Source organism: Balaenoptera musculus, chromosome 1, assembly GCF_009873245.2.
Source record: "Balaenoptera musculus isolate JJ_BM4_2016_0621 chromosome 1, mBalMus1.pri.v3, whole genome shotgun sequence".
Taxonomy (NCBI): Eukaryota; Metazoa; Chordata; class Mammalia; order Artiodactyla; family Balaenopteridae; genus Balaenoptera; species Balaenoptera musculus.
The window spans coordinates 11,974,249-12,079,528 of record NC_045785.1 but is presented as its reverse complement, the minus strand read 5'-3'; the positions used below and the strand labels follow the sequence as shown (position 1 = coordinate 12,079,528).

Below are 105,280 nucleotides of genomic sequence, written 5' to 3'. Positions count from 1 at the left end.
CTAAGCCTGTGCGCCACAACACCTAAGCCTGCGCTCTAGAGCCCGCGAGCCACAACTGCTGAGCCCATGCACCACAACTACTGAAGCCCTTGCACCTGAAGCCTGTACTCTGCAACAAGAAGCCACAGCAATGAGAAGCCACCCGTGCAATGCAACAAAGAGTAGCCCCCGCTCGCCCCAACTAGAGAAACCCTGCAAACAGCAACAAGACCCAACGCAGCCAAAAATAAACAAACAAACAAACAAACAAATAAGTAAAATAAAAAATAAAAACCCTTCCCCCAAAAGCCATCGGGGAGCTTGGGTCTTTAAAAAAATTAAAAATTAAATTAAAAAAAAAGAATACCTGCCATCTAGCAGCCATCAGACTGCAGCCCTGTGGAAACTCAGGATGTGAAAACATGGGATACGGGCCCCGAATAGCTGAGGTGCATATCAAAGGAATGATTTCATTGAGCCCAGACTCTTGCACGTCCCCATACATAGAAAACCGCTAAATTCCTTAACTTGAGATATCTGGTTTTCTTTAATTAACAATAATCTTTTGATATTCAGACTACCTGCTTTTTGTTATAAAACTTCTTTATAACCTGGCTCTCCCCGTCGCCTCCTTGGAGCAGTTTCTCAGAGCTATCTGAAATGCTGTCTCCCGGGGTAGAGTTCTCATTTTGCCTCAAATAAAACAATTTGGAACTCTCACATTGTGCTTTTTTTTTTTTTTTTGTCAACAGCTACGGCGACCACGAAGGGACCCAGAGTGGACTTCTCTCCTTCACCTGAACTCTACGAGGAACTGGAGCCTTGGTACCAGCAGAGGCCCCTTGCACTCGTCTGCCTCCTTGGAGAGAGCAGATGAATTTGGGTAAGTCTCTCCTGGTTCTCGGATCTCCTGTGTTGGTTGATGATCCTGAGTTTTATTTGGTGGTATATAGAAGGTAACTGCTCCCGATCAGTTGAAAGATACTGTGTGGGGGGGAGGGGGGTGGGGCTTGGTTGAAATATACCAGGTAAATACCCACCCAGGTGAAAGATACTGGGGGCGCCTGGTTGAAAGATACCAGGGTTTGCTCAGTTGTAGGAGACTGAGTGGTCTTGGCTGAGTGGTTAGGTAAGAGGTTGATCTGACGCTTTTCCTCAATTCAGCTGCCTTAATAGAATTTGTCGGGATAAAAGTGAAGATATCACATGAGAGTGTTACTCCAAAGAAAAGGGACAAGACTCCTCCCGGCCAGTTATGGCTTTCTCAGGAGACTGATAAATTTACAGGAGTGGTGGAGGCAAAGGCCTCATACCGTGCAGTGGTCCCACAGGGAAACCCACTCATTAATCAAAACACTTACTCGTCCAGGGGTCACAGATAAAAATTGGCCATTCAGTGATCTGAGCACCCACGGTAGTCTTAGACCACCAAAGGGAAAAACTGAGACACATAAGGGGGCTGAAACGACTCTAGGGTTACGCCTAGAGGAGTTAAGCTCACAAGCAGCACACTGGCCGCCACACAATTTCACTAGTAAATTTTATCCCTGACAAATTCAACTTAAAAAGGGAACTAGAACCTCTCAAACACAAAAACGAGGGGTGTCAGAAAAGCAACCTCCAACTAACACCCCAGCCAGATTCATGTACAACACTGTATGGAGCTCATACGTGCAAGTACCTAGTTAATTGCAGAAATTATGCTACAGGAGATCTCAACCTAAAATAGCCAAATCGGGGTTCTTCTGATAGTCCCAAATTGCTATAGTTGCGCACACAGTTAAAAAAAAGCCGGCTGTAAGATCAAACAGACTGAATGAATGCTTACGTTGATTGGTACCTAGACGCTTCTAAAAGAGAAAATGATAGAATAACGTTTTGAAACTATGTCGGAACTAAAAAAGGCTGCTAGCACCCTGTCTCTGACTCTGTCTCTCCCTCCGCTCCTCCCACATGTCCTCTTCTATCAGAATTGCCTGGCCCAGAGGCTCTTTTTCTCTTCCAACTCTTCTGCCTCCTGCTGTTCCCTCTTCCCCAGCAAAGGAGGATAAAAAATCAGAAGTGATTATAGCTCTGTTTAAGGAGAAGCCTATTACAGGGGGAAGTGAACCATCCTCTGTGCTTACGTACACACCCTGGACCCAAGCAGAACTTCGAGCCTTGGCTAAGGAATTTCCCGATCCGATTCAGAATCCATTGGGATTTGCTAAGAAATTTGAGTTAACTATCTGGACCTGCAAGCCTGGGTTTTCAGATCTATATCAATTAGTATTTACTTAACTGGAAATTAAAGGAAATCTCGCCCTAAAAATGAGGAGGCTCTTTTATTGCATACACAGTTAAATTAAGGTTAAAAAGCTGGCTGGATAGAAATATTTTTTCAGAATTCTGACTTTAAACAAAGGCCTTCTGGGGGAAACTTGCATTTCTCTTTCTGTGCCTTTGAGATGTAAGTGTCCTACCTGATCTTCCTAAGATGTTCCATGTATGTCTATGTGTGTATGTACGTGTTTTGAAAACTTGACCTCTGCCGTACTATTTTTGAGAGTAAACTCTCCAGATTTTACTTAGGTTACGTCCTCCCCTGCTCTCTTATGGGGAAGCCTCTTGCATCTTAATGGTTTGAATCACTATAAATATATATACTTTATTAATGGCCAAATGATGGATCCTTTTAAAGTTGGAGAAACTAACAAATTGGTGAATCTAGCACTCTCATTATAAACAGTCGTTTTATTGGTACCTATAAAAACAAACAAAAAAATCAAATTAAAGGTGGAAGAAAGAAATATATCAAATTATTAACCTAAGAACTTCTTTAATTTAAAACAAGTAAGAAAAACTGGTTTGGGAAGCTTCATTTGTGGACTTTACTTTCCCTCAGTGGGTCTCACAGATGCTAATAAAAGCATTAGAATAATTAATGTTAACATGAAAAATCCTGTAAGGAAAGTCTAGATACTATTTCCACTAAGGTAGAAATTTTAAAGGAATTATGTCAAATGAATAAAGAAGTCTTTAGATGGTTATTTAAAATTGGATAAATAAAATGGACATTTATGTGATTAAAACACAAAGTTTTGATATTACTACACTACCTAAGGTTAAATGGGCCAAAAGGGACACCCTACTGGTCCCCAGCATTAAAAGCCAAACAAGTCTGTTCTATTTACCCCAATTTTAAAAGATATTTAAGGGGCTAGAAAAATTTGTTATAAAACTTCTATATAACCTGGCTCCCGCCTCAGCTCCTCCGAGCGGTTACTCAGAGCTATCTGAAACGACGTCTCCCAGGCTACCGTCCTCAATTTGCCCCAAATAAAACTTAACTCGCAACTCTCACATTGTACATTTTTTTCTTTAGGTCAACATCAGGGAACTAGATCCCGCATGCCACAACTAAGACCCAGCACAGCCAGATAAATAAATAAATATTAAAAAAAAAAAAAAGAGAGGTTCACTACCGTGTCTTTGTGGGATAATGAGGCAAGTAAATCTTCCAACAGAGCCAGACATTGGACTTGAGTTTTATTTCCCCAGATTGCTCTGAGAACACAGTCCAGCTCTCTCCCATCCAAGGGTTGTGTTTATGCTGTCCTGAGTGTGTGGTCATTATGGGTTGGTAGCCCATGAAGGCTGAGCCAGAGAGAGAAAACCTAGCTTCCAGAGACAAGCCTGGATGTTGGGAGGTAATGGACCGATCTGAGGGACAAGCCCCTGGCATCAGCAGGGCTTTTGACCTTTGCCCCTAAGGAGACAGCAGTAGAGAGCTGGGCATTTGGTCTCTAAAGCAGATCACCTATTCCCCACTTGTGGTCACAGTTGCTAGATACTATTTCTACTGCTCACATGACACGTGGGAGAAGAAAGGACAACATAGGCTTGGCAGGTGCAGTGGCCCCTGCACTGTGGCCTGGCAGGGAGCCTCTGGCTGGCTGCTCTCTGGGTTATAAGCCAACCAGCCTATACATCACCCTCTTGTTAATTTTTGTTTCAACTGTGCAAGTCCATGTTGGTCTTAGTCCATAGGGGTTGTTGTGACAAAACACCATAGACTGGGTGGCTTATAAACAACAGAAATTTATTTTGTCACAGTTTTGGAGACTGAGAAGTTCAAGGTCAAGGCACTGGCAAGTTTGGTATCTTGTGAGTTCCTGCTTCCTCTTTCATCGATGGCCATCTTTTTGCTGTATCCTCACATGGTGGAAGGGGTGAGGGATATCTCTGGGGTCTCTTTTATAAGGACACTAATCTCATTCATGAGGGCTCCTAAAGGCCCCACCTCCTAATATCATCACCTTGGGGATTAGGATTTCAACACATGAATTTTGAGGGAACACAAACATTCAGTCCATTACAAAATTCAGTGTAAAAAATTAAAACAATATATATGTTAAAGTGGGCAAATGATAATTTCCTTTTTTTTTTGCCAGTATAAATAGTGCTGGAATAAACATCCTCATACATCCATACTTGCATACATAGAAAGAAGTCTGGATGATTATTCTTTTAAAAACATTTATTTTTATTATTACTAAAGAAATTCATGTTCGTAGTAAAAAAAAGTCAGAATGAAACAATGGAAAATGAGGATCGCCCACACCTAATCCCCAGTCCCAATCCCCAAGATAATTAATATATGGTCTTCGAGATTTTTCTCTGCCTGCATTCAAACATTTTTTAAAAAAAAACAAAAAGAATCATCTTGTGCATAACATTCTGCAATGGCTTCTTTACTTGCTATTGCAAAATGCTTAGGTTCATTCATTCCACATTTATTGAACCCCTGCTCAGAAGTTAGGGACCCAACAATGTTCTTGTTTTCAAAGAATTTACATTCTAGTGGATGAGACAGACATAGACAAGAAACAAACAAGAAGTAGTAATGAAAGCCAAGAAGGAGATGACAAGTGATACAAGCTAACAGGCAGTTTCTATAGTTTTAAGTCATCTTTTAGCAATTCCACTGTGTGCAATGGAATTTCTAGTTCTTCTCTGTTATAAATGCTGCTGCAGGGAACATCTTTGTCACATAAATTTTCATGTTTGTGGGAGCAGCTCCTAGGGCTTAGGTGTATTTAACCCCTTTTCTATCTAGGGCTAGCAAGTATTTCCAAATCCAAGGCTGAATGGCGGCTCCAGAGATGCAGGAGAGAGAGGGAAGTGGGAACCGAGCAGTGTCGGGGAGCGGGCACTACGTTTGGAGTCGGACCGAAGAACAAGCTGTAACTCTGCTTTGCCCGCCCTCTCTGAACACGCCCCCACCCCCCATTTGCAAAATGGGGACAACCTTCTAATCTCACAGTGTTATTGCAAGGACGAAATGACATTGTTTCCCTTCACGCTCTTCCTGGGACATAAGCATTTCGTTCTTTCATTCACCTACTCATCCAACAACTCCAAGAGATCCATTAAAATACATCCAATAGGGGACTTCCCAGGCGGTCTAGTGGTTAAGACTCCGCGCTTGCACTGCAGGGAGCGCGGGTTCGATTGGAGCTAAGATGCCGCGGGGCGCGGTCAAAAAGTAAAAATGAAAAAAAAAAAAATGAAGTGGAGGAGATCGATTAAAAAAAAATACATCCAAGATGGATAGATTTCCTAATGGATAATGAGAAAATTGCAAAGGGAGAGAGCCTTGCTACTTATTTCGGCCGCGCTGACCGCCGGGGAAGTCCCTAGACCCTTGCTATTTAAACTGTGGTCTGGGTACCAGCTGCATTGACGTCACCTGGGAGCTCATTAGAATTGCAGAATCTCTGACCTATCAATTCAGTATTTGCATATTAAGATCCCCAGGATTTCTTTTGCACATTTTAGTTTGCGAAGCATCGGTTTAGAGTGGAAGATAAATAGCAGGTAGAGTTAAATATGTCTTCGTCTCAATGAGGAATTGTAGAGGGAGTGACCTAAAACATTCTTCTGGGTTGTATTTGGCCTTGTTGCCTGGACCACTAGTATCATGTTATTTATTCTTTCAGGAAGAGAACTCAAAAGACCAGATCATTTCCTTCATCTGTTTCTCTAACCAGGTGTGGAAACCCAGCCCGCCTCAAGACCTTGAGCTGTCAGGGTTGGGTGGGCCCTGAAAAGTCTTCATTCCAGCTCAATCCTCTGTTGCTGCCCCGCCCACCCTGCCCCACCCCCATTTCACAGGCCAGGCCCCGAGAAGGGCGGTGATTTGCTCAAAGTCACACACCAACCAGATGGTGGCCTCAGTCTTGGCTCCCAACCCGTCCTCACCTCTCCCCTATCACAAATTTTGGTGCACTGTTTTTTTCTATGGATTCAGATCATCTTTTTTGAAAAATGATTTTTTTTTTTTTTTTGTCTGCACCGTGTGGCATTCAGGATCTTAGTTCCCTGACCAGGGATCAAACCAGTGCCCCCTGCAGTGGAAGCACGGAGTATTAACCACTGGACTGCCAGAGAAGTCCCCAGAAAAATGATTTATTTTTAAATTGGTTTTTTGTAAAAGAATTATATGCTCATTTTAAAGAATTCAAACAATGTAAGAATTGTCCCAACAATTCCATTCTTAGGTATATACCCAAGAGAAATGAAAACATATATCCACATAAAAACCTGTACATGAATGTTTATAGCAGCATTATTCATAACAGCCAAAAAAATGGAAACAACCCAAGTGCCCATGAGCTGATGAATGGATAAACAAAATGTGGTGTATTCACACAATGGAATATTATTTGACAATAAAAAGGAATGAAGGATTGACACAAGCTACAACATGGATGAACCTTGAAAACATGCTAAGTGAAAGAAGCCAGATGCAAAACACCATGTAGTGTATGATTCCCCTGACAGAAATGTCCAAAATATGGGACTTCCCTGGTGTTCCAGTAGTTAAGAATCCACCTTCCAATGCAGGGGACGTGGGTTCGATCCCTGGTTGGGGAACTAAGATCTGCGTGTGCCTCAACTAAGACCCAACGAAGCCAAATAAATAAATAGATATTAAAAAAAATAAATAAATAAGAAATGTCCAAAATAGGCAAACCCATGGGAAGTAGATTAGTGACTGCCAGGGGCTGAGGGGATGGGAAAAGGGGGTATGGGGTTTCTTTTGGGGGTGATCAAATGTTCTGAAATTAGATAGTGGCAATGGCTGTACAATTCTGTGAATATACCAAAAACTACTGTTAAAAAAAAACCCAACTTCAGAAGGCTGAATTTTGTGGTATGTAAATTATAGCTCAATGAAGCTGTTATTAAAAAACCACAGTAGAAAGAGGAAAGTCACCCCACCCCAGACTCCCCCAAGTAGCCACTTATTCACTCCATAAATATTCACGGAGTGCCTGTTCCCTGCAGCCTGTGGGATGAGGACACAAAGGGAAGCAAACAAGTCACATCCTGCGAGCAAAGGCTGCCCCGATGTTCAGAGCCCCAGAACCAGGGCCTGCACCGCCTCCATGATTTCCACTGACTGCCCTCTGCCCCTCACCTCCTCCCTTCCCTCTGGTACCCCAACCCCAGCGGTCACGGAGCCCACCCCCTGCTCACTGTTCCTCAGCCCCTCCTTCCTCCCTGCCCTTCCTACCCAGTCACTTGACGCTTCCACCAGCTTCCCCGCTCCTGACCCCAACGCTAGTCAAACCCAGCTCTCCGCCCACTCTGCGCCTCCCCTGGGCAGCTGGATGCGCCTGGAGCAAAACACGCCGCCTTGCCAGACGCCTCACTTTACTTTTTATTTTTTGGGCGGTGCCAGGCGACTTGTGGGATCTTAGTTCCCCCACCAGGGGTTGAACCCGGGCCCTCGGCAGTGGAAGTGCGGAGTCCTAACCACTGGACCACCAGGGAATTCCCCCAGCCGCCCCCACTTAAAAAAAATCCGTGACCTGAGTCCCGAGTGGGCCCTCGGGGCTGCCCGGATGTCACAATCCTTCACTCCCCATGACCGTGGCCCACCTTCTCTTCTCCCTGTAAAATGGGGACACTAGTATTTCTGCCTCTTGGGGCTGTTGGCTGCGTTAGCACCTGACACATAGTAGGCCCTCAATCGGTGACAGCCACGGGGGATCATTATCTCTGGTCCTCTGTCCAGGGGCTTCCGGGTGACCTGGTCTCCGAAGAGCCCTACCCTGCAGTCGGTGTTTTGTTCCGCGGGCTGGGCAGCCACGGGTTCTTCGCCGGAGCGGCTCCGCCTCCGGAGAAAAAGGAGGGGGCGTGGCCCAGGGCAGAGGAAGCGTGGCTGAGCTCAGGGTGGGAGCGGGGAGGAGGCACCTTCCTGCGGCCAATGTCCACGTGACGGGCTGAGTCTGAGTCAGACCAGGGGCCAAAAGGGAAACTTACCAGGGCCTCAGAAAGGGAGTGTGCAGGAGTTGGGGATGCAGATGGCAAGGCACCCCAGTCTGGACCTGCCCGGAAGGGGGCCGCCCCCAGGAATCCAGGCTGTGCCTCCTTCCAGGGAACTGAGACCAAAGCCCAAAGGAAGGAGGAAGTGCGAGCCTTGCTCCCCAGTGACTCACTACATCCTTTGGGGCAAGTCAACTCTCACCGGGGCAGGAAGCCTGCCCTCCTTCCCCCAGGGGATCCTCTGCCCTGGGTCAGCCTATTCAAAACACCGGCCCAGTTCGCCCACCCACACCCTTCGTTCTTCTACCTCGAGATGTTTACAGATACCTGCTTGGGTCCACAAGTTAAGTCTTGGAAGATAATAGAGACAGTGGGAGGGGCGGGAAAAACCCTGTTGTGGAAATCAGGACACCTGGGCATGGTGCTACCGTGCGTGCGGTGTGAGCCTGGCAGGTCTCACACCCTCTCTGGGCTCCAGTCTCCACTTCTGTGAGAATGGGCAGCTGGATTCCACGTCCTCTGGTTCCCTGGCTCTGGATTTCTACCAGGGCTTGGGGTGTCTCCATCCGGCCATTGCCCTCAGGGATAAAGTCCCATCCTCTCCACGCAGCCCAAGGGGCCCTTGCTGACTTGGTCCTGACCTTGGCTGGACCTCATTCCCGCCCCTTGCCACGCCCCCAGCAACATGCAGCTGCCCAGCTCAGAGAGCAAGCGCCTGGGATGCTCTGGAATAGCAGCTCGCTGGCGGGCCCCCACTCATCCTGCAGTGGACGTCACGCTCTCTCCAGCTTTCCTCTCCTGACCTGCCAGTTATGTCTCTGTGTCCCCCAGCAGAGGCTGTTCTGTTTTCTCTCTCCCTCATTAAACTGAGTTCTGTGCCAAGGGCAATGACGGCATACAGAAGGGGTCAAGGAATGTCTGAATGAATGAATGAAAAAATGAATGAAGTGGAAGCTCCAGGCAAGCTGCTGTGGCCATCCCAGAGCTGTGCCCTGCCCAGGAGGTGGGGGTGGGGTGCTGAGAGGGGTGTAGATTTTCAAGGGAGGTTCCAGCTGGGCTCAGCCAGGCCACAGCCCCAAGCTGACTGGCCCATGACTCACAGGCCCCAAACAGAGCTTTCATAACCCTCCCTGGCCTTTCTGCATCTGCCTTCTGATCAGGCCCTCAGGCTAATACCTCTCAGGTTTCTCTCTTGCTCCAGCCAGTCTCTCCCTGTGAACTTGAACTTTGCAAGAGCCCCACTGGCTTTAAAGGACCAGCTCAAGATTCTTGGGCTGTATTGTATTTTCTTTCCCAAGGAATTCTTGCTCTGTTTACAGAAAGGAAAAAAATTGCCACCCACGCTGGTTAAAGCTCACCCTGATTTTCTGAAACCTCCTCTCCACCCACCCCTCATTTGGCATCTGTCTCCTCGTTGCTGGCGTGGTCCCCCACCACACCCCAGGACTCCCAGGCCATACGGAGACCCCCTGGGTTGGGGAATGACAGCCCCAAAGCTTTGTTTACACTGCCTGCCTGGCCACAGCCATATGGAGCCGCCAGGGACTTGCTCTGATCCTGGGAACTACTGAGAACAGAAATCCACATAAATTGGGTTGGGTGCCCCACCTCTCCTTCCCTGCCCTCTCCTCCATCAGTAGATTCCCTCCCCCTTTTGCAGACGTTTCCCCTCCTCCCAGCCAAACAGATTCATTTGCAGAATGGCCTCCTCTTGTCCTCGTGTCTTCCTGTCAGCGATGGGCAGTGCCTCCTGGAGCTCACAGCCTTCTCCTTTGTCCAGTTACTTTTAAAATAATAAACTTTTAATTTTAGAATAAATTTTAGGTTTCCAGAAATGTTACAAAGATCACAAAGAGAGTTATCTTACACATTTCACCAGTTTCCTTTTTGATAACATCTTATGTAACTACGGCACATTTGTCCAAACGAGGAAAACAACAGTGGTACAAAACTATTCACTAAACTCCACACTTTATCCAATTCACTAGTTTTTCCACCAATGTCCTTTTTCCGTTCCAGGATCCAATCCAGAGAACCACATTGAGTTTAGTCATACGCTATTTGTGATGAGGAAATTATAAGTATCTCTGTTTTACAGACGAAGGGAGAAGAGATCGGAGGAGTAAGTGACTTGCTAGGCAGCAAAAGCAGTGGAGGAAAGGGATTTAGAGCTGGAAGCCACTCGTGGTGCGACCTGAGCCTTAGTTTCCTTGTCTGAAGGGTGGGATCACAGGTAATTACTTCATGGCAGGAGCAAGGACTAAAAGAAACCATGTCTATGTGAACCCATGCAACTCAGATTGGGACTTGAACCCACGTGCTGGTGTAACAGGGAAGAGCCAAATCTGACTTCATGTTGGATCTGTTTCTTTCACTTTAACCTTTGCTTCCCATTGCTTTTGTTCACTAAGAGGATACTGTCTATACACAATGGCCTGCCTCAGGGAACCCTGCCCCTCTGCCTGAATGTTAAACCAAAGTGCCTTTGTTCAGGGAAACATCCTGACCCTGTCCACCTGTGGATGGCTGCAAGAAAGAAGAAATCGGGACTTGCCTGGTGGTCCAGTGGTAAAGAATCCGCCTTCCGATGCAGGGGACGTGGGTTCGATCCCTGGTTGGGGAACTAAGATCCCACATGCCGTGGGGCAAATAAGCCCACATGCCACAGCTACTGAGCCCGCGTGCCTCAACTAGAGAGAAAAAAACCCACACGCCACAACTAGAGAGAAGCCCGCGCTACAATGAAAGATCCCAAGTGCCTCAACTAAGACCTGACGCAGCCAAATATAAAAATAAAATAAATAAAAATAAAATAAATAAATATTTTTAAAAAAGAAAGAAAGAAGAAATGAACACATCCCCTCCCTGAGGCTGGCCATTCCAGGGGACATTTGCAAATCTTATGGCCTTTTTACTTGACTTCCTCATCTCCTCCCCTTCTCTGTTCTGTAAAAGAAACTGGCATCCAAACCCCGCGAAGATGGTTCTTCGGAGACATTAGTTTGCCATCTTCCCGTTCTGCCGGCTTTCCGAATAAAGTCGTTAATCCTTGCCTCAACGCCTCATCTCCGATTTATTGGGGGTGAGCAGAGCAAGCTTGGACTCGGTAATACTGGGACTCGAACCCAACCAAAACCCAGGTTGGGACTTGAACCCACGTTCTTTTAACTGAGATCACACACCTGGTCTCAGGACTTAATGAAGCTCAGGTTCTTGATGTCTCATCGCAGAAAGAATTCAGTGAGAGCCAAAGTGATGGGTAAGAAGTGGATTTATTTAGAGAGAAGCACACTCCACAGACAGAGCGTGGGCCATCTCAGAAGGTGAGAAAGGCACCAGGGTGCAGGGTTGTCAGGTTTTATAGGGGTGGGTATCATCCCCCAATGAGTGGGAGGAGTATTCCAGCTATTTTGGGGAAGGGGTGGGGATTTCCAGAAATTGGGCCACCGCCCACTTTTTGACCTTTATAGTGGGCCTTGGAACTGTCCTGGCCCCTGTGGGTGTGTTATTCAGCTTGCTGATGTGTTACAGTGAGCGTATACTGAGGCTCAAGGTCTAGTGGAAGTCGACTCATCCACTCATCCGACATCTTGGACCTACTTGGTTCTAATCAGTTTTTGTCGTGTCCTCGGGCTATGTTATTCCTTTAAAGGTTGTGCCCTGCCCCCTTCCCTCCTGTTTCGTACGGGCATTTCCTGCCCACGAGATGGTAGTTGCTGTTATTACTGTCAGCGTCATCATTACTGAGAAGCCCAGATCTCTTCAACTCCAAGTTCTTGTCAAGGGTTATGTCTAGAGGAGGCCCTGCCCCTCACTCTCTGGGCCCCTTTACCGGGGAAGAGGACAGGTCCTACCGACCTTGCTTCGAGCAGGCCCTAAAGATTGAGTTAGAAATCCCAGGGTATGGTCCCACTGTGGCCGCTGGCTGTGCATGGCATCGCCCTGGACCTCAGCTTCCTCAGCTGTAAGGAGGGGATGTGAGGCGATGTGGGGAGGACTCTGTGGGGCAGGGGCCGGCCCCCCAGCATCAGTTAGTGTGGGCCATCCCTGGCCCCCCCCTAGTGGCAGGTGGTCACAGCCTGGGCCTCCCAGTCCGGCAGGCCTGGTGCCCATCCCAGGTCCACCTCTGTCTGCTTTGTACCCTTGCTGAAACCCTGTCAGGGATCATCAATCATCCCCAGCTCTCCAGCCTCGCCCCAAACAAGAACTCAGAAAGGGAGCTCCCTCTGCCCTTCCTTACCCTCAGGCCTAAAGAGGTTGTGTCTTCGGATCAAGTAGCTGGTTAGAGGCTTAACCAGAGGGAGAGCCAGGTCTCGCTAAGACCGTGTCCCCGTGTCCCATCCACCCGAGCACGGCCCCCCACCCTGGCGCCACTCATTCAGCGACTGCTCTGGGGAGCAGCTGCCACCTGCCTACTGCTTCTTAACTACTTAATGAGGATATGCCCGCAAGCCACCCACCACCTCCCCCGGCCGAAAGGAGCGTCCAAAACACCGGATGAAGGAGGTGTTAAAAGATCGTTTTCAAGAAAAAGTAAAATCGTGACTCCCATACGGATAAAAAGAAAATGAATACGTGTTAAACATTTTGTTTAACTCAGAAGGCAACCAGGTGGATGTTACAACCGGCAGCAGAAGGACATTCACGTGTATAAGTCAGGAATATTGAAATGAATGGGCAGATGCAGGTGAAACTGATTTTTCCACAAGGGGATGGGGGGGGGGAACCTCTAAGGATGGGATTTATCAGTTACTACAATTTACAGAGTTGTAAAATAGCTGAAAGTCAATGAAAGGCTAGAATCCAATAACCAGGAAGATGGTGCTGCATGCAGACAGTCTGTAGTTTTCCACTGAAGTGAACATTTTTTTTCTGCAGAAGGAAGGTCATGGTAGGGCACAGTCCACGGTCTCTAAGCTGATGATCATTCACGAGATTAGTGTGATTCACACACTATAAATGCAAGAGCCTTTCTGAATGCATCCGGGAAAGTACATCTCACTTGCAAAAGGCCTGCAGCCTAAAATCAGCAGCTCTTAAGATGAAGGGCTCAAAACATTTAAGAATATTTTCAGATGGATTTTGGCATCTGTGTTACATGATGGGTTCTGAAACATTCTAGAATGTGGGTGTTTCTGATCTGCGTCTGTAGCACTGGCCTGTAGTTTTTACTGGACCTGGTTTGATCCTGATTCTGATGTGCAGCCCTAGGCAGTTACACCATCTCTCTGATTCTCTGATGTGCAGCTTGTCTTTGAATTGGGATATTAACAGTAGCTACTTTGTAGACTACTATTTTTTAGGAGGAGCTATTCGCCTTATGAGAACTGTATTGTAAACTGATAAAACCATTTCTTTGCAAATGTCCTGTGGCCACTAGGATTCTTCCTTATCAGCCCAGTCTTCTCTTCTCTCCCCAAACTTGATCCCCTTCTGCTCTCCTCTAATCCCTCATTTCCACCATTTGTGTCCCTAGCAGAGTAGAGAGCAGCATTTGGTTGCCCTGGAGGGGTTGGCACATGCCGGGTGTGGCCTCGGGTTAAGGGAGACTCTCGGGACTGGGTGACAAACTGGAAGGCTCAGGGTTTCCTAGCAACCTCACGGCATCCCTTGTCCCAATTCTATGCTTACCGAGCCCAGGTTCCCAGATATAGACTTGCAGGGGTGGCAGCATGGGAACTCCCAGGGGACCCTCCTAACAGGTAGGGGTTTGGGCAGATGAGAAATTCAGTCTCTTGACATGGGTCTCCCTCCAAGACCCATGTTCCGCTTGCAGCAATTCCACAGCCACATCGCTCACTTTCTAGTTTTCCAAGTCGTTTTCTTCTCTCAGCCTCACTGCAACCATGTGCAGTGGGCAGGCAGGAATTATTCCCATTTTGCATCTGGAGAGGCTGAGGACCCCGTGAGGGGCCTGAGAACGTTGGCTCCCCAGGGCTCAATGTCTGGTTCGCTGGCCCATGCTGCCCTCTAGTGGCCGTGCACAGCACCTGCCTTCAGGAAGCCCAGGTCAGCCTGCAGCATCTCACTCACTGGGTTTGCACACAGTAATGGACAGCCTTCCTAGGACCCCAGTGTGGGGCGTGGCACGTCCTCACCTCGGGACTCTTACACCACTTTATCAGCTCCTCACCCTGTCTCCAAGCATCCAATTATGTATACTATTTAACTGTGGTAAAATGTACATAATATAAAATTACCACCATAACCATTTTTAAAAAAATATTAACTTATTTATTTGGTTGCACTGGGTCTTAGTCGCGGCAGGCAGGCTCCTTAGATAACCACTTTTTTTTTTTTTCAAACAGATGTAACTTTATTTATTTATTTATTTATTTATTTATGGCTGTGTTGGGTCTTCGTTTCTGTGCGAGGGCTTTCTCTAGTTGTGGCAAGCGGGGGCCACTCTTCATTGCGGTGCGCGGGCCTCTCACTGTCGCGGCCTCTCGTTGCGGAGCACAGGCTCCAGACGCGCAGGCTCAGTAGTTGTGGCTCACGGGCCCAGTTGCTCCGCGGCATGTGGGCTCTTCCCAGACCAGGGCTCGAACCCGTGTCCCCTGCATTGGCAGGCAGATTCTCAACCACTGCACCACCAGGGAAGCCCTAGATAACCACTTTTAAGTGTTCAGTGGCATTAAGTACATTCACACTGTTGTGCAACCACCTCCCCCCATTCATCTCCAGACCACTTTTCATTGTGCAAACTCACATTTTGTACTCCCTCAACAACTCCCTAACCCCCCTCCCCGTAGCCCCTAACCCACCACCCTTCTATGAATTTAACTACTCTAAGACCTCACATATGTGGAATCATACAGCACCTTGTCTTTTCCTGACTGGCTTATTTTACGTTGCATAAATCTCCCTAGAAGTGTCCCCTTATGGAGTGATTTATGAATGTGCGGCCCAGAAGACAAAGGCACCCCTCAGAATTTCATCCAGACACCACCCTTCCAAACACAACCAACCAGAAATAGGCTGGGACACAAGTAACCACAGCACAAGATGACAATTTTATGACAAGAAAAACCACACCAAACCAAACTTGGCGACTAAGAGAGAAAAGTGGCCCGACAGCTGGGAGCTGCTAGCCTGGCCCTCACCTCTGGGCCTTGGTGAGCTCCAACCTCACAGAGCACTGTAGGCGTGTCCTGGAGCCCAGCACCTCTGGGCTAGATACAAAAATGGCCAATATCCCTCATCCTATGAGCCACTGCTGCTCCCCTACCAACCACAGCTACAGCGCCACATCCTAGATAGAAAAGAATCAAGCTTCTCAACCATAGAACGCCCCTGCTTCCTGACAGCACACATCCGGAGCAAACCCCCGCTTCCTTAAATCCTCCCCAAACCCCTCAATACCTACCCAAGTTCTAGGAGCCTCCCAACTCTCGCTTATTGAGATGCCCTGCCGTTCCCCATGCAGTGCGCCCCGCCCCCTGCAGCCAGCATGATAAACCCAACTTTGAGAACTGCGTGCATGTCCCCAGTGGTCTCTGGTTGATGGGCTTCAAAAGGACCGTGGAGGAACGCTGACAGGAGTGATGGCTAAGAACTGCCAGCCAGCACCAGACGGTACAAGGGACTCACGATCTTGTCAGAAACCTCACCAGCCCAACACTTCTATCCCAGCAATCTTCTATGATAGATACTAGTGTTGCTTCCATTTCAGAGATGAGAAAAGCAAGGCTCAGATGATTAATAACTTGTCCACACTGTAGAGCAGCAGAGCCAGGTCTGAGACCGGGGTCACCTGCCCCCAGGTCCAGCGCCCTTTCTGGCCCCGTATCCTTCTCTCCGGAGCTGCGCTCACCAAGCCCAGCTGGTGGTGTCCGAGCTGCAGCGGGCGAGCAAGCTCACGGGGGCCCACGTGCAGAGAGCACATCCTGAGGGCGGTGTTGACTCTGCTAAAGGATTTGGTGGCCTTAGAGGGCCTCCTGCAGGGACCACCCTGGTCACCCAGCAGCCACCTCATTGCTGGTGGGTGTGTCCAGGAACAGTGCACCTGTGAGCTGGCCAGTGTAAGTCTTCATTGCTGGGGATGAGGAGGGACAGCAGTTTCTTGACCTGCTGAGAAGAGCCGCAGTTTGGGGGCAGGGGATACAGGCACTTGCTGGACATTCATGCCACACTGAGCAGATGCTCAGACGTTTTTCTGGTGCTACTATCAAAGGCCAGCATTTACCTAGGTGAGGTCTTAGTTGGAACACAGACAAACTTCGAATAGTTATGCATTTATTTTCATGTATAACTAGCACATCGACATGTGACTGCATGGATATATTGCTTAGTTAACCTAAGACTAAATCGGTAAGTGAGTAAAAAAAAAAAAAAAAAAAGGATGTTGAGTTAAAGAAAATATTAAGGAGATAATAGAATAGGAGGTCCTTGTATGATAGAAATTGTGGAGGCATGGGAAGGCCTGGAGTTTGCGACTCGCCGCTCTAAGCTTCGGGCAAGAAGCTGTGCTCTGGTCTGAAGCCCTTAAGGGGCCCTACAGAGAAACTCTCCTGGTACTTGGAGCCCAGGGCACCCTCCTAGGAGCACATGGTACATCAAGACAACCCCAGGGAGGAAAGCACATCTTGTTTAATGTGTTCATGTTCTACAAAATGTCTTAGAAGTTACAAAGCAACAAAAATGATTTCCCTTAAAAGAGAAAAAGAATCTTCTAGGTGTGGCCTTGAGAAGGCAGTGGTCACAGGGCAGCCTGGGCTGGAGGGCCCGAGTAGGGGTTGGGGGACACCCGTGTTGCTGTCCTGGAGGAATGTGTGTGTGTGTGTGTGTGTGTGTGTGTACACGCGTGTGCACGGCCGTAGTCAAGGCTGCTGCAGGAGGCACACTCAGAGCTCCTGTACTCTGCTCCCCAGCAGACAACAGGCACTCAATCCATGTCTGCTGAATCACTGTTGCACACAGAAGGAGGCACCGGAAGCCAGGGTGCAGGGGTTGCTGACTTCCTTGGGTGTCAGCGTGTCATCCTTCGCTCCTGCCTCTGCTGTTCAGGTTCATGCCTGGGCCCCATGTCAGCATGACATGTCCCCAGTGTAGGAAGTCCATGGCCATGCCACCAGTAGGTCACACTCTTGTACATTTATGAACAACAGAAGGCATTTTCTTTTAAGATTCCCACCTCCCCTCCAAAAAATCTGAAGAATGTTTCTCATCACTTAAACTTCAAATTTTAAAAATAGTGCTTTTTAAGGGACTTTGCAGTTTTCCTGAAATAGTTCAGTCCTGCAAGGCAGAGCTGGTCTCAGTACCCCCAGAGCTAATGTGTCATTGCTAGGGGCACAGGGTGCCATCTAGAGACTCAACCCAACTCACCCCTGGAAATGGAGGTCAAGGCCAGTGCTCAAGAGGGGCCAGAGTCGTGGAGATGGGACCCCCAGGCACGATACTCATGGTACGAAAGCCTCCCGGTGCCCAGAGGAGAGAAGGAACAGCTGAGAGTTTAAAGGGTGCTCTGAGCTGGGAGGAGGCTTGGGTCCCGGACATGAGGGGCAGGCCTGCAGGCTGGTCCCTGTGTGGCTCGGAAGGAAAGTGTGCAAGAGCAGGTCAGGAAGGGAGACAGGTTGGGGAGGGACCCCTGAGCGGGGCTAGTGTGCAACCACGGCCCCCAGCCCACGGGTGCCCTCAGCAGCACCCCGCAGCACTCCGCTTCACGTGGCACGGCTTGCAGAAGAGACGGTTGTTCAGAGGGTAGCAGCCTTGGTCCGTGGGCTCCACAGACAGGAGGATCCTGCAGTCCTGCGGGAACAAGGCACACGCGGATGGACCCCAGGCCCGAGCACTGCGGCGTGGAGTGTGCGCAGGTGGGACTCGCCAGCGTCCACTGCGGAAATTAACGCGATCAGCTGAGGGGAGAACCGAGGACACAGGGAGAAGAGGAGGCCGTCTGGTGGAGAAGCCCCCTGAGGGGCCGTGGAAAGGGCTAGCAGGGCCTTAACACCCTCCCTGAGGCCCGGGGAGGAGTGCGGCCTGCCCCAGGTCACACAGCTGGTTCCAGAGCTGGGAGGGGACGGGGTCTCCAGGCTCAGAGTTCAGGATTCTTTTTGTTGTTCCACTGCCTGAACAGCTTCAACACTAGCACAAACCTTAATATTTCCAAGTTTCTAAATCACCAAAAGATTTTACAATGAGGAGGATGGGGACTTGGGGCCCAAACTTTGCCAAATTCACCATTCTGCCACAAGCCCGCACCTCATCTGGGCCTCACTTGGGCACACGCGGGAAATAACAGGAACAATTAATGTCCAGAGACCCGGCTCAGGGCACGGCTGGCATCCTCTGGAAGCTCCACTGATCAGAACAGAGGGGTTGGTCTCCATAGAGACAACTTCGGGGTCACGGGTGCCATCCTGACCCAGCTCGGCCAGCTGGGGAGGACACCCTTGTGTGTCTCTTCCCTGGAACTGCACCTCGAGTGTCTCAAGGGGACTCTGGGCTATTCCTAACAGCCACTTGTTCGGCATTCTGAGAGCACCAAGTGCCAAACCTAAAGTCCCGCAGGGGCACATGTGACCTCTTCTAAATGAGAATCAACCATGACCGAGTCGCACAGTTTGCGAAGGAGCTGTCAGGTGGCAGAAAGCTGGCCAAACCCAGCCCAGAAGAACACGAGGCAGAACCACTTTTCTCACCCTCAGTTTCCTCATCTTAAATGGAGACAGGAACTCCCATATCGAAAGATCATCATTAGGATTAAATAAGGTGATGTGCATGAAAGCATTTTATATATTAAAAACTACTAGCCGAGGGCTTCTCTGGTGGCGCAGTGGTTAAGAATCTGCCTGCCAATGCAGCGGACATGGGTTCGAGCCCTGGTCCGGGAAGATCCCACACGCCGAGGAGCAACTAAGCCTGCGTGCCACAACTACTGAAGCCCGCACACCTAGAGCCTGTGCTCCGCAACAAGAGAAGCCACCACAATGAGAAGCCCGTGCACCGCAATGGAGAGTAGCCCCTGCTCACCGCAACTAGAGAAAGCCCGCACGCAGCAACGAAGACCCAACGCAGCCAAAAATAAATAAATAAATAAATAAATAAATAAATAAATAAATAAAATAAGTAAGATACTAGCCAAGTATGAAGGTATTGTTACCCTTCCAGCAATAGTAAGAAATAACATGGACCACAAAGTAGGCAGGAATGGGGAATTCCCTGGCAGTCCAGTGATTAAGCCTCTGAGCTTCCACTGCAGAGGACACGGGTTCGATCCCTGGTCAGGGAACTAATAAGATCCCATATGCAGGGCAGGGCAGCCAAAAAAAAAAAAAAAAAGGTAGGGAGGAATGGTGAAAGGAGCAGGGATGGCATCTTGAAACCCATTTCCCTTCCTAGAGAAACAGCACCCACATCTGCTTAGGCCGCTGTGATTGGAGCCTTACAGCCTGAAATACAGCTGGTGGAGTCCAAACTCTGACTCATGGCAGAGCCTGGGCAATCTTCCTGGTGGCCTCAGCCAAGCTGAGCAAGGAGGAGCAGGGAGGGCTTATTTGCTCACCAGCCAGGCCGGGGCAAATGCCAATCACCACTGGATCTAACGTGGGCTATAGCGATAACAGCACCTGAATTTCACCATTGTTCTTTCAAGATGCATTATCAGCCGGACTTTGAACTAGAACAAATCAACATAATCATGAAGCAATGTGTCAACTTCTCGACTAAACTCCCTGGTCACCCTCAGCGAAAATGCTTCTTGGTTCTACATATCTGTTTTTATTATTATTATTATTGTTTTAATTTTGGCTGCATCACGAGGCTTGTGGGATCTCAGTTCCCTGACCAGGGATTGAACCCGGGCCATGGCAGTGAAAGCGCCAAATCCTAACTACTAGACTACCAGAGAACTCCCTACATATCTGTTTAAATGTGCGTAAATAAATGTTTGGAATCACTCACTGGCTGATTAAGAGATTTACTCTGTTACAAACTATTACAGATAGGATAGATAAACAACAAGGTCCTATTGTATAGCACAGGGAACTATATTCAGTATCTTGTAATAAGCCATAATGGAAAAGAATATGAAAAAGAATATATATATGTATAACTGAATCACTTTGCTGTACACCAGAAACTAACACAGCATTGTAAATCAACTATACTTCAATTAAAAAAAAGAAAGAAAGTTGGGGCTTCCCTGGTGGCGCAGTGGTTGAGAATCTGCCTGCCAATGCAGGGGACACGGGTTCGAGCCCTGGTCTGGGAAGATCCCACATGCCGCGGAGCAACTAGGCCCGTGAGCCACAACTACTGAGCCTGCGCGTTTGGAGCTTGTGCTCCGCAACAAGAGAGGCCGCGATAGTGAGAGGCCCACGCACCGCAATGAAGAGTGGCCCCCACTTGCCACAACTAGAGAAAGCCCTCGCACAGAAACGAAGACCCAACACAGCCAAAAATATAAAAAAAAAAAAAAAAAAAAAAAAGAAAGAAAGAAAGAAAAAAAGAGAGACTTGCTCTGGAGTCCCCACTTAGGTGACACCTTTGTCACCATCACCAGAGAAGACAGAAACATCGGTGACATGGAGGCGACAGGAAGAGGTAGGGGAGGACTCTTACAGCCTCCCCAGCAGGACTGACTATATAATTTGCAGGGTTCAGGGCAAAATGAAAATGCAGAATCCCTTAGTCAAAAATGACGAATTAAAAGAAAATGACAGCAGAGCTTCAAAGCAAGCACGGGACCCTTCTGAGTGTGGGGCCTGTGCGACTCCCCAGGCATTTCTTGCTGCACCAGCTTCTAACCAGCCTCCCCACCTCAGCCTCACCACTCCCTGCAGCCTGAAGTCCAGACTCCTTCGTTTGGCAGAGGGGGTCCTTTCCTTCTCTCTGGCCTCACTGTTACCACCACCAGCCAGCACTCTACACTCCAGACACTCCTCGAAACTTCTACTTCCTCCAATTCTTCAGGCTGTTTGTGCCACAGTAGGATTTCACAGGCCCATACCTCTTTTTGGACTTAATTTCCCCTCTCTGAATACGTGGCAAACTCCTACTCATCCTGCAAAACCCAGGTTAAGCACTGCCTCCTCTAAAAGAGTGCCTTTGATTGCACCAGCCTTGATCACTTGACTTGATCACTGCCTTCTTTGTCCCAAAGCTGATTTATACATGCTCTTTCTTAGCACCTGAAAAGGACATCTGTGGTGTGGGCCTGCCCAGCATCCCCCAGTCTGTTTCATACAGTCCTGCCTGCCTGACCCCAGAGGTTATCAATCATAGCTCCTGGCCACTGATTGGTCCAGAATGGGCATGTGACCCATGCTGGGTGAATCAGAGGCCTTCTTGGGACTGTACAGGATCCCTAGATGGGGTTTCTAAGTTGGAAGGATATAAACCTGAGCCAACCACGGCCACGCACTGTACCCCCTGCCCCACAGAGGATGCCAGCCCACAGGAAGAGAAAATGAAGCAAACACACAAGAAAGGCAGAACCGAGAGATGGAGAGAGAGCCTTATGATATCATTTGATGTCATCAATGATATCACCATCAAGAGCCTTCCCGTAAGATCCCCTTTCTTGCAGAAAGCAGGTTGAGTTTGGTTTCTATCATTAACTCAAAGAGTTCAGATTAATAGAGCATATTTGTAATTATTTTCATTTTCATTTGTCTCTGCTATTGGATGGTGAGCAATCTGAGAGCAGAGCCCCAGCCTGGACTTGTCCCGGCCCAGGGCCTGGCACACAGCAGGCTTTCAACAGGGCTTGTGCAGTGACTGAACAGGATCAACTGCATCTTACTAAATCAGCACTGCTCCACTCACCTCACACCTGTAGCAATTCTCATGGAAGTTTCTTCCCATGCACTCGATTTTGAAGGCATCCTTCCCGTCTCGGGGGATGATGGGATTCTCACAGATGCTGCACACAGGGGCGAATTTCCTAGAGGGAAAGAAACTTATGCTCAGGAGGCGTTCACGCCGACAACCACAGAAATTAGCTGTCAGAACGCAGGCCAGCTCTGGTTCACCTCCCAGAGCTATTTCAGACCCGTTGCTATCTAACTACACCTGGAGCTACAACCACACACGCCTATTTCTTCCTGGCAGGAGCGGATGGAGAGACCTGCGTAATCAGACCCTGCTTCCCAGGGTATAACTAGCTCAAGGCAAGTTAAGTGATGGGAACATTAGAATTTAAGGAAGCAGAGGGGCACCCATTTCATTTGTCTTGTATTATAGGTCACTGCTTTTCCTTCTTCTTTCCTTTTTTACTAGGCACACCTGTCTCTCCCCTTGGGCAGCGAGCAACTCGAGGGCAGGGACGGGGCCCTGCAGATGTGTGTCGCTACCACTTCATACGGCTCCAGCTCGGAGGGGAGGCACTGCGGTCTGGGGTTTGAGAGCAAGGCCTGGACATCAGGTCAGTGGGGGTTTGAATCGCAGCTTCCATACTTACGATCGGGGAGACTTTAGGTACTTATGTACCGCATGCCTCAGTTTCCACATTTGCTAAAACAGAACCTTTAATAGTGCCTGCCTGTAAGACAGTTTTGAGATTAAATGGCCTAAACCCAAGGGGAATTGCTCAAAAAGTGTCAGCTGCAAGCAGGTGCTAAGTCCAACACAGGGTATGTGGAACAGGCAGTCCTGGATTCTGCAGGCCAGCTCTGACCCAGCCCCCAGCACTCAGGCTCGGCTCCTCCATCCCGCCTGAGCCCCACCCTGTCCTCCGTGCCCCATGCAGTGCACGGACCCCTCTTGTACCTGTAGAAATCGTCCAGGCAGTACACCTCATTCTGACTGTCCAGGGCAAAGCTCTCATCCCCGATGCACCGGGCGCAGGTCACACACGTGAAGCAGGTGGGGTGGAAGGCCTGGCCCAAGGCCCTGATGATGTGCTCCCGGACCACCTCGCCACACCTGCCACACTTCTCCAGGGTGTCCTGGGACAGAGGGCCACTGCCTCAGAGCCATCCCATGGGTGCGCCCACTCCAAGCCACAAGGGGCATCAGACTGGCTACCCACAGGGGCCCAGAAGGCAGAGATACGGAAGAGGTGCTCACATTCATGCAATTGGCCTGGAACTACTACCCCCAAACCTCCACATTGCTTAGAGGGGATCGAGTTTGGCACTATATCCCTGGTGTACAGTCAGGAATCCTGCCATGAAGCTATGACTGCATTTTTTTTGTTACTAGGAAATGCTTGAGGCCAGGGTCCATGAGGGCCCATAGGAGAAATTTCTCTAAAACTTCAGAGCCAGTAAAAGGCATTCCCAGAGGAATTGCTGTGCTTTTTATTTTATGGACGATAAACCTTGAAACTTATCACCCTTTTCCATTTGGCCACTTGGAAGCTCACAGTCCAATTCCATGCTCCACTTTTAGGATGAGTACAGGGGTCTTTCATTCACATATTTTTGGGGTACTAACTGTCTACCTTGATTTTCCTCTGTTTTATCTATTTATTTTATATCTCATGGTATTATATGTATCATCTAAAAATTTTTTTTTATGTTACTGTGGTAAGAATACCTAATATGAGATCTATCCTCTTAACAACGAAGTTTTAAGTGTACAACATTATTATTATTTTTTGGCTGCACCGTGCAGCATGTGGAACTTCCCCGACTAGGGATTGAACCCATGCCCCCTGCAGTGGAAGCACGGAGTTTTAACCAGTGGACTACCAGGGAAGTCCTACAACATTATTATTGACTACAGGTATATGTGCGTTCTTATAAGCTGCCTCAAATCCTTTCTGGAATGAGGAGGGATGAGAGAGAGAGAGAGACAGAGAGAGAGAGGGAGAGAAAGAGAGAGAAGGAGAAAGAAGGGGGTAGGTATCACTGAGGCAGAACAGAGGGCCTCTTGCTAACCCATCCACCTTTTCCCCTGCATGTCTCTTCCCCTTCCTGTTCATCTTAACCTGATTTCCTCTGGACAGATACGTTTGGTGGGGGCAGCAGTTCCCCCTGCTTCCCCTCTCCACCGTCCTGGGGGCAGCCCTTGTCTCACCAGCACACTGCTGAAGCCCCTCCTGGCTGCTCCCAGCTGTAAGCCCACCCTCACCCCTTCTTCGCCTCAGTGCCTCACCCCTGCCTGGCTCCAAGCTGGGGAAGAGCGTAAGGACACCCCCCACTGTCATGTTGATGGGGTCAGAGGGTCAGGGTGGGATGGGCTGGCTCCCTTCTCCTTCCACAGCACCTTACTGCCTGGGATCAGATCATTTTGAGCTTTCTAAATAGTCCCGATTCCAAATATTCTAACACCTCAAATCAGTAGTTTTCAGACTTCAATGTGTATCAGAATCACCTGAGAGACTTGTTAAAAATGCAGATTGCCAGGTGCTACCAATCTATAAGGACAAGGTGAGATCCACTGTACCCCCAGGTGATGCATACGTGGGAGTTCTGTACACAACCTGGAAAAACGCCACCACATGCCACTGGAGAGTTAGCAATTCTAACACCTTGGCATCCAAACTAGTTCTCTCAGACTGTCTTTGGTATCCAGAGATGCCCCGTCACACCGTGTACTGGAACCCTGTGGCTCTAGGTGAGGGAGCAGCAAGACCACGGGCAGGATGGGAATTCCCTGGTGGTCCAGTGGTTTGGACGTGGTGCTTTCACTGCCGAGGGCCCAGGTTCAGTCCCTGGTTGGGGAACTAAGATACGGCAAGCCGCGTGGCATGGACAGAAAAAAAAAAAAAAAATCACGGGCAGGGTTCAGAACCAGAGAGCCCTGGGGTGACAGTGTAAAAGGCTGAATGATGCCCCCAAAGATATCTGGATCCTAAGCCCTGGAGTCTGCGACTATCTTGCATGGCAAAAGAGACTTTGCAGATGTGACTGAGTTAAGGATCTTGGGATGGGGAGATTATCCCGGGTTATCCAGGTGGGCCCCAAATGTCATCGCAAGTATCTTTACAAGAGGGAGGCAGAGGGAGATTTGACACAGAAGGAAAAGAGGTACTGATGCAAGATGCCACACTGCTGAGTTGGAAGATGGACCAAGGAACCAAGAAATATGGCTTTAGAAGCTGCAAAAGGCAAGGAAATGGATTCTCCCCTAGAGCCTCTGGAGGGAGCAAAACACTTTGATTTTGACTCAGTGAAACTGATTTTGGATTCGGACCTCCAGAACCATAAGAGGATAAACGTGTACTGTTTGAAGGCAGCAAGTTTGTGGTCATTCGTTACGGCAGTCACGGGAAATGAACACACCTTGGCTGAGTTCCTTCCCCTCCCTGAGCCTCAATTTCCTCATCTGTAAAATGGGTCACTAGTGCCTACCTCCCCAGATTGTTGTGGAGAAAGAGATGATACCACGTCTTCCAGGTGCCCAGCTCAGTGCCAGGCACTTGGGGAACTGCCCTGGGGCTTACCTGGTAGCAGGGTTCACAGAGGGGCCGCCCATCCTTCTGGTAGAAGCTCTGCCCGGCCAGCTGGCGGCGGCAGATACGACACGTGAAGCACTGGGCATGGTATTGCCTCTTCATGGCCTCCACAGCCAGCTCTCGAGGGGACACGGTCTTGTGGCAGAAGGCACAGACGTCTGGGGTAGAGGAGATACAGGCCATGACCCGCCCAGCCTGGGAGAACTGTACCCAGTCGCCACCCAGAACCGGCCGGGAGTGCCAGGTCTCTGTCTCAAACCCCCGGGCGTTGTAAATGCAGCCTCAGCTCATGGGCAGGGTCATGAGGGACATTAAAAGGAAGGTGGGGGGACTTCCCTGGCGGCGTAGTGGTTAAGAATCTGCCTGCCAGTGCAGGGGACACGGGTTCGAGCCCTGGCCCGGGAAGATCCCACATGCGGCGGAGCAGCTAAGCCTGTGTGCCACAACTACTGAGCCTGCGCTCTAGAGCTCCGCAACAACAGAAGCCACCGCAGTGAGAAGCCTGCGCACCACAATGAAACGTATCCCCCGCTCGCCGCAACTAGAGAAAGCCCACGCTCAGCAACAAAGACCCAACGCAGCCAAAAATAAATAAATTAATTAATTAAAAAAAAAAAAAAAGAAGGAAGGTGGGGGACTTCCCTGGTGGCACAGTGGTTAAGACTCCGCCTGCCAATGCAGGGGACAGGGATTCAAGCCCTGGTCCAGGAAGATCCCACATGCCGCGGAGCAACTAAGCCCGTGCGCCACAACTACTGAGCCTGTGCTCTAGAGCCTGCAAGCCACAACTACTGAGCCTGTGTGCCACAACTACTGAAGCCCATGCACCTAGAGCCCAAGCTCCGCAACAAGAGAAGCCACCGCAATGAGAAGCCCGCTCACAGCAACGAGCTGTGAACTCGTTAATAAAAATTAATAAATAAATAAAACCTTACTTTAAAAAAAAAAAGAAAAAGAAGGAAGGTGGGGAATTCCCTTGCAGGCCAGTGGTTAGGACGCCATGCTTTCACTGCCAAGGGCCTGAGTTCAATCCCTGGTTCCCTGGTTGGGGAACTAGGATCCCACAAGCAGCGTGGCCAAAAAAAAAAAAAAAAAAGGCAAAGGGTCTTTAAAAAGCTAAAATCAAGAAATCAAGACACATAGTGTGGGACTTCCCTGGTGGTCAGTGGTAAAGAATCCGCCTTCCAATGCAGGGGACGCGGGTTCAATCCCTGGTCAGGGAACTAAGATCCCACATGCCGCGGGGGAGCTAAGCCCACAGCCACAACTACTGAGCTCGCGCGCCTCAACAAGAGAGCCTGCGTGCCACAAATGACAGAGCCCACGCACTCTGGAACCCACGTGCCACAATTACAGAGCCCGTGTGCCCTGGAGCCTGCACGCCACAACTAGAAAGAAGAAGAAGAAAAAAAGACACATAGCGTTAGGACAACTGGGTTGCCATCTGCAGAAAAGGCAAAAGAAGGAACTCTGTCGTGACACCTTACACCCAGATAATTCCAAACGTATCAAAGATCTAAATGTGAAAAGGGAAACCATAAGAACGCTGGAAGAAACCAGAGGAGAATTATTTTACAACCCTGGACTAGAGAAGGCCTTGGTACATGGTAGGCACTTAATAGCTATTTATTAAATAAGTAACACACGGTGCTGGAGAGTCTGTGGGCAGACGGGCACTCCGACACTGTTGGTGGGAATGTAGATCTGGATGACCAAGAAAAACAACTTGGCAAAAATATCACAGTGCTTCCTCTTCTAGGAATTTATCTCACAAACTTGCACACAAGCAAAATGATCAGGTGCAAGGTGGTTCACTCAGCATTACCACCTGAGCACCTGTCCACAGGCAACTAGTTAAATGCATGTGGCTGGGCCCTGCTAAGGAATACTACACAGCTGTGAAAAAGAACAAGGAGCCTCTTTATGTTCTGATGTGGAGTGAGCTCTAAGACTACAAAGGAATGAAAGCAAAGTGCAAAACAGCACAGAGCTTGCTACTATTTGTGGGGAAATGGGGGAAGGATATATTTGTATCTGCTTGCATACGTGTAAGATATCTCTGAAAGGATATGCACAAGGTATTAACAGGTTGTCTATCTGGAAGGAAACTAGGTGATACAGGGATGGGGCAGAGGAAAGACTTTTCACAGTGTGTCCTTTTGTGCTTTTTCTTTTGTACTATGTAAGGGTGTTATGTATTCAAAAAATTACATAGTGAAACAATTTAGGGCATTTTTGCTATCATGGCAAATTTTGCTGATCAATATTTAAATGGATTTTAGTTATAAAGGAAAAAAGGTTAATGCAATAAAAATAAAATTGATGCACAACTATAAGGCCCATCACCATACTGTGAGCTGGGACAGACACGGTGGCCCCTCCCTCCTGGTTCCCCCTGGAAGCTCATGCTGGCCGCACAAGGGCCCCTGGGGGTCACACACAGTCCTGCCGCCCCTGTGCCCATACCTGTGGAGGCCTCTCTCTCGGGGAAGCCCATAGGCTCCTCTGGGGGAGGCGGCAGCTCCTCTTCTGTGGGTCTGAGATGACTGGGCCGAGGCTGCAGTGGAGGCCCCTCCACGAGGGGCTGCGGGGATAGAAGGGGAGAAGAGTCACCCAGTGGGGACCGCACACGGCCCTCTCAGCTCTGCTCCTCATCTGGTGGCACCACGCGCAATTAGCCCCTTTGTAGAGAGGCAGAAACTGAGGCCAGATCTCCCAGCTCCTTGCCCTGGGTTCCTTCACCCAGGGAAGTAGCTTCCTTCAAAGCTACCTCCCTCTGCTTCTAAGGAATCTCCTGGAATCAGGGTTTCCCTTGGCCTGGAACCTCTCCCATTTCTACAACGCCTCTGTTAAGGGCAGAGGATTAAATATGGGTTTTCTATGCAGCATAAGGGATTTAGGTTAGACACAGGGGAATGCCGTCCTCAGAGATGAAGGAGGCACTTAGCGGGGGAAGGGTGTGGCACCCCTTCTCCAGGGACCTTGAAAACCACGCCTAATTTATACCAGCCTGAAAGAGTTTTGAAGAGGGACTGCCCTGAAGTAGGAGAAGGGACCAAACAACCTCCAGGCCTAGAACCCCGAAAGGCCCTGACCCTCCCTCCCCAACCCACGGGGCTCCGTCAGGGACCAAGGGATGGCGGTACCTGCGGCGGGGGTGGGGGCAGCTGCTCTAAGTCTGAAATGAGTGACGTCCCCATCGGGGCAGGGGGCTCCTCGTTGGGAGGCAGGTACACTGGAGGGGGCGGCGGCGGAGGTGGGAGGAGGTCCAGGTCGGGGAGTGCGTCCTCGCCATCCAGGGGAGGGGGAGGAAGCGAACATCCTGCAACCAGAAGGGGAGGGTGAGTTGGCCAGAGTCTCTGCAGGTGCACAGAGGAGGGGACACTTGCCCAGAAGGCCGTGCAGCATGGTGGCTAAAGGCTCAGGTCCAGGGTCACCGGGACCTGGGTTCCATCTCTGACTCTGCCACTGACTTGCTGTGTGTCCTTCGGCAAGAAACAATCTCTCTGAGCCTCAGTTTACTCAGTTGGAACATGGGTCTCAATGGCTTAGGGCTGTTAATGAGGATTAAGTGAAATGATGCAGGTGAGGGCTTGGCACAGTGGCTGGCACGTGGCACAGGCTCAGAAAACAGTAGCCGCCAAAGCCCTTCCCAGCAAGCCTCCCCTATCCGGGTGCTAGAGCGCCTGAAATCCCCGCTGGATGGGCCTTGTGCAGATGTAAGCAAAACTAACCCCTGAGACTGTGGTTCCCAAGGTGTGGCTCCTGGACCAGCAGCATGGCACCACCTGGGACTTTGTTAGAAACACAACTTCTCGGCCTGCCATGCAGCTGCACAATCAGAAACTTTGGGCTGGCGCCCAGTCATGGGGTGTTTAAAAAGCCCTCCAGGTGATGCTGATGTCACTCAAGGGTGGGAACCACCACCTAGTTAAATAATAGAGTCAGGTAATGACTATCAGGTGTTGAAAGTATCAAGCGGACAGTTGGTGGCGAACTTTCCAAAGGAAAGGTCTAGCTATCATCACCTGAACCCACTGATTAACCTCAGCAGACATCAGGGGTCTTCTGACTCGTGTTATGTATAGGAAGGGATGGGCACCACTGATGAAATGTCCTTATTAAAAAAAAAACCCAAAACATAAAAAAAAACAACTCAAACTAATCAGGTTTCTAGAGATAACTCCATTTATAATAAATTTGGAAAACAGAGGGGCAAGTTGGATGAGACCACAGGGAGGCAAAGGGACAAATCAGGGTATGGGACATTCTACAGAAATGGACCCTGTTTCTTCAAGAAGTTAATGGCCTGGGAGAGACCAAGAGAGATGTCCCTAGAATTAAGAGACCTAAGAAAAATGACCATATAGAATGTATACATCTGTGCTGTCCAGTACAGAAGCCACCAGCCACATGTGGCTATTGAGATGTGCCGGAAAGCTTAGTACTAAAAAACAAAGTGAAATAGCTCATTAATAATTTTGATAATGATTACGTGCTGAAAAGATAATTTTATATATTATTTTATATATTGGGTTGCATAATATATATCATTAAAAGTAATATCATATATTTCTTTTCATTTTTTTCAGTGTGGATACTAGAAGATTTTTAATTACACAGGAGGCTTGCATTTGTGACTTGCATGATGTTTTTATTGGCCAGCACTGCTATGGACCTTATCTGGATTCTGATTCAAAGGATTAATCATCTCATTTAATTCTCCTCATTTTGTAGACAAGGAAAAGCTAAATATTCCACTGAATGATACAGCTCAAAAGAAATACAAGACACAATGTAAACCATCCTTTCCTCTACAATCCAACAGTTAAAAGGCATTTTAATGACAATTCAGGGAAAATTAATTATGGATAGACTATTAGATAATCATAAGGCATTCTTGTTGATTTTGTTATGCATTGTTTGGCCTTGGGGTTATGTAAGAAAAAGGCCATATTTAGAGATGCACCCTGAAGAATGTGGGGCTGAAGTGACTTGATTACTGGCATTTCCTTTTAAATACTTCACTGAAGGAAAAGAAAAAAAGGAACAGATGAAACAAAGGTAGCCAAATCTTGGTAACTGTTGAAACTGGATGTGGGGTATACAGGGTTCCTTGTACTGTTTTCCCTACTCCTGTGTATGTTTACAAGTTTCATTAAACAGCAACAACCCAACAGCAAACACACACACACACACACACACACAGAGGACAGGAGTGGCATGGCGTGGGGCGATGGCGGGTGGGGAGGTGGCCTCCACCCTATCTGCCAGCCAGCGGGTGCTCCCGGCAGGGAGGGAGGAGGAGGGGTGGAGGATCGCCTCCATCCAGGAACACTTACTATAGTGTAACCCCACCTCTGCAGGCTGCCCAGACAAGGGGCTGTCCAGCTCCCTGGGGAGAGGCAACTGGGCAACTCGGGAGAGAAGCCGCAGCGCAGGGCTGTGCCCACTGCCACACTCAAGGGGAGCGCTATTAATAGCGCCCCGGGATAGAGGGCATGGAGGTACTCTGCCCACCTCCTGTCGTGGGGGCACAAGGCAGGCCAGGCTCCAGCGAGGTCAGACCGCCCTAGACACCCAGGGAGAGCAGACAGAGAATGTTCAAGGCCCTGCCGCCTAAAGACCTGGGCTCTGGTCCCATTCCCTGCACGTTCGCTGGGGCACCTCTCTGGGTTCAGGTTTCCCACCCATTTGACAAAGATAAGAACCCCTCTGCCCAAGGGCTATACAGATGCGAAGCTTGTTCTAGACCTGTGAGTCTGCCCCAGAATCGCCTGGGGGCTGGTCCAAACGCAGATGGCTGGGCCCACCCCAGCGCCTCTGCTTCAGCAGGTTTGGGGTAAGCTCTGGGAATTTACTTTTTTGAAATTGCGTTTTGAATATACACTAGAATTTACATTTCCTGGGTGATGCTGACGCTTCGGGTTCCAAGGCCACACTTTGAGAACTACTCTTCTCCTCCCCAAGTCTCACCTATTAACGCCTTTGGACTGGAACAGTCGTTCTCAAAGTGTGGTCCCCAGACCAGAGCATCAGCATTAGCTGGAAACATGTAAGGAATGCAAATTCTCGAGCCCCACCGCAGACCTGCTGAATCAGGAAGGCCCAGGGTAGGGCCCAGCCGGCTGTGTTAGGACAAGCCCCCAGGGGATGCTGATGCCGCTAAAGTGTGACAATCTGCTCTACGTGAGCTGACTGAGTCAGGAACCAGGTCATGAAGAGACAGCAGGAGAGCTGAGGCCTCTCCCAGGACCTGCCTGAGGTTCTAGACATTCAGCTGTGAAGGGTGGGCAGGTCCCAGCTAGGGCAGGAATTCAAGAGAGAGATGGAGGGGATCTCTGCCAGGATGAAGGACACCTGACTAGACACCTGAGGACTCCAGGGGGTTCACCTGCCATCCTGGGCTGGCCTCTCGCACTAAGCGTCTCAGTGCCTCCTTGTTTGAGCTGGTGCCCTATCAGACGAGGAGCCACCTCGGGCCCCTAGGTTGTCATCCTTCCTTGCTTCTACCCAACAGTTGAGATTTCACATCACATACATGACCAAATTTCCATCTTCCAGAGGAAGAAACCGAGGCCCAGAGTGAGGAAACAGCTTGCCTAAGACCACACAGCAAGTGAATGGCAGAGCGCAAGAGAAAACAAAACTATCTTTCAGGTCCTTCAACTTGCCAAATTCATTCCTGCCTCAGGGCCTTTGCACTTACTGTTCCCATTTCCCTTCTAGCTCCACTCTGTCATTTAGGTCTTAACTGCGCTGAGATGTTACCTTCTTTGAGAAGCCATCCTGACCACCCCATAAAAAGTTGCACCTCCCCAGCTCTTCACGGTGTTCTATTCTAGTAGAGTGTTTGTGTCTTCCTGATGTTATATTTTATGTTTTTATTATCTCTGTTTCCCCCACTAGGAGGTAATTTTCATGCAGGCTGAAAACCTTCTCTCTTTTCACATTCCCAGTGCCTGGCCCAGAATAATAACAGTGGGTATTTAGCACTTTCTAGACGGCAGGCACTGGGCTCAACACTTTACATATGTATTAAATCATCTAATCCTCACAAGGACCCTTTGAGGTGGGTACTATCATTATCTCTATTTTACAGATTAGGAAGCTGAGGAACAGAGAGGTTAAGTGGCCTGCCAATGTCACACAGTCAAGAAGTGGGGGAGCCAGGATTCGAACCCAGGCAGGTGGGTTCCAGAGGCTGCCTGGGACACAGTAGGTGCTCAACGAGTGACCTCAGAGCCTGCCATTTCCTCCCCGCCTTGGTGATGCCTCTCACCCCGTCTCCCACCCACCGCCCTCACCCTCTTACCTCCACTGGAGAGCTGAGGTGGAACAGCTGGCACTGGAGCTGCAGCCCTGCTGGGGGGTGTCCAGGAACGGAGCCTCCCCGCAGAGCCAGCCCCGGGTGCCTTCGTGGGGGCAGGAGATGCCCGGGGGCAGCCAGGCCGGGCCTCACAAGCTGCCCGCCTCACCTCCTCAGCCACAGCCTCATCTCGACGTGGAGGTGCCAAGGTGATAAAGACAGACGAGGCGACCCTCTTCTCAGGCTTTGAGGCCATTGCTTCAGCTTCTGGTGGGGCTGGGGACAGAGTGAGGCGCAGGCTTGGGCAGGGTTCGGGGCATGGCAGGGGCGGGGGCAGAGGTGCTCCACCTGGGCACGCAGACACCCCCAGGGCAGGGAGCCTCTCCCCTCCCAACAAGACAGGAGCAGCCACTCCACAGTGCCAGCGCCCCACCCAGCCACGGAAGGAGCTGCGGATGTCCCACAGGGAAGGGCAGGTGCCCACCACGTGACTTGGCCACAGGGTGGGACCCAGCAGTCCTGAATACTCCTCCCCCGGACCTACACACCTGGAGGAGCAGAGGGCAGACCTGCCCTGCTCACCTCACAAATGATTAATTTCCTTCCTCTAAGGAGCGTGAGGGAGGGGCCGCTCCTCCAGCTCCCCACTCCCAGGGCAGCTGACTGCCCGTCCCAGCCCAGGGCCGCACCCCAAGTTAACTCCCTCATCTGGGATCTGGATTTTCCTGGGAAAGCTGACGTCCCCAACATTCAGGCCAGCTCCACGGTGGGCGGGAAACAGTGTGACTCTCGTCAGAACATCAGGGCTGGATTCCAGGAGGGAAAGGGGACAGAAGAACAATCAGAGCTACCATTTACCAAGACCTATTCTGTGCCAGCAGGGCCCTAAGCACTTTCTGTTCATTAACTCACAGAGCCTCCCACTGCTGCGGCGGAGAGGCACTATTACCGCACAATTACCGTGCCCATCTTACAGATGAGGAAACCCAGGTGAAGAGGTGGAAGTCATTTGTTCGGGTCACGCAGCAGCAGACCTGGGATCTGAACACAGAGCCCATGCTCTTGGCCACTTGGCTCTTCTGCCCTCTCCCGGCCCAGCTCACAAACCAGCATCCTTTTCTCCGCCATCAGAGTCCACATCCAATCAAGTCTTGATTCTATGGCCAGAACGTCTCACTCAGTCTCATCTCCAGAATCACAGCCCTGGTTCAGGCACAGGGGTGAGGGTGCCTCAATGATCTCCAAACCTGCCTCCTACCCTGTCTCTGGAGTGATCTTTCTGGAGCATAAATCTGTTTCTCCTCTAGTCAAAAGCCTTCCATGGCTCCCTACTACCTTCAAGATAAAGTCTAAATTTCCCTGGCCTCAACCTATTTTTGACCACCCTGGACCACGCACGGTTCCTGGACCATCTTTCTCCCTTACTTGCCCTGGCATGTTTCCACCACCTGTTTTTCCTCTCCTCCCTGCTGCAGGGTGAATTTCAGTTTTTCCTTAGAAGCCTAGCTCAAACATCACCTCCTCCATGAAGCCTCCCCTGATTCCCGACTCCAGGGCGGTTGTCTATTCCACAGGGCAATGACAGCTGACTCACCATCACCATGTCTGCCCGCCCCCCCCAACTGACAAGTGACCTCATCTACCTTCAGTTGTGTCTGTGATGTTTGTGTGACCCAAGTCCGGCTCACAGTAGACATAAAAGCATGGATCTGGGAGCGGGGCGGCATCCCCACCAGGGAGAGCCCATTTTCCTTCTCTCAGGTGGTTCCTGCAGAGAGTAGGCTCCGGGGCTAGGGATGAGGTGGGGTCATGGGCTGGGTGAGTCGACCACACTCAGCTCAGGACTGTGCCCTTTTTCTATCTTACTCTCCATATGGGCCACGCCGACATGGCCCCAGAGCCCGGCGCATAGATTCATGGGGAGGAGAGTAAATAGGGACCCAAAGAGTGAACCTGGAGAGGTGGGGCTGGGTGGGTCGGGGGTGAGGCCCCAAGGGACCCTAATGTGGACTTGGAGCCCGAGTGGCCACTCAAAGTCTTCCCTCCACTGGCCACCGTGGGCTCTCTTGGAGACTGATGGAGAATAATAATAACAAAAACAACAACATATGCTCCTAAATTCCTTTTAAATTGGTTTATGTTTGGTTAAAACCTGCAGCTCGTTCTGATAAGAAACCTGAATAAGAAACCAATATATGAATAAAGCTTTAAAGTACTTCTCTTTTGTTTCTTGTTTTGTAAGTGACCTTTGGAAGTACATCTGCTTCTGTTGGTTGTCCTCGACTTCAATTTCATACTTTGTTACAAGTTTAAGAATCTATTTTTGCAAACAATTTTCAGAGTGCATTTAACCTTTAAATGCAAGAAACAAGGGCACTCACTGATAAAGTGCTCGCCCTGTGCCAGGCACTATGGAGAGTGCTTTCCCAGCCTCAAAAGTCACCTAATTCTCAACACAGCCTGCGTTATGCCCCCACTTTATAGATGAGGCCAGGTGAGGCCCCAAGCAAGAGGTTGCAGACTTGGAATTCTAACAGAGCACCATGCAACCTGGAAGTCCAGGGGGTATCCTTGAGCCTGAGAGGACACACTTTTTCTTCCCTGGATGGCTCAGGGGTGGGGGGGAGGGGTGGGGCAAAATTCCCAGGCCTGTTCTTACCCCAGGGTGGCCCAATCCAGACCAGTTATCTGATGGTCAGCATATCCTGGGCTCATCCCCAGAGACAGTTGAGGATGCCTCCTCTGCCTCCCTCCCCTCCTGCCCTGAACCCCACTCCACCCCAGCCCACCCCCGCCAGGAAATCAGATCTGCTGGTTTCTCAGAAAACGTCCAAGGCGAACGTCCCAGCACTGAGACCAGATGTTCACAGCTGGGCAGCACTCCCCCACCCCCATCCCTCCCCTGCGGTTCCGGCAGGGACTTCAGGCCCCAGGGGAAGGGGCCGGGCTAGGGATTTTCAAAGCCCCGTCAGTCAGCCCCGGGGAAGGAAAGGGAGCCCCGGCTTCCCCCTGGTCCCACTGCACCCCAGGTCACCCTAGTGTGGGGTGTGGGTGAGAGAGCTCCCTGTGGGGCAGCCTCCCAGCCAGCCCAGCCCAGGGGACCCTCGGCGGCCACCCTTCCTCCCCGAGGGCGAATCTGAGATCCAGCTGGGTAAGCGGAGAAAGTGGAAACAAAGGGAAGGAAAGTCATTTCCTGTCAAGAGGAAGGAAGGAGGCTGAGATCCAGTCACCCACCCAGCCGGGCTTTCGGCTGCGGCCCAGGGCAGGGCCCAGGCTGGCTGAGCCGGAGGGCCTCCAGGGGTGGGGAGTGTACTCCACCTCACCCCCGCCGCCATACTGTCCCCTGTCATACTCCTTCTAACCCCCTCCAGAACCCTCTGGAACTACCTTTAAGCTGTAGACTAGGCTTGGTTGGGAGTTAAACTTTGCTGGAGGTGGGAGTGAGACTGAGCCCCACACCCCCTGCAGGGGACCTTGCAGCCTGGCACAGGAGGTCCCTCTTCCTTTCTCCCACCCCAGGGAAGCAGAGGCACAAAGGGCTGAGTTCACCCTGGGCCCCTTCTTTCCTGCTGGGCGACCCTGAGCAGGTCACTGAACCTCTCTGGGCCTCAGTTTTTTCATAAAGTGAGAATAATGAGGTCTTTCAGGAAGGGTGGCTGAGAGGATAAAAGGAGAGGGGGTACTCAAAATCTTGATACTTGGTAGATGCCAAGAAAAAGCTAACTGGTTATTCAGCCCCAGAGGGGGAGGAGGAGCCCCTGGGGGGCCTGCAAGGACCAGGACTTAGCTTCCATCATTATGAAGAGCAGGAATCTGGGCACTGCCCACCCTCTTCCCGGGGTCCTCAGATCCGGGCTGCAGGAGGACCCAGGCCAGGATGCCCCAGGCACACACCTTGGGAATCGCCCAGTCCCACCCTTTCCCAGCCCCCGAGAGGATCTGAGGCCCAGAGAGGGGCAGCCCTGCGGCCACTCCTTCCCCTCGCCTGACCCTGGCTGGGTGAAGGGGCCCGGAGCTCCCCGGAGCTCCGGAAACCCAGCGCCCTCCAGCAAGCAGCCCGGCGGGGCGGCCGGCCGGGTCACTGTGGGGCGCTGCCGGGGACTTTAATTCGATCCATGTGCGGGACGCTGTCCTCTTTGTGCGGGAGCTTCCGCCCTGCCCATCCCTTCTCTCCGCGTGCCGCTCCCGGGCAGGGACCCCAGCCCTCCCCCCAGAACTGCCCTCCCTCCACTCGGAGGACAGAGACCGAGGGACTGAGACAGAAGGACAGCGCCCGCGGCCCCTCGTCCCGCGGGGCCCCACCGGGAGCGACGGGGCTGGGGTCCCGGCTGGGGAGCAGGGTGGGCGCCGGCCGAGGGCTGCCCGTGCTGTCACCTGTCTGTCGCCGGGGCGGGGACGGAAGGACAGGACCCCCACCCCACCCCCGCCCCGCTTACCTGGGCCGCCCGCGCCCCCGGCGGCTCCGGTCGGTCACCCGATCGAGCAGAACCAGGAGCGGCGCGGCGCCTCCCGCCCCTCCGCCCTCTCCGCCCTCTCCGCCCCCTCGGCTCCCTCCGCCCCGCCGCCCCGGCCTCGTTACCATAAAAGGTGAAGCTTGGGGGAGGGGGCCCGGGATTCCCGCCGGGCGGAAGCGGCCCCTACCTGCCCCCCCACCTGCCCGGCCGCGCCCCGCGCCGCCCCCTCCCCGATCCCTTTGTTCCCTCGACCACTCCTCCCTTCCCCTCGACCCAGGCCTGGAGGGTGGGAGGCCTCCTCCGCTGCCCACCCTCCTCGTCCTTTGTGAACCCACAGTGGTCCTTCCCCTCCCCCTCCCCTAGGTCACCGGGGTTGGTGGCTCCACCAGTTTGGCCTGGGATCTCCCAAGGTCTTAAGAGTCAGGTGGATCTGGATTGAATCATGTGACCCTAGGCAGTCACTCCACCTTCCTGAGCCTCAGTTTCTTCGCCTCTAAAATGGGGGTAATGACCTGTCTGGGCCCTTAAGCCCTCTGCAGGCGGGTCCTAGAGTCTTGGGGGGGACAGGCTCCTCCAGGAGGCCTGGTAGACAGGGCCCAGCTGGCAATCAGGTCACCCGGTTTGCCACCCTGGGCCCTGTATCTGACCCCCTCCCGCCTCCTGCACCCCCATCCCCCAAACGTGGAATGGGTAGGGAGAAGCCGAGGCTGGGCTCTGGGGCAGGAGATGGAGCCTGGATGGGCCGCCTGAGTCCCTGGAGGCCCAGGGAACATTGCTGGGAAAAGGAATCTGGGTCTGATTCAGAGGCAAACAGATTGTTCTTTTGATTAAAGCCACAGTGGCTGAGGCCAGAGGAGCGCGGGACCCGGCGCCATCTGTGGGGAGGCCAGGCAGGGTCTGGCTCATCTCTGTGGGCCCAAAGCTGCAGTCATGCTGGCGGGGAGGGCTCCGGGGCTGCTCTGTGGGGCTCACGCTCTTGGGGGTTGGGTGGGGGGACCTGGACACCACGTCCCGTGCTCCTCCTCCTCATCCCGCCTCCTTAAATCCCTCACCTACGTTTTGTCACCGCTTCCGTCCCCCTTGTCATCCCTTTTTTCATTCCATCCTCTCAGCCACTCTACAATAACAACAGTAATAACAGTAGCTGCCATTTATAGGGGCTTTCTATCTGATGCTCGGCCTACAGACCTTTCCATTTAATCCCCGGGAGAGCCCTATGGGAAAGGGCTGATTATCCCTGCTTCACAGACGAGAAACTGAGGCCCAGAGAGGCTCAAGGTCACACAAGAGGCAAGTGGCAGAGCTGGATTCAAACCCAGACCAGCGGGTGCCCCCGGGCACACACGTTGCCCTGCCGTCCCAGGGGCTGGTGCAACTGCCACCCTTCAAGACGGGAAGAGAGGTGACTCCTTTGCTTTTTGGCAGAGGGAGACTCACACTCAAGGCTGCCTGAGCCCCAGCTCAGGCTCATTCTCCAGCTTGGCAAGGTCACTTCCCTTTGCAGCACTGCTCAGAGCAAGATCCCTATGCCTTCCCCCAGGAGGAAGGAGGGAACCACTGGACGCCAGCCATAGGAAGGACCCTAAGGAGGAAGTGCGATCCAGGGGTTTTCAGACACTTTCAGCCATAGAACCCCCTTTTTAAGTGCTCTGTGACCCAGAAGCTTATTTAAAACAAATAAAAATGGAGCTGCCCTCCCTCTCCTCCATGATACACCCCAGAGCCACCTACTGCATCTCCAGGTGGGACAATGAGGCACCGAAGGGTTGAGCTGGAGCCTTGTCTAAGGTCACAGCGATTCCGCCTAGGACCCAGGCCTCCCCACACCTGCTCTGGACTAAGACTGGCTTGGGAGGGGGGAAGGTCCAAGGGGTATGTGAGGTCCAGCTGCCACCACTTACCGGCTGTCCAACACCCCTGGTCGCTTGTCCCACCTCTGCCGCTGCTCCAGGGTGGAGAGGAGCGTCCCGGACAAGGGACTCCCGCACCAGCCCTGGTGTCGGTGTCACCTTAGCAGGTGCCCGGCTTCCTGCAATGGAAACCCAGGAAGTGCACTGGATGAGAACACACGCCCTTTGTCTGCCAGCTCAGAGGCCCTGCTCCCCTCCTCCTGTCCTGCCAGGCTCGAGCAGCTTTCTGCCAAGCCCCTGAGCAAGGGGGCTCAATCGTCTATTAGGGTCGTGGCAGCTGAGACCCTGGGTGGCAGGGAAGGGGTGGGAGAGAGGGGCAAGATCCAGGGCAGTGGGGACATTTGCTGCTGTCCAGTGTGCTGGGGAACACGGCACCTACTGCCCACAGAGCAGTCGGGCACCTACTGTGTCCTCGGCTGCCTTGCGGGATCTTAGTTCCCCGACCAGGGATTGAACCCCAGGCCCTGGCAGTGAAAGCGCTGAGTCCTAACCACTGGACCGCCAGGGAACTCCCAACAAAAATGAATATAATTACCAGCGGTGATGTGTGCTATAAAGGAACGAGCAAGGGGCTGAGACAGAATAAGGGGTGTGGGTGGGGCTAGGGCAGGCCTCTCCGGGAGGAGATGAGGAGGAACCAGCCACGAGAGCAATAGGGGAGGGCATTCCAGGGAGAGGAAGGCAGTAGGGAAAACATGGGCTTTGAGGTCAGACTTAGGCTTAACTCCTAGCGCTCTGGTGCTGGCTGTGACCTTGGACAAGTTCCTTCCCTCTCGGAGGCTCTGTTTCCTCACCTGTAACATGGGGCAGCTGGACTGATTGACCTCAAATGAAGACACGAATGCTCCCCTTTGCAGAGCTGCTGGGGACAGAGGCAGGGAAAGGGCGCACCAGGGCCTGGTCCAGAGTTGGTGCCTCACCAGTGGTGGCGCTGGCTGTTCCCACATCACTCTCACCTGGTTTCTAGAGCTCTCTGCTCACAGGGTCCCTTTGCTCTGCAGCTAGATCCAAGAAAAGTGACAGGCCTGGGGAGAGTGGCACGGAGGTGTCCTCCCCTCTGTGATTTTCCTCTGAGGCTCCCTGAGGTGCAGCCCCCAGGGAGCCGGTGACCCCAAGGTGGGGAAGCATCCATTGGTCCAATTGCCTTTCCCCTGGACAGGCTCCGCCTGGGCCAGGTCAGAGCAGAGCTGTCAGCCCTAGCCTAGGGGTGCCCACGTGTGAAGCTGCGTGAAATGATACACCCGGGTTGGGGTCGGGGGTCTACTGCTTGGCAAACAGCCTCAGAAACCCCCCTGGACCTCCCTGTCCTGGTTCTGCTCCTACCCCTCCCTCCATCGTCCACTCTGCCTGCTTGAAGTCAGGTCAGTTCAACACTTGTTTCCTGAGCACCTACTGTGCTAGGGGCTGGGCAGGGGTGCAGCAGTGCAGAGAAGTGGGGGCTCCCACAAACTGTAGCAGGGGCAGGCTGCAGGGGGAGGGGGGCAAGCACAGATATGAGTAACATCAGTATCTGTGAGCGACTGCAGCTATTGCCAGCCTATTACCTTGGGCAAGTCACTTCTCTCTGAGCCTCAGTTTCCTCTTGTGAACCTGGGATAGCAGTACCTCCCTGTGGCTTTGTGAGGATTTGTTGGGATGAATGTGGATAAATATTCCTGGTGCTTAGCAGGTGTTCAGGTGAGTTGCTTTCCTCTTCCCATGATATAGAGGACAGAGGTTTGGGAATATTATAGTGAGATGGACAAAAGTGCTGAAGGTAAGGAAGACTTGGTTCCGCTGGAGAATCCAAGGGACACCATGGTTCCTGTCAGTTAGCATCACTTTCTCGGGTTCTGGTAACAGCACCCAATTCCTCTTTGGGAAAGCTCACTCCCACTCTCAATGCCTGGCTGGAGCTACGTAGAAAGAGGCAGTATTTTTCCAGCGTGACAGGATGCAAGCTTGGCACCATTTATGCCAACACTTGGACAAAGACAGAGGACAGCAGGGCAAAGATGATAGAGAAGGAGACCCAAATCTATAATGGGCTTCCCTGGTGGTGCAGTGGTTAATAATCCACCTGCCAATGCAGGGGACACGGATTCGAGCCCTGGTTCGGGAAGATCCCACATGCTGCGGAGCAACTAAGCCTGTGCGCCACAACAACTGAGCCTGCGCTGTAGAGCCCGCGAGCCACAACTACTGAGCCCGCGAGCCACAACTACTGAAGCCCACGCGCCTAGAGCCTGTGCTCTGCAATGAGAGAAGCCACTGCAATGAGAAGTCCACACACCGCCACAAAGAGTAGCCTCCGCTCGCCGCAACTAGAGAAAGCCTGTGTGCAGCAATGAAGACCCAATGCAGCCAAAAATAAATAAATAAATTTATTTTTTTAAAAAAGGAGAGATAACTGATTACATCACTTAGGCTGCTGGATCCAGCCATGCTTGAAGTCCTACCTCTGGATCTCTGGAGCCAATGCATTCTCCTTTTTCTTGATTTTTCTTCAACCAGTTAAAACTATTTCTGTTGCTTACAGCAAAGTCATGAGGAATATTGGTGAGACTCCATGGGTCTGGATCATCTCTTCCTCCAAACTCTGCACCACTGTCACCACTTTTGAGAAGCCTGCCCTGATTCCTCCAGGTGTCAGGACTCATGTCAATCCTAAGGATTCATTTCAACGCTGCTGGGTTGAACCAATATGCTTTACCCACCAAACTGGGAGCAGGGCTGTGTCTTATTATTCTCCATGTCTCCAGCACCCAGCACAGTGCTTGCCACATAGTAGGGTCTCAGTAATTCTGATGAAATGCAGGAGTAAGAGTAGGGGGTCTTAAGTAGCTGCATATGCAAATCACATGAGAAGTAGTAAAGGGTAGTGAGCCGTTAAGAAGCCTGGGTTTTGGAGTCAGACCCACTTGAATTTGGATGTTGGCTCCCCCACTTATTAGCTCTGTGACCTTGAGCAAGACACTTAATTTCTCTGAACCTTGAGTGTTCTCCGGGAAGATAGAGAAAAGAACAATCAACTCCTTACAAGGTCCTCCTGAAGCCTGGGGGAAAATAATGCAAGAAAAATACGTAGCTCAAGCTTATAATTCCTCATGCAGCTCTTTGCAAATAAAATGCAAATGTGCTTCTTCTTCCTCTACCTGGGGAGCAGTCTGGTGGACAAAATGGGGAAGGGGGAGACCTCTTCATTCTCTTCCTTCGCTGAGATCCATTCCTGCTTCTGCCGCCTGAGCCAGTGCCTCCTTCCCAGTCCCTCTTACTCAGCTGTGTTCATTGACCCTTCACGTCAGAAGGGCTTGGCCGAGACTGAGGTGCAGTCCTTTGTGGGGAGGGGGCGATGGGGAGGGCACTAGAGGCCACAGTCAGGCTCCGGTCTAAGTGCCCTACCTCCATCATCCTGTTCAGTCCTCTCAACAAGTGGGGAAACTGAGGCACAGAGAGAGTAACTTGCTCAGGGTCATCTCCGTTAGGAAGCTTCTTTCAAGCCCATGTAGTCTAGCTCCAAGCCCTTTTACTAAACAGGCCAAGCGCGTAGGGAAATGTTCAAAAACCAAGCAGGGAGTGACCAAGCCACAGATATAGCCACATGGAGTTCCCCACTCTCAGGCCCCAAGCCAGTGTCCACTTGGGCCAGGCAGGGCCCAGCCTCTAGACCTGGCCGTGACAACAACGTCTGGCTCTTAATCCCCTCCTGGTCCAGTGTCCTGAGCTGGCTCTGGCCGGACCCCTTGGTTCCCATGGCCCCCCCTCAACTAAGCACACTCGCACAGGCTTCACGGTGAGGGGCGGGATGTGTGGGGTGGCCATGGGGGGGGCGTGAGTCTCAGTGGGCTGGAAAGGCCCTTCCTTGACCCAGGCCTTGAAGGTCAGAGCCCCTTCTGTGAACAGAGGAAAGGAAGTCCTGGCATCACTCACTTGGGAGGGTCCCTGAGCCGGCCCTGTTCCCCCACCGACCCCAGGCCCCTCCTTGAGCTCCTGCTTCATTGCGATTCTCCACCCCTGGCAGCATCTATCCAACACCTCACTGCTCTCTGGCAGTGAGGACCCCCATCCCTGAGACCCCTCCTTACTGAAGTGTAATGTGGCCTAGACCCTGCCAGGGCCCCTCGCCGGCCTCCCCACTTCTCTCTTCCGCAGAGGTGGGCTTACTGTGAAGTTAATGAAACTTAAATGCTCAGGCCTCTCACTTGCACGGCCCCTGTGAGGACTGGGGGTCTCTGGAAGTTATGAAGTGTTCTAGGAGGGAGGGGCAGCTAGGTTACCCTCAGGAAACATTTCTCTTTAAGTGTTCCTGGCAAACTGCCCACAGAGGTGTCAGAAGAAGGACCCAAATCTCCAGGGTTCCAGCAGCTCGTCCTCCTTTTCTTTCTCATTCTCAATCAATATTCACTTTCATATGAACTTTGTATTCTTTTTTCTAAAGGGGACCCTTTCTTTTTTTTTTTTGGCCGCACCATGCGGCATGTGGGATCTTAGTTCCCCAACCAGTGATCAAACCTGCGCCCCCTGCCTTGGAAGTGCGGAGCCCTAACCATTGGACTGCCAGGGAAGTCCCTAAAGGAGACCCTTAAAATTGGATTCGCCCTGCTCTTACTCCTTACAATCCATTCTCCAAGCCGGCCAGGCCATCTCGCTAAAGCAGCATGTGGTCATCACAGGCCCCGACACCCCTTCTGTGGCTCCCAATGCTCTTGGGGAAAATGCGAAACCCCTCCCCTGTCCTGGCGATCCGGCCCCAGCCCACTTCTGTGGCAGCATCTCCCGCCACTGTGCCCGTTGCCTCCTCGGCTCCAGCCACACTGACCCGACCCCTCCTCCATCCCTCAGGCCACTCAGGAGCCTTGAGACCTGCCTGGGCTTCACCACCACCCCATGTCCTGGGAACTCCCCCTCAACCTTCAGGACTGGTTTCTGCAGCTCTTTCTCAGCGAGGTCTCTCTGAACTCCAGACCACATCACACACCTCACAACACCTGGACCCTCCACTGATGCTGACCACACCTGCTTGAGGTAACCCTGCTCTGTCCCTGGAGGCCCTCATCTCATTCACCCAGTTGCTCAGGCCCCAAATCAAAGAGTTCCCAGGATTCCTCTCTTCCTCTCAAGCCCACATCTAATTGACCAGGAAATCTTATCAATCTTTCAAAACATGTTCAGAATCCAACTACCCTGGCCACCTCCACGGCCACCACCCTGGTCCAAGCCCCCGTGCTCTCATCTGGGTTGTTTCAAATGCTTTCAAACTGGTTTACTGTTTCTACACTGTCTAGTCTAAAAACAGCAAGGAGAGGAATCCTTTAAAAACGTAAAAGTCAGATTATGTCACCTCCATGTGCAAACCCTCCACTGGTTGCTCATCACAGGGGAATAAATTCCTAATGCTGGCTGTGGCCCTGAGCGATCTGGTCCCTGCCCACCTCTGTGACCTCATTCCTGCCACTCCATCCTCTCTGTGATGCTCCAGCCATGCTAAATTTCCTGCTGTTCCTGGATTCCCCCAGCTTGTTCCCACCTCAGGGCCTTTACCTGTGCTGTTCTCTCAGCCTGGGGTGTTCTTCCCTCAGCTTTCCGCTTGGCCTGCTCCTGCAGTCCATTCAGGTCTCCTCAAAGAAGCCTTCTGTGGAAAGCAGCTTCTAGAACGGCCCCCTGAGGACCCCCACCCTCTGCCATGCCCTTGTGTAATCCCTTTCTCTAAAGGGTGGGCTAGACCCAGCGACTTGCTTCTAACCAGTAGAATACAGCAGAAGAGTGGGATGTCGCTTTTAACACGGGGTTACAAAGATGGTGACTTCTATGGTGACGGTGACTTCCACAGTCAGGAAGCTGGCTGCCATGTTGTGGGCTGCCCTATGGAGAGGCCCACGTGGCAAGGAACTGAGGGAGACCCTGGCCAATAGCCAGAGAGGAACTGAGCCCCTCGGTCCCCTAGCCCATGAGAAACTGAATCCTGCCAACAGCAATGTGAGTGAGACTGGAAGTGGATCCTGCTCCAGTCGAGCCTTAAGATGACACCATAGCCTTGGGTGACACCTTGACTGTGGCCTGTGAGACTCTGAGCCAGAAGACCCAGCCAAGCTGCACCTAGATTCCCAACCCCCAGAAAAAGTGAGACAATAAGTGTCTGTTGTTTCACGCTGCTGTTTCAGGGTCATTTGCTACATAGCTGTAGATAACAAATACACCCTCCTTCACCCTTGTCACTCTATCCCCATACCCAACTTTTTTTTTTTTTTTTTTTTTCCAGCACCAGTTGCTACTTGTGCATCTTGCTCATCCTCAGTATTTGGCCCAGAGCCTCGCCCCCTGCAGATGTTCAGTAATAGGGGAAGGAATGCAGGACATCAAGAGGGACAATGCCATAGCTCAGAAAACCCACAGGTGGGGGGGCTCAGGAGGGAGGAGGAAGGCTCACCCCAATCCCAGGTGCTCCAGAGGTACCATTCCCTCTTAGCAGGGACTGGGGCTCGGGTTTCCCGCCTCTTCAGAAGGATGCTGTTTCGGGCCCAGGAACTGGCATCTCATGGTCTGTGGCAGAACAAGTTCAGCTTCATGCCCCTGTTGCAGACCATACCTTTTCGATTTCCTCTGCCCTCTGGACTTCAGGCCTAGTTCTCTTTGTTTGGTAGGGCTCACTAGAGTGATCGAATTTTTATACCCTTGTCAGATTTTTCACAAAGATAATTTAACAGATAAGAAAAGAATACTATTCCAGCCCACGTGGCCCAATTTTTGTTTGGAAAACAGTCCCTGTGCCCATAAAAAGGAAAGGACTGCCAAGTCCAATCTCCCCCCAGCCCTGTCCCCACTGGGTCCCGGGCTGTATGGGGGTGCTGGGAGGCTAGGGAACCTTCCAGCAAAAACATCAGGCCCGAGTTGGAACCCGGTGTCCGGTCTGGCTCTGGCAAGGGGCTGGCCCTGTGCTCACCTAACTGAGCCATTTCCTCCCAGACTGGGGCAAGTTTCCTGCCCAGAGGGAACCAAGCACACTCCCAGGAAGAGGTGGGCTGGGTTCTGTATTGGGGGAGGGACATCCACAGGCACTTCCCCCACCTCAGCTACTCTGGGGCTGAAAGGCCCCTCCTGGGGGTGGGATGGAGAGCAGGGGATCAGAAGTTGGGCTCGAACTGTCTGTTGGTGGCCATGAGCTGAAACCGCCCTGTCCGGCCTTGGGACCAGCCTGTCCCCGTATCTCAGGTGCACCCAGGGTGGGGAGTGGAATCCTAGGCCAGACTCTGTCTGCTCCAAAGCAGTAGACTTTGGGTGACCACGGTGGGCTTTGCTGAGAAGTGGGACCCATTAGAGCCCGGAATCCTCGAAGAACCTTCTCCAGGTCCCACCTCCTCCCTGGTGCCTCCCCTGCCTCTCCCAGACAACCTGACCCTCACAACCCCTTTGGAAGCCCCCTGGCTGGGAGTCTCCTTTGCTCTGTTGGGTCCCTCCTGGGAAAGGGCCCCTGAGTTGGGGTCCTCAATCCCCATGGACACAAACTGCCTTGTGGGCTGGGTGCCTGGGCCAGGAGAACATGGGTGTGGGTAGAGCCTCAGGCTAACCTGGACAAAAGGTGGTGGGAACAACATTCCAGAACCTACCAGGAATGGACCTGCCGTATTTTTTATGCCCACCTCTGTTAGTTTCCCTGGTCCCAATTCTTCAACAAGAAGTGGGTAGCAGGGAACATGCACAGCACTTGAACTCTGTGGGTCAGGCTGCCTGATTCAAATCCTGCCTTGCCACCAACTAGCTGTGTGTCCTTGAGCAAGTTACTTAGTCTCTCTGAGCCTCGGTTTCTGAATCTAAAAAGGGATAAGAGTACCTGCCTCTTGGGGCTGATGTTGAAATGAGATAATAAAAATGCTCAGCGCAGTGCCCAACACATGGTAGTTGTTCTTCTGACAGGCTCAGAGAGGGGCAGTGGCCTACCCAAGGCCACACAGCAGGTAAGCAGAGGAGCTGGTACCCAACCTTTTTCCATATACTCTGTGGCCTTCATGAGCTGGGCCCTGCAGGGGATACAAGGCTGAACAGGGCTGAGACGGGAAGGATCCTCGTGTCAGGGTCAGAGGCTGGGGACCAAGGGCACCGACAGAGGCCTAAGCATCGTACTCCCTCCAGTTGTTTCTTAGCCTAGGATGGGACAGGATGCGGCATCATCCACCCAAGAAGCAGGTGAGTCCTAGACCACGTGCCCATCCACGCCACTGCATCCCCGTCACCTGCTCAGCCACCTCAGCATTAAATTCCTGAACCCCAGGGACCCAGCTGGCCCATATCCCAGGAGCCTGCCTCAGTCGGAGAGCTTTGTGGCTTTAGAAAAGCCCCTTCACCTCTCTGTGTGTTCATGATTCTGAGACAAATCTGAGAGAATCACCTTTATTGTTTGTGGAAAGGGCAAGGGAGGCTGGTAAAGGGGGAAGCCATTCTGAGGATACAATCTCTCCCCACCCCCCAACGCTCCGGGAAGGCAGGGCTGAGGGGCTGTATCCTTTGCCCACCCTGAGAAAAAGAGGGTTAACCCAGCAGCCTCCATGTGTCCCCACCCTCTGAGGGGCCCAGCCCCAAATCCTCCCCTCCCTCCCGGGGGGGTCCCCAGTGCTCCAGGTGGGGGGCAGCCCTGCCATTCTGCTTCCAGGTGAGCCCCGGGCGGCTCTGAGAGACTCCAAGTCCCTGCAGAGGTAAGTCAGGAGGGGGCCGTCCCCTGCGGCTGGGCAGGTGCCGAGGGCTGGGGCTGGCTTGGAGCTGACGCGGAAGGCCTCTGGGGTGGAAAATCCTGAGGGCAGGCAGGGAAGAAAGGATGGAGGGCGCCACTCAATTCCCCCATCCCGCAGGGGGCCCTCAGCCTTCCGATTTTCAGGGCCTTCCTCCCGTTCAGGGGCCTCTGGGGCACTGGATAGGGTGGGGGGGGCGCCCGCCCCGTTCCTAGTGACCCTGGCTACCGAGGGGTCAAAAGTTAACCCCAGGTGGGAGAGGGGATTCCAGCTGCCTCCGACCCCCACCCCAAGAAAGGTCACCCCGGCTCTTCTGAAAACTTGTCGAGGCTCCCAGGGCTGTGTGGAGCAGGGCTTCAGTGTCTGGGGCACGTTCAGGGAGGGGGTGCCCACCTGTATCTGGCAAAGATCAAACAGGGTGCGGGTGCCCAGCAGACACCAGAACTCGCCCAGCAGGGAGATGAGGATGCCCAGGAGGTCCAGCCAGCGGCCCACGGTCAGCAGCAGCAGCAAGAGGCCGCACATGCGTACCAGCACCGTCTGGACCTGGCTCTGCAGGCCGGGATGCCGCTGCTGCTCCTCTACAGAGACACGGTCCCCGTCACCGTCCCCGTCACCATCTGCCTGTCTGCCTGCCCTGAGGTCCAGCTGAGACGGTTGCCTGGATCCCCCAGCTCCCCCTCCCGCTTTCCTCAGCGCGTGCCTTCCCCTCCCCAGGCAGCCCCGCTCCCTTCCTCCTCACCCACCCCCACTCCGAGCAACTACAGGGGCGCTTCTTCCTCCCAGGCCTCACTGCCCACCCACAGCCTCCCCCTGCAGTCAGGACAGGAGTTGTCCTGACTCCCCTTTCCTGCACTCCCTCGTGCAATCCATCAGTAAGCCCTATGAGCTCTTTCTGCCAAGTAGATCTGGGTCCCAACCCCCTTCATCTCTCACAGCAGGCTTCTCATTGGGCTCCGGTCTTCTGATCTTGACCCTACAACTCAGTGTGTACTCAGCAGCCGGTAGCCTTCTCAACACACTAACGAGATGAAATCATTCCTCTGCTTATAATCCTCCCAGGATTTCCCACTGCATTTGGAGTAAACTCCAAACTCCTCACCTTGTGAGGTAATGCCCCATGTGACCGGAGTCCCCTCTCCGACCTCGTCTCATCTCTGACTTGGTCCCCCTTGCTCTCTAGCCCCAGCGATCCAAGTTTTCACCAAGCATGCTAGGTTCATTCGCACCTCAGGGCCTTTGCACCTGCTGCTCTGCCTGCCTGACTGCCCTTCCTTGTCCTGACTCTTCCACCCCATCACTACCCTGCAGCCAGGTGGCTCCTCCTAGAGCCCAGATCTGATCAGGCCACTTTCCCCTGCTTAAAACCCTGCAATGGCTTCTCATCAGACTGCCTTGCCTGGATGATGACAGCTCTCCATCAGGCCCCTGTGAACCCAGCCAGCCTCATCTGAACCACTTGCCTCCGTGACAACACTCCAACCTTTTTCACGCCTTGTCTCACTTCTGGGCTTTGGCATTTATGGTTCCCTCTGCCAGGATCTCCTTTGCTCCCTCATCTCTCCCAGGGGCTCCTGCTTATCCTTCAAGGCCCAATTCAAGTACTGTGTCTCCAGGCTCCCCCTGCACGCTGCACCCTTATCTGAGCTGCCCCACTGCGTGGCCCCTGCTAGCAGGCTGGGTGCTCTGGGGTGGCAGGGGCAGGGTCTGAGTGCCGTCGGCCTCCCCAGGGCCTAGCACAGCGCTGGGCCTGGGTCAGACGGTGGGATGTGAGTGCCGAGTGAATGAACTGCCGCCCGCGACCCTCACCCTGCATGTAGATGAGCAGCAGGGTGTAGCAGATGGTGAGCGGCATCCAGAAACGCACAGCCTCCGAGGTGGTCAGGAAGTCCCGGTTGAGGAGGGCCACGGCTGCCAGGTTGCCCACTGCAAAGGTCACGGCCAGGGCGCGGCCCAGCAGCCGGGGGAGGCCGCGAGCGCCGGCCAGCAGGCCCAGGCAGACCCCACAGTAGCGCTGGCTGCTGTGCAGCTCGTAGAGCTGGCAGACGTGGCGGCGGAGGCGCCGGGTGCCCGAGCTGAGCAGCGCGGCCAGCCCCAGGCCCAGCAGCAGGTTCAGCGTGCGCTGCGGGGCGCCCTCCTGCAGGAAGCTCAGGCTGCAGGTCAGCCCACAGCCCAGTGAGTACTGGCACAGTAGGTACAGCTGCAGCCTCTCGGTGCCCCGGGCGCCCTGGGCGGGGGAGGTGGCAGAGAGGGGCCACGATTGTGAGGGCTCAGGCCACTCCTCACCGCGCGGACACCCAGAGGGTGTCAAGGTACAGATGGTCCACTCTGTGGGAGGCCGGGGCCCGAAGGAACCTCAGGGGCTGTTCCCAAAGAGGGAATATTGCCTTCAGGTCAAGCCCTACTGGGATCATTTCTTTCAGCTTAATTTCAATCATGATGATTACTTGGGACCTATCTGCCTGCTGAAGGGTGGTGGCTCAAAGCCTTCGAGACCTGGGTTCAAAGCCCGACTCTACTTCTTGCTGGTTGTTGGCCACGGATAAGCCACGTAACATCTCTGAGCCTTAGTTTCCCATGTGTGAGATCGGGATCACAGCAGACTTTTACCCCCTGTGGTTCTGAGGATGAGATGATGCACTCAAAGCATCTAGCACAGGGCCTGGCTCATGGGAAGCTTTCGACATCTGGGAGCTGCTGTGTTATCTTCTTGGACTGGGGTGGTGTCCACTCTGAGTGGAGACTCGGCTTTGGCGGTGACAACTGGGCCCAGTTTCCTGTATTTGGGGGTGAAAACTAGGGCCCAGGGCCGGGCCGTCCTCACCCACCACCTGCCTGTGGTCTTACCTTGTCCAGGGAAAGCAGCATGGAGACAGCCCGGAGGGAGAACTCGAGCACCACGAGGGCGGCCACCCGGACCCCCACGACGGTCAGGATCAGGGCCAGCCCTGCCAGGTGCACGGTCTCCAGCGAGGCCCACTGGGCCCGCAGCCGCTCCTTTTCAAGCCGCCGCTCCGGGTCACTGTGGAGGCAGATGGGGTGCGGGCAGAGGGGCAGAACCACCAGCCTCGTCCCTGGAGGGGGTCCCGGTGCCCCCAGCCACACCCTGGGGGTTAGGGACGGGTGGTCTCTTCCTCCCAGTCCTCCCCTCGGAGGAGGCCGGAGTCGCATGCAGTGTGGGCTCCAAGGGGCTGGGAGGGGGCCGGGGAGGCGGGCACTCACTTGGTACAGCCCACGAAGAAGTAGACCTTCAGGAGGTTGTTCAGGACGGAGACTCCGCAGGCCCCGACGAGGCCTGACGGGGTTAGTCGGGAGGGTAGGTAGCTTGGTAGGGTTAGAGGAGGGGGCGGTGGGAGACGCACGTGGGTGGCGTACGTCTTGCGCTGGGCTGGTGTCCCGGAGGGGGCGGGGCTGAGGGGGATGGGGGAGGCGCTCACCTTGCAGGAGGGCGTCGAGGAGGCTGGAGCCCCACTCAAGGGAGGGGAGGCTGGGGAGCCAGGAGGGGAGGGACAGCAGGGAGAGCATGGCCGCCAGGATCCAGCCCCAGCCTCCGGCCTGGTCTGCGCCAGCGAGACCGCAACGTCACCACCACCGGGCAAAGGTGGTGGAGGCGAGGGGAGGGGCTGGGAGGGGTCAAAAGCCCAGGCGAGGGGAAGGGAGGGGAGGGGAGGGGAGGGGAGGAGAGCCAGGGCCTTAAACCTTTGGGCTGCTGGGTTAACACCGCTGCCCAGGGACTCCCCATTTGGGCAGCATGTGGTGGGGGGCATCTCTGGGTGGGCTGGTTCTGTCCTGCTTTTCTCAGGACAGAGACCAACCCACCCCTGGGCCTTGCCACCCATCCCTTCCTGAAGCCCCAGGCCTCGCCTCTTCTGCCCTCCCCCAGCCTCCGGTCTCGGTCCCCGCCTCAGCCCAAGGTCTGGAAGGGGGGCTTCGATCTCCCCACAGCCTGAGGTCAGGCTCTTCCCTCTCAGCCCAAGGTCTGGAGGGGGGCGTCTCTCCCGCCACAGCCCGGTGCTGGGATCCAGCTCTGGGCCCTCCCCTCCTGCGCGGTAGGGCAGCCCGCCTTGACGATCCTCCCCGTGTCCACTAGGTGGCAGGCCTCACTTGGCCTGAGGGGCGGGGCTGGCTCGCCCCCGTTCTTTTGGATCCTCCTGTCTCAGACCGAGGAGAGAGAGCCACGGGTGTGGGTTCAGGGGTCGGGAGACTGAGGCTGCCAGCAGAGGGGAGTCGTTGAAGTAGACAAAATAGAAAACTTTATTGGTTTGGAGTGTGCAGTAGGGCTGCCCCTGGGGAGCAGCTCTTTGCAGGCATGGGGTGTGGCAGGGAAGGTAGTTCAGGCTGCTTGACCTCTCGGCCAGTCCTGCCCCTTCAGGGACTCAGCATCCACTTCCCTAGAACAAAGGTCGGTGCAGGCCTTAGGAACACGCCCATGGTGGGAGGGTGGCTGCAGCGTGGGGAAAGAGCCTGGGATGAGGACGCCCAGCTCTACTACCTTGGGCAAGTCACTTCCTTTCCCGGGACCTGAGTCTGCTCACCTGAACGATGGGCACCATCAAGCGCTACCTTTCAGGACTGTCGTGAGAATCTGTGCAAATGTCCACAGTGCTGGACACCTAGGAGACCCTCAGTAAAAGCCCTCAGTTGATGCACTGAATTGTGTCCCCTTCCCCTCCCCAGATTCATATATTGAAGTTCTAACCTCAGAATGCGATTCTTTGGAGGCAGGGTCCTAAAGAAAGCAATTCTCCAAGGAAGTAATGATGAGTAAGTTAACATGAGGTCATTAAGGGTGGATCCTAATCCAATATGACTGGTGTCCTTATAAGAAGGGACTAGGACACAGACACACAGAGGGAAGACCATGTGGGGACACGGAGAAGACGGCCACCTACAAGCCAAGAAGAGAGGCCTCAGAGGAAACCAACCCTGCCGACACCTTGATCAGACATATGGCCTCCAGAATTACGAAAAAATAACGTTGTGTTGTTTAAGCCGCCTAGTCTGAGGTCCTCTATGACGGCGGCCCTGCCAGTCTAACACAGACGATGACATTACGGCCTCACGATGCTCCCCAGGGCGTCCCCACATGTACAGTGATCCCTCAGGGGCACCCCAGCACCCATGGTCCTGGCTCTTGCCAAGGGCACAGGTCTGGGCTGGGCAAAGCTGGGTTCTCTGCCCCTTCAAAGCTGTGTGGCTTTGGTCAAAGCACTTCACCTTTCTGAGCCTCCGCTTCCGAATCAGTAACAGCATTTTACTGTCTCGTACTGTGTGAGGACTAAGCGAGCTGGTGCACGTAAGCGGCCCAGCTCACAGTGATGTTCACGCCCTGGAGCGGTTATTAGAACAATGAGCTAAGGTTACCCAGGGCAGAGAGGGAAGAGAAGCTTTCTGGAGAACAGAGTGGGTGGTGATTCAAGGCGGATCCGTTGGCCCTGGGTGGGCCACGGGGCTGGGTTGACCACAGCTGTCTACACCCTCCCCGAACCTGCGGCAGGGCTTGGGCCTGGGCGGGCTCCGGGACGGCCATTCCCAGCTGGAGCGGGCCGTCGCTTCCTGCCAAGGGCCCGGCTGTGTCAGGCTGAAGGACGCCGCCTAGCTGCCCTGGTGCTGGGCCCGCCCAGCCAGTTTCCGGAGCTCATCCCAGAAGAGCATGCTGAGGATGGTGTGGGGACCCAGGCGCAGGTAGGTGGGGCCCAGACCCTTGTAGAGCGCCAGGGGGCCCTCCTGACGCCAGATCTTCACCAGGCAGTCGGCGAGGCCGCCATACAGCCGGCCCTGGGGACAGACACAGGGCAGACATCACTACAGGCGTCATGGGGCCCTGGCTGGCACAACGGGGTGTGTCTGTGTGTAAGGGCTTCTGTGGCACATCAGAAAGGGCACTCCCCCAAGCTCGGCAAATCATATAATAGTAACCCTTCGGGCTGTGAAAGTTAAAAAGGGGCCTCTTCCTCCAGGCAGCCACAGCCCCAGGCCAGGGGCTCAGCTTGGTTAGTGGCATGCAGGTGGATTTCACCGCTAACTCAGACCGTGGAGGGCGCCTTTGTGTTGGGCACACCTTGCACCAGTGTACGTGATGGCCCCTGTGCGTCTGTGAGGCTGCGGGGTCAGGACTCAATTCCAGTTCAGGCTCCTCCACCTACCGGCTGTGTGACCTCAGGCAAGTCACTTGATCTCTCTGAGCCTCAGTCTCCTCATCAGGAGAATGAAAGTTGTTGTGAGGACAGAATAGAATCCAGGTGTGAAAATGCTTAGTACATGCTTGGGACATAGGTGTTCAGCAAACAAGCCGAATTAATGTGTGTGCGTGTATGTCACACTTCTCCGTGTCTCTGGCTCTGTGTGTATGTGTGTGTGTGTGTTGGGGGATGCTGTCCAGCTCCCACGCCCTCCCCGACTCTGTCCCCTGCTCACCCTGCCCGCTCCGTCCACAGGCTGATTGTACAGCCGCGTGCTGACCACGTCGAAGGGGGTCATGACTGTGACCACAGCTACGCTGCTAATCATGCCCCCGGCCAGGGCCACCAGCCAGCTGTCCTCTGGGAGCCACTGTGGGGACGTATGGCTGCTGAGCCCTGTAGTGCCCTCCACCCCACCACGTGGTGCCCACCCCATCCTCTCAGCGCCCGGGGGCTGCAAGAGCTAGGGAAAGGGGGCCAGATGAGGCCCCTCCGGCCACTCCCCCACCCCCACCGCCCACTGCCCTGAGCTCCTTTGCAGCTGGAGGGTTCACTGCTGACTCTCCACTCTTGCTGGACCCGAGGGCCAGAATCACGGCCCTGAGGGCAGAGTCAGGGCCCTCGGCTTTCTTAAGGGGCCTGTCACCAGCCCCTGGGCTTCCCTGCGTGGGGTCCAGCTGGAGATGTGGAGGCGCGATAAGGGCCCGGACAGAGAGGGAGAAAGGAGGCCGGAGGCCCTTGTGCTCCTGGGTGTGGGTGGGAGCTCCTCACCTGTTGCTCCTGCACCCAGGCCTTGGCGGAGGCGAAGGTGGCCAGCTGAGCAGCCGAGCCGACCATGACCCGGGGCACGGCCCCACCCACACCCTGCCACAGCCCCGCCAGGCCCCGCTGCCGCCAGATGGTCCCCAAGGCATCCAGGACGTTCTGCAGGGAGAGGGCACAGGGTCACCGGGCGGCCCCTGCCCGCCCAGGGGCCCATCCAGCCCACCCAGCCAGGGAAGCTCCGGGGAGTGACGGTCCCCACCTGGTGAGGGTGCTGGTGTCCCACAGCCATCGCGGCCACCGTCTGGGCCTGCAGCTGCGTTTTGACCTGTGAGAGCAGAGGTGACACAGGGCCTGGGGACGGAACCTTAGAAGAGCCTGGACAAGCTGTGCGTGTTGAGGGCACCCCTCCCCGGGCCCTGACACCCACACCTCCCTGAGCCCACACCTGCAGCTTTGTGGGGGGGTGTGGAATAGGGTTGGGGGTGAGGCTCTGGCGTCAGCTTGGGTCTGCATCTGGGTGTGACCTGGGACAAGTTACTTAACCTTCTCTCGGCCTGCCTGCTCACCCTGGGAAGACTGCTCTGGGGACCAAGAGAGATGATGACTGTAGCATCCAGGCTAGGATGTGGGGCCCTCTCTCGATGGAAGCTTTATGCTTAACTTGCACAGGGCACGCAGGAAGACAAGTGACCACGTGGGTCTGAGCCAGCACACCTCCTGCCACCCTCTGCCCCCTCCCCCGGCTCAGGACCAGTGGGGCGGGGGCCCCAGGGGAGCAAGGTTCAGGGCGAGGCCCTGGTGCCCTGGACCAAGGGGCAGATTCCAGACCTGGGCAGGGACGTCCCGGGGAGCAGCCCCACCCCATCTGCTCCACGGAGGCCAGCCCAGGAGGCTGCAGAGCCCCCATGGGAGCTGGGTCACAGGGTGGGAGCAGATGGAGACAAGGCACTCACCAGGTAAGCAGGGCTCCCCACGAAGGCTCCCAGTGCCCCTGCCACCGCACCCGCGACCACGGTGCCACCCGGCTGCTGGGCGAGCCCGGCCTGGCATGCCAGGCTGTAACAGTAGAAGCGGACGCCGTTCATGAGGCCCTGGTACAGGAGGCCGGCAGCCAGCCCCTTCTGCAGGCCGCACAGCCCATCTGCACGGGCCACAGCGACGACAGAGGCCACAAAGCCCCGGTAGTGCCGAGGATAGGTGCCCCGGGCCTGCAGCTCCCCCTGCAGCTGCAGCCGCGTCTTCACCACCTCCAAGGGGTTGGTGAAGACACAGGCCAGGCAACAGGCCGAGGCGCCCAGCACCAGGTCCACAGCTGGAGCCACCGTCTCCATGGCCTCCGGGCCAGGGGCCGGCTGTGCCCGTGTCAGGGGCATGGGCACGGGCCCTGGGGTGGCGGTGCTTAGGCTGTCTTCACCCCCACAGGACCACAGGGCTGGGGATCGAGGGAGCCTGGGGCCATGTCTGGAGGGCAGAAGTCCGGGTCAGAGAAGCCGGCTGCTGCCAGGCGGCCCTGCTCTATCTCAGGAGTCCACCTGCTCTGCTCCTTCCTGGGAGCCTGGGACACGCCCCCACCGGCTCTGGACCAATCCCAGCTGCCTACGTCCCCCACACCTCCCCGCCGGGGAGGGCCTGGACCCTGGGATCTGGGGGAAAGGTCACCAGGGCCCCAAGGGAGACGCGGGGGTGGGGGTGGGGGGTGGGGGTGGGGGTGGGGTGGTGTGGGGCAGAAAGTGCCAATCAGCCAAGACGCCTCCTCCTGCCCCTCTGGTCCTCCAGCCTTCCCTCTGGCCCTGGGGCAAAGGGCTGGTGCTGCTGCCCTCCCTCTGGCTTGGCCAATCCTGCTGTAGCTCAGGGCCCTGGGCAAGAGGCAGCTGCTTGGGAGGCTCGTCTCAGCAACTCAGCAACTGCCCCCCCACGCCCACCCCTGCCACTGTGTGCCGTCCCCTTTCCCGGCCTCAGTCTTCCGGTCTGGCTCCCACGGTCTGTGGTCCCACTGCCAGTGAGGGCAGAGGGCTCTGGAGTCCTGGGGAACTTATCTGGAATCCCAGGAGCTGCTATTATGTGTGCCCTGGGCAAGTCAGTTCCCTTCTTTGCGCTTCAGTCTCTCCATCTGTAAGATGGGGATATGGATACCCACTGCAGAGGTTCTTTGGAGGATTACAGATGTGTGAAGAACGCCTAGCACAGTGCTTCACTCAGTAATAGGCGGCCCACATCCCCCCCTGCCTGGGGGCCCTGGGTGGGTAGGAGATGGAAAAATAAGGGCCACTGTGTCTCAAGGAGTGACCTTGTAGCTTTGGTCACTCACCTGGTAAGGACTTGCCCCCTAGTCCTGCCCCTCCTCTTGGTGGGAGCTGCTCCTGGGCTGTGGTTCTCTGGAGCAGAGGCCCAGGCATGGGAATGGACCTTTGTGCCTGGTGAGAAGGGACCTCCCAGCCCTGGGCACTACTGCCAGGTGCCAGGCTGCTCAGGTGGGGGGCCAGCACCACCTTGCCCACCATGGCCTCTGCCCCATGGTACCTCTCTCCTGCCAGGGCCACCCTGCATCACCCAAGTCCCAATCAGAACCAGAGGCAGGGCCCGCCCTGCCCAGAACCCCACCTCTGTGGCCTCCACACCTGCTTCTCCCAGGTGTCCACCCCTTTCCTCCCAGCTGTGAGGCCCTGGAGGCCGCAGTGCCGAGGGGCTTGAGGGCTGCAGAGCTCCTCCTAGGCCTGGCAGGCTGGGCACCCTCCGGCCAGCCCCGGGGTAGCAGCTCAACAAGAGGTCTTGGGGACGGCTTGGATTCTCCCGGGTTGATCCCGAGTGGCCGGCACTCAGCCCCCAGAGCTGGGGAGGCAGGGCGGGCAGGAGCGCCCTGCCCTGGCAGTGTAGACACGGCCTGGGACTCGAGCTGGTGGCTGCCCTGCCCTGGCCACTGCAGGAAACAGGAAGGAGGGCGAAGGTCCGGCCAAGAAGCCCCCAGGGCCCGAACCCCTCCACACAGTGCGTGCTGGGGGCAGCCGCCAGTGATCTGGACCCCGGTGTGGGCACAGAGCCTCTGATGGAAGAGCATTTGCGGAATGAATGAGGAACGAAGGGCCGAGCGGCCTGAGAGGAGGCGCTGGAGATCCCTCACCTCCACCCTGGTCAAAAAGGGCCAGTGACAAGTCTTGGCAATATAACATGTCTGTTTTATTTTAAAAAACAAAACCCAGGCCACCTGACCCCTTCCCCCAGAGGGCCGTCTTGGGAAGGACCTGGCTCCAGCCAGGCAGGGGACACAGGCTGGTGGGCTTTGCTCCTCTCCAAGCCCTCCTCCCTCCCCTTTGCTCCTGGCAAAAGGAGATGGCCTGATCCCTGGGTCCTACAGGCACTGCCAGGTTTGGAGGAGGGGAGGTAGGGGGCCGTGGACATGCAGGGCCTCCTGGTAGCCAGGGAGGGCCATCCCGGCCCCCTGCAACCCCCCAGGCCCTGGAAGGCAGGGAGCAGTGTGCTTGGGGATGGAGCTAGTGAGAAGACATGCACTGAGACCGCGGTGTTCCAGCTTCCCTCCCAGCCGGGTGAATGTTCAAACATGAACAGGGATGGCCGGGCACTCAGAGCCCCCAGGGCGGCCTAAGCCTCTGCCCGGGCCCCTGACCCAGGGGAGGAAGAGGGGCTCCTGCCCTCCCGGTCCTTCTGCCCCCCTCGTGGAGTGAGGCGGTGGCCCCGGGGAAGGGGGCCGTGCATCTGCAGAGCCCATAGGGCTCGGACCCTCTGCCCCCAGCACTTCCCAGTTGCCACCTGCCGGGCAGGAGGCCCAGGGTGTTGAGCACCCGTTCTGGATCCCTGGGAGGGAGACCTTGTCTCAAGCCCCACTCGGTGGTTCTGCTGCCCGGGAACGAGGGTGGGAGCCTGGCCCCGAGCAGCCGCTCGCCTGCCTCCCTCTCCTGCCCCTCCAGGACGCCAGCCAGCTCCGCCTCAGCACCAGGGGTCCCGGGAGGCTCTGCCCCGGCACAGGCTGTCGCTCCGCTGCCAGGCGCTGTGGATGAGGCTCAGGGCGTCCTCGAACTTCTTCTTGTTGGAGGCTTCCTGGATGGCCTTACGGGGGAGGTCCACCTGTGTGGGGCGTGCAGGGAACCTGAGGGCTGTACCAAGAGCCCTCAGGGAGCCGAGGGGCCGTGGGGTCCCCCCGCACCAGGTGTAACCTTGCCCTGGAACTATATCCACGCTGCTGAGATCTCCTGCTCCTCAAGGAGGGGCTCAGGCCGACGGGGTGAGGCTCCCTGAGCCGCCTCCTTCCAGGGAAGGCCCCGGTTCTCGGAGGAGGGGGCTGGGGGTGGGGCCGGGAGGCGGGCCGTGGAACTCTGCCCAGGGCTGGTCCGGAGCTTCCGCTGGGCCGCCCAGCACGTGCTCAAACTGTGATCTGTCCAGGCATTCGATGAGGCCCTCTCAGCCTGGTGCTGAGCTCCGTGCCCCCATCATCCGGGCACAGCTCTAGCCCCACCGGAAGCACTTAATGCCGGCTTTTTCATGGGAACTGAGAAGGTCAGGAATGGCGTTTCCTGGGCTCTATGCTTAGCTTTAGCCTCACACTCACTGGGAGGCAGGGTCTTGCCCCTTTGGTTTTACACATCCATGTCCATCCCAGAGCTCCTAGTATGGTGCTGCCCTAGGCCCCCAGCTCCTGCCTCGGTCTGTGCCGTGCAGGGCTCCTTTCCCTAGGGAATGGCTCCGCTCCGCAGGGGCCTGGGCAGCCGGGTACCTGGTAGATGGTTTTCCACCCAGAGTTCAGTGCAGACAGGAATCGGTCCAGTTCAGATGTGCAGCTCAGGTAGATGACCCAGGGTGGGAGGGGCTGCTGGCTGTCCTGGGAAAAGTCCTGGGGAGAGCGGGGGCCCCAGGTGAGCAGACACAGCGCTCCTTCGGCAGGGCCTGCCTCCATTGCCCACCCCCCCCCCCCACCGGCTCACCAACACACAGTACTCCTTGCCCGGCTCAGTGGAGACGGCGCTGATGTCGGCCAGCTGGGCGGCGCCCAGGGAGCGGAAGAAGCTGGTCTGGCAGTCCTCGTGGCACGTGAAGAGGCGGTCATCCGTGATCACCAGGCAGCAGGGGATGCAGGGGCTGGGAGTTACCCCCTGGGGGATGACCTGAAGGGCACCGGCAGAGCGGAGGGGAGAGGCAAGCTGGAGCTCTCCAGGGCTGGTCTGCACCAGGACTCCCCGCGTCAGGGGCCAGCCAACCCCTCTGCCCCTCCCTCCAGAGGCCAGGCAGGCTCTGCCCACCTCAGGAGTACAGGGGCCGACAGAGGTGATGGTGGGAATGTCAGGCCACAGGCGGCCCTAACCTCCAGGGTTCACTCCTGGGCTGGCCCCTGGAAGTCCCATCTTGGTCCTCAGAGGCTGCTGCATGACTCGCGTGGGCTTGGGGAAGGGACCCTAGGGACCCGGGGTCGGGTTGGGAGGCAGTGAGCAGTGGGGCAGGAGGCCCTCACCCCTTTGGACACGGCCTGGCAGAGGTGCTGCATCCAGTCGGCCATCTCGGCCTCGCTACCGGCGCTCAGCTCCAGGCAGGGCCGGTCGGCAAGGATGACCTGGAAGGCGTGGGGCCGGTCCGTGGTGCTGGATCTCCGACAGCCACCGCACTGCTCCCCCCTGGGCCAGAGGCGGAGGGTGAAACGGGAGCAGGGGGGCAGGGGGCACGGGCGGAGCCCCTGGGGTTGGCCTGCCCCGGAGTCCCGAGGGCTGGAGGACACCAGAAGGTGGGCCAGACCCCTCCGGCTCAAAGGAGAAGCACAAAGCTGTTGGGCAGCCCTGCCCCTTTTCTGTGTAACACCATTTATCTCCACAATCGCCAAGGTTCGTCTAGATACCTGACCAGGGCCAGGTGAGGGGTTGAGAATCAGCTCTTGGCTCCCGCCCTCTCAGAATCAGTGCACATTCATTCCTGCTCCCCTTACGGGCCTGACGTTTCCTCCAAGCGTGTGTGTGTCCATCCTCCCCATCAGGTCAAGTGCTTCCCAGGGAAAGGACCGCCTCCCCTATCAGATCGGGGGACTGCCTCCCCTACCTGACGGGATCCTTTCCGGGCAGGGGGCTCCTCTTGCTTCCCCACCCCCTCCCCGTGCACCCAGAGCTCAGCAGACCCCAGGGCACTAAATGGGGGTGGGGCCGAGGCGGGGGGAGGCTGAACTGACAGGAGGGAGAGCCAGTTCAAGCCAGGGAGGATGGGAGCCCTGAGGCTCAGGCCCAGCCGGAGCCTTGACCTTCCGGCAGCGACACAGGCCCCGACACCTGCCCGGCACCTCCCATCGCCCAGGACACTCACCCCATGTTCACCGAGAGCAGGGGGGTGACATCAGTGCGGTCGGGATACTGGTAGAGGATCCCGTTGCTGCAGGGGCACAACGTGGCAGGGGTGAGGCCTGTCCAAGGAACTGGGGGCCGGGTGGAATCCAGATCCCAGGGACCCCCACAAGCTGGGGCCTGAACCCCAGAAGCCAAGGAGCCCGGGGCCTGCCTTCTACGGCAGGGACGGTGGAGGAAGAACTGCAGAGGCACAGCAGGAGCGCGTGCCCCCAGCCCTGGGGACGGCCCGAGTCTTCACCTGGGGCATTCTGGGCTTCCTAGGGCCCCAGATGGCTGGCTCCACAGAGAAGATCTGGGATCCCAGGGGATGTCTACTCCAAAGCCCTTGACGGGGAGGGCGCTGTCCCCCAACCCAACCTCCGGGCCAGAGCTGCGGGGGCTCCCACCTGAGCACCACAAAGCACGTCTTCCAGTGCTCCTTGCCCAGGTAGGAGGTGCCCGCCTTGTAATGCAGCATGCCTTCTTTGGTGATGGCACCCTCAGGGGGTGAGCAGTGGCAGGGGATGCGGCCCAGGGACTCATCCTGGGGGTCCTCCCAGTGCACAAGCCCGTAGAAGCGCACAGTAACGGTGGTCGCCTGGGGAGGGGGCAGGGGACAGAGCGGTGAGGTCTGGGCCAGAAGCAGGAGTGGCCGCTGGCGGGGTAAGGACACAACCCGAGTGGGGAGGGGGACAGGCCGGGAGGGAGAGCCCCTCCCACGTGGGTGACGGAGAAACGCTAAAGACAGCTATTTGCACCTCTTGACCCTAATACCAGGGCTGTCATCTCGGGGACAACACCCCCTCCTCCCCAGGTGCTTACCTCACACTTAGATTCCTGGGCCACAAATTTGGCCAGTGCCAGCTTCTCCATGGTGGCATCAGTCAGGACGCTGGGGTAGGGTGGTTCCCGACAGCCCTTGATCATGGCTGACTTCAAAGAAGCCAAGAAGAACCTGTACGCGGAGTGGGGTTTGCTGTCAGAGGCCCGAGGCCCCCACCCCTCAAAGGGACATGGCATAGTCCTGGGGACTTCCGGCCTGAAGGGGGTCACAGGATCTTGGGGGGAGGACCTGGCTGGAACCAGAGCTCTGGGTGGTGGGTGGGGCAATGATGCGGCAGCAGTCCATGGTCATCAAACCATGGCCGGGAAAGGCCTAACCCTTCCCAGTGGCCGAGGGGTCTTGGGTTGTGACCTCAAGGGAAGCAGCAGGACTTGTACGAAGACCTGATCTGAGGACAGACAGTTTCCGTATGGAAGCACAGGGGGCACGTGTGGCCCCAAGGCCCCGCAGCCGGGCTTGTGCTTTCTCTCCTGTGGGGATGACTCCTGCCAGCCCCCTTCCTCTCTGTGGGCCACTGAGGGTCTGAGGGCACCAGTCGGTCAGTGTGCCTGTCACCTCCCTGCTTCTCTGCCCGGCCTGCGGGCTCCAGAAGGAACTTATCTCTGCTTTCCACTCCTTCGTACCCCAATTCCCACCCTCCAGCCCCAAGGGTGTGGCCAGGCCAGTGGCGGATGCTGATTCTCCAGGCCTGCAGAAGGGGGCGTGTCACTCACTCGGCCAGGGCCACGTCTGCCGTGTCCAGCAGAAACTGCTTCCTGCGGTTGGTGCACACCAGCTTCACCGTCTGCTGGTCGAGGCCCACCTGCCAGAAACCAAACCCTCACATGCACACGGGGCTTGGCCGCAGCTGCCAGAAGAGGCAGCCGTGGCCAGATTGAGGGCGGGCTGGGGAGGGAGGCAGCGCGCTCTGAGGTCACCACAAGGTGGGGAGGGATGGTCAGATGTACAGCGGAGGAAGAGGTACCCTCAAGCCTGCTCCTTATCCCCGGCATCAGGTACAGAAGCTGCTCGGAGTTAAGAGCTGGTACCCACCCCTGGGGCTGAGGCAGGGGTCAGCCTTGCTCTGCAGGGCTGAGGCGGGGCGGCCTGAGGAGCCCTGCCCTACAGCACACACCAGTCACGGAGCCTGAACTCACCGACACATAGTCAAGTTCATTGTAAGAAACAGCCTCTTCCACCAGGTATGGCTTCTCTGTGGCCCCTGAGAGAGGAGACCCCAATGTCTATTACCCGCAGTGGCCTCTCTGTCCTCCCGCTGCCCCTTTTTCTAAGACCTTTTCTCCACGAGGACCCGTCCCTGCCCTGCGATCTGAAATGATGAGGTAGGAGAACGACATGGGGTGCTCATGGAGGGGGGCCCCAGGCTCGTGTCCTGGGGCAGCTGGGACTGCTGACAACCCGTTTCATCACCACGTGCCAGGCAGCAGGGAGACACTCGGGGCGGGGGGAAGGGAATGAGGGCGGCGGCCAGTCTCATCCTCCACGTGCCCTCGGCAGCTGCCCTGGCCTAGCCCGGGGGCGGCGGGCACCTTTCCGGAGCAGGTAGACATAGCAGTCTGTGAGCAGCACGTACAGCAGCTGCAGGTTGCCCTCCATGTGCCCTGTGCTCATCCGGATCATCTGAGGGGCCGAAGCAGAGAGGTCAGGCACTGCGGCGCCCGCCCTGCCCCAGACCGCCCGCTTCCCCTTCGGAGCGGAGGCGGTGGCCCACGTGGCCTCGCCCTTGCTGTGCCGGCTCTTGCTCAGTCTTGAGATCCTGGGACTTACTTTGAAGAGCTGCTCTTCGTTTTCTCGAAACACGTGGATCATCAGCAGGAGTAAGTGATTGTTGTCTACTCTGTGAGGGGGGCAAGTGCGGGGAGGGCGAGGTGTCAGGCTAGGGCAGGGGCGTGAGAGGCCACATGGGTGCACAGAGACGACACACACGCACGGGGGCGATGCAGGCACCCCGAGGTCTCATGTTTGCAGTGGCTCTGCCCCCCACCGGGAGCCAAAGTGAGGGAGGGGAGGACCGCACCCCTTCCTACCTCCCAGCCCAGGCTAGGTCTTCCGGGAGTTGTGCTTGGTGTATCTGGAGGGCAGATGCCCAATGTGCCCTGATCAACGACAGGGACATCTCAGGCAAGCAGCATAGACAGACTGGCTCACCTGAACTCTGCCGAGTGGCTCATCTCAGAAGGGCTCCCCTGCCCCTCATCCACCCCAGAGTCCTCGGCGCTGCTCAGACAAGGGCTGGGCTGGTCTCGCTTGAGTCGGCAAAGGGTTTCCTGGGCCCCAGGCTCCCGCTCAGGCACAGGTCCCTCACCGACCAGGGGCAGCCGGGTCTCCAGCTCCTGGGCCTCTGGCTCCCGCGTCTCCCCCGGCGTGTCCTCTAGGGGCCGAGGCGCCTGTCCCGGTCCTCGTCCTCCTCCCTCTTCTTCTTGGCCAGCAGCCGCAGGGCTACCAGGAACATGCAGCGGTTGGCCAGGCCCTGCAGGGTCATGGTGGCCGCCACCTGATGCAACAGTGCTTGGACTCTCGACGGTAAAGCGGTAGAAGTCCATTGGGGCTGGAAGCCCCTCACTAAAGTCGCAAAACGGCGGCCTCTCCGGGGCGTCCCCGGGAGAGCCAGTCCGAAAGGACTGGTTGGGGGGCTCGACGTGGGAGCACCAGGCGCTAGGGTCCAGCTGCCCGTTGAGCTGATCAATGACCTTACTCAGGGGCTGCCCCAAGCGCTCCATGGAGGTGTCCTTCATCTCGGGGATAAGCAGGCCCACCTGGCCGGGCTCTGCGCGCTCGCTGCCCTCGGCTGTGCTGCCGGGCCCCTCCGTCTCCTCCCGGGCGGAGGCGAGGGTCTTGTCTGGGGAGACCCGCCCGGGGCCTGGGCTGCTGACGAGGGTGTCACCACTGCCCCGCCTGGCGCATGTGTGCTGGGTAGAGGCCGGGTGGAGTGGACTTGCTTCCTCATCCGATCTGGGCTTCTTCTTCTTGCCAAGTTTCTTCTTCTTGGTGACCCTGGATGGTCGTGATGGGGAGAGGTTTGAATCTGAGCACCCCAGTACTGAGGGCAACGAGACGGGCTGGGTCCAAAGAGGTGATCTGGGACTTCCCTGGTGGCTCAGTGGTTAAGAATCCGCCTGCCGATGCAGGGGACACGGGTTCGAGCCCTGGTCTGGGAAGATCCCACCTGCTGCGGAGCAACTAAGCCCACGAGCCACAACTACTGAGCCCGTATGCTGCAACTACTGAAGCCCATGTGCCTAGAGCCCGTGCTCCGCAACAAGAGAAGCCACCGTAATGAGAAGCCTGTGCACCGCAACGAAGAGCAGCCCCCGCTCGCCGCAACTAGAGAAAGCCCACGTGCAGCAACGAAGACCCAATGCAGCCAAAAAATAAATAAAAATTAAAAAAAAAAATCATTTAAAAACAACGTCTTTCAAAAGAGGTGATCCTGGGCGAGGGACCTCTGAGAGCACAGCCAGAGCTTCAGTGGTCCCGGGCAGCACTAGGTGGGAGGCCCTGGGCCGGGGGCTGACAGCGGCTCAGGCCCCAAGTACTTCCCACTGCCGGCAGAGGCAGGGCCAGCACGAGGGAGGCACAGACAGCAGCGGCCAGAGGAAGCCCTGAGCGGGTCCTGTGAGTTCTAGCTGATGGCACAACTGGGCTAGCTGTGCTCTAGGGAACGAAAACAGGCCATGGCTGGTCAGACCAGTGGCCCCCCTCTACTCAGCCTCTCCCTAGGACGTGGGCAGCCGACCCTGAGCTGATCCTTCTTTCCGTTCGGGGTCATTATGGATAATTCAAAAGAATCAAAGCCTTTTGAGCTCAAACTCCTGGCTCCTTGGTTCCGAGTTGGCTGGAGTGGGCCTGGCTAAGCAACCCTGGGTCTGAACCACTCAAGCTGCTCTAGACTCCAACCAGCCTGTGGGAATTGGACTCCTGGCTCCAGTCACTGGGGAGCAATTCCCCCACCTTGGGCCGGCAAGCCTCTGGGAGGTCTGACGTGCACATCTTCTTATTCAGGGCGGAGAGACTCAAGAGCCGGAGCCGGGGAGGTCAGGGAGCCGAGGAGGCTCGGGGCCGAGACTTTCCCAACCTGTCATCCACCTCCTCTTTCCCTGTTACGTCCCCAGCAGTATGATGAAGGTGCTCTTTTTTTTTTTTTAATTTTATTTATTTATTTATGGCTGTGTTGGGTCTTCGTTTCTGTGCGAGGGCTTTCTCTAGTTGCGAAGAGCGGGGGCCACTCTTCATCGCGGTGCGCGGGCCTCTCACTGTCGCGGCCTCTCTTGTTGCGGAGCACAGGCTCCAGTCGCGCAGGTTCAGTAGTTGTGGCTCACGGGCCTAGTTGCTCCGCAGCATGTGGGATCTTCCCAGACCAGGGCTCAAACCTGTGTCCCCTGCATTGGCAGGCCGATTCTCAACCACTGCGCCACCAGGGAAGCCCCAAGATGCTCTTCTTTCAGCAAGCCATGCTGAACTAGAATTAGTACGAATCTCAGAAATTGTGCTCTAATGGCCAAGAACTCCCTTGGAACGAAGTCCAGGCTGAAGGTGCTTTCTGGATGGACCGGACAAATGCCCCAGCAGTCTGGGCGTGGCCCCAGAAGCCAGCCATGTTGATGCCTGTGTCACCCATCTTCCAGGCTCGGGCCCTCTGTTTCCTCTTGATCAAAGAACTACTGAGCAGGGGAGAGGTACCTAGTCTCCGGGAAGCTGCCCAAATGCCCTCGGGGGGAAGAAGGTCCTAGTCTGCGTGGACTAAAAAGTGATGCTAGGAGTGGACAGGACGGACACCAGGACACTCACCCAGCTTCTCGAGGCCCCTCCCCACTGACCTGATGACCTCGAGCTCTGTGCAGGTGTCTGGCAAGTCCGGGGTGTGGGGCTCCCCCTTCTCCTGAGAGGCGGTGTGCACAGGGGTGGTGTCGGAGGAGGACACGGTCTCTGCCTGGTCCTCATTGAAGGGGTTGTGGCGCTGGGTGGGACTCTTGGTGGAAGCCTTGCTGCTGGTCGGGTCCGAGGCAGTAGAGCGGGGGCCACTGACAGTGTCTGTGAGGTCTCCATCTGGGAGAACAGGAAACACGAGACAGCCCGTCAGACACCAGCTGGGGAAAGCAGGCCCCCAAAGCATGCCTTATCTCAAGAGGGAGGCAGGTGAGTTCTTTTCAGGGAAATCTGATCGGGGTGGCCTTGTTTTAGGAGTAGAAGCCCCAGGCCAACAGGACACGGGATTTGTGCTTTAAGAGCAACTTGGAGGGATGCCATCACCACCACCACCACTGGGGGCCCCCGAGAGCTCACAACAATGTGGCCAAGTTTGAGTTAAGAGCTCCAAGGTTAAGCAGCCTCCAGGCTTAAGCCCCTTGGGGATGGTGACCTTGATGCCTCAAAAGATGGGCTGCACACCTCTCAGGCTAACCTTAGAGCCTCCTTTAGCGCCAGACACCCCTGACCAGACTGAGATACCCAAAGTCCCCTGAAGGGTCCCCCACAGTGGCAGATACAAAGGAACCAAGGAAGAGAGAAGAGAACCAGGATCAGAGAAAATGAGGGGTACAGAGGCTGCGAGGCCAGGCTAGGTAGTCCAAGGGTGAGGAGCGGGGGGGAGGGCAGGAAGGAGGGCCCAGAGCGCGGTGGAGAGGACAGAGGAAGTAAGAAAGGTGCGCAGAGTGACTGCCCCCTCGCCGCCACAGATGCCTCGTGGGCCTTTCTTGCTCGACATCCCAGCAGGCACCCCTTTAAGGCGGGTGCTGCCAACTCCATTTCATCCAAACCTCAGCTTGCCTACTGGTCCTCTCTGGGCACACTCTCTCCCAGGGCTCTACCCTGGGAGATGACGCAGCCCCTCTAGAGAGAAGCTGGTTTAACGGCTGCCCTCACCTCCAACCGTCCATCCCACGTCACTGGCACGGGACACAGAGGGGAGGGAGTGTCAGCACGAAAGCACATAGGGTGTTCATCCAGGGGCAGATGGGAGGCCGCCCATGCTGGCAGAATAGCCTGGGTGACAGTTAATGGCAAAGCACACAGGATGTTCACGCTCCATCTGCAGCTCGCACACATCTTGCTGGCCTGTATCTGCCAAAGGAGACGTGGCAAACATGCTTCCCACCCTCAGCCTCATCTGGAAGGGCCAACCTGCTTAGTGGATCTTGGAAACCACTGGGCAGCTGTCTGCTGGCGCAGCACATCATCAAAAGTACACTGTCTTTTAATATAAGGACAAAGGAGGGGACAAAAAACAACTCCCAGCTCTGCCAGAAAAACACTAGTGAAATATGAGACTTTCTTCAGATGTCCAGGGACCCGAGCCAGAGCCCTAGTTCTCAGATGCGGAAAAGCCTGCCCTTCAGTCTGAAAGAAGCCTCCTGCCAAGCCCACGCGTTCCTGGTCCAGCCCGAGATGTGCGGTTACATCCCCCTTGGGGAGGGGGTCCCAAGAGGTGGGCAAGCAGATCATCGGACGTGGTGGGGGTCAAGGCTGCGATACCCACCAGTTCTTTTTTTTGGCTGTGCTGCGCAGCAGCATGCGGGATCTTAGTTCCCCGACCAGGGATCAAACCCGTGCCCCCTGCAGTGGGAGTGCGGAGTCTTAACCGCTGGACCACCGGGGAAGTCCCTACCCACCAGTTATGTAAATGAGCCAAGGACCATGGAAAGGCCTCCCCAATCCCCACCCCAGGGCCCAGAGCTGCCCTCCAAATCCTGCTCTCCTCCAGGTCTGAGGAGAAGACAAAGCCTCCCCAAGTAAGCTTCCAGAACCGGCTCAGGGATTCTTCAGTGCTCTAGGAACTCAGGAAAGCAGGAGATCGCTGCTGGGACAATCTCAGCCCGCCCTGGAGCCTGGCCCGGCCCGCGCAAGCAGTGTGAGTGGGCTGTTAGTTCTCAGGCCACAGGGAGCTCTGGAGGGCTGCAGACGAGGGTCAGGCCCTGCTTGTCAAGTGACTGCAACAGGCAGCAGGTAGCTGGGTCAGGAGGGGGTTAGTTGTTAGATCGGGGGGGGGGGGCGGGGGGGCGGGGAATCAATGCCCAGCATGTGCGCTGCGAGAAGAGAGGCTGAAAGGATGAATGATGTTGTTATGATGGAATTCTGGATTTCAAGCTAATCTTAACTTAAAACAGGGGACTCTTCCATGGTACTCTGTTGGCCAGATGACATAATTTATTTTTCCCAATGCGATATCTTATTTCCCTCAAACTTAAGCTATTGCACACTTGCATTACTTGGGAAAAGATCATCTATCACCCATGACTCAGATGACGGCTCTGACAACACGGGGCTCAGCTCCGAGCAGCAGGGAGAACCGCCGTCCCGCGGCTCCGGGTGACCAGTCAGCACCTCCTCCTCCAGAGGCTGCCCCCCTGCCCCCACCCTGGGTGGAAGCGGCCCACAGGGCAAGAGGCTGTTTAGTAAGGGGGGTCTGGTTATGGCCTCAGCTTTAAGGAGGAAGGATTAACCTTCTCAGAAACATGTCCCCTGCTTGGGGTGATCCCGGGAATCCTGGGAATAGCTCATGACTGTTCTCAAGCCCAGAAGTGGCGTCACCAGCAGAAAAATGCCCAAGCATTGCTGCCACCTAGCGGACAGGGTGGGAGGGTTGACATATTTTATTTTAGTTGGCCTTAAAACTTCAAAGAGAATCTCCCTAGAGGGAGTTTCAGTCATGCAAGGGCAATTTCCCTCGTTTGGACCTCAGTCTCTTTCAAAAACACCCGAGAGGAAGCCATTAAGAACAGAATCAAGCCCTCTGCCTTTGCTTCCTGATGCTTCTGATACAGGAGCGCATTGGACCTAAATAGGAGCTTACAACCCACATGTTCCAAGGTAGTGTTTCCCTGCGCACATCTGGTGCATCGAGTGGCACTGGAATCAGGAAGGGTGATCCGTGTGTCCCCGAAACGCAGACACTTAGCGACTCCACAAGGCCACTGCATAAAGGCAGGAGTCCTGCACTGGGAGAAGGGGTTGGCCTAGGACTCAAGGTCAAGTTCTCCTACTGCAGAATTCCATCTATCAGAACACCAAACTTGGCTTTATTATGATCATTGACAGTATTATAAATAATGAGCTGATTTTGAATCATGCAGCAAGCTTGGTATGGAAACATTGCAAAACAGGAAAAGAGGGTAACAGCGGACTCTGTCCCACCTTCCCAGTCTGTGCTGGGTACAGACGGCACTGCTGGAAACACATCTCCAAAATCATAATCTATAAAAATGAGGGACAAAACTGAAGATTAGAAACACAGGCAGTGGAAGGACAGGGAGGGTGGGGGCAACAGGGTGGGAGACATTGGGAGAAAACAAGAGAGGAAAAATTAAACTTTCTACATTTTATCTGACAACCTCAGGGGAACTTATGAGGACCCCAGCTCCTTCTCTGCTCCGGTACTGGCCCAGTAGCCTCTGACCAGCTAGAAAGACCTGGGGGCAATCGGTTCCAACCCCAGAAGAACATGGCTCCCCTGTACCTAACCTCCATTCCTGTCCCTGCTTTCCTTCCCTCCACACCCAGCAGCTGAGATGAGGTGGGCTCAAGGGGACACTTCTTTCCCTGGGCAATTTGGCCGCTCCCTGGAGGCCCGTCCCTCCGGCTTCTCGGCGGCAGCCCCTGAGCCCAACCCAAGGAGACTGAGCTGCCGTCTCCTGCTTCTACAACGAGCAACACAAGCCTTGCTGACAGTGAGTCTATGTCCCTCCCTGGGACACAGCGCCACAGCACAGGCAGAAATAAAGAAAGAAGGTCAAGGTCTCAATGTTAATGCAATTCTAGGGAGTCCCTGGGGCTGAACTTGTGCTTGGAGCCCCTTCCCTGGAGGTGGGGTGGGGTGCCATAAATGAAGAGTTCTGGTTTCCCACAGGGGACGAAGGTGGGAAAACAGCCAGTTTTATTAGATGAACGCGGAGGCCGAAGGTTTGGAAGAAATCAGGCTGTCCCAACCAGTTGTTGGACCAAGATAACAAATGACCTACGGGCGTGAGGACGTTCTTTTTCAGTCTTTGATGGCAGGAGTGTGATCACCTCCAACATGCTGGCAGGTATGGGAGGGACTCAGAAGTCGATGGACCCATGGGAAAGGGGGGGCGAGTCTTCCTCCAAACTTTAGACCCATCGGGTCCTCCCTCCTCCTTCTAGGGGTTGCGTATAGCCTCTTTCCACCTAGAATCGAGGGTAGGATGAACTCCCCCGAAGTGGGTGGCACTCACCCCTGGAATGTCAGGAAGAGTTTCCAGGCTGCCCTGCTAATCCCCCCGACCTCAGAGAACTGCCCTGGGCACATGGCTACAGGTTTCTGGAAAAGGGTCTAACATTCATAAGATCTCATTTTGGCTTTTTATCCCCAGTATCAGTTTTTGAGCCACCACAGGGACTCTGAGGAAGTGAAGATCTGGGAAACGACTGGCCCTGTTTCACTCCGAATTTCCACCACTGGACCAGAACCAGCCAAGAAAGACTCCCCTCAGCCAGGCTTACGCGGTTCAGAATCCGTTTCGCCACAGAGGCCAGACCCCTCTCTGCCCCGGGCACTCACCCTCACTAGATGGGGCGATGGCACTGTCGTCCCACTCTAGGGTGGTGGAGGTGACAGAGTTGAAGGAGTTGAGGGAGAGGCTGTCCGAACCATGGACCGAGCTGGGGAGGCGGTCTTCAAAGTCCAGCAGGTACTGGGGTTTGTAGTAGTCGGGCATGTACGGGGCCAAGTCTAAGTAGGGGGCGTCCTGGGGAGAGAGGGGGAGAGGCAGGTTTGGGTGACGGGAGGCCTCGGTGGGCCCAAAGGCACGGCCTTCCGAGGATCTGCCTTCACACCCTCCCAGGCCGGTGTTTCTTTGGCAATCTATGTCCTTAAGGTACTAAATCCAGAAACAAGCTGTTAAAAGGAGGACTGTGAACGGCTGTGGTTCATAAGGCTGTGGACTTGGGGCCCAGAGATGACAGTGCCCACTGGGCCTTCTGACCCTCCTTGACCTCTTGTATATTAGAGTCGCTCATTTGCTCCAGTTTCTACTACTTTTCAGTAGCCAAGTTCCTCTTCTGGTCTGTGCTGCTGGGGTTGGGACCTAGGCTGGTGACCCGATTAGGACGGGGCGGCTGCATGCATCTTGACAAGACTGCAGAGGAGCCTCTGCAGCTCCTGGGCCGCCCTGCACCTCTCCAGTGCGTGACCGTGACCGTGACCGTGGCCGTGAGGGAGGCCGGGAAGCAGGGAGCTGAGAGGCTTGCAGGATCCCGGGAGGCACAGGGGTGAAGCTGCCTCGTCTCTCGACGACTCACGTCCTGATCACGAAGGAGAATACTCCAGTGCTAAAATACTCCAGGCAATGCGGCTTTTCTCCAATTTGGGACAGAGAGACAGGAAGGAGTGCCCCAAACCAGGGATTCTGGCCAAGAGAGAATCACCTCAACCCCACACCGTTCCACTGGTCGGACCCTGAGCTGTTCCCTCACCTGAACGAAAAGGACGGCGCTCAGACTCAGCCACACCCGTCAGGCCCCCTGAGCGGGACCACGCGCCCACCGCGCCCACCGCGCCCACCCCTCTGCCCCCACGAGCGGCGAGAGCCGTGGCGCCTCACCAGGTCCAGGTCGAACCGAATGAACTCCAGCCCAGACACCAAGGTCAGGAAGAGGGTCAGGTGGTCATGGCTGCAGACCAGGGCATTCCTGCGAGACACGGGAAGGGGCGAGGGTAGTTCTGGGTCTGGTTACCAGCGCGGCCCCCCTCCCCCGCAAGCCAGCTGCGCTGGGGTTCGGCGTGTGACATCCCTCCCCCCCAGCTCCATGCGGCCTCCACCCACCCCCTTCCAGCACTCTCCGTCTGGCTTTGGAGCCACGTGACACTTTACTGCCCGTGTCTTCAGATACGGGGCCCGCAGCAGCTCTCGGCAGCTGCTCTAAATCCTCTGTTCCCGCGGCAACCCCAGCAGAGGCTGAGCGCTCCAGTCAGGACTGAGGCCTGGGTGGGATCAGGCAGGGGCTGACTAGGCACCAAACGGCTCACAGGAGCCCGGCCGGAACCAGCACACCTGGCCAGAGCCGTCACGGGCAAGCTCCGCTGGCCCTCCGGCCATCACTGCCGTGTCCTCAGCACGCACCGCCAGGCTAGGCCTCGGGGTGCCACGGTGTGGTGTCTGCGTGTGACAGGAGACTTTGGGACGGGGCTTGGGCACTCTGGAGGGCGTGGGACAGCGCTCCGGACACTCACTTGACGTAGTACTTGTGCAGGAGACCCAGGTTCTCCTGGAACAGCCGCAGGTAGCTCTCCAGGGAGTTCTCGTTGAGGGCCAGGTACAGCCAGGCCCGGCCTGCAGACAAAGGGCAGGAGTAAGGAGAAGGAAGGTCTGGCGGGGTGCTGGCTTCCCTTGGCCCAGCAAGGGCAGGAAGGGCAGGAAGAATGGCCGAGGGGAGCGGGCGCCCCAGCAGCCTTCTCTCCTGACGGAGCGCCGCACCCTGAGATCTTGCTTTTCCCCGTCAGACCCTAGCCTGTAACTGGCCAGGAAACTTGGATGAACGGGGCAGATCGCAAACTCCAGATGGGCTGAGAAACGCAAGGACTTTTCACTGATCCTGTAGCTGACACTGACCCTGGCTCAGGGAGAGAGGCGAGACCCCTCACTAGGTGCTCGGGCTGGGATCTGGTAGGAGGCCAGCTCTCTTCAGCGTCTCACTTTCCCGCCTCACAGCCACGATGCTCCGGCCAAATGTCACGTGCGGGAAGAAGAGAGGCCTCGTGGAGGGCGCTGGCGTTTTAACAAGCCTCCACCATTGGACACCACAAGGCACTCGGCCTCCCAGGCTGGCCCTGAGGTCACACCTGAGCCCCAAGCTGCCCACAGGGAGGGCGGGACCGGTCCCTTCGCCGAGTCCACCTGGTGCTACTCACTGCGTCCCAGGTTGGTGGCCACGTGCTGCAGCACCTCGATCTGCCTGATGGCCTCCCTCCGGGTGAGATGCACCACGAGCACCCAGTAGCCAGATGAGAGGTCTTGCAGTCTGAGAAAATAGGACAGGAGCTGCTATGACCTAAACGGGGCCACCCTGGGAAGCTGCAAGTCGGTTGGTCCACCAGCCTTCGTGTCAGGAGGAAGCTCAAGGCTGAAAGCAAGGGATTCCCAGCGGGACCCACAAGCAACCACCAGGCCTTCACACCATCATTTCATCTGTCGCTAATCCTTTCCCCAGTCAATCATGCCCGCTCAGAGATGGATTACTGGGATAACCCCAGATAGTCTGCAGCCCACCCGAGTGAGACAAATCGTTTTCTGCTAAGGGAAAGAAGAAATAAAAGGCAGACAAGGCTAGGGACTTCCCTCTGGAGGCTACTCACGGCCTCAGGGGTCCTGCCCTGCTGCTCCGTACAGCGCTCTCCAGAAACCACCTCCTTCTTACCCATAGAGCAGGGCGTGGTCCAAGTGCTCACACAGACGCTGCAGGACCTTATCGTGGTTCCGGATGGCAGGGGTCTCATCTTCACATGCAGCAAAGTAGCTCTGCAACTGAAAGGAAAAAAAAAAAAAGTTCCCCCAGATTAGAAATGGATAATAAAGAGGAGGGCCATGGAAGTTCTGGAATCAAGAAGGTAGCTGAGAAAACCAGTCAAAGGATGTATCTGTGTTGACCAACAGAGTCGACCTCAAACTGCCTACACCAACTGCTTATCCTGTACTGCATGTTCCAGAGGGCACAGGAGGACACTTAGAGCCCAGGCCCCACGAGGCACTCAGTAAGTGCTTGGCACCATGACAGCTTGACGCTGGCGAGGAATTCATGGTCTATGACGTGGGTCTCCGGTGGTACCAGGCTTCAAGCCAGGGCCACCGAGCTACACAACTCCAGGGGCACGACCTACAGTGCTATGTACATAAATGAACACTCAGTGCCCAGTGTAAATCCCCCTGCCCCGCCCCTGGAGTTGGCCACACAGTGGCCCTGCCTGGAGCTGTCCCTCTGCACAAACTAAGGGCCGATGGACGTGGGCACCTGCTCCGACGGCCTTCTTGCCAGAGGCTGACATGGGACGCTGGACTTACCTGAGGAAGCCGGCCAGGCTGGATATGGATCCAGGTACCTGGCAGGCTCAGGTCAAGCCCCTCACCAAGAAGGACACCGTTCCCAGGCTGGACTAAAAAGAGGAGATTTGGCCAGTAGGCGAGATGAGCTGCAGCGCTGAGGAAACCCCAGCAGGCCGATGGACGCGAGGGCAGCTCGCTCAGCTCTGTTAAGGCCAAGAAAGCCCAGGTCAGGACTGAGTTCTCTGCAGCCACAGTGAGGAGGGGGCCCTGTCAGGCAAAGCGCCAGGAGCAAAGTCTTTCCCACCTCATTGCGGCCACACTCTGGTCTGCTGCTGCCCTTCTAATGGCCAGAAGGGGGAAGAACACACAAAAAAGAGCACTCATCCCTGTACACCCGTCTCAGGTTTAAGCTCCTGGCTCTGGGGAAACGCGCTCTCAAGTTTTTTCTGGAAGCAGTGGTAGAGACAGCAGCAGCAGAAAGGACACATCGACCACACCAGCAAGCACGCGCTCTTGGCGAGAAGCCAACAATGCAGCTCCCACAACAAAAATAGCTTCTCTTACTCTGTGGCCCTGAGTAAGCCCAGCAGCTCTGCTGGCCCTGGACGGGCCTCGGTCCTGCAGGGTCTGCCCCTCCTCCCAAGAGGCAGGCAAAACAGAGCCCCAGGAGGAGAGGTTTCTAGAACTGAAAGGAAGAGCAAAGAGCCTATGAAAACTGCAGTGGCCGAAGGTATGCCTGCACGGGTTAGTACTGAGAACCATGACATCGGGGGCCAGCTTTTTTTTTTTTTTTTTTTAATTTCAAAATCCAAGGAAATTTGAGATCAGAGATTCTTAGATGTTAGAACTGGAAGGATCTTTAGAGAACTAGTGCAACTCCCTTATTAAAGGAGGAAAACAGAGGCTTATTTATTTTCTTGATTATAAAAGTAGCCACACCCACCATGCTTGAAAAACATGGAAAAGTTTAAAATTTTACTGATTTATTTTTAAACAGAGAAGGTGACTAAGGCCAACAAAGGTTAAGTCCTTCACTATGATTTTCAGCTAAGTGAGGGAGCCACAGCTGGAACTCGGACTCCTTTTTCAGGTCAAGATACCTTAAAAAATAAATATTCTGAAAGCAGTATTTGCTCATTGTAAAAGTTTAAGCAACATGGAAGTGTGTATAAATGTAAAGACCTCCTCTCCCTTGTCCCCCACTGTGAACAGCCTGTGTGTGTGCCCTCCCAACTCTTTTCCTGCATACATAGACTTAAAAAAAAAAAAGTGAGATGGGATCACGCTGTACTCATTGTTCTGAAACCTTCTTTTTCTTAACAATACGTCAAACGTATACTTCCGTATCATTACATACAGATCCACTCCATTCTTTTTTACAGCCACAAGTGTATTCCAAAATACGCTGTACCATGCCTTAACTGTTGTTAGATATAGCTGTTGTCTCTACTTCTTTGATATCACACATAATATTGCAATGTACATCCGGGGATGCCTGGGTGGGTATTTCGGTATGGTGGAACAGTATATAGAGTGGAAACAGAGAGCTGAAGAACACGCATATTTACAGTTTGGCTGGGTCTTACCATTTGCCCTTTTCAAACGTTAGATTGATTTACACTCCATCATGCTGGCCAACACTGGATATAATTAGTCTAATTTCTGCCGGTCCAGTTGGTGACAAATAGTATCTAATTGTTTCAAATTGTACTTCTCTGATCACTAATGCAGTGGAACATCCTTATTAGCCATTTGTATTTCTTTTTCTGTGAATTGCCTATTTAGGCCTCTGCCCAACCTTCTCCTGGTTGCTTTTTTTTTAAAGGGTACAGCCACTCTGGAAAACAGTTTGGCAGTTTCTTTCTTTATTTTTTAATTAGTTAATTAATCAATTAATTAATTAATTAATGGCTGTGTTGGGTCTTCGTGGCTGCGCGCGGGCTTCCTCTAGTTGCGGCGAGTGGGGGGGCTACTCTTCATTACAGTGCGCGGGCCTCTCATTGAGGTGGCTTTTCTTGCTGTGGAAAACGGGTTCTTGGCATGCGGGCGTCAGTAGTTGTGGCTCGAGGGCTCTAGAGCGCAGGCTCAGTAGTTGTGGTGCACGGGCCCAGCTGCTGCTTGGAATGTGGGATCCTCCCGCACCAGGGTTTGAACCCGTGTGCCCTGAGCTGGCAGGTGGATTCTTAAACACTGCACCACCAGGGAAGCCCTGCTTGTCTTTTTCTTATTGCTCTGTTGAAGCTCTTTGTTTGTTAAAGTTTTAATCTTGTATGTTGCTATGTGGGATGTTTTTGTTTTCATTTGTTTTTGCCCAGTGTCAACTGACCTTTCTTTTTTTCTTTTATTTTTCAATTGGCCTTTAAACCTTGCTTATGGTGCTTTTTTTTTTTCCTATTGAGAAATTCTTACTTTTTTTGTATAGTCAAATCTGTCAATCTTTTCCTTTATAGTTTCCCATTTTTCCCAGGCTAATATTACAAAAGTACCTTTATTCTTCTATAGTTTTAGGACTTTCTTGGTTTCTTTTTTAATGTTTAGATCTTTATGTGTGGCACGAAGTGAGGATCCAGCTTTATTAATTTCTGAATGGATAACCCATTTTCCACATTTATTAGTAGTCCCTTACTGATTTGTGATTTAATAAGCCATTTTTCTAGACTATTTTGTTTAATTGATCGATTGTTTCTTCCACTGCCGGTCCCCTACTTCTAAGTATTTTCACTTTATTCAACATTTTGATATGGACAGAATGAGGCCACCCCATTCCCCAAGCATTCTTTTTCAAAACTGTTTTGACTATTCTGGCACATTCTTTTAGAATAACATTTCATTACAATTACTTTCTGGATTTGGAGGCGAATTATACTGAATCCAGAGATTATTTGGAGGAGTAATGGTATTTTTGCAAAACTGAGTCTTTCCATCCAGGAACATGGAATTTTTTTTTCCATTTAAGCATGTCTTCTTTTACATCCTTTGGTAAGTTTTCCAGCTTTCTCTGGATAGGTCTTGCACATTTGAAGGGGAGAGGCTGCATACATACACGTGGTACTAAGAGTTAGGAAACAGTCTGTAACCAGGAGACAATTAACCAGGAGACAATTTCTGCAAAAAGTATAATAGAAAGAGTGTATAACATGGTGGTGAAGAGCAAGGGCTCTGGACAGGAAACATGGGTCCAAAGACTGGCTCTGCTTCTATAGAGCTGAGTACCTTTGGCAAATTACTTAACCCTCTGACCCTCACTTTTTTCTCATTTGTAAAATGGATTCAAAAGATTGTTTAGAGCTGAGCTGTCCAATACAGTAGCCACTAGCTACATGTGACTATTTGGATTTAATTAAATTTAAAATTAAACAAAAGTAAAAATCCAGTTCTTTAGTTGCACTAGCCCCATTTCAAATGTTCAGTGGCTAGTGGCTACTGTACTGGACAGTGTAGATATAGATAACAGTCCATTATTGCAGAAAGGTCTATTGGTTTAGGGGATCAAATGATATAAAGCATGCAAAAGGCTTAGCATAGATCCTGGTAAGCAGCGAGTGCTCAGTAAACATTAGCCAAGATTCTTTTATCTGTCTATCTATCTATCTATCTATCTATCTATCTATCTATCTATCTACCTATCTATCGGCTGCATTGGGTCTTCGTTGCTGCGTGCGGGCTTTCTCTAGTTGTGGTGTGTGCGGGCTACTCTTTGTTGCGGTGCGCTGGCTTCTCATTGCAGTGGCTTCTGTTGCGGAGCACAGGCTCTAGGTAAGTGGGCTGCAGTAGTTGTGGCTCGCGGGCTCTAGAACGCAGGCTCAGTAGTTGTGGCGCACGGGCTTAGCTGCTCCACGGCATGTGGAATCTTCCCGGACCAGGGCTCGAACCTGTGTCCCCTGCATTGGCAGGCAGATTCTTAACCACTGCGCCACCAGGGAAGCCCCTAGCCAAGATTCTTAAGAATAATGAAGCCACGGTGACGGTTCATGCCGCATTATTTACAATAGCCAAGCTATGGAATAAACCTCAGTGTCCATCGACAGATGAATGGATAAAGAAGTGGTATATATACAATGGAATATTACTCAGCCATAAAACAAAACAAACAAACAAACGTAACAAAACAGAAAGACTCATAGCTACAGAGAACAAACTGGTGGTTTGCTAGAGGGGAGAGGGGTAGAGGGATGGGCAAAATAGGTGAAGGGGACTAAGAGGTACAAACTTTCATTCATAAAATAAATAATTCACGGGGATGTAATGTACAGCAGCAGTCCCCAAACTTTTTGGCACCAGGGACCTGTTTTTTGGAAGACAATTTTTCCACGGACGGGGGCAGGAGGATGGTTTCGGGATGATTCAAGCGCATTACATTTAGTGTGCACTTTATTTCTATTATTATTACACTGTCATATATAATGAAATAATTATACAGCTCACCATTATGCTGACAGGAGGCGGAGCTCAGGCGGAAATGCGAGCGATGGGGAGCGGCTGTAAATACAGATGACGCTTCACTCGCTCACCTACCATTCACCTCCTGCTGTGCAGCCCGGTTCCTAACAGGCCATGGACCAGTACCGGTCTGTGGCCCGGGGGCTGGGGACCCCTGATGTACAGCATAGGGAATATAATCAATAATACTGTAATAACTTTGTATGGTGACTTATCATGGTGATCATTTTATAATGAATAGAAATGTCGAATCACTATGTTGTACACCTGAAACTAATATAATATTGTAAGTTAATTACACTTCAAATAAATAAATAAATAGAAGGAACAGTGAACCCATATTCTTAGCCACACCAATAACACACCACTTAGCTAAACATAAGTTCAGGGGCAAAGAAGACTCAGTGATGTTCTCTGCTCTCAAGAACCAGTATTCTGTTCACCAGCTCATTAGCAGGTGGTTCCAAAGCCTATTCTTTAACCACTCGTTTACAGCAGGTTGATAAAAATTTTCCATTATCTCAGGGAACAAGGAGACCTTCAATCAATGTGACAACCCAGCACAGTTCTTGAGAGGAGCAGGAAGGCGAAAGGGACTGTCTCTGAGTCAGTGACGGAAGAATTTCAGGAGCTCTGTCAACAGCCTGAGCTCACACTCTGGGAGCTGGTCAGAAAGCACCACATAAAGATGCACAGCTGAAGTCTTCTTCCCCCGCCATGGAGAGGCAGCTGCGAGGAGCCACTCACGGCACCAGGAAGGTCACAGGCTCTGAAAGTGGGAGGGGAGCAAACATCGAGGCCTCATTTGAGGGCCCCTGAGCAAGCGAATCAATGAAATGAGGATAATGGACACAATGCTGCCTGGAAGCACAATTGCCAAATTTTATTCCAAGTTACTCTTCAGTTACACACAATACTTGCCGGTGGAGCTACCACTGGCTGTAATTAGAGCCGTCATTTATTGAGTGCTTGTTACGTGCACTAGGAAGGCGGCAGACAACTTGGATTTGAATGTGGGCTCTGCTACTCACTCACTGTGTGGCCTTGGGCAAGTTACTTAACCTCTCTAAACTCAGTTTCCTGCTCTACAGCCCTATAGGTTGTGTGAGGGTTCAGATAATACCTTAGCTCTTTATCAAACAGCACGATGCCTTGGAAACACTTCATAAATGTTAGCAGCTGTGATGACGTACTTCCCAAACACTTCTTCACTTAATCATCACAGCAACCCCATAAAGTAGGTCACAGAGCTAGTAAGTGGCAGAGGCAGATTTTAAAGCCAGGTCTTTTCATCCAACCTGGCTTCAAGATCCCCGAGTGAATGACGTATATAAAGTGTTGTTCTAATATGCTGTTCTAATATGTTGTAGGAGAACCCAAGAAAGTGAAACGCAGTCCCCTCTTTTTTAAGTCACAGGAACTAAAAAGCCCATGGTGCACATGAGACCCGTGTCTTCTGCAGCTCTGCTTCTTGGAAGATGGATGGAGGAGAAAGGCTGGTGCGGCTCCTTTAAGAAGAAAGCTTGCCTGCTCTCTCCATCCTTTTGCCCCACGTTGGCCTCTTCCCAGCAGAGACGAAGTGTACTGTTTGGTTAAATCAGCCACAGTTGCTCCAGGAGGAGCTTTCCTCACTTCTGGGAAGAAATTCATCCTCCTGATCAGACTGCCAAGTGGTTTTGAGTGTTTTCTTTATGCCCATGAAAATTTGGGGAAAAGGCTGAAAATTTCAGAATTAGTAGGGATCTAGAGCAGGGGTCAGCAAACTATGGCCAGTGGGTCCACCTCCTATTTTTGTAAATAAAGTTTTATTAAAACACAGCCACACCCATTTGTTTTTATTATCTACAGCTGCTTTTGCACTGTGATGGCAGAACTGAGTAGACGAGACAGAGGCTGTATGGCCTGCAGAGCCTAAAATATTTACTATCCGGCCCTTTACAGAAAGTTTGCCAACCTCTGGTCTAGAGCCTTAAGCAGAGGTGACAAGGAATGCACACCTGTCACAGGCTGGGCCAGGAGATGTCTCTTGTCCAATGCTCAGTTCAGCAGTGGCCAGAAGAGGAGGCTCGAGCCTTGAAGATTCATATATTTCCACAAAGATTTACTGAGCACCCGCTATGTATACATCAGCTGCTATTCTTATACAGAAGTCCCTGCCCTTGTAAAATGTAAATCGTATGCAAATATATAATATAGTGCCAGGGATTAATAATGCTATAAAAAAACAAAGCAGGGATCAAGGGTCTGTTATAAATATGGGGTCAGAGAAGATCTCACTGAGGAAATGACTACTGAGATAACTAGGGGAAGAGTATTCTAGTTAGGACAGCATGTGCAAAGGTCCTGGGGCAGGGGGCAACCATAAGGAGACTGGTGTGGCAAGGATGTGAGTGATACGAGCTCAGAGAACAGCCAAGGACCACATCATGTGCAGCTGTACAGGCTGTGGTAAAAGACTTGGCATTTCATTGCTAGTTTGATGGGAAGTTATTGGAAGTTACTGAAAACAGGGATGTAATATGATCCAGTATGTATGTTATGAGGCCACTCTAGCATATGTGTGGTGTATATACGGACTCTGGAAGGCCAAGGTGGAGGCCGAGAGACTGGCTGGGAGGCTATCACCAGTGCGGATGGATAATGGAGGCTTGGAGCTGGCTGTAGCGGTGGAAGCAAAAAAGGGTTAGATTTAAGAGCTACTCTGCAGGTGGTGCCCCAGGGACTTGCTGATGGATTAGATGTGGGGAAGGAGAGAAAGGAAGCTGCCAAGGATGATTCTAAGGTTTTTGGTCTGAGCAACTGAATGGCAGTGCCATTTCCAGATCAGGTGGAGTTCTGCACCGGCCATGGTAAGTTTGAAACATCTATCAGGTATCTAAGTGGAGATGTCAAGGAGACAGTTGTATAAATGGGTCTGGAGTTCAGAGAGAGGTCAGCGCCATCAGCCTTTGGATGGTATTTGAAGTTGTGGAATTGGATGAGATCATCTTAGGAATGCAGAGAGAGGAGCATCTGAGCACTAAGCCAGGGCGCTGCAGTGTCAGACCAGGGGTCCTCCCCGAGTCTGCACAACAGGGCCACTTGGGGGACTGGAGGAAAAGAACAATGGCCCAGGCGCCTCTCCAGATCAACCAGAGCAGAAACTCCGGCGGTGGGGCCCAGGAACCAGCATTTCTTAGTAACACTCCCCAGATAATTCTAATGCCCAGCCAGGGCTGAGGATCACTGCTTTAGACTGAGAAGGCACAGGCAGCAAGGCAGGTGGACAGTCCGGACAGTGTGTGCTCCAGAAGCTACATGAAGACAGTCTGCAGAGGGAGGGAATGATCAGTCCATCGGGTCACGCTCCCACATAAAGGGAGGGGCCGGGAACCTTGATGAAAAGCAATCGGGGTGAAGAGGTAGGGAAGAAAGCCTGGGAGGAGTCCGCCAGGGAGAGTCAGAGCTTTTTTGGATCCTGTTTCAAGCAAATGAGGTATTTGTAAACTGACATTGATGAGGCAATTGGAACTTGAAAACGGGAGATGTTTGATGACATGGGGTAAAAATTATTATTCAATTTGGTTAGAAGAGAGAAAAGAAGAGGAGAAGGAAGGAAGGAAAAAAGAGAAGACAGCAATACAGAAAACCCCTTTTACCAGCTTTGCCAAAAAGGTGGCAGGAAAATGGGGGTGGAGTAAAGGAGCCAAGTCCTTGAACAGGAAAGACGGGGTGGGATCCACTGCCCAGGGGAGGGGTGGCCACAGATGGGAGCCCAGGTGGGCTGGTGAGCTTGATGGTGGGAGGATGAAAAAATTCTCATGTGAGGAAAATTTTAAAACAAGAAAGGCAGGGCTTCCCTGGTGGTGCAGTGGTTAAGAATCTGCCTGTCGATGCAGGGGACACGGGTTTGAGCCCTGGTCTGGGAAGATCCCACATGCCGTGGAGCAACTAAGCCCACGAGCCACAACTACCGAGCCTGTGCTCTAGAGCCCACGAGCCACAACTACTGAGCCTGCGCTCTAGAGCCCACGAGCCACAAGTACTGAGCCTGCGCTCTAGAGCCTGTGAGCCACAACTACTGAGCCTGCGCTCTAGAGCACATAAGCCACAACTACTGAAGGCCACCGCAATGAGACGCCCACGCACCTCAACGAAGAGTAGCCCCCGCTCGCCGCAACTAGAGAAAGCCTGCGCGCAGTAACGAAGACCCAACACAGCCAAAAATAAAGAAATAAATTTATTAAAAAAAAAATTGTTTTTAAAGCCATGGTTTCCTGAGAGTCCTTGAACCCAGGCCTCGTCTCCAAGTCATGCTCCCAGGCCACACCCGGACTGGCTAAGCTGCTCTTCTCTCCCTGTTCCCAGTTCTCCGGGTGCACTTGGGCACCCAGGCCAGGAAGAGCTGGGTTCAGCTCACCCCAGACTCTCACGGCCAGGAGGCCGGTGCTCCCTGCTGAGCCCTCTGGGAAGACTGGCCATCACGAGACTGTGCCAGACCCCGTGGCTGCAGGGACATGGGGGTGGCACGCTTCTGCAAGCCAAGAAATGCCTGACTCAGGGCATTTTAATTAGGGTTAGTCCCACTCTCCGCTCAGAGCTGCCACAGCCGGGCCCTCTCGGTCTTGTCTCTCTCATGGATGCATAACCATGAAACAATTTCTAGTTCTGTGGTCGGTACCAAGAAATCCTTCCAGAATTGGTCCCTAATAGGTAACTCCACGGCAGCTGTGAAAGATTAAAAATGGCCAAGGGAAAAGGAGCTGGTTCCAGGTGCCCTCCTTTCCTTCTCCCTGGTCAGCTGAGACCAAAGAGGCTGTGAGGCTGCTCAGCAAACAGCCGGGGACCTGAAATCTCACTCTGCTCACAGCCTGCACTGGGGGGGGGGGGGGGGGAGGGGGGGTCTGCACGCCTAGGTTTACAGAGCAGGAGAAACATCCCTGCCCCAACAAAGGCAGGAGAGTCTGTGAGGCTGGACAGACCCAGGCTGTCGACATGCCCGTGTGAGCCGCCCAACCACCGTGGGGCTCACTGCTGGGCCCGCTCCATCCCTGCTCAGCACACAGAGGACACGGGAGACTCTCCCGCTGCTCAGGGAGGAGGTCGCCAGGTAACAGCAGCCGCTCTACTGGCTCCACGGAGACCAGATGTATTTAGACGACAGAGTATTTAGAACAGCCTCCCCAGTGCAGGCCTAGGAAGTAGAAATCCAAAAGCAGAAAAGACCCCAGCTGGAGAGAGGTGGACCGCCAGCCCACCTCAGAGCACCTCTTTCACAAATTAAACCAATGATGGCCCCGGTTACACGAGCTCAACTCAAACTCGGAGCCACCCTGAGCTGCAGGACCCACTCGGACACCTCGTCCCCGGGCTGCCTCTCACCGGCCGCAGCTGGGGTGCGGCACGGGCGAGGGACAAGGCCTGCGGGAAGTGGGAGGCCTCTGCCCGCCTTGCCTTCGGAATTCTAGCCACCGGGGGGGGGGGGGCCCTGCTGGGTCAAGCTGCACCTGCGGGCCTCGCGGACACTTGCTCTCCTTGCCGAGGCAGACCCTCCGAGGACAGGCAGGGGTCAAGCTGTGTGATACCATTTATTACTTTTGGGGTTAGGATGGCTCCAAACCTTGATGCCTGGACGCCCCCAGGGAGAGGGACCCCATGAGGGCTCGTCCATGGCAGACACGGCTAAAGAAGGGCTGGTGCGACCGCCGAATCAACGTCCCCACCCTGATCCCGCACCAGTAGTTCGCACTGGCTTCAGACACAGACTCTCGTGGATCTGAAGAGAAGGCCAGTGCTCATCAGCCGTCCTCTCAGAAATAAATGTAAACAAATAAATAAATACTAAGGCAGGCAGGCTGGACTCTTTTAAATCTTAGCAAAGCTTCTTAAAAACAATAATGCCGGGACATCCCTGGTGGTGCAGTGGTTAAGAATCCGCCTGCCAATGCAGGTGACGCGGGTTCGAGCCCTGGTCCGGGAAGATCCCACGTGCCACGGAGCAACTAAGCCCGTGTGCCGCAACTACTGAGCCTGCGCTCTAGAGTCTGTGCACCACAACTACTGAGCCTGCGTGCCACAACTACTGAAGCCCGCACGCCTAGAGCCCATGCTCCGCAACAAGAGAAGCCACCGCAATGAGAAGCCCACACACCACAACGAAGAGTAGCCCCCGCTCGCCGCAACTAGAGAAAGCCTGCACGTAGCAATGAAGACCCAATGCAGCCAAAAATAAATAAATAAATTAATTAATTTTAAAAAAAGAGCAATAATGCCTGCTTTACATGATCCAAGGAAAGGAAGGCTACTGTCGACAGCATTTCTGGAAAGACTCTCCATTGGAATCGAAGACAAGGCTGGGCGCTGGCCAGGATGAAGAATTTCAGAATCTAAGGGCGTAAGAGCCCTTAGAAATCACCAGTGGTACGAGGATGGAGTAGGATCCTGCGTGTGGCGTGTTTTTTCAGGCTGTTGCTTGGCTTCCAGGTCTCTGGTGTTCGCGCAGGGACCTCTCGGGAGGGCCTCTTACCGTCTTCCTCTCCTGGAGCCTCTCATTCAGGAGGGTGTGGGGGGCAGTTAGAGTGAGCAAGGGAGAGGCTCTCAGTGAATGGAGCTTTAACCACTGAATGCACTGAAAATCAGAAACATAATCACTTAGCCAGAACCCTCATCTCGTGGGTCTGGGAGGCTGGGGCCCAGGGAAGTGAAGACACTTCCTGCACCTCCTGGCTTTGTCCAGTGGTCCTTGTGCTTTACTGCAGCGTCTTGGCCCGGTGTGCTCAGATACCACAGAGGTAGCTATTCCTGGAGCCCCTTCTGTCTGCTTCCATCCTCCCTGGGGATAAAGTGAATGTCAGGGGCACCTGCTGTGACCATCTGAAAAGTGCTCATCCCAGCGTCTTACTGAGGAGGACAGAGCAGTAGGGGTCTTGGGCCACTCCCAGGGCTCTATCGAATGGGAGCTGGGAGTTTAGGGGGGCGATGTCGGGAAGGTTTCAGCCACTTCCTTCCTAGACAACATGAGAATGTCCACAGAAGCTAAGGCCCACTGGGTGTCCAATGCTCCACCAACTCCAGGCAACCGCAGTGTTTCTGACTCATTCTCCTCATTTTAAAATCCCTCACCTGAGATCCCACCCTACCTTAGCCTGGAAAATAGCTCATTCCCAACGACAATCAACTATAGTAGATTATAGAACTAGAGAACCCAGCCATCACCTCTGCACAAGAACCAGTCAGAGATCCTGCCATTCAGAAACGACGGGCCTGGTTTCTCGGTGGGCATGAAAAACACAGTCCTGCAGCCAATGCCCCCACCCGGGAAAGGCTTGTGCCCAGACTGGTGGCATCCTGGGACTGACTGGCACCACCACATGTAGGGTTGCCCTAAAGGGTGTGCTGTTTGTTTACCATGGACCTGCACCGTTCCTGAAGCAAGTTGGGTGAAATCAATGCTTCTTAACCATTCATTTGCCACTAAATACACCCAATTATACAGCTTTCTTTCCCACCTCCCAAATCACTGCTCACTAGCCTCTTTGCTGGAGTTGGCAGGCTCTCTGCTTTACTGGCAGCTCTGTTGAAAGATATACAGGGGAAAAGCTGAAAAGAGCAGGTACTTGGGAATTCCCTGGCGGTCCAGTGGTTGGGACTCCGTGCTTCCATTGCAGGGGACCCGGGTTCAAACCCTGGTCAGGGAACTAGGATCCCACAAGGCGCGCGTGGCACGGCCAAAAGAAAAAAAAAAAACAGCAGGTACTTGGATTATCCATGGATTTCATTTTTTGCGCTTTCTTTGGAGTGTTGGAACGATGACAGCAGGAGGGGACTAGCCTAGTTGGGCACAGATCTCTTGGTAACTGGGTAATCTGACAGAATATGGTTTCCAAAAGCAGTTAAATGCTCCTCCTTCCTGGCAGGGGAGTGTCCCAGCCCCGAGGTACTACAATTGTTCTGCCTCTGAACTCAGCACAGGGTTGACCTCTGATGGAGGGACCAAGGGGTCCTTTCAGAGTGGAGAGGAAAAATGTAAGAGGCCCTCCCGAGAGGTCCCTGGGCAAACACCAGAGACCTAGAAGCCAACCAATGGCCTGAAAGAACACGCCGCAGGCAGGATTCTACTCCATCCTTGTACCGCTGCGATGGAAGCAGAAGCTGGCAGGAACCCTGCCCTGTTTTCTGAGCGCTACATTCAGTGCTGTGTGTAGCACCAGCGGGCAGGAGGGAGGGAGTTTTTCAAAGCCTCATTTTACTCAGTCTTCCAAAGCCTGGGAGCCTCCACTGGCTCTGTGTTCATCTTTCACTCCCCTCTTCCTCCGCCGTACCTGCAACGTGACCTCATGAGTACTTCCCCCACCCAGACAACCATACCATTGCTGAGGAAAATGGCCATCCAGTCACTGTCTAAATCACGACTTAGGTTGAAAGGACACCCTTGCCTCCTCCCAGGCCTGTGTGAGACAGTCAGAGACTTTAGAAGCTGAAGGTGTAAATACAGGGTCAGGGAGTGTGCCGAGAGCACCATGGATAGGTTCCTGAAGGGCATGTGGGAGGGCCTGGGGCAGGGCACACGCCTCATCCGCTGTGATTTGTTTAGCGCTGGTCTCGCCTTCTAGAGTGTCAGCCCCAGGGGGCAGGGGCTTGGTGGGCTCTGTTCACTGCTGATTCCTAGTGACTGGAAGGGTGCCCGGCACAACACAGGCACCCACTTGTTAAATGAACGGGTGGTTTTATAGCGGACTGGCCCACAAGACTGACCTGCGGGGATGGATTATCTGTTATAATTTCCAGACGGACATGATGGAGATGCAAAAGGCTCAGAGAAATGGAAAGAGCAAGAGCGAGAAACATGGTTCAAATCCAGATCTGCCCCTTATGAGGGTTAGAATCTCGGGCGAGTTACTTTTCTAAACCTCACTTCCCTCATGTATTAAACAGGGGTCATGATCCATCCCGCAAGTCTGTTGTGAGCCTGACTGCGGAAGTGCGTGTGAACAGCAGGTGCTGAGTGCATTACGTGTAAGGATTCTTCTATGATCACTCCCCTTCCTGTTAGCGTGTCTGGACGTTTCACGCCTCAGTAGTCTGTAACACCAAAAATAAAGAACTTAGGGTGAAGTGTGAACAGAAGTTGACTACTTTGAATTAAGTGTGGATTTCAAGTTTCCATTAGTCCTTCCCTTGCTCTTACATGTTACTGGGTTTCTTAGACTCTTTTAGTTCTAACTCTTAAGTACAGATAGCCGGGGACGAGGGGCGATTATAGGAAAGGACCACTTTCTTCCTTATACATTTCTATAATGTTTGTGACTACTTAGCAGCAAAAGGAATAAAGATGAATTACAAATACGTAAGATGGGAGAATGTCTCTGTGGCAGAACCAGTTGCTCTGCTAGAAAGACAGAGGAGGTGCTCTTGGCACCCTAGGTGGTCATAACAACCAACAGATCAATGACCTAAACTCTCAGCTCCAGCCAAATGGACTCTCCCAGAAACTGTCCTTATTCTCCTGCCTCAAATGGAAGTTCTAGGACATCCAGACATCAAGTAAGCAGCAGTGAGGAGGAGGACAGGGCTGGAAAGGAACGGTCACCCAAACCAGCCCCAGGGAGGAGAGCTCTGGGCCCAGGGTCGCTCACTTCACCTTGTACCGTGGCGGGGGGGGGGTCCCTGCTCCATCAGCATCAAGGTCACCTGGGAGAGCTTTTTATCCAAGGGGGAAAAGCCCCGTTGCTTTCCTTGGACATAAGGGCACTGCCAGCCTCAGTGGCACCACACTCTCCTTGCCATGGTGGCAAATCCTGATGCCAGAGATGAGCACTGAAGACTCGAGGGGGGGAGAACGACCCACCCAGAGCCCCCCCGCCCCAGCACCTACAAACGCCAGCTTTCTCCTCCCACAATGCTCGCACCCAGAATACCAGCTCCTTTCTTGCCACGTGGAAACATCTTGACCACTCCACCCTCATTCAGCATTAGTTTTTAGGCCTGACGTTTCTGTCAGCCATCAGCAGCCTTTCAGTTTTGTCGGGAAATTTCTTTTCCCAATGGGCTCCAGCCGGATGAGTTTTGAGGGGGACCCGCAGGAATCGCCGCTGCTCCCTCCGACACTCCGTGTGTCCACTGTGATTACACAGACGGCTGGGGCCCACCCCGACTGAACGGAGCTGCCGCTGCCTGATGCAGACCTGTTCCTGCCTGGCCTCCAGTCATCAAACGGGGTCCTTCGAGGTGGCTGAGCCTAATGCTAGAGCCAAGGCACGGAGAAAGAGAGGGCCCGGGGTGTCCTCTGATGGGGTGGAACGCACCACAATGTCACCAGCCTTCCAACAGAGCCCTAACATCAGAGAAGCATCTTGCAAAAGGAGAACCACAGGAAACCTCAGGCAGGGCTCAGAAAAACCAGTGACCAGTTCTCCACCAGCGTCTCATGCTGGGCCTGGGTGGGGTCACTCGGGGTGTCAAGGGCACACCTAAGTGGTTCCCGCTTGGGGGCCCTCAGGCCCCTCACATCCCTCTCTAGGTAGCCTCCGTGATGTGAGAGAGGAGAGGAGCAGAGAGACAGCTCCTGCCAACCTCAGGACTCGGGCAGGGGAGGCGGAGCCCTTAGCACTTCTGTTTATAACATGTGTGTGTGGATATTTATTATTTTATCGAGCTCTTTGCCCGGGTGACTCAGGTCATCAGGGGTTTTCAGAACGCTTAAGATTTTAAAACTCTGAAGAGTTTTTCCATGAAGCCAAGAGAACAAAACTATTGACTGAAATCAAATGATGAGTGTAATTCCCACACAGATCTAACTACCAGGCCCTCTCTGGGAAAGAGCTGCCTTAGCTCATTTTTAATGTACTGGCAGATCTAACCTCTCTGGTGGAGTGGAAAAATGGGGGCAAAAAGCCCACCACCGGACCCAGCCGTTTCAGCTGCACTTCCAGGCGAGGTTGAACAGCTCTCAGACCAGCGTCAGCAGACCCCGATCGGGAGACCCCCGCTCAACGCAGGGTATGCCTGGCCAGAAATAGAAGGCCCCTCAGAGCCCACCCCGGTGGGGCAACCCGCCCAGACTGAGGGCGCTGGGGACCTGGGTTGTCCTCGGTGAGAGAAGGTGGTCCCGACCTAGGAACATTCTCTCAAGGAGGGTTACCTTACCAATATACATCTATTCACCCTGTTTAAGGGGATCCAAATTGGGGCTGAGGAGACAGAGAAGTGGGGTCGCTTACTTTTCCTTTTATACACTTCTGAGCTATTTGCGTATTTTTTTAAAACAACTCCTGTCTTCCTAGACTAATGTCTCACTCTCTCATCCTAGCCAGTGTCCCTTGCTGGAAGCAATGTCACCTCTTTGGCAAGTCTTCTCTGGCCACCCCCCTCTGCAGCAGATCCTCTGCCAGCTCACCACCTTTTCCTTACTGAGGCCTTCAGGACACATCACAATCTGAAGGTCTTTGTATCGGTTTGTCTGCTAACTTATCACTTTCTCCTCCTGAAACAGGAGGGGAGGAGGCAGGGCACAACCTTTGAAAGAATAACATAGCCCGAGGACATGACATAAACTGATTAGAACCAAATGGGTCCAAGATGGCCCACTAGACCCAGAACCTCAGTATACGCTTTACAACAGCACGCTAAATGACACACCCACAGGGGCCACGACAGTTCCAAGATGGACAGTAAGGATCAAAAAGTGGGCAGTAGCCCAATTCCTGGAAATCCCCGCCCCTTCCTGAAATAGCTGGAATACTCCCCCCACTCATTAGCCTATGAAATTACCCACTCCTATAAAAACTGACAACCCCCATACCCTGGTGCCTTTCTCACCTCCTGAGATGGCCCACGCTCTGTCTGTGGAGTGTGTGTCTCTCTAAATAAATCCACTTCTTACCATCACTTTGTCTCTCACTGAATTCTTTCTGCGATGAGACATCAAGAACCTGAGCTTCATTAAGTCCTGAGACCAGGTGTGTGATCTCACTTGGAAGACTGTGGGTTTTGGCCGGGTTCAAGTCCCAGCCTCGTGGGTTCAAGTCCCAGCCTCGTGGGTTCAAGTCCCAATCTGGGTTTGGGCTGGGTTCAGTCCCAATCTGAGGTGCACAGTTTCACTCCTACTGGAATATCCACTCCAGAGATCTTATCTGCCTTGCTCATAAGCCTAAGCCTTGCTCATAAGCCTTGCTTATCTGCCTAAAAGACTCCTACCCTTTTAGGGCCTAGGACAGTGAGGACAGAAGGAAGGTGATCAGTAAATGTTTTTGAAAGACAGGATACATGGACACACATCCAGTGGTATTTACGAGTGTCCGTATTCATTCCACAAGCCTGACATAGTGCAAAAACCCAGTGACAACAGAGATGTCGTTAACTATGGGACTGGCCATCACACCAGCTTCTCTGAAAGCGATCCCTAGCCTACCCTGGGGAGGACATTTTTGTGCACAGATACAAAGTCGCTCCGGGCCAAATCCAGCTACATCTATGGATTGTCTGTGGTTGCTTTTGAGCTACGAGGGCAGGACTGAATAGTTTCAACGAAGACCACATGGGCTGAAAATATTCACCATCTGGTCTTTGAAGAAAAAGTCTTGACAAACCATGAGCTTGAAGAAACAGAGAAGTGTAGTGTAAGACTTTGAAAACTGCACAAGAGAAAATGGCAGGGTTCACACAGACACTTGCAAGTGCTAATGGTAGCTAATACCTTATTCAGGCCGTGTTATGTGTGAGATCTTGTACTCAGTGCTCTGAGTGTGTCATCTCCTGTAATTTCATTCTCATTACGACTATGAGTAGGTTCTGACTGCTGAGGCTAATTGAGGTCCAGTGATTTGCCAGGGTCAACATGGTCAGTGACAAACCCCAAATTCAAACCCAAATCGAGGTCTGTGTACTTGTATTTGTATCCTGCGTTTGTAACCTGCATTTGTATCCACTGTGCTGGGCAGCTTCCATGGAAAGCATCTTCCAGCCATATTGAGGAGAACCCTCCACACTGCTGAGACTGGTCTGTCTCCTCACTGTCCTCAGAAGGCCACCTGGACGTCCCCACTGCCTTGGGGATGTTGAATGCCCACTACTTTCTATCTTAAATGCCCACTTCTTCTCTGTCTCTGAATTCTACCAATTTGTCAAGACTCAGTTAAGCTCGCCTTCTCTGAGGCTTCTCCTTGCCTTGGTGACTTTTTAAATCCTCCCTCCAACCAATATATGAACTGTTGGAGGGCAGAGGCTGCCTTCCACTGCACAGAGCCTTTGCTCAGACTGCAAGCGTATGCAACAGACACGCTCCTCAGAAACAAAACAAAACAAAACTCTCATGAAAACCACTGCCTCCCCTCCCCTGGAGAAGATGCTATTTAGTAGAACCACATGCCAATTCAAAATGCCAACACTCTTTGACTTGGACGTCTCTCTTTAGCTATTAACAAATCAGCAACCACAAGCTTTATTGTCTGCATCTGGGATGTTTCATATGGCACTTGCCTTTCATTGTTTTCATTGTCATTTAACTGTGCTATTAAACTCTCCAATTCCCTCTAACCCCCAGGAATCCTGCCTTCATATCAGAACACGGGTTCCCTGGATCAGCTACTGCACTGGTGTTACAGGACATGTTCAGCATCACAAAATCTAGGTGTGAAAATAGCTGAACTCAACAACGCTGCTTAGGAACAGTGGTTGCACTTGGGGGTGTAGTTTCTGGGATGATGGCTGTGTCCGCTTCTTGCTCTAGGTGCTGGATATGTGGATGTGCTCACTTTGTGAGAACTCACTCAGCTCTACATTTAGGAGTGTACGTATATGCTATTTTCTGTAGATATATTCTATTTCAATAAAAAGTTCTCAAATACCCTTTGCAAACATTAGCTAATACACATGGATCTTTTTTTTTTGCAGAAATTACACCTCATTTTCTTCATGCAACGTCCTCATAAAAGGATCGGTTAGACCATTTTACTAGCGGTAGGATGGACGAAAAAGGCGAAGCAGCTCTCAAGGTGCCATATAACAAATTTAGGAGGGATTGGTGTTCAAGGTCAAATCCAACCCCAAGACGGCTAGCCCTCAAAGCCTACTGCTGTAGCTGAGCCAATTCCTATTAGAAGCAGATACTCTGACTCAGAAAACCAAATGCCCTTCATACGCCAGAATCATAAAATAGTTCTCTGAAACGCAACATACAAAGGAAATGGGTAACAAGGCCAAATGGTATTTAGCAATGTCTAGGTGGTAAGGTTGTTAGCCATCTTCAGACCTTGTGAAAGGGAGGAACTGGCTCTACCACAAACAAACAGAAAAAGTGACCACTTATGCTATAGCCTGAATGGTTGTGTCCCCCCACAAGTTCATATGTTGAAATCCTAACCCCCAGTGCAATGGTGTTAGGAGGTGGGGCCTTTGGGAGGTGATTATGTCATGAGGGTGGAGCCCTAATGAATGGGATTAATTCTCTTATAAAAGAGACCCAGGAGAGCTCCCTCCCCCCACCGCCCCATGTGAGGACACGGGGAGAAGTCAGCAGTCTGCAACTCAGCCCGAAACACAGCCCTCACCAGAACCCGACCATGCTGGGACTCAGTGTTTTCAGGCTTCCAGCCTCCAGAACTGTGACAAATAAATGTATGTTGTTTACAAGCCACCCAGTCTATCGTGGTCTGTTACAGCAGCCCAGAGAGACTAAGACAGCTTATTAAGACTGGGCTAAGCACCACGCTAAACACTGTGCATACATACTCTCATCAAATCTTCACAACATCCCTGCTTTACAGATGAGAAAACTGAGGCATGGAGAGGGTAAGGAACCTACCCAAGGTTACAGGGTTATTCATTGGCAGGGCAGGGATTCTGCCCAGGCCACCAGACTCCAGAACCCATGTTCTTATCCACGACGCTAGTCACGCCTCTTGTTGCGATTCACCCGCGGATGGGTTTCCAGTTTCTAGTGTGCGACATACCTTCTGATGCACCCTTCCTTGTCCAAACGCATCCAATGATAAGCATCTTGTCAAGCACACCCAACTCCTTCATAAATGGCAGGCTGGTTCACAGAGTGGATCGCTGCCCTCAAAAGATTCATGCTTACACACATGTCCACCCCCTTTCTACCCGGACTTTCCCCATTTATTTATAAGTTGGAAATCTATAGATAAAACACGAGGCCTACGTGAAGCCATAACCAGCCCAGATTAGATTAGAAAGGTCAGCAGTCTTCCTTTGTCTTCCATTACCAAAGATGGATTGCTTATTTATTTATTTATTTATTTATTTAAAAAATTTATTTATTTATCTATTTTTTTTGGCTGCGTTCGGTCTTTGTTGCTGTGCACGGGCTTTCTCTAGTTGTGGCGAGCGGGGGCTACTCTTCGTTGCGGTGCGTGGGCTTCTCGTTGCAGTGGCTTCTCTTGTTGAGGAGCACAGGCTCTAGGCGTGTGGGCTTCAGTAGTTGTGGCATGCAGGCTCAGCAGTTGTGGCTCACAGCCTCTAGATCTCAGGCTCAGTAGTTATGGCGCACGGGCTTGGTTGCTCCCTGGCATGTGGGATCTTCCCAGACCAGGGCTCGAACCCACGTCCCCTGCATTGGCAGGCAGATTCTTAACCACTGCACCACCAGGGAAATCCCTGGATTGCTTTTAAACAAATTATTTGCTCATCCTACACTCCTTGAGTAAGCAAAAATAATACCCCATTGCATTAGCAAAGCTCAGGAAAACTAAATAAAACTTTCGTTGGATGTTTGCAATGTTGCTTGTAGTTGTACTTTTAGAGGAACCTTTTAGTAAGAGCACATTTTGAATCTACTTTTCTTTTTATGCCACACTGATCTTTATGAAAGGTAAGATTGCTTGCCTATGTTGCTTTTGAGGAATTTAAGTGGGGGGAAAACACGGTTATTTAAATACAAGGGTTGATTTGGGACTTCCCTGGTGGTCCGGTGGGTAGAACTCCACGCTTCCAATGCAGGGGGGGCTCGGGTTCGATCCCTGGTTGGGTACTAGATCCCGCATGCATGCCGCAACTAAGACTTCATGCCGCAACTAAGGAGTCCACATGCTGCAAGGAAGATCCTGCGTGCCGCAACTGGGACCCGGCGCAGCCAAAATAAATAATTATAAAAATAAATAAATAAATATTTTAAAAAAGCAAATATAAGGGTTGATTTAATGAATTCTCTTCATTTTGGTCTGTTGAAGTAATTAAACCAATCTGATAACCCTCCTCCTACCCATCAAGTCATCCCTGCCTCCACCACCATCTCATAGTTTCTGAGACTATCGGGTGAACTAGGAATTCAAATTAGGAAAACATTCCAACAATATTCCTCAAATGATTATCAATTCTGGTTTGGTTTTAAGTGAATATGAATTCTACCTTTTGCCCCTTACCTGGGACCCTTCCTCAGATAAGCTGACTCCTTCACATATAGTTACATGCCCTTAATAGGTCATATTTTTTCTCTACCTGGAATTGGGACATTGATCTCTACTGCAGGGAGCCCCATACACCGTAGTGTCACCAAGTTCCACAGGTCACTGTCCAAAATGCAAGGTACTTTAGGTTCTCAATCAAAGCTCTGAAATAAGCCTCTTCAAAACTGCCATCCTTAGGCAAGATTTTTCAAGGAACTTCCCAAGACCAGAGACAGTGTCACCCAGAACTGGGAAGACTGGAAGCTGCTTATCACGGGCCTTCACCCAGACTGCCACTCCCGAGATGCAAACACAGGGGAGATCGAGGATGCAGCGATGCCACCCAGGGATGCGCTGCAGGTGGGGCCCTCCCAGAGCTTTTCTGCTGCTACCCCCGGAGTGGGGGGTCCTGGCGGGCGGCGGCCCCTCTAAGTGACTCAGGGCCCCTGGGCCTGGCTTGTAGAAGCTCCCAGGATGCTGACCTCAACTTTGTTTTTTAAAAATAGCTCGGAGGCAGCGGCGCTCACGTGAGCCGCCGGGCTTCCCCTCCAAAATCCCGGGGCTCCCGGCGGCTCCTCGTCCTCGGGGTCGCGGAGGGTAAGGGCGGTGTCCCGAGCCCCGGTGACAGGAGGGACCCCGGCCCGCGCGAGCGACCCGGGGGAAGAAGGGGGCGCTGGATGGGGTCGGGGGCCTGGACAGGGCGGGCCGGGTTGGCCTCGGGGCCCGGGCCGGGGAGGGCAGGCCGCGCTCACCTTCTTCACCGACAGAGAGATGTTCTCCAGGATCCGGTCCTTCACCTCCCGCGGCTCCATGGCGCCGCCGCCGCCACCGCCCCGCCGCCGCCGCTTCCCGCGCCGGGGCCCCGGGGCCGCCAGCAACCGCTGCCGCCGGCCGTACGGGGGCTCCGTCGTGCCGGCCGCGGGGCCCGGCGCCCGCCGCCCGGCCCTCGCCTCGCCCGGCCCCTCGCTCCGCCGCGGCCCGGCGGCTCCGGAGCGCGGCCGGCGGGGAAAGAGGCTGCGGGCTGTGCGCGGCGGCGGCGGCGGCAGGAACTGATGTCAGGCGGGGCGGCGCCAAGGCCGGCGGTCTGGCTGGGACGCCGGCGCCGCGCCCGCGCCCGCGCCCGTAGAGCCGGGACCCCGAGACGCCGTCGGCCCTCAGACCCAGGTGCCCCGGCCTTTCTTAGAGACCCTGGAGGCCCTCCTCCGCTCCGCTCGGGGCCCCCGGAGGCCCCCTCGGACCCCAGGGATCTGGACACCTCGCCTCTCGGAGACCCCCACGGCCCAGACTCCATCGGTAGCGCCTCCTTCCTTAGCCCCGAGGTCCCCGAGACCCCTCAATGCTCAGACTCCGGCTCTCAGGCCCCTTGGCTTTTGGCAGCGCAGAGACCCCCTCCCGGACCTGCCCATAGACCCCAGCCGACTGGTCCCCACCGGCCAGCCTGGCCCTCACCAGCCCAGAGGACCTGGCCACTCCACTCCTCGGTTCCCCACCCTCACCTCCCCGTCCCAAACTTTCAGGCCACTCCGGGTCCTCGGTACCCCTCCCCACCTCCAAAACACACCCTCTTCGCCTCACCTTCATCTTCAGTCCTGATGCCCCTGCCAATTCTCACCCTGATACCACTTCTTCAGCTGGTCCACATATCCTGAGGGCCCCCCACTGCCTCAGCCCTGAAACCCACCGTAACAATTCCCCTTCTCCCCACACAACACTCTCCCCAAATTTCACCATGTTTTGAAGCCACTTAAAGTTCTCAGTCTCCTGCCTGGCTCACTTACTCATTTGGTTCCCAAATAAGTATATACCTGATACATCCATTAGTCCCTCCTTTCTATTCCTTTTTTTTTTTTTTTTGTCAATATATATCATTGTATTTATTTTTTTCCGCTTTTTAAAAGTTGAGATAGAGTCATATAACATATTAGTTTCAGGTGCATGACATGATTCAATATATGTATATATTGTAAAATGATCGTCGTCCTTTTTATTCTTAAGATACCCCAATTCTGGGCTTCCCTGGTGTTGCAGTGGTTAAGAATCCGCCTGCCGGGCTTCCCTGGTGGCGCAGTGGTTGAGAATCTGCCTGCCAATGCAGGGGACACGGGTTCAAGCCCTGGTCTGGGAAGATCCCACATGCCACGGAGCAACTAGGCCCATGAGCCACAACTACTGAGCCTGCACGTCTGGAGCCTGTGCTCCGCAACAAGAGAGGCCGCGATAGTGAGAGGCCCGCGCACCGCGATGAAGAGTTGCCCCCGCTTGCCGCAACAAGAGAAAGCCCTCGCACAGAAACGAAGACCCAACACAGCCAAAAATAAAAAAATATAAAAATAAATAAATAAATTAACTTAAAAAAAAAAAAAAAGAATCCGCCTGCCAATGCAAGGGACACGGGTTTGAGCCCTGGCCGGGGAAGATCCCACATGTTGCGGAGCAACTAAGCCCTTGCACCACAACTACTGAGCCCACGTGCCACAACTACTGAAGCCCATGTGCCTAGAGCCTGTGCTCTGCAACAAGAAAAAACACTGCCGTGAGAAGCCCACGCACTGCAACTACTGAAGCCCACACGCCTAGAGCCTGTGGTCCGCAGTGAAGAGGTGCCCCCGCTCTTCGCAACTAGAGAAAGCACATGCACAGCAACAAAGACCCAATGCAGCCATAAATAAATAAGTAAATAAATAAAATTTATTAAAAAAAAAAGATACCCCAATTCTCAGCTATAGCTCCCCAGTGTCTCCTCTTCTCTGCTCAGACTACCCTTCCCTCAGCCTCCCAGACCCAGTCACCCCAGCACTGATCTGAAACACCGATTGTACAGCTTATCCTAGATGGACCCCACCCTATACACACCAGAAAGATACCTCCCCATCCCTCAGTTTCCCAGGAAAGACCCAAGATGGTAGTAGTTATTTTTTGTTTTTATGTGACTGGATAAGGGAACAAAAGTATGTGTCAGGAAAAGGAAGGAGAAACAGATTGCTGCATTCTATTACCACCCAGGATCATGATCAAGGGCAAGAGTTCTTAGTACCAATGATGATGATAATGATGTGTTGAGTATTGACTATGCGCCATGAACTGAACTAAGTGCTTTCCATACATTTGTCTCATGTATCCTCAAATAACAATTCTTGGGACTTCCCTGCTGGTCCATTGGTTAAGACTCCATGCTCCCAATTCAGGGGCCCTGGGTTCGATCCGTGGTCAGGGAACTAGATCCCACATGCATGCCGCAACTAAGAGTCCGCATGCCGCAACTAAGAAGCCTGCATGCCATGACTAAGAAGCCCACATGCCACAACTAAGACCCGGCGCAGCCAAAATAAATAATTTAAAAAATAATAATATTACTGAGTTCAGGAAAATAGGAGATAACCGCCTCTGTGGGGCCAGGCAGAGGGCAGAAGGACAGGTGGGGATTGAGGCTGCAGTCACTGGACAGGTAGAGAAAAGGCTGAAGGCAAAGGACACATTACTTTGAATTCAGAAAAAATAGCCTGGTGTCCAAAGGTGTTTGTGGCAAGCAGGAGGAAAGCCGGCTTGAATGACCGGTTGGTCTAACAGCTTTGGTGCACTCCCTTCCCACTCCACCCAGACAGGGTGTCTACAGGCCCCAACTTATCTGATGCAACTCCAGCTTCTGAGAATCCATTCAACCCAAAGTGGAACAAACTAGCTTTGCGATTCCTCCCTGCTGTTAATAGCAAGCCATCTTCTGGGCAGCGTCTTCTGCTGGTCACCACCTTCCTATAAATGGCTTGGGCACAAGACAGCTTCAACAGGTGTTATTATCACTTGTGATTAACAGGTGTGATGCAAGATGGTGGCATTTCTGCCATGTTGTTTCTATCTTCACGCATTGGGGGATGGTCAGATTCAACTTTTTACAACATTCAGGAGGAACTTATGGTCTCACTACCTAGCAAATTCCTAAGGTTTGCATAGGTATGTGAGTGGGTGGGAGAAGTGAGATATATTTTAGTCTCACAAGACTTCTTGCAGGGAAGGGGAGGGGGCCCAGTGTGTGTGTTCATGTGCAGATAATTGCCCCAGGCCCAGAGCTCAAATATGGAATCCATCCCCGCCTATCAAAAACAAGAAAAAGACGGGACTTCCCTGGTGGCGCAGTGGTTAAGAATCTGCCTGCCAATGCAGGGGACACAGGTTTGAGACCTGGTCCGGGAAGGTCCCACATGCCGTGGAGCAATTAAGCCCATGCGCCACAACTACTGAGCCTGCACTCTAGCGCCCGCGAGCCACAACTACTGAGCCTGCGTGCTGCAACTACTGAGGCCTGCGAGCCTAGAGCCCGTGCTCTGCAACAAGAGAAGCCACCGCAGTGAGAAGCCCGTGCACTGCAATGAAGAGTAGCCCCCGCTCACCGCAACTAGAGAAAGCCTGTGCACAGCACCAAAGAACCAACACAGAAAAAAATTAAATAAATAAATAAATAAACAAGAAAAAGAAAGAGAAAAAAACAGAGTGCCCATCAATCTGGGTATTGGGAGTCATTAAGTTCAAAATTGAAACCTATTCATTTATTGCACAAGACTTTGCTGATCATGTGGAAAGTGCACGAGACTCTGAGGCATCAAGATCCTCTACTGAGTCACTCTAAGGCCTCGGACAAATCTGTCTTAGTTTCCAAACCAGTGACACAGGAAAAATGATCTTTTTTTTTTTTTTTAAATATTGTCCGCACCTAAGTCTCCTACGGCTGAACACCATCAGATGAAGGAAGAAGTAGGGAAGGCAGGTAAGGTCGTAAAACTACCATAGACCTGGCCCACCAGGTCTCCTCTACTCTTCTTTCCAAAGGTGTGTACTGCCACAGAGAGGAAAAAAATAAGAACAAATTCCGGCAACTTCATCTTAAAAGATAATTGGAGGACTTCCCTGGTGGCACGGTGGTTAAGAATCTGCCTGCCAATGCAGGGGACACAGGTTCGATTCCTGGTCCGGGAAGATCCCACATGCCACGGAACAACTAAACCCGTGCGCCCTAACTACTGAGCTTGTGCTCTAGAGCCTGTGAGCCACAACTACTGAGCCCTAATACTGCCACTACTGAAGCCCACGTGCCTAGAGCCCGTGCTCTGCAACAAAGACAAGCCACCGCAATGAGAAGCCCGTGCACCGCAATGAAGACTAGCCCCCGCTAGCCACAACTAGAAAAAGCCCACACGCAGCAACAAAGACCCAACGTAGCCAAAGAAAAAGACAAAAAGAAAAAGATAATTGGAAGTGGAGGATGGTTTAAGGGACTAATTACTCCCCTCCCCCCAACTCAAGGCAAATATATTAATAGTTCCAGAGGAGGGAGTAAATATTTCCTTGGCCATCAGCCTTGTGAAGCTGCTCTGCATCTGAGAAGGGGAGGGAGGAGGGGCTGATTGTACAAAACAGCAGTGGTCCAGGTTCCCACACCTTAACTCCGGCACCTGCAAATGCCAACAATCTGTAACTCCAGGACTGGGGAAACCAAAACAAGGCAGCTTTAATCTAGGGGATTTTATTTTAAAATGTTGAACGTCCAGTTCCTTCCTCCTTATTGTCCAGCCAGCAAGATGGGTTGGTGAAAATTGGGATATCATTCAACCTCCCTGCTTCAAAGGCTCCAACAGCTTCCTGTCAGAGCATCTGGAATGACATCCATACTCTTCTCTGGCCTCCGAGGCCAGAGCTGATCTGGTTCAGCCTCTCCGCCTGACTCATCTGCTAATCTGTCCGCTGGTATGTGCCAGCTCCCACCAACCTTCTGTTCCTTAAACAAGCTTGTGTGTTCACATCTGAGGACCTCTGCTGGGAAAGCTCTTCCCCAGGGCGGCAGAAGCCTCTAGCCGTTCACCAAAATCTGCTCGCTCCACAGTGACAGCTCTGTGGCCAGGCAGTGCTAGACTGTATTTCCCAGCCTTCTTTGCAGCAGGCCTGGCTACATTATCACGTTCTCGCCAACGGCACGTGAACAGAAATAAAGTGATCCACTTCCAGGCTGGACTGTTAAGCCAGTGGGTATTCCTCCTCCATGCTGGCTCTTCTTCCACCAGGCAGGATGAAGCAAAGGGGATGTCAGACTTACAAAATGAGAAGAGGCTGGTTCCCTGAATACTGCCTGGAGGAGACCTATCAACGAGGAACACTTGTCTTGGACTATATAGCATAGGCAAGATAAAAACTTTGTAATAAATTATTGAAGTTTTTGGCCTCTTTGTTCCCTCAGCCTAGCCTAATACAGTGCACCCCAAACCCTTACCTGGTAGGAGCCTAGCCAGCCAGGTCTCAGTTTAAATGTTAGCTTCTCAGAAGACCTTTCTCCTTCATTACTCCACATTTAAATAGCCTCTAATCCCTTATAGCACGCCGACCTACTAAATTTTCCTTGTAGAATGTATTACTATCTGCATTTTCTTGTCTGTTGTCAGTCTTCAGAGAGACTGCTAGAACATAAGCTTCACAGGAATATGCACCTTTGCTTAGTTCATGCAATGCTGCATTCACAGCACCAACTCAGTGTCTGGCACATGATACTCAATGTTTATTGAGTTAGTATCTTCTGATTAATTTTTTTTTAAAATAAATTTATTTATTTATTTTTTGGCTGCGTTGGGTCTTCGTTGCTGCGGCGGGCTTTCTCTAGTTGCGGCGAGCGGGGGCTACTTTGCGGCGCGTGGGCTTCTCATTGCGGTGGCTTCTCTTGTTGCGGAGTACGGGCTGTAGGTGCGCGGGCTTCAGTAGTTGCGGCGTGTGGGCTCAGTAGTTGTGGCTCACGGGCTCCAGAGCACATGCTTAGTAGTTGTGGCACACAGGCTTAGTTGCTCCACCGCATGTGGGATCTTCTCTGACCAGGGCTCGAAACCGTGTCCCCTGCATTGGCAGGCGGATTCTTAACCACTGCGCCACCAGGGAAGTCCCTGATTAATTTTTAATTCAATAGGGATGCAGAAAAATTTTTAGCTGGCCTTAGAAGTAAAAGAACAGAAAGAGAACTAGAGCCAAATATAAGGCTGCTTCTCTTTACATCTGATTTGGGCCTTTTCTATTCTAGGAAGACAATGGATGAGGAATTATGGCCCAAGTCTGTATAACCATTAGCAGAGAGGTGCTGTTTGCCAACGTCCCGAATTAGTCTTAGATGTGGGTCTGATAAAAAGTACTAGCTCACATGGAAGCCTGCAAACTTACTAACCTCAGAATGTTATCCGCCTTTTTAAAATTTTTTTAAAAAAAAAATTATTTTTTGGCCGCACCACACAGTTTGCAGGATCTTAATTCTCCGACCAGCGATTGAACCCAGGCCCACGGCAGTGAAAGTGCCGAGTCTTAACCACTGGACAGCCAGGGAATTCTTTGTCATCTGTCTTTTAAAATCCACATTAAACTCAAGGTCAACAGTCATCCTGGGCTAGAACCCCTAAACCTGAAAACTGACCTCAGTGACCTGGCTGGGTTTCAGGCCGTTTGTCACTCTACTTATGGGCCTTTGAGATGGTAAACCGTGGAAGCATAACACTGCTCACAGATTTATTACTTCAATACATATCTGAGGGCCTAGTATGCACAAGGCAAAGTTCTAAGCACTGGGAAATAGCAGTGAAAAGGAGACATAAATCCCTACTCTCATGGAGCTTACATTTTAATGGGGGAGAAAGATAATAATTAAGAGACAGAAGTGAAATGCAGAGTATGGTAGGTAGTGTAGGTGTTAAGCAGAAAAATGAAGGGAAGTGACAAAGGTAAAGCAGACAGAGAAGGCCTTACTGAGGTGGTATTTGAGTAAAGACCTAAAGGAAGTGAAAGAAAAACCCATGAAGCTGTTCGGGGGGGGAAAAGAACATTCCAGACCAAGGAAATAGCAAATACAAAGGCCCTGAAGAGAGAGAGCATGGTGAACTCAAGGAATATGGAGTTCAGGGTGGCTTAGCGAGTGAGGGGGAGGCAGGCAGGAGGTGAAGGCAGAGAGGTACACAGGGGCCTTGGAGGCATTATAAGGGCTTTGGCTTTCACCCTGAGTGAGATGGGGGCCCACTGAGGGGTTTTAAGGAGAGGTGTGATCGGATTTAACAGAATCATGCTGGCTGTTGTGCTTAGAACATTATGTAGACAAGGGCAGGAGCAGGGAGACTTAATGCGATAACCCAGGTGAGAGGTGATGGTGCCTTGACCACGGTTCTAGAAAGGATCAGATTTCGAATATATTCTGAAGTGGAGCCAACAGGATTTAGGATGGGTTGACGTAGTCATGAAAGAAAGGAGTCAAGATTTGACTGAACAACTGGAAGGGTGAAGTTGCCATTTACTTCTCAGGGAAAGGCACAGAGGAGCAGGTTGGGGCAGCGAAGTATTTCTGGCTCAGGGAACTTCAACTTCAGGTATCTGGAGTCGAAAAGGGAAAATGTTGGCTTTTAGTAACTTTCTAGGAGGAACCAAGCCACCCTAGCTCTAATTTTTTTTTTTTTTTAGGACAAAAATCCAGAGATAAGGATTGGTATAGTTAGTTGGTTAATCCCATTAGAACACTAATAGTTCTGAACAGGGAAGCAGTATCTGGTGACAGTTTAGCGCTTTTATGTAAGATGGCAATATGTTCTGCTTAATTCACATTCTGAAATTTAGAACTATGTTCTTTTTTGAACTCTTTTTTCCCATTTCTCTGTATTTCTATTTTTAAATGTATATCCTACCCTTTTCTTAAATTTTCCTCCTCCAAGCTGTAGATACATAGATTCCTGCCATAAACCCCCCAATGCATTTATTTCCCTGATACTTTTTAAACCTTTTTTTTTTTTTTTTTTTTTTAAATAAAGATGCAGTGAATTCCCCTTTCTCTGTGCCAAGGACCCGGAATTCTTTCCACCAATAACTAACGTCTCACAATTTCCTACCACTCTAACAAGTACTAGAAATCTCATTTCAAGTGAACTGATTACCAAAAGATTGAGATCTGAACAATGGCAAAATAATTGGTACTTCTTACCTCCAACCAGAAGTAGGCTTTGCTCTCAGCATTCTTTTTATATAGGCAAGGAAAGATAACAGAACACGGGGGGATTTGTTCAAACTACTCCCTGTATATACAAGCTGATCCATGTACATTGGAAATCCTTTCAAATAAAGGCCCCACAGCACAAACTCATGCACAAAGCAGTAACTCCACACTAGTTAACATCCCAGGGTGTTTCCCACTTACTCACAAACCCCTACGACCACCCCAATAGTCCCCCATTTTATAGACAGGGAAACTGAGGCACAGAAAGTTTAGGGAAGTTACCCAAAGTCACACAGCTAGCAAGTGACAAAGCTGGAATTCAAACCCGAGCAGCCTAGCTCTAGAGACTAGTCTGAACCCCAGT

At 53.2% G+C, this 105,280-nt stretch overlaps 4 protein-coding genes across 16 annotated transcripts; all 4 read right to left on the bottom strand.

Annotated features, from left to right (window-relative positions):
• Nucleotides 1-16,515: 16,515 nt before the first annotated feature.
• On the bottom strand, nt 16,516-37,473 carry FBLIM1 (filamin binding LIM protein 1). Of its 10 annotated transcripts, none has more exons than XM_036851802.1 (9): nt 37,388-37,450; nt 33,912-34,108; nt 32,958-33,227; nt 28,789-28,964; nt 28,109-28,226; nt 25,631-25,800; nt 23,008-23,186; nt 22,066-22,183; nt 16,516-18,045 (listed from the first exon to the last, which is right to left on the bottom strand). In XM_036851802.1, exons 3-9 carry the CDS (start codon nt 33,205-33,207, stop codon nt 17,932-17,934), a joined length of 1,125 nt encoding a protein of 374 aa, XP_036707697.1. In that variant the 5' UTR covers nt 33,208-33,227; nt 33,912-34,108; nt 37,388-37,450; the 3' UTR covers nt 16,516-17,931. The 10 variants fall into 10 exon arrangements, with proteins under 10 accessions (XP_036707697.1, XP_036707688.1, XP_036707629.1 ...); XM_036851734.1 differs by lacking the exon at nt 33,912-34,108 and adding an exon at nt 33,641-33,757 and having other exon boundaries at nt 16,543-18,130; nt 37,388-37,456; XM_036851757.1 differs by lacking the exon at nt 37,388-37,450 and adding an exon at nt 33,534-33,757 and having other exon boundaries at nt 16,543-18,130.
• Nucleotides 37,474-47,665: 10,192 nt separating this feature from the next.
• TMEM82 (transmembrane protein 82) lies at nt 47,666-52,167 on the bottom strand. Of its 2 annotated transcripts, XM_036828947.1 has the most exons (6): nt 51,452-51,658; nt 51,237-51,309; nt 50,862-51,036; nt 49,824-50,241; nt 48,408-48,595; nt 47,666-48,076 (listed from the first exon to the last, which is right to left on the bottom strand). In XM_036828947.1, exons 1-6 carry the CDS (start codon nt 51,537-51,539, stop codon nt 47,987-47,989), a joined length of 1,032 nt encoding a protein of 343 aa, XP_036684842.1. In that variant the 5' UTR covers nt 51,540-51,658; the 3' UTR covers nt 47,666-47,986. The 2 variants fall into 2 exon arrangements, with proteins under 2 accessions (XP_036684842.1, XP_036684833.1); XM_036828938.1 differs by having other exon boundaries at nt 51,237-52,167.
• An 83-nt stretch (nt 52,168-52,250) lies between these two features.
• On the bottom strand, nt 52,251-56,548 carry SLC25A34 (solute carrier family 25 member 34). Of its 3 annotated transcripts, none has more exons than XM_036828980.1 (5): nt 55,915-56,548; nt 55,221-55,286; nt 54,968-55,120; nt 54,432-54,566; nt 52,251-52,405 (listed from the first exon to the last, which is right to left on the bottom strand). In XM_036828980.1, exons 1-5 carry the CDS (start codon nt 56,332-56,334, stop codon nt 52,391-52,393), a joined length of 789 nt encoding a protein of 262 aa, XP_036684875.1. In that variant the 5' UTR covers nt 56,335-56,548; the 3' UTR covers nt 52,251-52,390. The 3 variants fall into 3 exon arrangements, with proteins under 3 accessions (XP_036684875.1, XP_036684857.1, XP_036684867.1); XM_036828962.1 differs by having other exon boundaries at nt 52,251-53,792; nt 55,915-56,544; XM_036828972.1 differs by lacking the exon at nt 54,968-55,120 and having other exon boundaries at nt 52,251-53,792; nt 55,915-56,547.
• A 1,565-nt stretch (nt 56,549-58,113) lies between these two features.
• PLEKHM2 (pleckstrin homology and RUN domain containing M2) lies at nt 58,114-96,865 on the bottom strand. The gene is made up of 20 exons (XM_036852617.1): nt 96,680-96,865; nt 74,486-74,592; nt 73,980-74,089; nt 73,302-73,401; nt 72,673-72,760; nt 71,631-71,817; nt 70,247-70,306; nt 66,934-67,162; nt 64,265-65,110; nt 63,884-63,953; nt 63,646-63,736; nt 63,253-63,317; nt 62,830-62,918; nt 62,095-62,227; nt 61,680-61,870; nt 61,253-61,318; nt 60,420-60,579; nt 59,896-60,075; nt 59,688-59,804; nt 58,114-59,041 (listed from the first exon to the last, which is right to left on the bottom strand). The coding sequence occupies exons 1-20, from the start codon at nt 96,737-96,739 to the stop codon at nt 58,904-58,906; spliced, it is 3,087 nt and encodes a 1,028-aa protein (XP_036708512.1). The 5' UTR covers nt 96,740-96,865; the 3' UTR covers nt 58,114-58,903.
• Nucleotides 96,866-105,280: the final 8,415 nt, after the last annotated feature.

Bases quoted from the DNA above. Each gene is read 5' to 3' on its own strand.
- PLEKHM2 (XM_036852617.1), bottom strand. From the start codon at position 96,739: ATGGAGCCGCGGGAGGTGAAGGACCGGATCCTGGAGAACATCTCTCTG. The intron at 74,593-96,679 runs GTGAGCGCGGCC...TTTTCCTTTCAG, and splicing joins TCTCTCTGTCGGTGAAGAAG to TTGCAGAGCTACTTTGCTGC. The intron at 73,402-73,979 runs GTGAGTAGCACC...CTTTGTCTGCAG, and splicing joins GGCCACCAACCTGGGACGCA to GCCGGGCCTGGCTGTACCTG.
- FBLIM1 (XM_036851734.1), bottom strand. From the start codon at position 33,701: ATGTTGGGGACGTCAGCTTTCCCAGGAAAATCCAGATCCCAGATGAGG. The intron at 28,965-32,957 runs GTAAGAGGGTGA...TTCTGGTTGCAG, and splicing joins ACCTCAGCTCTCCAGTGGAG to GATGTTCGCTTCCTCCCCCT. The intron at 22,184-23,007 runs GTACAAGAGGGG...CTTTCCCTCTAG, and splicing joins TGCCTGGACGATTTCTACAG to GAAATTCGCCCCTGTGTGCA.
- SLC25A34 (XM_036828962.1), bottom strand. From the start codon at position 56,334: ATGCCCCTGACACGGGCACAGCCGGCCCCTGGCCCGGAGGCCATGGAG. The intron at 55,121-55,220 runs GTGGGGACCGTC...CTCTCCCTGCAG, and splicing joins GACACCAGCACCCTCACCAG to AACGTCCTGGATGCCTTGGG. The intron at 53,793-54,431 runs GTGAGCAGGGGA...GTCTGTCCCCAG, and splicing joins CTGTGGACGGAGCGGGCAGG to GGCCGGCTGTATGGCGGCCT.
- TMEM82 (XM_036828938.1), bottom strand. From the start codon at position 51,853: ATGGGTGGCAAGGCCCAGGGGTGGGTTGGTCTCTGTCCTGAGAAAAGC. The intron at 48,596-49,823 runs GTGAGGGTCGCG...GTGTCTCTGTAG, and splicing joins GCTGCTCATCTACATGCAGG to AGGAGCAGCAGCGGCATCCC. The intron at 48,077-48,407 runs GTGGGCACCCCC...GCCTGCCCTCAG, and splicing joins TTGATCTTTGCCAGATACAG to GATTTTCCACCCCAGAGGCC.